Source organism: Somniosus microcephalus, chromosome 5 (genome assembly GCF_052327205.1).
Source record: "Somniosus microcephalus isolate GS21.2 chromosome 5, FLI_Smic_1.0, whole genome shotgun sequence".
Classification (NCBI taxonomy): Eukaryota; Metazoa; Chordata; class Chondrichthyes; order Squaliformes; family Somniosidae; genus Somniosus; species Somniosus microcephalus.
The window spans coordinates 85886107-86030285 of NC_140991.1; the positions used below are offsets into that span (position 1 = coordinate 85886107).

At 46.8% G+C, this 144179-nt stretch overlaps 2 protein-coding genes across 3 annotated transcripts; both read left to right on the forward strand.

The window, feature by feature from the left end:
- The first annotated feature begins 8755 nt into the window (after positions 1 to 8755).
- LOC147117174 (metalloreductase STEAP4-like) lies at positions 8756 to 42119 on the forward strand. 2 transcript variants are annotated; one of them, XM_085987932.1, is made up of 6 exons: positions 8756 to 9056; positions 20718 to 21167; positions 21355 to 21882; positions 23353 to 23517; positions 23977 to 24099; positions 39956 to 42119. In XM_085987932.1, the coding sequence occupies exons 2-6, from the start codon at positions 20718 to 20720 to the stop codon at positions 40100 to 40102; spliced, it is 1413 nt and encodes a 470-aa protein (XP_085844058.1). In that variant the 5' UTR covers positions 8756 to 9056; the 3' UTR covers positions 40103 to 42119. The 2 variants fall into 2 exon arrangements, with proteins under 2 accessions (XP_085844058.1, XP_085844057.1); XM_085987931.1 differs by lacking the exon at positions 39956 to 42119 and having other exon boundaries at positions 23977 to 25937.
- Positions 42120 to 48198: 6079 nt separating this feature from the next.
- On the forward strand, positions 48199 to 74683 carry LOC147117175 (metalloreductase STEAP4-like). Its single transcript, XM_085987934.1, has 5 exons — positions 48199 to 48437; positions 53920 to 54392; positions 54583 to 55110; positions 67740 to 67904; positions 72687 to 74683. Exons 2-5 carry the CDS (start codon positions 53922 to 53924, stop codon positions 72933 to 72935), a joined length of 1413 nt encoding a protein of 470 aa, XP_085844060.1. The 5' UTR covers positions 48199 to 48437; positions 53920 to 53921; the 3' UTR covers positions 72936 to 74683.
- The last annotated feature ends 69496 nt before the right edge of the window (positions 74684 to 144179 follow it).

A 144179-nucleotide genomic window follows, 5' to 3' on the forward strand; every position in this document is an offset into this window, starting at 1 on the left:
TCTGCTCCTCCTGCGACTTTACAGGGGCAGACTCGGCCATCACAATCCCAGGAGGCATGTAGAGCACTGACTGAGGGGGAGGCAATGGGGGAGAAGTGTGAGCGCTTTGCGAGGAGCCTCCACTTCCATATCCCCTCTCGCCATCATCCCTCTCATGGGCCACCCGCACTCCCCTGCTAGCAAGGAGGCGGAGAGCACAGCAGTGGGGCCATGAGGACCCAAGTCTACATTTACATCCCTCCAAGAGAGGATGTCTATGAGCGTCTGCCATCTTTTCTCCATAGATAGGCATCTATTCTCCTGAGGTAGCTATCCATTCTCCATAGAGACCCTGTGCTCCTGTGAGTGGCGCATTAGCTGCTCCATGCAGGTGGCCATCCTTTCCATGGAAGAGCATACAGTCACCATCGCCTGCGACACGGTGGTGCTCATGTTAGAGATGGACTCTCCCAATTCTCTGCACATTTGAAGAAATCGCAATCACGAAACCTGTCAGAGCCTCCTGCACCTCCAGGATTGCCCTCTTTCTGGAAGGCCCCAGAGGCTCAGCGTCTGCATGCAGCTGAGCAGAGCTGGGAGCGTCCTGCGCCCTCCAGCAAGGAGTCTCCACTGCTGTCCCTGTCTCCACCATCTGCTCTTGCTCTCTTGTGACTTGTGACACACCAGGTGACAACACTACTCTATCTCACATGGGACCAACTGAGGTGTAAGTATCTACACTGGTGCTGGGTGTGCTTCTGTCTGGTGACAGTGCACCCTCAGAGGCTGGAGGCTCCTCTGAGGAGTCATCTTCCTCTTCCTCCTGGACAGTGGTGGGGCGGTGGGGGGGGGGGGGCGGGGGGCAGCTCTTGATAGACCTGTGGGACAGTAAAGAGATGAGTTAGAAATGTCATGTCAAGAATGGGTACAGATACCATTATGTACATGATGAACATTCACTGGCTGCTGACATCAGTCCCCATATGAGTGACTGCTGTATGCCATGTGGCTTTATGAGATGTAATTCTGTCACCAGGTTGCTGAGATGTCCCCCTCCCTCTGTCTCCCACCTCCTGAGCTCTGCGACTCTTGAGACTTTCAGGCCGACCTTTTCTGCTGCAGTTAAGGTGGCCCTCTTATTGTGGGCTCTCTTTTCCTGCAAGGAGGGAAAGAGGGAAGTTGAGTGAGAGTGATGGAATGAGTGTAAGGAATGGATAGGTAACATCTTTAGATGGTGACTGTGATGGAGTGGGGTGTCAATGCCAAATGGCCTCCTTGTGTGTTGTTAGTTGGTATGATTACGTTAGAATGAGAGTAAGTGTTAGGGGTGGTTAGTCAGATGGGATGTGATAATGTAGATAGAGAGAGGGGGATGGGTGGACGTGCAAGGTATGTTGGTGTGAGTAATGATGTGCAGGAGTGGGCTTGGGAAGGCAGAGTGATGGGGATGTGAGGAGAGGCACAGCAGGAAGAAGTTGAGTGTGGCTTTGCACTCACCTTTCCTGATCTAATGAGATCATGGAAGCGTTTCCAGCACTGCTCCCAGGTCCTCCTGACAACATCCCTGCTGTTGACCTCCTCTGCAATCTCTAACCAGGCTTGTTTGGTGTGCTGGGGTGGTCTCTTCCACCCATCCAAAGGGAAGAAGACCTCCCTGCGTGCTCTCACTCCCTCCACAAGCATATGGAGGGAGCCATCTGAGAACCTGGGTGCAGCCCTCTGCCTCTGTGCAGTCATGTTTCCAAGTGTTTGGAACACTCCAATGCTGCAGTGTAGTGCCTGCACAATCCTAGATGAACCTTCAAATGCAATGTGGCCATGGCTCCTTTAAATAGCCCGGCTGAAAAGCTATAAATTTTGTTATATATAGCAGAGGAATCATAAGGTACAGGCACCATTGTTTAAGAAGTAATCGGTCATGCTCTAAAAACCTGCTGGAATTCTTTGAGGAGGTAAGTATGATATTGGACAAGGGGAGGTGTAGTTTACTTGGATTCAAATAAAGTGTTCAACATTTCCTCCTGAGACTAATAGGAGAGGTAAGGCTCTGAAATAGATAACAAATTGTCTAGATAGATTGACAGCTGACTTGACAACAGTAGATAAAGGATGCTGATAAATGGAAATTGCTCTGCCTAGGAAAAAGTAACCAATAGAGTATCAAAGGGAAACGTATATTGGAGTACTGCTGTTTACAATATTTCTAAATGATACAAAACAATGTGTATATAGTAGTATTATTAAATTTGATGATACCATACATCTCTGTGGGCAGATTTTGAATAGAAAAGAGGTTTGCTATCTTCAGAAAGGTTTTGACTAATTAATTAGATGGGCTAAGATACGGCAGGTGGATTTTAATGTGGATAAATGTAGGGTAAAGCATATGGAAACAAATATGCATAATATGGACATAGAAACAGGATTTAGCCCATCGAGCCTATTCCGCCATTCAATTCGATCATGGCTGATCTGTATCTCGACTCCTTCTATTCACCATATCCCTTAATACCCTTGCCTAACAAAAATCTATCAATCACTGTTTAGAAATTTTCAATTAACCTACCCTCAACAGCTTTTTGGGGGAGAGAGTTCCAGGTTTCCACTACCCTTTGTGTGAAGAAGTGCTTCCTGACATCACTCCTGAATAGCCTAGCTGTAATTTTAAGGATATGCTCCCTTATTCTGGACTCCCCCATCGGAGGAAATTGTTTCCCTCTAATAGGCTAGCAAATCCTTAAATCATCTTAAACACCTCACATCACCTCTAAGTCTTCTATATTCAAAGGAATACAAGCCTTGTCTATGCAACCTGTCCTCATAATTTAACCCTTTTAGCCCAGGTACCATTCTGGTGAATCTGCGTGGCACCCCCTCCAAGGCCAATATCTCCCTGCTGAGGTGTGGTGTCCAGAACTGAGCACAGTAATCCAGAATCAGTCTAACCAAAGCTGTATACAACTGTAGTATAACTTCCACTCCTTTGTATTCCAGCTCCCTTGAGATAAAGGCCAACATTCCATTACCTTTTTAAATTATATTTTGTATCTGTTCACTAGCTTTTAGTGATTTCTGTTCACGGACCCCTAAATCTCTCTGCTCCTCCACGGTTCCTACCTTCACAATTCAGAAAATACTCTGATCTACCTTTCTTAGGTCCAAAGTGGATGACCTCACACTTCCCCACGTTGAACTCCGTCTGCCACAGTTTTGCCCACTCACTTAATCTATCAATGTCCCTTTGCAACTTCCTGCTCCCATCTTCACTACTTACTGTGCCACGTAACTTAGTGTCATCAGCAAACTTGGATATAAGGCACTCTATTCCTTCATCTCAGTCATTGATAAACATAGTGAAAAGCTGAGGCCCCAGTACAGATTCCAGGGGAGTACCATCAGTTACATCCTGCCAATTGGAGTACATACCCATTAGACCTACTCTCTGTCTCCTACCTCCTAATCAAGTTCCTACCCATGTGTAAGATTTGGATCGCAGGTCACACACAGATTACCCAGAGGGTCATAGGATTTGTAAGACATTTTATTTAGGAGCAGCAGTTTAAGTTAAGTACAACACGCAATCAAGACAGACATAGTAGACATACGACCGTGACAAACAGTTGGTACCAGTCCCGATCGGACAGACGGCTGGCGTGCGCGAACAGCTCTTCCCTTCCCTTCCCTTCACCGTCTGTGCTAAAAACTCTTTAGATATCTCTTTTACTCTTTTTAGGGGTGGGCCTAAGGTAGATTATCAAAGATACAGTCAACAACCTTTCTAGCACACAAACAACAAACAGCTAGTCTGGAAACAAGGTCACCGCCACGGTGCAGAATGTTATAACATCCGCAGGGAACCAAGAACAGAAGCAAATTCTAAGTGTCTATCCAGTTATTCTAACACCAGTCTGAAGAGACTTTTTCGTCTCAAGTTATTTCTTCCAATTCACGATTTCTTACACATGTTACAAAAGCAAAATGCTGCGGATGCTGGATACTCAGAAGTAACAGTCCCTCAAAGCTGTGTGGCCGCAGAGCTGTCAGCAGGACCGGCTTTTCCAAGGTAAAATTTTGCGCATACGCGAAACTGTGAATGGGTCACGCAGCCCGTTAAAGGGGCCACACACCCAAAAAAAAATTAGCGGGAACATTGCTCAGAAAGTCAGGCAGCATCTGTAGAAAGAGAAACAAAGTTAACATTTCAGGCCAATTGTTAACAAAGTTAACTTTTTTTCTCTCTCCACAAATGCTGCCTGATCTGCTGAGTATTTCCAGCATTTTCTGTTTTTATTCCTACTCATGTTAATAGCTTGCCTCCAATTCCATTCACTTTCATTTTTGCTAACAATCTCCTGTGTGGAACCTTGTCAAATGCCTTCTGGAAGTCCATATCAATCACATCCATAGACACTGCCTTATCAACCACATTAGTAACCTCAAAAAATTCAACTAGGTTAGTCAACTCAAATTTCTCTCCACGGATGTTGCCTGACCTGCTGAGTTTTTCCAGCATTTTCTGTTGTTATTTTAGTTAGACATCACTTACCCTTTACAAATCCATGCTGGCTCTCTCTGATCAGTTCATATTTGTCCAAATGCTCAGTCACTCTGTCCCTAATGACAGATTCTAGTAACTTCCCCACAACAGCCGTTAGACTAATAGGTCTATAATTTCCTGGTTTCTCTCTCCCACCATTCTTAAATAATGGAGTGACTTTGGCAATTTTCTAATTGGAGGGGACAATTCCTGAATCAAGAGAGTTTTGGAAGATCATGACTAAAGCATCTACAATTTCCTCACTTACTTCCTTTAATCCTTTGGGGTGGAGATCAGGTCCTGGAGATTTGTATATATTCAGTCTCACTATTTTTTCCATTACCATTTTTTAACTTACATTAAATATAGTAAGTTCCTCCCCTTGATTTATTTTTACTTTTCCTCACACCTCTGGTAATATATCCCCTTCCTCGAGTGTGAAGACCGATACAAAGTAATTATTAAGCAAATCTGCTATTTTCCTATTGCCAATTACAATATCCCCTGCCTGTTTATAAGGGGCCCACATTACCCTTAGTCACCCTCTTTCTCTTAACATACTTTTAAAAACTTTTATTATTGTTCTTGATATCCCTCACAAGTTTTTTGTTGTATTCCCTTTTTGCAACTCTTATTACTTTCTGTTTGTATCTCTTTGTTATTCTTTATATCTCTACCAGTTTGCGGGATCTACACTATTCTTTGCATTTGCGTAAGCCCTTTCGTTTAATTTTATACTATATCGCACCTCTTTTGTTGACCTAATATGAAAAGTTCTTCACTGGCTGAGGCTAACAAGGAAAAAGATTTGGGAGTGTTCATTGATCATACCTTGAAACATCTGGTCAGCAAATCAGGTACTGGGATAGACCTGGAGGACAATGGGTTACCAGTGAGAACAAGTTATATTGGCATTTAACAGATCAATGGTTAGGATATAGGGCTGGATTTTGTTGTTTCCCACCCGTCTGGAGTGGGGTGGGGGGGGGGGGGGGAACCGGTAGACCGGGGAAACACACACAGTGATGTAATGGCCAGGTTCCCCACCCGAAAGTCATCCTGATTGACAGGCTGGTTTACAGTCAGGGGGGGAACACTGACCAGGACACCGCAGGACCAGGTAGGTGCAGGGTCGGAGGGGTGGGGGTTCAAACCCTGACCCCGGGGGGGGGGGGGGGTGAGATCGATCCCTGGGGTGGACCGATCCTCGACCCCGGGGAGGGGCGGGCTACTGGTGGGTGAGCTTGGGATGCCGGGTAGAAGCATTCCTGCTCCTCCCGGCCCACAAGGATTGCTCCCCGACGCTGTGCTCGCCTCGCTGCCGCTACTGGGAATCCCGAGGCCCGGGATCCCCGGCTGGCAGTAGTAAAATATGCACAGTAGGTTAAAGCAGAGGCTTCAGGCCTCATTATAATATTTAAAATGCCAACCCGCCTTCCAGGCCTTCGGGTACTAAGTCATCAATATAAGATAGTCACCAAGAAATCAAATAGGGAATTCAGAAGAAACTTCTTTACCCAGAGAGTGGTGAGAATGTGGAACTCGCTACCGCAGGGAGTGGTTGAAGCGAATAGAATAGATGTATTTAAGGGGAGGCTAGATAAATTTTTGAGGTAGAAGGGAATAGAGGGTTATGCTGATAGAGTTAGATGAGGAAAGATGAGAGGAGGCTCGAGTGGAGCATAAACCCAGCATGGACTGGTTGGGCCGAATGGCCTGTTTCTGTGCTGTGTATCCTGTGTAATCCTATGTAAGTTGTGAAGAAAGGCACAACCCTATTTTCTCTGGAATAAAAATGATTGGGAGACATGAGAAGATTGAAGTAAACAAGTTACTTAACTTGAACAAAAGCAAAATATGCGGATGCTAGAAATCTGAAATAACTTTGGCAATGAGCGTAGAATTAAAGGAAACAAGAACACAATTCACAAACCTTGAGCAAAGTTAGAGATTAGAGAAAAAAAGTTTTTTCTCACAGGATAGTTGGTGTGTACAACAGGCTCCCAGAGAAGATTGGTGCATGATTTCAAATGTTTTGAAATCTGTTTTGAAATCTGATCTATAGCTTTTATGTTTACACTTTTCTGGTTGTCCATTACAAAAAGCGATAGAGAGAGAGAGAGAGAATAGCAGCGAGCAAATGGAACCCACAGAGACTGACCTCACAATAAACTTGGTGTGGAGATGCCAACTGGTGTTGGTTCATTTTATTCAGAAACCTAGGGGGGAAATTCAGTACATTGTATTTATTTAGAACATTTATTTACATATTAATAAAATTATAATAAGGTAGGTATGTCCAGTCCACAAATCTTTATTATGTTGTTACAATTTCTGGCAACATCAATCCAATTCAAACTGCCTTTTATAGTGGGAATTTTCCAATGTAGCCAATTGTCTGACAGAATGTAGTTGCAAGTTTCAGCACTAGGTGGCAGTGTGGGGCAAGTCTCTCAAATCTCTGCCAACTTTTGTTTTTCATTTGACATGAAGGCAAGATTGTTTTTTTATTGTTATTTTACTGCTGCATTTTCAGAAATTAATTTATTTCTATTTTAATCAATATACAGATAATAGCTTATTTACAGCTGATTCCCCATTAAATGTGCACTGCAATTCATATATATTCACATATTTTTCACAAGGCCTTTTTAATTTACTGCTTACATTTAAATAATACATTTTAAGCCACATCTAATGTTATTTAATAAAACAGTTTAGAAAAACCGTGTTTGTTTTCCTACTTTTATTCAATGAATGCATTTTAGCACAACCCTGTTATGGGGAAATGCTGGAAAGACTCAGCAGGTCAGGCAGCATCCACAGTATTTTGCTCGTTTTATTTTCTTCACCTGTTTAATGAATTTTTCCCATACTGTATTCTATTTAATTCTTTAATTAATGCATTTTGGGGCAAACCCATTTTAATAAATGTCTGCTCCTTTTATTTAATGTGTATATTTGCATAAACCTGTTCAATTTAATTGTCAGCCATATTGTTGGGTACTGCTTTTACATAATTAATACATTTTGTTCCATTAAATAGCCACTTCTTTCATTAATTTATAATTTTTTGAAAAAGACCATTTCAGCAAATAGCTAGTATATTTACGTACACGATAAATTTTTGCATATATAGGTTATTTCCACCAACATCAGCAATGCGATGGGAGAGCCACTAATGTTTACATCGGAACAGAACTGGCAGCTGGACAAAGCTGGGCGTGAGTTAGGACTGGCAGTGGCGACAATGGTAAAGCTGGTCTAAGAATGGTGGGTGGGAAGCCTAAAGGATCTCAGTGAGAGCAGGCCGCTGGCAGGATAGAAAAAAAACACACGGAGCGGCAGAGGAGGAGAGTGCCCATCCCCAGCAGCCCGACCAGTGTATGCCCAATGCCAGGACCTCCACCCCAGTTCTGCCAAAGTGCAGTGCTATCCTTAAGTGGTGGAGGACAGACTGCTGAATTTCCACCAGTATGGACACAGATAGTTGCCAAAGATGCGCCCTTTGTGGTGCCTGCAGCCACCTGCCCCAAGGTCACACTGATCTCGTAAACTCTAGCGGGGAACACGAGTGGGTGCAACCATTGATATTACTGCCTGTACAATTTTGGGGCCCAGATAGTTTTATCCAACTGGTACATTTAGCTATGCATTTTAAGCTTTAAATAAATAGGCAATGAACAAAGGCCACTCGTTTACAGTTTCCACAGAATGATGGGCAGAGTCGAGGAATTCAATCCCCAAGACGCCAGCAAAAATCCCAGGAAGCCATTTAATAAGAATGGAATTTGATTTATTCAATCGCTTTAGCTCAGCAGCCTTGATGGCGCAGCTTACCCTCTGACCCCTGTGTGAGCAGGAGCACAGGAAATCTGAGGCATATAAAAAGCATGGTATATACAGTAGTTCACCAGCAAGTAAAGCAATGAATTTGAAATAAAACTCAAAAGCCCAAAGATGAAAATAAGTCAAGTTTTGAGAAATTGTGCAACTTTGTTTACTGTTTTTGATGAGATGATAATAAATCATCATTTATTATAAAGCAGTAGAAAAACTAAATGATTCTCAATTAAATTACATGTGTCAATGTTAGTTCGTATGGTGCGTAACATTCTTCACCGAGTGGTATTGTACAATCTTTGAAAGTACATTGCACATTCAGCTGTGAACTGGCAGTACATTGCTGTGACCACTGTGTGGTTTCAGAAAGTAGGTCAGAATATTCATGAAATGCAGTTACATAATCCTGTGGTGTACATTTCTGGGAAAGAGCAGTTAACATCAGCTTACTGACCAGTGGGGATTTCCCCACAATCTTTGAGAAGTTTGAGTGTAATTAGCAATGTCTTACGCTGACAGATGGGGAAAAAAAGTAAAACAATAGGAAACACAGAATTCTACAGCCAACTATATAAAGACAGAAAGAGATGGAAAACCTGCCAGACTGATGAGCAAGGCAAGCCAGCAATTGTGTGGCAATTTCTGACCTATCGGACTTCATAGTGTGGTGAGCTGGATCATTCCTGAAACACTACAGGTAGGAAAGGAAAATGAAAGATATTTCATAAATGTATTTATTTCAACAATTTTATAAAGATATTTTGTGTATATTAGTTAAAAATACCCAAATTTTATGCCATAGAGTCATGAAATAGTGGATGTATAAAGTGCAAATTGTCAGTTTGTTTCAATTTTTTTTAACCAATTTTCCTCTTTTCCTCTGGCTTCCTAAGTTGCTGACTGATACTAGGGTATAATATTAAATATCTTTAGCAGCCTTTCGGTATTTTGTTCAAGTGGATATTCTTCATGTGTGAGCAGAGACAGTGGGGCTGATATTAAATGCCTCCACCGGGCAGGAACAAGGCAGTAATGCGGCAGAAATTGCAGCGCTGTACTTACCACCTCGTTTGCGACCTGCCTGTCACCATTTTGATGGGGATCTTTCTGAGGGCGGCCCAGGTGCCCGCCTGAAGCAGGCAGGAGCCTCATTAATGTAGTTAAATCGGAGTCCTATGATGGCAATAGGACCCCAATGCTAGTTTCACTGGAAAATGGGGAAGTAGTACATAGTGCTGGACTCGCCAGTACTACTAGGTGGTACAGGTGTGAAACAGCATTTTGGAAGTGTTATTTAAAGGGGCATTACCTGCAAGTACTCAGATCATTGGAATCTGTTTGCAATTCACGTGGCTGGATTTTTTCCCAAAATTTCTGCTTTAGAAGTCGCTGTATTTCTGTGTTATTCTGCTTCAAAGTGTTCAAGAAACTCAGCGAGGGGCTGCACAGTGCTCAACATGGGAGTCACCCTTGTTGCTGACTGTGGCACCTCGGCTGTTCCTCTCCACTAACCCCTGCTCCTGCTCACTTGTGCTCTGTAATTCATCATGTGCAAGAAAGAAAAGAAAGAAATAACTTGCATTTATATAACACCTTTCACAACCTCAGGACGTCAGATTAAGTACTTTTCAAGTGTAGTCAAATGTAGGAGATGCAGCAATCAATTTGTGCACAGCAAGGTCCCACAAACAGGAATGAAATAAATGACCAGAGAACCTGTTTTGACTGTTGATCAAGACACTGCTCTTCTTCGAAATAGTGCCATGGGATCTTTTACATCCATGGGGCTTTGGTTTAACACCTCATCCAAAGATGACACCTCTGACAGTGCAGCACTCCCTCAGTACTGCACTGGAGTGCCAGCCTAGATTATGTGCTCAAGTCACTGGAGTAGGTCTTGATCCTGCGACCTGCTGACGTCTCTCTAACTCGCTATCTATACCACCTAGGGTGACAATTTCTGTGTTGGTGCTTGGGAGGGTTGAAGTGAATGTCAGTGCTTGTTCTGGAGGGTTATCCAACTCCCCGCCAAGTCAATTCTGCAGGGTCTGAGTCATAGGATGGACCTAGTAAAAGGGAGAGGGAGAAGGGTCACCATGGCACGGAATGCTTGTCCCACTGGCTGAATGTATAATTTCTTGAGGAAGGAGAAAAGCTACAAGTAATTAGGCAGATACCCTCCTGAACTTAGCCTGCCGTCTCGTCATTGCCAAAGCTCCTGTCTGCTCCAATTCTGTCAATGGCTTTCTCGCCCTCTGGGTGAGGGCCTGGATGGAGGCTGGGCCCCCCTTCCGCTGCCCACCCTACCTCCACCCCCTCAGATTCTGGTCCTCTCCCTCATGCAGTGAGTTAGTGTGTAGGGTTGTGCAGAAGTGTGGGGTGTTGGACATCCTGGAGATTTGTAAGTTGGACACCTTGGGGAGTTAAGGTTTAACTCTCCAGGATATCCAACATGGAGCAACTTCCTATAGTGTGCATGCTGAGAAGGAGCAGCAACAACCTTTGAGCAGGATGGGAAGGTGGTCGTGAGCAAGAAAGTGGCTCCAGTGTGAAATGGGAAAACAGTCAGCAGAGGAGTGAAATGCTTTGCAGTTGCTACCAAGTAAAAGCAGAATGCTGCTGATGCCTGTTGTGAGGGTGTGACCGAACAAGCAAATTGGTGAAGTGTCCCCTTTCTTATGTTCATTAATAAATAGACATTCTTATTATGAACACAGCTAGCTTTTGCTAGTTACTTTATTGAGCACATGTGGACTAGGTACAGTATCTGTAGAGGCTTCCATCTTGACCGCTGCCTTGTGGGTAGCCTAGTGCCTCATGGGTAATGTAGCCTTAATATACATACAGCTGGGTAATGCAGTCTCATATACATACAGCTATATACAGCTCTACACAGCTCTATGGCGCCACCTAGTGTCCACTATAGAATGACATGTTATTGATCATTACATCCCCTTTCTTTGAGGTTTAACAAAATCAATATCAATCAACTTTCAAGAAAACAATAAAGATAATATCAGTAACACTTTTGTTAGTGCTCTATAAACATAAACATTTTCAAAACAGTCAACACATTTTCAAAGCTTTACATTGTACTCAAAGATTAAGTCTATCAGGCTTTTTTACTTCATGTGTGGATCTTCTCAACACGGGTAAGTCTGATGTGTCTTCATGAGATTGTTCTGGCGGTGAATGACAAGATGCAGTTGCGGCATTGTCATCAATCTGGTCTTGAATAGGAGGGAACGGCGGTTCCTCCTGAGAATCTGTCCTTCCTCAGTTCTGACAGTGTATGACCTTGGTCCTACTTCCTCAAGAAATGTAGCTTTCCTGTTCCATGCATCTGGATCCTCAATCCTGACAACATCATCCCTTATCAATGGTTTTAGAGTTTTGGATGACTTGTCAGTATGATTTCTGTTTCAGCTTTAACAGTTGAAGGCCTAGAAATTTGGTATGGCCCTGCCAGGTCTTTTGCGCCCGAAATTTAGCGCTCGCCAGGATTCCCGTAGCGCCCGCCTAAAATTCAGTTGCGACGGGCCAAGACGGCAGCGGGCGCTATTGCAGGGTTTGGCCGCCTCGCTAGGGGCGTTAAATGTCACTTTCAGGCGTTCAGCTCCCGCTGCGGCACCCGATGCGGTGCGGCAGGCTGGGGTACTGCAGGCCTCCTCCTTCTCTTAAGGAGGAGCTGCCTGCAGCCGTCAGATCACCGGTGGATTCCCCCGGCAAATGAGCCCGGCACCATGGAGAAGTGCCGGGCTCGCGGGACACAGACATCAGTGCCGCGGGGGGGGTGGTGCAGGAGTCCGGGGAGGGAGGTGCGGGCAGGCGGCCGCCGGGAAAGCGGCCGGCCGCCGCTCCACCTTTATGCGCCGGCCTTTCGGAGCTGCAAGACCCCGTTTCACAAACGCTGTTTGTGGCTGCCACGGGCGAGGCGGCCGCAACTGAATTTGGCCATCGGGCCGGAATAGCATTGCAACCGGGGCGCTGCGCACACCGATGACGTCATCGGTGCCGGCGCAGCGCTACCGGCTAACGCCGATGTTAGGGTCCATCTGAATTTTGGGCGGTAAAAAACTTTAGGCGCAAACCACTTTATAGCCAATAAGTGGGCGCAAACGCAACTGAATTTCTAGGCCGAAGTCTCTGTCTCGGTTCCTCACTTTGCTGTTCTTTTGCACAGCAGGGTAGCGTGGTGCACAACTTGCGACCCATTAGTAGTTCAGCAGGTGAAGAACCACAGTCTAAAGGTGAGGCTCGGTATAGGATCAGACTTGCTTTCTGTCGCTTTCTTCAGTAGCTGCTTGAGAACTTGAACACCTTTCTCTGCCTTACCATTTGACTGAGCATACGAAGGACTGGATGTGATGTGCTGAAAGTCATAGGCCTAGAAATTCACTAGCCTTAGCGCCGCTTTTGAGGCGCTAGAGGGACTAGCGCCAGAGTTATGGCCAGTTGAAAAATTCCCTGGGGCCCTAAAGCGGCGTTGCACCGGTAGCGCTGCGCCGGCACCGATGACGTCATCGGTGTGCGCAGCGTCCCGGTTGCCATGCCGACGGGCCCCAGCGCCGAAATTCAGTTGCGGCCGCCTCGCCCGTGGCAGCCGCAACTAAGACTCTGGCAACAGAGTCCAACATGTGTTTGCGCCGGCGCATTAAAGGCCCCGCGGCGGCCGGCCGCTTTCCCGCCGGCCGCCTGCCCGCAGCTCCCTCCCCGGACTTCTCCCCCCCCCCCCCACCGGAACAGATGCAAGCCCGGCACTTGTCCGAGGTGCCGGGCTCATTTTTAAACAGATTTGCGCGGGCCGCGGCCGGGTGCAGGCAGCTCCTCCTTAACGGAAGGAGGAGGCCTGCACTTCCCCAGCCTGCCGCACCGCATCGGGTGCCGCAGCGCCGGAATTGCGGTGCTAAACGGCAGTTAGCGCCCTTTTCCAGGCGCTAAGACCCTTCAGTAGCGCCGGCAGCCGTTTGGGCGCGGCGCTACTGAATTTTTGGCGCGCGCAGGGGGACTTAGCGCCGGCACTAACTTCCGGCGCTAAAGCCCTGGCTAAGCCAAAACCCAATTTCTAGGCCATAATGTGCTGCAAACTGTTGCCACTCCTTACAGTTGAAGCACGGACCATTGTCGCTAACGGCAATCCTGGGAATTCCATGTCTGGCGAAGATGGATTTCACATGCATTATGACACTGCTTGCTGTGGTGCTTGAGAGCAGCACCATCTCAGGATAGTTAGAATAGTAGTCAATCACTATTAGATAGTCTTTACCATTTAAATGAAAAAGGTCCATACCAACCTTTTGCCATGGTGCTGTTGGTATGTCAGCTACTATCATTGGTTCCTTTGCTTGTTTGTTTTGGTGTTTCTGACATGTCTCACATTTGCCTATCATGTTCTCAATGTCCTTATTTATGCCAGGCCAATAGACAGTGTCTCTTGCCCTCCTTTTGCATTTTTCAATTCCGAGGTGTCCCTCATGAATCCTTTTGAGCATGTCTTGACGTAGAGCCTGTGGAATGACTATTCTGTTCTGTTTTAGTAATAGTCCACTTGCGACACTCAATTCTGACCTTATGTGAAAATATTTTGGACAGGAACCTTTTGGCCAACCATGATGAATGTTCTCTATTACTGTTTGTAATACTGTATCTTTTACTGTTTCTTCTGCTATTTGCTTTGATTTTGTGTCTGACACGGGCAGCGCAGCAGTGACCATACTCACATGAACATCCACGTCTTCTTCAGTAGAGCTCACATGACTCATTGTGGGTGCTCGGGATAGTGCATCTGCTAACACTATGGGCTGGATTTTGCTACGGGGGCGGGTTGGAGGTGGGAAACCCACATTCGGGCTTGTTGTCCCGCCTCCATGGAGATGTGGCCAACCCACTGGATTTTCCTCTGATTGACCTTGTTGAGCCCGCCCTGTGGGCTCACAGGCCAATTAAGGGCCACCCGGCAACAGGTGACGTCAGAGATTGACATTTCATCTGTCAAAAGCTTTTGGCAGATGAAATATCAGTGTTTAACAGCTGTTTGAAGCTGTCAAGCACTGAAAAACTGCTAATTCAGCCTCAGTCCTTTCTCAGGATAACTTTAAAATCATTTTGCTGCAGAAACCAAGAAGCTGATTTTTTTTTTTAAATCAGAGTTTCTGTGGTTCTTGCAGCCGACTCCCGACACCGGAATGCAGGACTCCTGTAAAGGTAAGTAAAAGTAAGTTAAACTTATTTAAACACTTTAAACACTTGCAAAACACTTACCTTTGCACTCCTGCACCCCTCACTCACCTGAACACTGGGCATCTCGACCCCTCCAAGACCTCAGACCCACGTCCCGCCTCGAAAACTTTTCGTGGTTTGGAGCTGTCGGGAAGCCCACAAACCAGCAATAAAAATCGCGAATAGGCAAAAAACTACCCGTTAACAGGCAGTTTAATTGCCTTTAATCCCTTCCCGCCTCTGGGAGTTGGGTTCCAGCACTTGTCGGCAACCCGACTCCTATGAAATTGACATGGAGGCGGGTTGGAGGCGGGATGGGGTCGGGACCCCCGGATCTCCGATTTTTATCGCTCGCATGCCTCCAACCCGACTCCAGGGGCTTAGGAAAATCCAGCCCTATGTACTTGCCTGGTGTGTAGATCAGTTCAAAGTCATATCTTTGCAGCTTCATCATGAGTCGTTGAATCCTTGGCGACATCTCATTCAGGTTATTTTTTATGATGGCAACCAGTGGGCTGTGGTCTGTCTCAACTGTGAAGGTGGGAAGTCCATATATGTAGCCATGAAACTTTTCTAGTCCAACTACCAAGCCTAGACATTCCTTTTCAATCTGGGCGTATCGACAGTCAGTATCAGTCTTAGACCTAGAGGCATAGGCAACAGGCTTCCAATCTTCACCCTCTGCTTGTAGCAAGACTGCACCTAGGCCATCTTTTGATGCATCCGTTGACACTTTGATTCTTTTTGTTGGGTCAAAGAAGGTGAGCACAGGTGTGGTTGTCAGCACTGTTTTTAGGTTTATCCACTCTTGTTCATGTCTTTCTGTCCATGTGAACTCATTTGTTTTATGTAGCAGGTCTCGCAGACAGGCTGTCTTGGCTGACAGGTTAGGAATGAACTTTCCAATTAAGTTTATCATCCCCATGATGCGTAGCACTCCTTTTTTGTCAGTGGGTCGGGGCATTTTGAGTATGGCGTTTACTTTTTCCATATCTGGCTCTATTCCTTTACCAGATAGATTATCTCCTAGGAAAGTGACTTCCTGGACGCCAAACTGACACTTGGCTTTGTTGAGCTTCAGTCCATTCCGGCGTATGCTCTGTAGCACTTTAGTCAGTCTCTCATTGTGTTCTTTTAGTGTGGAGCCCCAGATGATGATGTCATCAACATAGACCCGAACTCCTTCCAGACCTTCAATTATGTGTTCCATCGCTCTATGAAAGATTTCAGATGCAGATATTATCCTGAAAGGCATTCTGAGGAAACAATACCTGCCAAATGGTGTGTTGATGGTACAGTATTTGGTGCTCTCTTCATCCAGTTTTAGTTGCCAAAATCCTTGTGAGGCATCGAGCTTTGTAAAGTATTTGGCACTTGACATTTCACTGGTGATTTCTTCTCGCTTGGGAATCTGGTAGTGTTCACGTTTTATGTTTGCATTTAAGTCCTTTGGATCCATGCATATTCTTAGATCATTGTTCTTTTTCTTTACACATACCATGGAGTTAACCCAGTCTGTTGGCTCTTCGACTTTCCTGATGACTCCTAGTGTGGTCATTCTGTCCAGTTCATTCTTGAGCCGGTCACGCAGGGGTGCTGGAACTCTTCGTGGAGCATGTACCACTGGCTGAGCATCCTCCTTTAGCTGGATCTTGTATGTGAATGGTAGAACTCCAAATCCTTTGAACACATCCTGGAAATTACTCACTACAGAATCCACTGAGTCATCTGGTCTGCTTATGGCACAGTTTATACGGTAGACTCTCTTGACCAGTTCTAAGTCTTCACAAGCTTTGTCACCTAATAGTGAATCAAGTCTTTCAGCCACAACAGAAAACATGAGATGATGCATTTTGTCTTTGACTGTCACTTTAAGTCTGCATACACCTAAGCTATCTATTTTCTGTCCATTATAGTCCTTCAGTAGTACTGACTTTTTCTGTATTTTGGGCTTTTCTTTCATATTGTTAATGTCACTCATACTGATTAAGTTTGCTTTTGCCCCAGTGTCCAGTTTCAATGTAACTAATGCTCCATTTATCTGCAGTGGGATCATCCATTTGTCCACTTTTACTGCATTGACTTTATGTTCAGCATTGTCCATTTCTGAGGGCTGCACATTTTCTGTATCCTTTTTGATATCGTCACATGACACCATTCCTACAAAAAATGTCTCACTTAAATCAGTGTCCTCAATTACAGTAACTCGTTGCCCTTTCTTAGTTTTTACTTTTGAAAAGCATTGTTTGGCAAAGTGATTCTTTCCATTATACTTTGTGCACATTTTTCCAAATGCTGGGCATTGTCTTAACTGGTGTTTGTAACCACAGCGTTTACTATTAAAAATTTCATCCTCCGATTGCTTTTCATTTCTGTTCTGCCCACGTTTCTTCCCCTTGTAGGACACAGCACCGACAGCAGCATTATCACTCATTACAATCGCATCATTATTGATTTCACTGAAAGTCTTCGCGTGCTTTCGCGCTAGCTCGCTGGCTTGGCATATTTTCACTGCATGTTCCAAATTTAGTTCGGTTTCTCTCAACAGACGTTCCCTGACTTTTTTATCATGAATACCAAACAGAATCTGGGCACAAATCATGGATGATTTCAGCTCAGAGAAATTACATGTCTGTGCTTTCAGTTTCAGATCAGTTATAAAGCTATCAAAAGTCTCATTTTGCCGCTGTGTCCAAGAATGGAAGATGTATCTTTCATAGGTCTCATTCTTTTTGGGAGAGCAATGTGCATCAAATTTTTTTTGCACATCTTCTAATTTTTCTCTGTTCTCCTCTGGATTAAATACAAATGTATTAAATACCTCTATCGCCTGTGGGCCTGCAACCATGAGCAGCAATGCTATTTTCCTTGCGTCTGGCTTCGTACCGAATCCGATGGCTGCAATGTAGAGTTTGAATTGTTGTTTAAGAGTCTGCCAATTGTAGTCGATATTTCCTGTGAGTTTCAAACGCTCTGGTGGCTTCAAATTCTCCATGTAGCTTTTCACAATTTTCAGCAGATCTTCACCATCCTGGTACTATCTTATGTTCATTAATAAATAGACATTCTTATTATGAACACATCTAGCTTTTGCTAGTTACTTTATTGAGCACATGTGGACTAGGTACAGTATCTGTAGAGGCTTCCATCTTGACCGCTGCCTTGTGGGTAGCCTAGCACCTCATGGGTAATGTAGTCTTAATATACATACAGCTGGGTAATGTAGTCTCATATACATACAGCTATATACAGCTCTACACAGCTCTACGGCTCCACCTAGTGTCCACTATAGAATGACATGTTATTGATCATTACACCCTTGTGATTGAAAGAGAAGCTCGTGGAGTGAGGGAGTCAAATGTTTGGTGTGCTGGGGGTGGGAAGCAGGGAGTGCTGTGGCAAGGTGTAATACAGAGAAATAGAGATAGCAAGACATCATTTTCACCCTTGCTGTCCAGGTAATGACATTGAAGCACTTGCAGCACTGAACCCATGCCCTAGGGGTGATGGTCCCGACATGGATATTTTCAGCCACCTCCTTCCAGAGTCTGCCAGGGCACCTTCCTGCCATCTAAGGGGAAGAGAACTTGCCTCCATGCCCTCAGCTGCTCAACAAGTACCTCCACTTTACCAGTGTCCTGGGCCAACATTCCTCCCTCAACCAGCAAAAAAACAAATTATCTGGTCATTTATTACACTGTTGTTTGTGGGACCTTACTGTACGCATATTGACTGCTGCATTTTCCTACATTACAACAGTGACTGTGTTTCGAAAGTAGTTCATTGGCTCTGAAGTGCTTTGAGATATCCTGAGGTTGTGAAAGGCGCTCTATAAATGCAAGCTATTATGAGGGTACACTCTAAGCTGTGACTGAGCAATGATAGGTGACTTTTCAAGTAATCAGACTGTCAGACATTCACTGTAGCTTCTGAAAATCTGGAGGCTTTAGGTACTGCAAGCCCTCTAGATGATGATGTTGCCCCTTTCACCACTTTCCCCTCCTCTCCTCTCCTTTCTCCTCCCCATCCTTCCTTCCTCGGTGGCTAAGGTGGGTGGCAAACTGTCCTGACCTCAGCATCGTAGGGCTCGGGAAATTTTAACTTCCGGGCCTCATCTGCATAGGCCCAGTCAGCTTCCTGCCCAAAATCAGCAGGAAGCAACAGCTGGCCAGCAGGTGGGAGCGGAATGTCGGAAGGCAGGAGACTGCCATCAGGAACAGAAGGAACGGTAATTCGCTGGGAGGGGCTTCGGGTGGTTCTCACCATTGGAGGAGGGAGGGAAGATTGGGGCAGGGAAGGCCTAAATATTCCTTGTGGGGCCTGAAGGAGCACTCACACTCAGAGTAGCAGGTTAGAATCAAAACCAGCAGCAATGGAACAGGCCCTTGGGCGATTTTAACTGCACGCCTGCCTGCCCTGTTTCCGCCAACGGGGGTAGTGTTCAAATCGTCCCTTATAATTTGTACCTTGAAAGATATACGATGCATCGAGAGAATATAATGGCAGATTATTTGATATCTGTGACTTTTAGTTCAGAAAACAGCTATTTTCACTGAATTTGCATATGTAGCATAATTTTCTTTACTACTTTTGATGAACTCCTGTTCCTAATTGAGGTAAAGAAAGAGAAGGAAACAGAGTAACACCGTAGAGGAAGGAAGGTAACAAATGCTGAAACATAATATGAGCGATGTGCTTGATTCTTAACTGCCCTCTGAAATGGCCCAGCAAGTCACTCAGTTGTATTCAAGAAGGCGGCTCACCGTCACCTTCTCGACGGCAATTAGGGATGGGCCAATAAATGTTGGTGTTGCCGGCGAAGTCCACATCCTATGGATTAATTTTTAAAAAGCCAGCACCAGCAATGTTTACTCCCGGGAAAACAAACTTTAAACAGCGGCGAATGAAAAAAAGGTAATTACTTACCATTATCATCTCCAACCTCACTCCCGACTTCGACCTCCAGGCACTCTCCGATCTCCCCCCGATCCTGGCCTCGACCTCCAGATCATCCCGTTGCTGGCCCCGAGTCCTAACATGCCCCTGCGGTCCTGGCCATGATCTCCGCCCCCCCCCCCTCGATCCTGGCCACAACCTCCGCCCCTCCCCCTCGATCCTGGCCATGACCTCCGCCCCTCCCCCTCGATCTTGGCCCCAACCTCCCCTCTCAATCTGACCCTGACCTCCCCCCACCGATCCTGGCCCTGAACTCCCCCCCCCCCGATCCTGGCCCCAAGCTCCCCCCTCGATCTGGCCCTGACCTCCCCCCTCGATCTGACCCTGACCTCCCTCCTCGATCTGGCCCTGACCTCCCTCCTCGACCTGGCCCTGACCTCCCCCCTCGATCTGACCCTGACCTCCCCCCTCTCAATCTGATCCTGACCTCCCCCCCCGATCCTGGCCCTGAACTCCCCCCTCGATATGGCCCTGACCTCCCCCCTCAATCTGGCCCTGACCTCCCCCCTCGATCGGGCCCTGACCTCCCTCCTCGATCTGGCCCTGACCTCCCCCCTTGATCTGGCCCTGACCTCCCCTGCCGATCTGGCCCTGACCTCCCCCCTCGATCTGGCCCTGACCTCCCCTGCCGATCTGGCCCTGACCTCCCCCGCCGATCTGGCCCTGACCTCCCCCGCCGATCTGGCCCTGACCTCTCCCACCTCGATCCTGCCCACAACCTCCATCTCGATTCTGGCCCCGTACCCCGACCTCCACGCTAATCCTGGCCCCAAGCTCCCTCACCCCGATCCTGGCCATGACCTGCCCCAATTCTGGCAATGGCCTCCCTCCCGATCCTGGCTTGAGTACCAACCTACCTCATAGTTCTTGCTGGGCATTCAGGCTTTCAGCTGTTCAGTGCATTCAGCACTGGGCTGAAGAGCACACTAATGAAAATCCTTTTATGGGTGCAAGCAGACCTCACCCCGCGGTGGCACCGATCATTTACGGGTTTTATCGGATTTCTAGTCCATTGGATCTGGGCTGATTTGTACTGGAATTCACTACCTAACTACCCCCCACCGTGACATTGGCACCCAATATCCTCTGTGTTACCACTTCAAAATAATTAAATATATGTCAGCCTATATTTTCAGATTATTCAATAAAAAATAACATCTACTTTTACGTGTTTTTTTTACAGATGGAGAATTCTTTAACCATGGCTGGAGTTGGTGAAAATGCCCATAAGCGGGACACGATTTGCATTTTTGGCACTGGGGACTTTGGCAGATGCTTGGGTATGAGGCTGCTCAAGTCAGGTTACCCGGTGGTATTTGGTAGCCAAGACCCAAAGAACTCTACCCTGCTGCCAAGTGGAGCGCAAGTGTTTAGCCACGCGGAAGCCCTGAAAAAATCCAAGATCATTTTCTTGGCAGTTCACAGGGAAAACTATGATTTTCTCCCGACTCTGTCCGATTTGCTAGATGGAAAAGTGCTGGTGGATGTGAGCAACAACCTCAGAATGAACCAATACCCTGAGTCCAATGCACAGTATCTGGCTCAGCTGGTTCCCAAAGCCAATGTGGTGAAGGGATTTAACACAGTTTCAGCCTGGGCCCTGCAGTCAGGCAGTCTGGATGCCAGCAGTCAGGTAAGATCACATACATGTCTACTTATTATGTGAAGAAAGTGATGTTAGCAAGAATCAACTAAAACTATTTTCTACATTGATCAACTAACTATATTTTAAAAGCAATATTAATTAGGTTGTGCTGAATATATTGAATTGCAGCATCAATATTTTCACCAATAATAAAAATTATCATTCCGTGTTTCAGGTCTTTGTCTGTGGTGATGACTATCAATCCAAACAACTGGTGATGGATGTTGCCAGGAATATTGGCCTCACTCCTTTAGACCAGGGATCCCTTCTAGCAGCCGAAGAACTGGAGAATTACCCTCTCCAGCTCTTTCCAATGTGGAGACTACCCCTTATTATAACGGCTGGTCTCACAGTATTCTTCTTCTTGTACTGTGTGGTGATTGATGTAATCCATCCCTATGTAAAAGAAAAGAAGGACAATTCCTATCGGCTTGCGATTTCCGTTCCTAATCGTATCTTCCCGAACGTCTCTCTCATTCTACTTAGCTTGGTTTATCTGCCAGGTGTGATTGCTGCATTCATTCAGCTCTACAGAGGAACAAAGTACAAGAGATTCCCTGACTGGCTCGACAGGTGGATGTTGTGTCGAAAGCAGCTTGGGCTTGTGGCACTTGCTTATGCCTTCCTTCATGTTCTCTACACATATATCATAGCGGCTAGATACTCGGTTAGATGGCGCTGGATGCACTCTATGATTGAAGAGGTAATAACATTATCCATGCGTGTATTGTTATTTTAGGGCACTTTTCTTTACTAATTCCATAAGGCTATTGCAGAAGCAAATAGAGAGTTAGGATGAACTGCCAGGATGATCAAATGCAAACCAATAATTACTATACTGTGTTTGTATAAGGTCTTGGTTAGGCTTCATTTAGAATGGTGTCCAGTTTTTATCCCCTTACATATTAGATGATATACAGAGGCCCTGGAAAAGGTTCAGCGAAGAGCCACTAGATTGTATCTAATTTAAAGGCCCTTAGTTACCACAATAGGCTTAGAGAGCGGGGGCTTTTTACTCTAGAAAAGTATAAACTTTGAGAAGATTTGAGTGACGCTTTAAAATAATGAAAAGATTAGATTCAGTGCTTGTGGATTGGCTATTTGAGTTAGATAGGTTAGGGAGGTCCTGGGGACATGAGTATAAGTTATGTAAGCATAAAACTAGGTTAGATGTCAGGAGGCACTTCTTTTCACAGTGAGTCGGGGCATATGGAACAAGTTACCATCTCTTGCACTGAGTGTGAACTCGCTGCAAACATTCGAAGGGGAGCTGGATGACTTCCTGAGTGTGACTAACATTGCTACATATGGGTACCAGGGAACGTGCCTCTCAGTCACCAAGCTCTCCTGAAACTTGTTTGAGCACCTTCAGGGGTTGGAGAGGAAGTTTCTAAATTTTCCTAAGTTTTCTTTTCTCTTTTCTTGCCTCTTCCAGGAGATTCTGTGACTGGTTGGTAGGGGGCAAACATAAATTGCACCATGATCGTATAGGACTGGCTCAATGGACCACCTGGGCTGTCCCTGTCCTTTGTTTTCATATGTGAAGTTAATTATGGGAATGTAATGGGGGAGTATGGGAATGAATATTAACATAAGGTGTTTCTCTTTTGCAATATTATGAGCAAAGAAATGAAGATACACAAGTGTTGTGAGCAATTGAGGACAACAATGTCAGGCACTGATGTAACTCAATGTACTTTTTGGATCACACAGAGAGGCCCTCACAATTGAGAACAAACAATGTGTGGAAAAATGTCTCAAAGTGACATCACTGCAACTGTACTGTAAGCCACATGTCAAACTCAATTCCCATTTAAAGTTAAAAATTTCCATCAATGTTCAATGATCTCAGCAGCTAAAAAATGTTAGAAGGGAAATCAGGAAGCACTTTTTCACACACAGTAGAAATCTGGAATTCCCTTCCCAAAAGACTGTAGATGCTGGGACAATTGGAACTTTCAAAAGTGAGATCGATAGCTTTTTGTTAGGTAAGGGTATCAAGGGATATGAAGCTAAGGCAGGTAAATGGAATTGAGGTACAGATCAGTCATGATCTAATTGAATGCAGGCTCAGGGGGCTGAATGGCCAATTCCTGTTCCTAAGTCCAAGGGTCATAATGCACATTATACTGTATTTACTCCATTATTTTGAAGTTTCCCTTCTTTCTTGCAGTCAAAGGAGAATAAAACGATGGAGTTAAACAAAGTGCTGTCCTGGCGCGTTGACCTATATTACGCATTAGGAATGCTGGGGTTTGCTCTTTATGTCTTGCTGGGCATCACTTCTCTTCCATCAGTCAGCAATGTTGTAAACTGGAGAGAGTTCCGATTTGTGCAGGTACCACTTACTGTGTATGTGTGTTGAACCAGTAACTCAGATCACCAAATTAGATAAAGATATTGCATTATTAATACAGGCATCACAATAATCACAATGTGTTCAGGCAGAGTATGCCCACCCCTCTGTTGCAGACATACTTTACAAGTTATCCTCTGTAGCAGATTCTATTGAAATCAGTACAGCTAAAAGGTTTTTGTTGGTTAGTCTTTTCAATTAATAAAGTAAAAAGACCACTGATAACAGAATTTTGTTTTGTATCAAAATGCACTTAATTTAGTTTTTTATTTGTAAATACATTCATCAAGGTAGTTGAGATAACTGAAGTTACATGTGTGACTGGAATTGTCTTTGTTTGTTGGAAAATGTTTATAGCAATATGAAGTAAAATTTTGTAAATTAGTGCATTTTACTGTTGTAAATGCGACCTGACTAAATGATTTCTCCATTGTTTTACAGTCTAAGCTGGGCCATGTAACCCTCCTGCTGTGCACCGCGCATGCTGCAGTATATGGCTGGGACAGATTTCTGCAATCAAAACGGTATCGATGGGGGCTTCCACAAGCGTACATGCTGGGCATGGTGATCCCCTGCATTGTGCTGGTTCTAAAGCTGATTCTCATAACTCCGTGTGTAGATAGAATGATCACCAGAATCCGGCAGGGTTGGAAGAGCAAACCAAAAAATAAAGCAGCACCAGTGTGCATTAACAATGCATCACTTATATGAAGAGTATTTGGGGCCAGTTTTCCTCTGTTTTGTGCCCAGGAAATGCTTCGTTCTTGAACACAAAGCAGAGGACAAATAGGCAGAGCTCCATGATGCCAAGTTTCTGGTCCATTGACCATTGATTTCTATGGTTTCCCTCGAGGGGATGGAGTGCTTGCACCTGGACCGGGCAAACACATTCAAGTGGCATTTAAATGAGGAGGGAGGGACAAACCAGCACCTTGCAGCATACTTTCCTGCCTCTACGCTCATTTGGAGGTGTGCCCTGAAGATGTGATTTTTAAGCCTGATGCCGACTCCCACCTAGATCAAAGGATCTAAGCAGGACTTGGATACCAACTGTTAGAACCATTCCAAAGATAAATTCCTTCTTGTTCAGTACCACCAGGAAAAGAGCGAGGGCCAGAGGACTTCTGTTGTTATTGTTTTTGGACAACTCCAAAGCTGACAGCCTGAGGCCTGCAGTGGTGGCTGACCTTCCTTCCCACTTACAGGTGCTAGGCCTCGCTGGGGTGGGTTTGTGCCAGGGGAATATCTGGCCAATTTAAATGACCTGAACCCAGAAATTCTGACAGCATAAATCATCTGAGAGGCTCTCCAGCTGATTAACACATAGGCTGGGCAAGGGGGAAATTGGTACCTTTTGCTTTTATTTCTAGCAGTTTTCTCCTGCACAATATTTGTTTGCAACAGGTGAAGGACTGGTCTATGAATCTGGGACCTGGGTTCAAATGCACCACAAACTAACGGACTAAAAGGTTCCTCTATGGCTGGCTGTAAAGATCCTACGTGAAATGAGTTTAGACAGTCTCAAACCAGTTTCATTTTCCTACATTTAACAGTCACTGTACTCCAAAAAGTAATTTATTGTGGGAGGTGCCCTCAAAAGTTTAGACATGATAATACACTACATAAATGCAAGTATTCCTTTCTTTGGTAGGCAGGAGTCCAAAGAATAACAGTGACACTAAAGTGGCAATTAGCTTGTCGACGAGTGTTGGAAATGGAAAAATGATGCAGTGGTACACTCAGGGATACTCTTCTGAGGTTGAGGTGAGGCAAGTATTTCGGCCAGAGTAGATTACGATTTACTCGGCATCTACCTGGGCTATACCTCACCAGGGTGCTCTTGATGCTAACATTTGTGGGGTGGGGGAGAGTGGGTGTCAAATTGGTCTTGGGCAGTATCGCAAAGCAGGAGATAATGAATCGGCATCCTGTTTTACACCAATGAAAAGAAAGACGTGCGGGCTGTAAAAGGGCTGCCGATTTCCCACTGATTGTTTTGCACTTCCGCCCAAAGACCAATTTCACCCCGTAGGTTCCTGAAGTGGAAAAGTTTCCATGGCACTAACATCCCTAGAAAGAAAGAAAGAACGACTTGCATTTATATAGTGCCTTTCACGACCACCAGATGCCCCAAAGCGCTTTACAGCCAATGAAGTACTTTTTGAAGTGTAGTCACATTGTAGAAAATGCAGCAGCCAATTTGTGCACAGCAAGCTCCCACAAACAGCAATGTGATAAAGACCAGATAATCTGTTTTTTCAGTGATGTTGATTGAAGGATAAATATTGGCCAGGACACCGGTGATAACTCCCCTGCGCTTCTTCAAAATAGTGCCATGGGATCTTTTATATCCACCTGAGGGGGCAGACGGGACCTCGATTTAACGTCTCATCCGAAAGACAGCACCTCCAACAGTGCAGCACTCCCTCAGTACTACACTGCAGTGTCAGTCTAGATTTTTGTGCTCAAGTCCCAGGAATTGATGAGCACAAAATAAAATTTGTTCAAAAAATGCTTTATTTCTACATGTAAGACTTGGCTTATTTCAAATTAAAATAATTATAAAACCCCTCTTGATGGGCAAAACCAGAATAGAAATCAAACAGCCTTGCACATAGTAAATAACCTTTAAAGAACTCTGGTCTATTCTGTACTGTCCACTCACTGTATCTGGGATACATCTTCAATCTTTAGTGCTTTCGGCACAGAGCTTTGCACACTGATGCAAACATGAGGAATTCAGGCTCATGTCCTCACAATTTTCTATTAATTAAAATTAGTGGATAGGAAATTTTGGTGGGGTGAACACCCGAATTTCCAATACACACTTTACATGCAAGAAGTGTATCTTTACCCCTTTATTTTTTTTTAATTCTAGGGCCTAGAAATTCACTATGGCCCCGCCAGCTGGCTAGCGCCCAAAAGTTAGCGCTGGGCGCGGAGCCAGTTGCGACCGTCAGATATTCACTTTTTGCGCCCCAAGTCGGAACCGGGCGCTATTCCAGGGTGTGCCCGCCCCTGCTTGGGGCGCTGAAACTGAATTTCAGCGCTCTAGGCGCCGCTGCGCCACCCGCTGCGGAGCGGCAGGCTGCGGTACTGCAGGCCTCCTCCTTCTCTTAAGGGGGAGGTGCCTGCCATGGGGAGATCGCCGCTGGATAGTGCCGGCAAATGAGCCCGGCACCACGGAGAAGTGCCGGGTTCGCGGAAAGCAGCCGGCAATGCCGCGGGTGGGGGGGGGGGGGTGGAGGAGGCCGGGGAAGGAGGTGCGGGCAGGCGGCCGCCGAAAAAGCGGCCGGCCGCACCTCCACCTTAAAGCGCCCCACTAAGGCTACAGTACGGCCCCGTTTTCTGGTCGCTGTTTGCGGCCGCTGCGGAAGAGGCGGCCGCAACTAAATATGGGGATCGGGGCGGAACCAGGGCACTGCGCACACCGATGACGTCATCGGTGCCGGCGCAGCGCTAACGGCTACCGCCGCCATTACCGCTGCGCTGAATATCAGCGCAAACTCCTGTATTGGCGCAGAAGCCCTCTTTAGGCGGTAACTGGCCGCAAAGCTGCCGGCGCCTTAATGAATTTCTAGGCCTAGATCTTTGACAATTTAATGGCAACAAAAATGAAAGAAATACTGTTTTTTTAATGATCTGTATATCATTTGTAATGTCATGACAGCAAAAATGAAAATAGAGCTGTCTTCTTCAATAATCTGTATACAATATATAATTGTATGCAACTATGAGCAAATCTTCTGTACATATAAATGCATTACAGGAACAGAGAGACCTGGGGGTACACATACATAAATCTTTGAAGGCGGCAGGACAAGTTAGGTTAGGCCTCAGCTGGAGAATTGCGTCCAGTACTAGGCACCACACTTTAGGCCTTAGAGAGGGTGCAGAGGAGATTTACTAGAATGGTACCAGTGATGAGGGACTTCAGTTATGTGGAGAGACTGGAGAAGCTGAGATTGTTCTCCTTAGAGCGGAAAAGGTTAAGGGGAGATTTAATGGAGGTGTTGAAAATTATGAGTAGATAGGGAGAAACTCTTTCCACTGGCAGAAAGGTCGGTAACCAGAGGACACAGATTTAAGATAATTGGCAAAAGAACCAGAGGGGCGATGAGAATTTTTTATATGCAGCATGTTGTTTTGATCTAGAATGCACTACCTGAAAGGGTGGTGGAAGCAGATTCAACAGTAAGTTTCAAAAGGGAACTGGATATACACATGAAAAGGAAAACATTGCAGGCCTATGGGGAAAGAACAGGGGAGTGGGACTAATTGGATAACTCTTTCATAGAGCCAGCACAGGCACGATGGGCCGAATGGCCTTCTTTTATGCTCTATGATTCCATGATGAGATAGAATGGTGTCAAAACTTAACATTTACAATATTAATTTAGAACTATCTGAAATTAAAAGAGTACATTAATGTTTAGCTTTTCTACGTTATTTCTTCCAACAACAGCAGAATATTGTTATATCTCTTACAAATAAAGTTTCTCAGTGTTCTTCAGCATTTATTTATGTCCTGTGTATTTGTGTAAGTTCTGCATATTGCTATTGCCATGCACTTAAAAGTAGTTTCAGTGAAACATTCATGCGAAATGTTTGCGAATGTTTGCATGCACCCAAATTTGTGTACGAGCAGATGAAGCAAAAACAACAACAGCAATCACCGCCCCGTATTTCTGTATTGTACTTTGCTCACAGAAAGATGTCCCACAACACTTTACAGCACAAAGGGAAATAGTGGACCTAGATCAGCAGTGAAAACAGAAAAGTTAGTGATGTAAGAAAACTACTAGGCACTTGGTCTAAGTATTAAACAAGGCTTTAATCAACTGTTTTTCAACATGGAGATCTAGTTGTGTCCTTCACTAGTTCTTGTTAAAGAATGTCCTGAGCAAGCTGGGCCCATGCCCGAGTATTTATACTCTCCCTGGACAGCGCCACCAGCAGGCTGCCCAGTATCATTTCATAAGTCAATTCCACATGAATGACAAAATTCATGTCAGTTAGTGAGAGGCCTGGAAGCACAGTTGGACAGGAGGGTTTTTATATAGTGTTTGAAACCAAAGAGGGAGTTAACAAGATGGAGGAATTTAGGGAGAGAATTCCAGGGGGAAGGATATAGAGTCTGAATGGTGGAGCAAAGGGCATGGGAAAAATATGTCTGGGAAAGAAGATGCATGTGAGGAGGGGCCATTAGTGGAAGCTGCTGAGATCAGTTGGGGGGAAGGGAGTCAGGCCAAGGAAAGAGTTGATAGCGGCAATACGAATTTCCCAGCCAGCTCCCTGGGTTTGCAAAGCAGTTAAGCTTGGCAAGAATGAGAGTGACAGGACTTTGTGCAAATGAGGGCAAAGGGCACGGCATTCGGATTGAGTTATAATTTGTGAAGGGCAGAGGTGGAAAAGCAGACCTGGAGAGCATTCAGTAAGTCAAGGTTGAAGGTGATGAAGCCATGAGTTAGCGTTTCAGCAGCAGTGGGGAATGGGTAAGAGCAGAGCTGGAGAATGCTATAGCGTTGGAAGAAACTGGTCTTGATGATGCAATGGTATTAGCAAAGAAGCTCAACTCAGCAGTACACAAAGGCTCCCTGAGGGGTGACATATAAATGATAATGAAGAGTGAGCAGGGGCAAGGATGGAAGCTTGAGGCACAACTGGGGTGACTCATGCAGGCAGCAAAGGAGAAACTGTTAGAGAAGTGTGATACATTCTTCACTACAGTTATGAGGGGAACAAGGACAGAAGAATACCCTGGAGGTGGAGCTCAGAAGAATGAGAGGCGATCTTATTGAAACATATTAGATTGTGAAGGGGTTGGATCGGGTGGATGCGGGGAGGATGTTCCCGATGATGGGTGAAACTAGAACTAGGGGGCATAGTCTTAGAATAAGGGGCTGCTCTTTCAAAACTGAGATGAGGAGGAACTACTTCACTCAGAGGGTGGTAGGTCCATGGAATATGCTGCCCCAAAAAGCTGTAGAAGCTACATCATTACATAAATTTAAAACAGAAATAGACAGTTTCCTAGAAGTAAAGGGAATTAAGGGTTACGGGGAGCGGGCAGGAATTTGGACATGAGTCTAGGTTCGGATTGGTCATGGCCCTGTGGGTAGCAGAGCGGGCCCAGGGGCCGTGTAGCCTGATCCTGCTCCTATTTCGTGTGTCTAATTCTGTTAGATTCAGGAGATGGTTCTGTGATAGTGGATTGGCGGTTAGGATCAGATCAGCCATGATCTTATTGAATGGCGGAGCAGGCTCGAGGGGCCGATTGGCCTACTCCTGCTCCTATTTCTTATGTTCTTATGTTCTTATGTATAGAAGAGGGATGTTAGAGAAAGATGGAGTGGTCTGCAGTCTCAAAGACAGAGGAAATGTCAAAGAAGATGATAAGAAACAGAATACCAAGGTTAAAAAATTCACAGGATATCAATTGTGAATTTGACGAGACTAGTGTCAGTTTAATGGGTGAGATAGCCGCCAGGTTGTAGGGTCTAAAATATTCACCACCTTCTGAGTGAAGAAATTTCTCCTCATCTCAGTCCTAAATGGCCAACCGCTTATTCTGAGACTGTGATCCCTGGTTCGAGACTCCCCAGCCAGGGAAATCATCCTCCTTGCATCTACACTGTCAAGCCCTGTAATTTTTCTATTACGTTCTCCCATATGTACTTATCTAGCTTTCCTTTAAATTCATCAAAAACGGATTTTCAGACTGAGAGGTGGTTTGCAGTGGTGTTCCCCAAGGGTCAATTTTGGATCCGTTACTTTTTGCAATTTTTATAAATGACCTGGACTCGGGTGTAGGGAGCAGCATTATAAAGTTTGCAGATGATACGAAACTTGGTAAAGTAGCAGATAGTGATACGGATAGTTATAGGCTGGACGATGACATAGATAGGATGGTGAAATGGGCAGAAGTATTGCAGATGGAGTTCAATGTGGAGAAGTGTGAAGTGGTGCACTTTTGAGTACTAATATGGAAAGACAATGCACTATAAATGGCATGATTTGGAAAAGTGTAAATGAGCAGAGAGACCTTGGTGTCCATATACACAAATCCTTAAAGGTGGCAGGGCAAGTTGTTAAGGTGGTTAAAAAAAAGCACATGGGTTACTTGGGTTTATAAATAGAGGAATAGTGTATAAAAGCAAAAACACCATGCTAGAACTTTATAAATCACTGGTTAGGCCTCAGCTGGAGTATTGTGGACACTTCTGGGCACCACACATCAGGAAAGATGTAAAGGCCTTAAGAACATAAGAACATAAGAAATAGGAGCAGGAGTAGGCTATTTGGCCCCTCAAGCCTGCTCCGCCATTTAATAAGATCATGGCTGATCTTCTACCTCAACTCCACTTTCCTGCACTATCCCCATATCCCTTGATTCCCTTAATATCCAAAGATCTATTGATCTCTGTTTTGAATATACTCAACGACTGAGCCTCCACAGCCCTCTGGGGTAGAGAATTCCAAAGATATACCACCCTCTGAGTGAAGAAATTTCTCCTCATCTCAGTCCTAAATGGCCGACCCCTTATTCTGAGACTGTGACCCCTGGTTCTAGACTCCCCAGCCAGGGGAAACATCCTCCCTGCATCTACCCTGTCAAGCCCTGTAAGAATTTTGTATTTTCAATGAGATCACCTCTCATTCTTCTAAACTCTGGAGAATATAGGCCTAGTCTACTCAATCTGTCCTCATAGGACAATCTCCCCTTCCCAGGAACCAGGCTGGTGAACCTTCATTGCACTCCCTCTATGGTAAGTATAACCTTCCTTAGGTATAGAGACAAAACTGTACACAATACTCCAGGTGTGGTCTCACCAGGGCCCTATATAATTGCAGTAAGACGTCTTTATTCTTATACTCAAATCCTCTTGTAATAAAGGCCAACATACCATTTGCTTTCCTAATTGCTTGCTGTACCTGCATATTAACTTTCAGTGATTCGTGTACAAGGACACCCAGGTCCCTCTGAACACCAACATTTCACAGGCTCTCACCATTTAAAAAATACTCTGCTTTTCTGTTTCTCCTACCAAAGTGGATAACTTCACATTTCTCCACATTATATTCCATTTGCCATGTTCTTGCCCACTCACTTAGCCTGTCTATATCCCCTTGAAGCCTCCTTGCACCCTCCTCACAACTTACATTCCCACCCAGCTTTGTATCATCAGCAAACTTGGATATTACATTTGGTCCCCTCATCCAAATCATTGATATAGATTGTGAATAGCTGAGGCCCAAGCACTGATCCTTGCGGTACCCCACTAGTTACAACCTGCCAACCCGAAAATTACCCGTTTATTCCTACTCTCTGTTTTCTGTCCATTAACCAATCCTCTATCCATGCTAGTATATTACCTCCAATCCCATGAGCCCTAATTTTGTTTAATAACCTCTTGTGTGACACCTTATCAAATACCTTCTGAACATCCAAATACACCACATCCACTGGTTCCCCCTTATCTATTCTGCTAGTTACTACCTCAAAAAACTCTTAACAGATTTGTCAAACATTATTTCCCTTTCATAAATCCATATTGACTCTGCCCAATCCTATTATTCTTTTCTAAGTGCCCTGTTACCACATCCTTAATAATAGATTCTAGCATTTTCCCTACTACTGATGTCAGGCTAACTGGTCTGTAGTTCCCCGTTTTCTCTCTCCCTCCCTTCTTAAATACATTTGCTACCTTCCAATCTGCGGGAACCTTTCTAGAATCAATGGAATTTTGGAAAATGACAACCAATGTATCCACTATCTCTATAGCCAACTCTTTCAAAATCCTAGGATATAGGCCATTAAGTAATGGGGATTTATTGGCTTTCAGTCCCATTAATTTTTCCAGTACTATTTTTTAACTAATACTAATATCTTTCAATTCCTCCTTCTCGCTAGACCCTTGGTTTTCCACTATTTCTGGGAAATTTATTGCGTCTTCTTCCGTGAAGACAGACACAAAGGCCGGAATTTTGCTGGTCCTCAGAGTGCGGGATTGGAGGCGGGACTGCAGTCAAAATCGCAAAGATTGACAACGGGCAGGAAACCTGCTGTCAACCCGCCTCCAATCAATCTTCCCAAGTGTCTGGTCCCCGATTTGTGCATGGACCCTACACCTAGCGGTGGGAAGAGGATTATAGCCACTTACCTGGCTGTTAACAGGTACTTGATACTTGTTAACCGGCTCTTTTTCAATTTTGCCGCTTCTGCCTCGAGTTCCCCGATGTCTGGACACCATGGCAGGTAAGTGTGGCATGTTGTGAGTCTGCTGTAATGTTTCTGCATTGATGACAGCTGCAGAAGGGGTGTGAAGGATCCAATGATACACTGGTGAGTTTCAGAGGTAAGGAAATACTGGGAAAATCATTTTTAATGTATTTACACTTTTCTGTAGGTAACAAGTTTTGAATTGGCTGTCTAGTCCCAGCTCATTGGGAGAACCTCTCTCACCAGTGACAGATTGCTTCTATAACCTCACCTGCAGCTGCCATCTGTTCTAGCCTAAGGAGGGATTCACTGGAGAGCCTAGGTGCAAGAATTCACCTGTGAACCGTCATTGGCAGTGTTTGCAGCACCTCAATGCTCTCAAACACTGAGAAATGAGCTGTCAAAGAAAAATTGTGCATGGTCTCTTTAAGAAAACCGGCAGATGACGTGTCATTAAATGATGTCATCTGACCGGATTCCTCTTAATTGGCAGGCAAACCCGCAGGGCGGGCTTAACAAGGCCAATTGACGTAAAATCACGTCCGTTGGCCGGATGCAGTTGGGGGTGGGACTGGAACCCGGAAACCAGCTGACCCATTCCCAACCCGTATCCATTTGCAAAATCACGGCCATAGTATTTGTTTAATTTCTCTGCCATTTCCTTATTCACCATTATAATTTCTCCTTTCTCAGCCTGTAAGGGACCCACATTTACTTTCACTAATCTTTCCCTTTTTACACACCTATAGAAGCTTTTACAGTCTGTTTTTATGTCTCTCGCTAGTTTACTCTCATTCTAATTTCCCTTACTTTATCAACTTCTTGGTCCTCCTTTGCTGAATTCTATAATCCTTCCAATCCTCAGGCTTACTACTCTTTTTGGCAACATTATAAGCCTATTCCTTTGATCTAATACTATCTTTAACTTCTCTTGTTAGCCATGGTTGGACCACTTTTCCTGTGGGGTTTTTGTGACTTAAAGGAATGTATATTTGTTGTAAATTATGTATTAATTCTTTAAATACTAGCCATTGCTTGTCCACTGTCATACCTTTTAATGTAGTTTCCCAATCTACCTTAGCCAACTCGCCCCTCATACCTACGTAGTTTGCTTTGTTTAGATTTAAGGCCCTAGTTTCGGATTTAACTAAGTCACTTTCAAACTCAATATAAAATTCTATTATATTATGGTCACTCTTCCCTAAAGGCCCCTTTACTACGGTTATTAATTAACACTCAGCAGGCTTAGCAGGCCAATTAAGGGAAAGCCGGTTACAGAGAACGTCAACGTATGAAGTTTCATCTGTCAAAAATTTTTGTAGAAGTTAGATGGTTGCTGCATTGGAGAATGCAATGGCCATCTGTCATCTTTACCGCAGAGGTGCGAGGCTCTCCGCATATCCACTGATTGAAGCCTGCAGGAAGAAACAAAGGTAAGTACACTTTTTCTAACGCTTTGCACTTACCTCAGATACTCACCTCTCCACACTTGCACCCATCACTTACCTCCACAGCACACTTTTGGACCCCGCAGACCCACTACTTGCCTCGGTGACCCTGGCGGGTTTCAGTGCCTTCGGGAAGCCCACACTTGTGTGGGCAGAATGGGGATAATCCTATTTTCTGCCTGTTAACTATCTGTTAAATAAAATAATCTGCCCAGTAAATAATTCCAACGTGCGCTCCTGACGCCAGTGTAGTCACCTTATCCAATATGGTGAGCGGCATACTTCTGGCTGGAAATGTGCACGCACTTGCTGCCCACCATATTGGGACCTTAGTAGGTTGGTTAATGCCCAAAAAACGGATACTGCGTAGCCAAATTTCAAGGCCAGGGCCTGCTCTGCCAATTCTCCATCCCACTGCACCTACAGCACATATTTTTTTCAGTGTTTAGCACTGCAGAATCTAACTTTTATTTCCAAATTAATGTTTATAGCTTTTTGAAACTGATATTCTGGTCAGCACATTACAGGAAGGATGTGATTGCTCTAGAGGGGGTGCAGAGGAGATTTACGAGGATGTTGCCTAGGCTGGGGAATTTTAGCTATGAGGGAGGATTGGATAGGCTGGGGTTGTTTTCTTTGGAACAGAGGAGGCTGAGGGGAGACCTAATTGAGGTGTATAAAATTATGAGGGGCCTAGATAGAGTGGATAGGAAGGACCTATTTCCCTTAGCAGAGAGGTCAATAACCAATGAGGATAGATTTAAAGTAATTAGTCGGAGGTTTAGAGGGGATTTGAGGAGAAATTTATTCGCCCAGAGGGTGGTTGGGGGTCTGGAACTCACTGCCTGAAAGGGTGGTAGAGGCAGAAACCCTCATCACATTTAAAAAGTACTTGGATATGCACTTGAAGTGCCATAACATACAGGGCTATGGACCAAGAGCTGGAAAGTGGGATTAGGCTGGCTAGCTCTTTGTCGGCCAGCACAGACAAGATGGGCTGAATGGCCTCCTCCTGTGCTGTAAATCTCTATAATTATATGAAAAACAAATGTTGCTGTTAGATATGCTGCTAGAGTGTAAAATGTGTGGAATTATCCCTCGTCCTGTCCAACAGGTTATAGAGCTCGGACTTGAGACTTATGAGAAATTACACCAGACACACGGGTTCTGTCTTTAACCTTTTATTGTTCCTAAGACAGATTCAAAACCCCAACCACTATTCAAGCAGTCCACCAATAATATTACAAGAAATCATACATACAACCACCCGCCGATGATCGGTCCAGCATTGATTGTAGGTCCTCGTAAGCGAAAAGACTGGCCAGGCCCCTCCTTCCGACTGCAGCCTGATCCTCATAGGTGAAATGACTGGCCAAACCACCTTCGTCTCACTGCAGTGCCAATATTCCTCAGCCATTGTGTTTTATACAGCTTTCCTTGCCTTTTGCAGTAAATCAATCATTCAGAGATAGTGAAATGTTCCTTTAATGTTGGTCTGAGCTGTTTGAGCTGTCAAACGTTCACACTCACACATCCTGTGTGGCTATCCATTAGTTGTCCTTATCACAGCCCAAAATTGTTCATTCACTCCTAAAGTTTACAAGAGTGGCAAAAAACCACTTGGTTAGGTTCATGAGTTACGTCATATTCTGCATTCCAAAACTTCAAAGGTTTGACTTCTCCCCTTTAACCTCCGAAAAGCCATCAGAGACATTGTGCTCAATTTTGCCGGCGCTCAGGGGTCAGGTTTGGAGGCGGGACTGCTGGCAAAATCAAAAGGATTGGCAGCGGGTCCCAAACCCATTTCCAACCCGTCTCCAATCAATCTTCCCGGGAGTTGGGTCCCCGATTTGCACAGGGACCCGACTCCTAGCGGCGGGAAGAGGATTATAGCCACTTAACTGCTTGTTAACAGGTAGTTAACAGGCAGTTAAGAGGCTTTTTCCAATTTTGCCAGGTCGACTGCAGGCTTCCCGACGTCCAGACTCCACGCCAGGTAAGTGTGGCGTGTTCTGAGTCTACTATAATGTTTCTTCATTGTTGACAGCTGCAGAAGTGGTGTGAAGGATCCAATGGTGCACTGGTGAGTTTCAGAGGTAAGGAAATACTGGGAAAATCATTTTAAATGTTTTTAGGCTTTTCTGTAGGTAATAAGGTTTGAAGTGTTTGTGTAGTCCCAGCTCATTGGGAGAACCTCTCTCACCAGCGACAGATCGCTTCTGTAACCTCACCTGCAGCTGCCATCTGTTGTATCCTAAGGAGAGAGTCTCTGGAGAGCCTGAGTGCAAGGGCTCACCTTTGTACAGTGATTGTCAGTGTTTGCAGCACCTCAATGCTGTCAAACACTGAAAAATCATCTGTCAAACAAAAATGAGCGTGTCCCCTTTAAGAAAACCAGCAGATGCTGCGTCATCAACTGACGTCATCTGACACCGGCTTTCTCTAAATTGGCCGGCAAGCCCACAGGGCGGGCTTAACAAGGCCAATTGACGCAAAATAGCGTCTGTGCGTCGGACGTTGCTGGGGGTGGGACTAGAACCCGGAAGGCAGCAGTCCCGCCCCCAACGCGCCTCTTCAGGTAAGATCGCGGCCACCATGTCTGCAAAACTAAGGGGATTTGTTTATCTCCGTTGTCTATCAAAGCAAATCCCATGTCCCTTATCAGTGACAACTTTATTTCACTTTGAAAAAAACCTTTTGGCCTGGCAAAGCATTTCAACATATATCAAAATTAAAAATTAAGAATTAAGAGTCTCTGTATGCCTACAGAGAGACAAGCTTGGAGCTGTTGTTTCCGTGCAGGAATGAGAGTTCTAGATGCAAAGGGGGAAAAATTCAGTTGGTTTGCGCCTCCCGTTAGCACCTTAAGAGGGTGCTAATGGGGCGTAAAGCAACTAGCGCCCGGGCGTGGCGACGTTTTCACCACTCACGAAATTGACTAGACATTTTGCGGCAGCGCTAAACACTACCGCCACAATCTCCTGCGCCCGCAGATTGTGACGTCAGTCGAGCGTGCAATGCCCTGGTAGCGCCCCGGACCAGATATTGAGTGGCGCCCCCTGTCATACCGCCTGCCGCTAGCAACGACAGGTTGAGAGGAGCATTTTGCAGTCGGGAAGGGACTGGGGGAGCGCTAGTTAAAGGCGACCGCTTCCTGCCTTTTTTTGTTGGCGAAATTTTTGCACCACGCATTCTGAGTGAGAGAGAGAGACTGCAGGAGATATTCAAATACATAGGAACATAGGAACAGGAGTAGGTCATTCAGTCCCTTGAGTCTGTTTTGCCATTCAATCAGATCATAGCTGATCTGTACCTCAAACTCCATTTACCCGCCTTTGATCCATATCCCTTGATAGCCTTACCTAAACAAAATCTGTCAATCTCAGTCTTGAAAACTTCAATTGACCCAGCATATACAGCCTTTTGGGGGAGAGGATTCCAGAAAGTGGGAAAGGATCTCTTTTATCCCTCAGCCAAAATCATACCTCTTCCATGACCATTATCCTCGGTGTAAATCACTCTGCATCAACTTAACATTGCAAAGAAAAGGTGAAAGTTCCATAGTGGGCCTCAGGACTTAAGTTGCCTTGTCTCCTTACATTAACGGAAAAGGTTAGATTCTGCAGTGCTAATCACTGAAAAAAATGTGTGCTCTAGATGCAGTGGGATGGAGAATTGGCAGAGCATATAGGCTCGGATTTTGCAGTAAGAATAATAGTGAGGCTATCAGCGTTCACCATTATTATGGAGTAAATTGAACAGCAGCTTGCGGAGTACGCACACGCACAGTTAAATGTCGATATCAGGAAGTTGCATCAGAAATGCCCTGCTCCTCCACAAGCTGTGCTACACTGGTACCTCGTCGAGAGACACGGCATTCCAACACATGAAGGGCGTGAACTTGCGGTACTTACCCACTAGTTACCCAGTAAACACACCAGAAAAAGTTAGGGCTGGTGCATTCAATTGTAAGTAAATTTTTAACGGGGTGATAAGTCTTAATTAGTGCCAAACAACCTCTATGGCACTGAAAATTTACTTTTACAAGTGTGGAGTCTCATTCCTTCAGAATTTAATTATTGCTGGAGATTTTAAAAAAATTAAAATTAAAATTAAAATGTTTTTACTTTTTCTTTCTGTCGTTTTTATCCCTCTCTTTTAATCCCTCGGTTTATTTTCTTTCCCTCAGTTTATTTTGCATCCTGTACAAAATTTTACAATGAATTAAATATTCGAATTTATACTTCCTGGTTTTGACTCTGTGTGTCTCAGTGAGGATTATTCAATCTGATTGGTTGAAGAAACACAGAGCTCGCACACGCCACAGATCCCCTGTAAAGGGCGACGCCCCAAAATGATCTCTAGGAACTTTGGCTCAGAAATTCCCTACATTACCGCGATGAGTTAGCACCACAATCCTGGTGAAAAATGGCGGCCACCATTCTAACGTCCTTCCCCGGTGTGGGACTCCGCAGCTGAGAGCAGCGCTGGCCCGGGAGATGCAAATATGGAGAGCGTGCAAGGCCGACTTAACGTCGCCTCGGCGAACTTGGACCTTAGTGCTGAGTTCAGTGCTGGTTTCTAAGCTCATTATGAAAGCTCAGTGGTCAGCAGACTGACAGAGGCGCTGTCAGCCCTCTTAAAGGGACACACACATCTTTCAGGTTAATTTGCATTTAAGCTTTTGAACTGGATTTTTTTAAAGTAGTGGCTTGGTGCAATACATTTTAAAAGTTTTCTAAGTGTGCAGGGAGTGCAGGGAGTGCTGCTGGACGTTTGCAAGGCCTCGGATGGTAAAGGAAGGCCTCAGAGAAGACATCCGTGGAGAGAGAAACAGAGTTAATGGGCTGGATTTTCATTGAGGAGTCGGGTAGGAGGCAGGACTACAACTTTCGAGGTTGTAGTCCCGCCTCCATCGAGTTCTAGCCAACCCATGCGATTTTGACTTGATTGACCTTGTTGAGCCCGCCCAGCGGGCTCAGCAGTTCAATTAAGGGCCACCCGGCAACAGGTGATGTCACAGATTGATATTTCATCTGTCAAGGCCTTTTGACAGATAAAATATCAGCATTCGTCAGCTGTTTGAAGCTGTCAAACACTGACAATCTGTACAAGTTAATTCCTTCTTGTCAGGATGATTTAGAGATCTCCCCAGAACAGAAAGCTGAATGCTGGAACTTTTGACAGATCGCGGCCATTCTGCTTTCTGTGCCGGTGAGATGAGGGACTCCTGAGACCTGAAGGAAGGAAGGCTGTAAAGGTATGTAAATGTAAGTACAACTTCTTTAAACACTTTACACACACCAAACACACTTACCTCTGCACTCATGCACCCATCACTCACCTGAACACCGGACATCTCGACCCCTCCAAGCTCGTCATCCCAACGGCCCACCTTGCTAACTTGCCGTGGTTTGGAGCCGTCGGGAATCCCGCATTTCAGCAATGAAAATAGGGATTAGGCTAAAAACTGTCTGTTAACTACCTGTTAACAGGCAGTTAATTGGCCCTAATCCCCTTCCCGCCTCGGGGAGGCGGGTCCCAGTGCAGGTCGGGTACCCGCCTCCTTTGAAACTGGCATGGAAGCGGGCTGGGGGCGGGTGGGTTCATGCCCCCTGATTTTGGGATTTTAACCCCCACACGCCTCCAATACCGCTTCCACGGCCCAATGAAAATCCTGCCCGATGTCTCAGGTTGAGATGTTGCCTGACCAACTGAGTATTGCCAACATTTTCTGCTTTTATTTCAGATTTACAGCATCTACTCGCAGAAGGAAGAGGAAGATACAGAAGCGGAAGAAGCAGAAGAGGAGGAAGCGGAAGGAAGGATGCAACCCAGAAAGCCCCTTTCTGGCCGAGATATCCGGGATGGAATCATTCGGCTGCAGTACCAGTGACCACAAACCCAATTCCTCTTTCAACATTTGTCCCATACCTTACCTTCCCTCTGTTGCTGACTGTCACAGCAACCTCTTGGTCACATTTTGAAATAAAAGCCACCACAAAGCAAACTTTCCAATCCAACTTTATACATCTATCCATCCAATATGACATCAAGAAATCAACTCATCACCCTTATGCATTCTCTTGTGTGTGCCTTTGCCTCTCCTAGTGATGTCACGCAGTGCTACTCCATTAGCTGCAGCATAGCTGGTAGAAGGCTGCTGACTTTCAGTGGGGGACACTGCAAATGGCCTTTCAGGTTGACTTTGAGGCGCTGGTGGCTGGGAATGTGAAATTGAGTGACGTCGTTTCTTCTTCTTCTTCACACTCCCCTCCCTCTTCTTGGTCAACCATTGGCTGGGCAGGTGGCATTTCTTGGGTATGTGAAATGAGGAAGGCACAAGGGTGGAGTTGTGGTGAGGGGAGGATGGGAAAGCAAGAGGTGCATGCGAGAAGGAGGATAACGTATGAGGATACCAGCATCTTGCATCCTTTCAGCCCTGCCGCTGGCCAAGGGCTCAGCCATGCCCCTGCCAGAAATGGCCAGCACCGTCTCCTCCAAGGGCGTGAGGTGAGGCAAGGAATTGGAGATCTGCCTCGTGTTTGTTGGTAGGTGACTGATTGGGGGGGGAGGCGGGAGTCGTGCATTGAGCAGTGTGTGAGGCTAGTGGTGCAGTTGGCAGGAGACGGCTTTTGACGATCCATTCACTGACTTGACCACTGGTCTGAGGTCATGAAGCTCCTTTGGGTACTGGAGCCAGGTGATGGGGGTGACACTGCTGGCAGTGACCGCCTCAGTGATCTGGTCCCACATTGTTCTTTCTGGAGGGCCTCCTGGCCCCTGTGGGTAGAGGACCTCTCTTACAGTGTTGACCCCCTGCACAAAGCTGGAGTGATGCGTGTGAGACCCCGAGTGCCCCTTCCCTGGCTTGCTGGGCCATTTGTGTTAGTGCTGAAGCACTTTTAGCATATTTTTAGGTGTGGAAGGCTATTCAGCTTTAAGAGCTGAAGACTCCCATTTGGGAATTCTTTTTAATGTTAATTTTTTTTCAGAAGGCTGTTGAGCTCTGAGGGCCAAAAACTGCCTATTTTTACATGATTTTTATTTTTTCCACTTCAAAAGGCAGTTCCCTTTTAAGGGACCACACTTCTTTCTGAAATGACAGCCTTGCTTTAAGAGAAGGCTGTTCTTGCTGCAATGATGCTACGGCTACACCTCATTGGGCCTCCTGCTGGGAGTAACGCCACAAAAATGGCCTTTGCACAGTAAGTTTAGCACTGGGTTAATGTTAATTAGCCACCAGCGCCAATTTACCGGTCCTGTCAGCGCCATTAATTTCAGCAGCCATTAACACCGGCCCATGGTGGCACCAGCAGGTTTTTAGCGATGTCAAATTTCGAGGCCTTTAATTTGCCATTCAAATGCCTGCAGAAAGTGGGCAGCTGTAAATGTAATGAATGGCGAGCGCCGTTCCTTCACCACTGACCGCAAAATCCGGGCCATAGTTGCCAAACAGATAAATTTATCTACCAGAAGGTCAGAACTACACAAAGAACAAAATAGCTATCCCCATGACTCTTCTACTGGCCGTGAAGGGACCTTGACTGTCTGAACTGATTTTTAGACATTTTCCTGAATGCTGTTGCCAGCAATTCTGCAAAACTGCCTTTTAACCATAAAATGGAGTCTTTAACATAGAATGGATTCTCCAATACAACCTTTCCTGCTCGCGTTCCTAACAGTTACTTGTTGATATATACATAATTTACATACAAAGACAATTTAAGGGATCTTATTATATTGCCAATGTTTTTGCAATTTATGAATTAACTTGCATTGAAAACACTGCTGAACATTATGTAATATTTGAATGTAAGAAAAATTCATGTAGTGCCAGACAGCACAAATATTTGTGACGCATTTATTTTCTTAGTTATGAATCCTCCAAGTTTTAAAATATGTAAAAACAGGCCTGGTGAATATTGCCTCATTGAGTCTTGCTTAATACTGGTAATATATGAAATCAGTCCAATGACTAAAGCAGTACCACAAAGACGAAAGAGTCCTTTCAACTCAGCACCCAAAACAGTAGTTTCTTGCTCTGAAAAAATGAGTCATAAATCACAGTAATAAACATATAAGGGCTTAGAAAAAAGAGAAAGAAAGCACTTCACATAAACTGAATTATTTTTAAGTCTAACAACTTGTGTAGAAACAAGGCAGTCATTTTACAAACAGCAGTGATCCCACAGCAATGAGATTTGTAAAGACCGCGCCTCAATAATACACGGACTTTGGGAGAACAGTTTAACAGGTACTTTACTGAACAAGAGGCAGCTTGAAACTGAAACTACAGAAGCCTGCTAGGGCCTTTTATACAGGGGTGGTCACTGCCGGTACTGCAGTCTAAGACCAGTTATTCCCTTAAAGGTACATACACAACAATTCCTCCCCTTTTAGATAAACAGTACATAACATTCATTTAACAACTAAATAATAACTAATTACAATTTTCTCAGTAATATATACATCAACTGAAATAGTCATTTATAAGTTCAGTCTTTGAGGAGGCTTCCTGATCCGGACTGGATAGCGCCTTTCTCGAGTATCCTGTTCTGGCGGTGGAGTCAATTCTGGCTCATTGTCATTGGTTGGTTCATCAGCTTCCAATACCCCTGCTTCTGAGGTAGACGCAATCTGTACTTTGGGCTCATTACCAGGTGCACATGCTTGTGGTACAGGTTTGGCTTGTTCCTGTGACTCTAGAATCTGGTCAGCATGGCGTCTCACGATGCTCTCTCCAACGTCCACTGTGTACATTAGTGGTCCCTGCTGTGTGCATATCGTGCCTGGCTGCCATTTTTCTGTTCAGTAGTCGCGGGCCAAGACTGGTTGCCCTATCTTGAAGCTCCTGGTTGGCTTCTCATTTATGTGCTGGAACTGCTTATCCTCAACATCTCGTCTTATGTTTGGTTTGAGCAAATCCAAGCGACATCTTAGTCTCCGGTTAAAAAACAGTACGGCTGGAGTTTGGTTGGTTACTGCATGTGTCGCATTCCGGTAAGCAAACAGGAAGTTATCCACCTTGTGTTGCAGTGGTATGTCGTCATTATACATTGCCTTTATGGCCTTTTTAAAGGTCTGAACAAACCTCTCAGCCAATCCATTTGTGGCTGGATGATATGGGGCAGATGTGTAATGTTTCACCCCATTATTCTTCAGGAACCTCCGGAAATCCTCAGACACAAACTGTGGGCCATTGTCGGAACAGATCTGTTCTGGCAACCCATTCCTGGCGAAGATGGTCCTTAGGACTGCAATAGTTTTCTCCGTGGTGGTGGAGGACATTTTAATGACCTCTGGCCATTTCGAATGGGCGTCCACAGCGATTAGAAACATTGAGTCCATAAATGGACCAGCAAAATCAATGTGTACCCATTGCCATGGAGATGAGGGCCACTCCCATGGATGTAGCGGGGCCTGCGGTGGAGCGTTTTGGACCTTCTGGCATCCTGTGCATCTCTTGGTCATATCCTCGATTTCTTTATCGATTCCCGGCCACCACACAAACGCCCTGGCTAGGCTCTTCATTTTTACCCCTCCCAGATGACCCTCGTGAAGCTCATTGAGTACTCTATCTCTCAACTTGGGTGGAATTACCACTCGGGATCCACACATCAAGGTTCCCCGGCACACTGACAGCTGTTCCCTCCTTGGCGAGAATGCTGGCAACAGTGAGTCGCCATATGCTGGCCATCCCTTCACCGTCAAATCATAGACCCGAGAGAGTGTCCGGTCATTTCAGGTTTCCTTCTCAATACTTGCGTTTGTAACAGGCAAACATTCGACTATGGTCGCATGGAATATCTCCACAGGGTCCACTGCAGGTGCTTCTTCCGCCGTAGGCAACGGTAGGCGCGACAGCCCATCAGCGTTTCCCTGTTGTTTCATACCTTTGTGCTCTATGTCATACTGATGTGTCCCTAGAAAAAGTGACCATCTTTGCAGCCGTTGCGCCGTCATCACCGGAACGCTCTTCTTTGGGTTAAAAATTGAGACCAGGGGTTGATGATCAGTCAGTAGGGTGAATTTCTGCCCGTGCAGATAGTGATTGAACTTCTTCACCCCCCACACCAGGCTGAGGGCCTCCCTGTCAATCTGGGCGTAGTTACGCTCGGCTGAGGTTAGCAAGCGCGATGCAAAGGCTATTGGCCTCTCTGAACCGTCACGGAATTTGTGTGACAGCACCGCTCCAATGCCGTAAGGTGACGCATCACATGCCAACCGAATCGGTAGTGTTGGGTTGTAGTGGGCCAATGCTTCTTTTGAAGTGATTTGGCATTTACACTCCTGAAAGGCATGCTTACACTCATCACTCCATTTCCATGTTACACCAGTTTGAAGGAGGGCATTCAGTGGGTGCAGAATTGTAGATAAATTCGGCAAGAACTTATGGTAGTAGTTCACCAACCCGAGGAACGACCTCAGTTGCGACACATTTTCCGGTGCTGGAGCCTTGACTACAGCCTCAATCTTGTCCGGTGACTTATGCAACCCTTCCTCATCAATCATGTGGCCACAATACGAGATTTGTCTCCTGAAGAACTCGCATTTGGGGTGGTTGGCTCATAGCCCATATTCCTGCAATCTCGTGAGCACCTGTTCCAGTTTGGCAAGGTGTTCATTGTCATTTTCGCCCGTAACCAGGATGTCGTCCAAATAACACTGGGTCCCCGGGATCCCTGGCAGGACTTGTTCCATTGCCCTCTGCCACATAGCCGGCGCCGATGCTACCCCACATACCAGTCGATTGTACTGGTAAAGGCCTTTGTGAGTGTTTATCGTGAGGTATTTCCTAGATGCTTCTTCCACCTCCATTTGTAGATACGCTTGAGCCAGGTCAATCTTTGTAAAACGTTTCCCTCCAGATAGTGAGGCAAAAATTTCTTCTATCCGCGGAAGCGGATACTGTACTGTGTGCAGGACTGGGTTCACAGTCACCTTGAAGTCCCCACAGATGCGAACCTTCCTTGGCTCCCCAGGCGTGCTGCTCAATGCTTTCTTCATTACAGGAACGATGGGTGTGGCCCACTCGCTCCAGTCCACCTTAGACAGCACCCCCGAATGCTCCAGACTCTCCAGTTCAGCTTCCACAGCTGGGCGTATCGCGTATGGCACCGGTCTGGCCTTGAAAAATTTTGGGGTTGCGTTATCCTCAATCTTTATGGTTGCCTTTACTCCTTTTAGAGTCCCAAGTCCTTGTTGGAACACCTCTTCCGCGTCAGATAGAATTTGTGACAGACGTCCAGGTGCGACGTCATCATCTTTTTTGTCAGTCACAGTTAGTGCCAGAATGGAATGCCAATCCAATTGTAGTCTTCGGATCCATTCACGTCCCAATAATGGTGGTCCTCCATCTCGTAGTATATACATGTATAGTTTCTGTGTTTCCTTTCCGTTATATTCAACTGGCACCCTTACTTTTCCTCTGGGGTAGACCTTTTGCCCCGTGTATGTCTTCAATACAATGGACGTGTCCTTTAAGGGTATGTGTGAGAATAGCCGCTCATAGTCTCGTCGATTCATGACAGTTAGGGCTGATTCTGTGTCCAATTCCATCTTCACTGGGGACCCTGCTATCATGAGGGTGACCCAAATGGTTCGGTGATCTTCTTTTGCGATCACGTTGTGTAACTTTAAACAACTTAGTCGCCTGCTCCCGGAGTCCTTATCACTCTCCTGATCTTCTGAACTACTATCTGCCAGTTTCTTTACTTTCCTGTACTGTTCCTTAGTAGTTCTTGTCGTGTTGGTCTTCTTTCCCAACCTGCAGACTCTTGCTATATGTCCCATTTTCCCGCATTGCCTGCATATTTTGTCTTTAAACCAGCAGTCCTTCTGCTCATGGGTTGTTCTGCCGCAGCGATAGCACTTTTCGGCTCCATACGCCATTTCGTTAGCGCTGTATTCTTGTGGTTTCTGTTGTATTTCCGCAGCTCCCCGTGCTGCTGCTTCGTAGGATACTGCCACGCTGAAAGCCTGTTCTAGCGTCAGGTCCTTTTTTGAAAGCAGTCGTTTCTGGGTTCCTTCACTCTGGAGCCTGCAGACAAACTTATCCCGTAAGGTGTCTGCCAGTCCTGCTCTGAACTGGCAGTGCTTCGATAACTTGCGTAGTTCCGTAAGATAGTCAGCATTGCTCTCATCTTTGTGCTGGTTTCTTTTATGGAACTTGAATCTTTCTGCTATCAGCAGTGGTGTAGGGCTTAGATGTTCCTGTAAGATATGAACAATCTCCTCAAAACTTTTCTCCATTGGTTTAGCTGGGGTAATTAAATTCCGCAATAGGCCGTACGTACTTGCACCCATCAGATTTAATAATACCGACGCCCTCTTTCCATCAGCCACCTCATTTGCCTTGCAGTACACTTCAATTCTTTCCACATACGTGGTCCAGTCTTCTACCTCGTTGTCGAAAGCAGTGATACTGCCACTTTTCGGCATCTTGGGCGATTTAAAATGGCGCCTCCCGTGCTTTTGCTTCTTCCCCAATGGAATAAAATGGCGCCTCCCGCGCTTTTGCTTCTTCCCCAACGGGATAAAATGGCGCCTCCCGCGCTTTTGCTTCTTCCCCTTACTGCCACGCTGCTCCTAGCGTTCTACGGGGTAATGGCAGTGACCCGCAGCTTCGGCGCGTCTTGCTTTCGTTCCCCCCCGTTTAGTTTCTCTCCGCTGTCCTGTTCTCGAGCACCGACCGCGCCCTGTGCGCTCCACCCTCTCTCTCTTGTTTTCTTTTCCCGGCGACGCTGCGCGGCCCGATTTGTAGAGCCGCTCAATCAAGCTTGAGCCCGCCGCAGTCCGGAAGGGTCAGCGCGCTACCTGCTACCAGCACGATTCGCTGGAACCACAGTCTCTCCCGCAATTCTCCAAACACCGATGGATTCTTTGGGCGGTTGCCCTCGGTCGACGCCCGTTGCTCAGACTACGACCTTCCAGGACCTTCCTTTCAGGCGAGATCCCCGTGAGATGATGCCACACTGCAGGTGAGTTCGAACTTACTCATCGCCACTGTAAAGTCCGTGCCTCAATAATACACGGACTTCGGGAGAACAGTTTAACAGGTACTTTACTGAACAAGAGGCAGCTTGAAACTGAAACTACAGAAACCTGCTAGGGCCTTTTATACAGGGGTGGTCACTGCCAGTACTGCAGCCTAAGACCAGTTATTCCCTTAAAGGTACATACACAACAAGATTTATTACCAGTTCATTGATTTTTGATGGTGTTGGTTGAAAATGGGAAGTTGCTCTCTCTCTAGCTTGCAGATGCTGAGCTCTGGCTAAGAGTAAGTAACTGAGCACAGACCAGAAATTGAACCTGGGACCGTCTGTACGGTGAATGCAACTGAGAAGCAATGAGGTTATGTGACATAAGAAATGGAGAGATTTGAGCAGAGACCAGGCAAAATAAAGAGAGACAGGGAGAAAGGAGAAAGAACATGCATAGACCAGGAATGGGGATGGGGTATCTGGAAGCCAGTCATCATACAGGCAACAGAGTGATGTAAACAAAAATGTAAGTATTAAAATAATAGCTCAACTACTGTGTCTTTTGATGGCTTACTGAATAGGCGATAAGGGAGACTCTACTGATGATATATCTTCAAGTGCAGTTGAGAGGTGCACTGACTCATTACAAAAACATTGGAAGATTTCAAGAAATCTCATGAATTGGAAAGTCTATTAAATTTGGGATAAAATTAGCTAAAACTCATACTGATTCAGAAAAACTGGTAAAATAAAGAATTTTATTCATATGTGTCCCTTTATACACACGTTCAAAATTCAATGATGAAAATGTTGGCAGAAGTTTTAACACTAAGCAAACTTGACTCTCAACTGCTTGTCGCTGTTGTACTGCAAAAGCTAAGTTTTAGAACAGCTTTAATTTCACAGAGGAACCATTTAGCCAAATTTTTAACATTCATTTCTGAACATCCATGTGGCAAGTTTTGGTCTGAGGGATATGATAATTTCCTGAGGACGTACATGCTCAAACAGAAATCACACGTGGCCAGAGTTTGTTGGCAGGTTCTAGCTCTGGCAGAAATACAAAGTGGTGGAGCAAAAAGCACACTGACCTCAGAGGCTGGATTGTAGTCTTTAAATATGAGGGTCAGTTTGAAAGATTAACACCAGCAGGCCGTATCCACATATCAGCTCAAGTAAAATCTGTTTACGCTTTATCTTAACTATCCTCATTTTCCAGTCCAGGCAGCCAGGATAAAGAAGGTAAGAACATTTAATATATTTCATATTTTCAGAGCTTGTTATACAATTAATTGAACATGCCAACAATTTCTTTTTTTAAAGTTTATAAACTTTGTATTTTACCAGCTGGAATTGCTATTCGGAAAGCAAGTGTTTGATTCACAAGTAACTTCATAAAATGGACAAAATAAGACCATCATTTTCCTCTACATTACAGATTTTTCTCTGTGTTCTCATTTTTCACTTACAGCATCACTGAAATAGAAGCAACTTTAAGTTCAGTACAGGCTATAACATTACTGGGACACACAGATAACATACTTGTTTTTTTCATGACATTTTGACTCATTCTTTTTCTTTCAATCTCCTGTCCATTTCAAAAGTTTTCTATTTTTGTTACAGATTTTTAACATTTCTACTATGTTATGCAGATGAATTCACCATTCTCTAGCTCCTAGCACTCGATGAGACAGAAGTTGGAGAATCAGTGCTATTGTGCTGTAGCCCTATCTCTGATCCACGCTCCTTTTGAGTGTGACTCCTCTTTGATTTGGTTTTCTTCATATGACAGCAATTCTCTTTTAAAATATTTATTGAACCATTTGAATCTTTCTTTAAAATGAAAAAAATGATTGCATACATTTAGTGTACACTGGGTTGATAAAAATTCACCATCTTGTTCCACCGACGTAACTATGACAGTGCGGGATTTGCCCTATGAGAGGCAGACCTGACCCCTCCAGGGTTTCTGGGGCAGGCTATTTCCAAAATACAATCAGGTGCCAGTGCCAGTATTTATGTATCTTGTCACCTGCTGGATCGGAAGCAGACTGGATAAACATAGTGAGAGAGGAAGTATTAAGAGGTTTAGCATCTTTGAAAGTAGTTAAATCGCCAGGCTCAGACAAAATGTATCCCAGACTGTTAAGAGAAACAAGAGGGGAAATAGTGGTGGCTCTGACCATCATTTTCCAATCCTCTCTGGCTGCAGGTGTGGTGCAGAAGGACTAGAGGACTGCTAACATTGTACCGTTGTTTAAAAACGGAGAGAGGGATAGACCGAGTAATTACATGCCACTTAGCCTAACCTTGGTGGTGGGCAAATTATGGGGGAAAATTTCTGAGCGACAGTATTATGCGTCATTTAGAAAGGCACAAATTAATCAACGACAGTCAGCATGGATTTGTTATGGGAAGGTCGTGTCTGACTAACTTGATTGAATTTTTTGAGGGGCTAACAAGGAGGGTCAATGAGGGTAGTGCAGTTGATGTAGCCTACATGGATTTTAGCAAGGCTTTTGGCAAGGTCCCACATGGCAGACTGGTCAGAAAAGTAAAAGCCCATGGGATCCAAGGGAAATGGCAAATTGGATCCAAAATTGGCTCAGTGGCAGGAAGGAAAGGATAATGGTCACTAGATGTTTTTGTGAATAGAAGGCTGTTTCCAGTGGGGTTCCGCAGGACTCAGTACTAGGTACCTTGCTTTTTGTGGTATATATCACTGATTTAGACTTCAATGTAGGGGACATGATTAAGAAGTTTGCAGATGATACAAAAATTGGCCATGTGGTTGATAGTGAGGAAGAAAGCTGTAGATTGCAGGAAGATATCAATGGACTGGTCAAGTGGGCAGATAAGTGGCAAATGGAATTCAGTCCGGAGAAGTGTGAGGTAATGCATTTGGGGAGGGTTAACAAGGCAAGGCAATACACAATAAATGGTAGGATACTGAGAAGTGTAGAGGAACAGAGGGACCTTGGAGTGCATGTCCACAGATCCCTGAATGTAGCAGGGCAGATAGATAGGTGGTTAAGAAGGCATACGAGATACTTTCCTTTCTTGGCCGAGGCATAGAATATAAGAGCAGGGAGATTATGCTTGAACTGTATCTAGAGAGGGTACAGAGGAGATTTACAAGGATGTTGCCAGGACTGGAGAATTTTAGCTGTGAGGAAAGATAGGATAGGCTGGGGTTGTTTTCCAATGATCAGAGAAGGCTGAGAGGAGACTTAATTAAGGTGTATAAAATTATGAAGAGCCGAGATAGAGTGGATAGGAAGGATCTATTTACTTAAGCAGTGTGATCAATAACCAGGGGGCATAGATTTAAAGTAATTGGTAGAATGATTAGAGGGGAGTTGAGGAGAACCTTTTCATCCAGAGGGTGGTGGGGGTCTGGAACTCACTGCCTGAAAGGGTGGTAGAGGCAGAAACCCTCATCACATTCAAAAGGTAATTGGATATACACTTGAAGTGCCGTAACCTACAAGGCTATGGACCAAGAGCTGGAAAGTGGGATTAGGCTGGATAGCTCTTTTTCGGCCGGAACAGACACAATGGGCCAAATTAGCTCCTTCTGTGCCGTAAATTTCTATGATTCTATGATTCTTTGTAGCACTTGCTAGCTACTTATGGGCAAAGCTGGCAGAATGGCTTAAGACAGCTGATAAAATCGGCTCCTCTTTTCAGAGGGCTGATTTCACTTGGACAGACATTTACTTGCTGGAGTGGTCCAGTATAGTGGAGCAGCATAAATGCGGCCATCACCACAGCCTTGATCACTTCTGCAGACCCAATTTACGTTACATCATTGTGCTGGACATCAGTATCCTGCAAGTATTCAATATGTTCGGGAAAAGGAGGTGGAATTGCAATGGGAATTACAGTGATAATGCAATCCCGCCAGTCTGTCTCTTTTAGTGACATCAGTGGATGGAAATACCACCCAGTCCCAAAACCCAGAAAAAACATCCAGATACTTAACTTTGGGTTGAAGACCTGGTATTACTGGATCTGACCCACATCTGCCTTCACCCACAAGGTTCCTCCACCAGTAAGCCCCAGACTCAGTGAAGATTTGGGGCTCCTGGATTATTAAGGGTGCATCATCAGCCTGGTAAACATGAAAGACATCATGATGAAGGGATAATTACAAGTCCTAGCCCTGTCTCGGGCTTCCCCAGATCAGGCGTATTCCCCAGACGTTCACCTTCAAATTAAGTTAGAGATAGCCGAATTCTATAAGATGCTTAAATAGGTCTAAAGGTTCAGGCTATCTCTCCCTAAAGGAAAGGAACGACTGAAGATGTTAACGTCCTCCAAATAGCACTTTTAATAAGTTTAACTAGACTGTAACCTTCGGATATTATGAGGGTCCAGAATAACCCCCAGAATTCTGCAACTCCTTACAAAAGAGTGTACAGAAATTGGGTTCACAAGTTTATACAGAAATACTCTTTAAGACAATTCTAAAAATATATAGTTTTATTTAAGAGCCGACTTTCAGTTAACAGCTGTTGAATCAGTCGCAACATTAACAATTCAAAATACAAATAGCTTACATTTCTTATTTCTCAGAGATCCTTATTCTCAAATCTTTACTTCGTCACATTTCTACATTTCTTACTTATTTCTAAATCCAGATTATCCACCAAAATCAATTACTTTGATTATCCGAGACTCAAAGTTAAAAACTTACAGATGGCTCCTGTAAAGTTGAGAAACGCTTGGCCCGTTCAGCGAGTTCTGACTTTCTGTTTGAAAAGCTCTTATTTTTATACCCTTTTTGCAGTGGTTTATTCTTTGATGCTCTCTGCAGATGTCAGCTAATTGTCTTATTCGTTCTCTCTTTTGAATGCTTTCTGATCTTATTGTCAATTCAACTATTGCATGCATAATTATGTCTCTACCTTTAGGTGTTCCAAAAACTATCATAAAAACAATATGACAGCAATGGTTTCTGTTTGATGCCATTCTTATCGAAGATTTTCCATTTAGTTCTTAATATTGGCTTTACTGGTTTTAGCAGACGTTGAGTCTCCTTACTGCTCCAAGTTCAATACAAACAAAATGGGTTGGATTTTCATTGTGCCATGGAGTCGGGATTGGAGGTGTGGGGGTTTAAAATCCCAAAATCGGGGGTCCCAACCCCATCCCGCACCCAACCCACCTCAAAGGTTTCAAAGGAGGCAGGTACCTGCCCTGCACTGGGACCCGCCTCCCCGAGGCGGGAAGGGGATTAGTGCCAATTAACTGCCTGTTAACAGGTAGTTAACAGGCAGTTTTTAGCCTAATCCCTATTTTCATTGTTGAAATGTGGGATTCCCGATGGCTCCAAACCATGCCAAGTTAGCGAGATGGGCCGTCGGGCTGAAGGCCTTGGAGGGGTCAAGATGTCCGGTGTTCAGGTGAGTGATGGATGCATGAGTGCAGAGGTAAGTGTGCTTGGTCTGCGTAAAGTGTTTAAAGAAGTTCTACTAACCTTTATTTACCTTTACAGCCTTCCTTCCTTCAGGTCTCGGGAGTCCCTCATCTCACCGACACAGAAATCAGAATGGCCGCGATCTGTCAAAATCTGCAGCCTCTGCTTTCTGTTCCGGGGAGATCGCTAAATCATCCTGAGAGGAAGGAATTAACCTGGAGTACAGATTGTCAGTGTTTGACAGCTTCAAACAGCTGTGAAACGCTGATATTTCATCTGTCAAAAGGTCTTGACAGATGAAATTTCAATCTGTGACATCACCTGTTGCCATGTGGCCCTTAATTGGCCTGCTAAGCCCGCTGGGTGGGCTCAACAAGGTCAATCAAGTCTAAATCGCATGGGTTGGCTAGAACTTGATGGAGGCGGGACTACAACCCCAAAAGTTGTAGTCCCGCCTCCTACCCACCTCCTCAATGAAAATCCAGCCCAATGTAATTGCTTGGTGTATCTATTGAAGTCATATCTTCAAAGTGTTCTTGTTGGTATCATATTTACTGTGTATATATTAAAGACACTTTGACTGAGTGTTTACTTGTTTTATAGCTATCTCAATTGATTGCATATTTAATCGTATTTCCTGTCTTCCAAGCTTAACATAAAAACTATTTGACCAGCAGGTGTTCCTTTTACTCGCTGTCATCTTTTCAAAGGCACACGGTTTTTTAATATTTGTGTTTCTGTTCAACGTGTTAGCTTATAACACCTTAAACTGAGTCTTCCATTGTGTTATTCCCAAACTCCAGACCCTCTGGAATCGCCAAACTGCCATTTCAATAGGGTCATTGTTTTAGTATATTTAACTAATTCCCATTTCAAAGCTTGTTTGGTTTTTACAACTTTGTTATCAAACCATCCCATCTCAGAAGCCTGTTTTCTGTTTACAGCTTGTGTCTCCAAGGCTTTCCAGAATTTTAAACCCAGTATATCATATATTAATAAATATCAGAATTCTGTTCATATTATGGTGTATCTTTCTGAAATATGGCATATTCCCTCACAATGATATATTATGATAAAAACAGAGATGTGCAGTGGTGCTATTACTGACATGACTGGTGTGACACATCCTGTCCATACTAAAAAAAAATGTTTTAATTATAATTATATGGAAAAAAAAGCTTAAGAAGATTTTACACTAGGAAGAAAGATGTCAAATAGAGCAACATAAATGTCAGTACAATTGATATTTGGCATGCTTTAATTTGTCAGAGTTGACTGACCAGAGAGAACATTGTTTTTCAGAGATGGACAACAATTCGTCAGTCATGATCCCACTTCGTCAGACCAGCAGCAGAAAAAGGTTGGACCATAAGTGGGATTCGATTTGCATTTTTGGCACTGGGGACTTTGGCAGATGCTTGGGTATGAGGCTGCTCAAGTCAGGTTACCCGGTGGTATTTGGTAGCCGAGACCCAAAGAACTCTACCCTGCTGCCAAGTGGAGCGCAAGTGTTTAGCCACGCGGAAGCCCTGAAAAAATCCAAGATCATTTTCTTGGCAGTTCACAGGGAAAACTATGATTTTCTCCCGACTCTGTCCGATTTGCTAGATGGAAAAGTGCTGGTGGATGTGAGCAACAACCTCAGAATGAACCAATACCCTGAGTCCAATGCACAGTATCTGGCTCAGCTGGTTCCCAAAGCCAATGTGGTGAAGGGATTTAACACAGTTTCAGCCTGGGCCCTGCAGTCAGGCAGTCTGGATGCCAGCAGTCAGGTAAGATCACATACATGTCTACTTATTATGTGAAGAAAGTGATGTTAGCAAGAATCAACTAAAACTATTTTCTACATTGATCAACTAACTATATTTTAAAAGCAATATTAATTAGGTTGTGCTGAATATATTGAATTGCAGCTTCAATATTTTCACCAATAATAATAAAAATTTTCGTTCCGTGTTTCAGGTCTTTGTCTGTGGTGATGACTATCAATCCAAACAACTGGTGATGGATGTTGCCAGGAGTATTGGCCTCACTCCTTTAGACCAGGGATCCCTTCTAGCAGCTGAAGAACTGGAGAATTACCCTCTCCAGCTCTTCCCAATGTGGAGACTACCCCTCATTATATCGGCTGGTCTCACAGTATTCTTCTTCTTGTACTGTGTGGTGATTAAAGTAATCTATCCCTATGTAAAAAAGAATGTTGATGATACCTATCGGATGATGATTTCCATACCCAATACAGTTTTTCCGATTGTCTCTCTCATTCTGCTTGGCTTGGTTTACCTGCCAGGTGTGATTGCTGCGTTCCTCCAACTCTACAGAGGGACAAAGTACAAAAGATTCCCTGACTGGCTTGACAGGTGGATGTTGGTTCGAAAGCAGCTCGGACTTGTAGCATTTGCCTATGGCTTCCTTCATGTTTTTTACTCATTGGTCATACCACTTAGATACACAAATTATTTGAAACTAACTCGGAATATCATATCAAAGGTAAGGCTTGTTCCTGTATTTTATTGTATTTCTGTTTTAATATCATTCTATCGGGGTAGTGCAGTAGTCTGAGCCTGAATGTGTTGCACTGCGGTGCGGGTTCCATGTCGCCCAAGCTGCTGTGGGGAGGTACCACATGAAGGCCAATAACCCCCTACTAGGATAGAGAAAAAAATCAGAGGAGGCTTAGAAGTAGATCCTCTGCAGATCTCTTGGTCAAAAGATACTGTAGTTTGGAAAGACTACAAAAGAGGAAATAACCAGGGGGACAGGATTTTAGGATAAATACTTAATGACAAGAATTATGATTTATTAAAGCATTACATTCTATTACTTTCTTTATTTTTTGTTAATTTACAGTCATTCCTTTCTCCCCCCCCCCGCAACTCCCGTGATAGCGTGGTGACATCTGCAAGGGTTAAGCAGCAGCTCTGATAAACAAGCTCCTTCAGTCCGCGCATTTCCTCCATCCAGTTTCTCCAACCTACATATTTCCATAATCCCCTTACATTTCTTAAGTAACCGAGAACATAAAATGTGTCCTATGAAGATGGTGGCATTCATTGTATCTGTAGCTGCATGATTACTTTTTTGTTTATATTCTCAAATAAGTAGATTCTATAATGATCAGTAACCTGTCATTCTGGAATGGTACACTAGGTGGTGCTGTATGTATATAAGAGTGGGCTACCCACGATGCACTAGGCTACCCACAAGGCAGCATTCAAGGTGGAGGCCTCTACAGATACTGTACCTAGTCCACATGTGCTCAATAAAGTGTCTAGCAAAAGCTAGCTGTTCTTAATAAAAACGACTAGTTATTAATGAAAATAACATGGTACCAGGATTGGTAAGATCTGCTGAATATTGTGCAACGCGACATGGAGAATTTGAAGCCACCAGAGCGTTTGAAACTCACAGGAAATGTCGACTACAATTGGCAGACTTTTAAACAACAATTCGAACTCTACATTGCTGCCATCGGGTACGGTACGAAGCCAGACACAAGGAAAATAGCGTTGCTGCTCACGGTTGCAGGCCCACAGGCGATAGAGGTATTTAATACATTTGTATTTAATCCAGAGGAGAGCAGAGAAAAATTAGACGATGTGCTAAAGAAGTTTGATACACATTGTTCTCCCAAAAAGAATGAAACCTATGAGAGGTACATCTTCCGTTCTCAGACACAGCAGCAAAATGAGACTTTTGATAGCCTTTTGACTGATCTGAAACTGAAAGCACAGACATGTAATTTCTCTGAGCTGAAAGCATCCTTGATTCGTGACCAGATTGTGTTTGGTATTCATGATAAAAAAAGTCAGGGAACGTCTGTTGAGAGAAACCGAACTAACATTGGAAATTGCTGTGAAAATATGTCAAGCTAGCGAGCTAGCTCAAAAGCATGCCAAGACTTTCAGTGAAATCAATGATGATGCGATTGCATTAAGTGCTGCTGTCGGTGCTGTGTCCTACAAGGGGAAGAAACATGGGCAGAACAGAAGTGAAAAGCAATCGGAGGAAGGAATTTTTAATTGTAAATGCTGTGGTTACAAACACCAGTTAAAACAATGTCCAGCATTTGGAAAAATGTGCACAAAATGTCATGGAAAGAATCACTTTGCCAAAAAATGCTTTTCAAAAGTAAAAACTAAGAAAGGGCAATGAGTTAATGTAATTGAGGACACTGATTTAAGTGAGACATGTTTTGTAGGAATGGTGTCATGTGACAATATCAAAAAGGATACAGAAAATGTGCAGCCCTCAGGAATTAACAATGCTGAACATAAAGTTAATGTAGTAAAAGAGGACAAATGGATGATCCCACTGCAGGTAAATGGAGCATTAGTTACATTGAAACTAGACACTGGGGCAAAAGCAAACTTAATCAGTATGAGTGACATTAACAATATGAAAGAAAAGCCCAAAATACAGAAAAAGTCAGTACTACTGAAGGACTATAATGGACAGAAAATAGATAGCTTAGGTGTATGCAGACTTAAAGTGACAGTCAAAGACAAAGTGTATCATCTCATGTTTTCTGTTGTGGCTGAAGGACTTGATTCACTACTGGGTGACAAAGCTTGTGAGGACTTAGAACTGGTCAAGAGAGTCTACCGTATAAACTGTGCCATAGCAGACCAGATGACTCGGTGGATTCTGTAGTGAATAATTTCCAGGATGTGTTCAAAGGATTTGGAGTTCTACCATTCATTTATAAGATCCAGCTAAAGGAGGATGCTCAGCCAGTGGTACATGCTCCACGAAGAGTTCCAGCACCCCTGCGTGACCGGCTCAAGAATGAACTGAACAGAATGACCAGACTAGGAGTCATCAGGAAAGTCGAAGACCCAACAGACTGGGTTAACTCCATGGTATGTGTAAAGAAAAAGAACAATGATCTAAGAATATGCATGGATCCAAAGGACTTAAATGCAAACATAAAACGTGAACACTACCAGATTCCCAAGCGAGAAGAAATCACCAGTGAAATGTCAGGTGCCAGATACTTTACAAAGCTCGATGCCTCACAAGGATTTTGGCAACTAAAACTGGATGAAGAGAGCACCAAATACTGTACCTTCAACACACCATTTGGCAGGTATTGTTTCCTCAGAATGCCTTTCGGGATAATATCTGCATCTGAAATCTTTCATAGAGCGATGGAACACATAATTGAAGGTCTGGAAGGAGTTTGGGTCTATGTTGATGACATCATCATCTGGGGCTCCACACTGAAAGAACACAATGAGAGACTGACTAAAGTGCTACAGAGCATACGCCGGAATGGACTGAAGCTCAACAAAGCCAAGTGTCAGTTTGGCGTCCAGGAAGTCACTTTCCTAGGAGATCATCTATCTGGTAAAGGAATAGAGCCAGATATGGAAAAAGTAAACGCCATACTGAATTTCCGGTTTGGGGCGCACAAAGGGCGTTGCACGATGAAATGACGTCAGGATCTGCGCGCGCAGCTGAGCGCGCGCAAAGGCTTTGCGTCGCCGCTAAATCTTCACTGAAGTTGGGGAGAGGCGCAGATCGCGCTGCGCCCGGCCGCTAGCCGCCTAGCGCCCCACATCTCCTCCTCCTAAGGCGCTAGCGGCTGGCGCAAACAACTAAATTTCTAGGCCATAACGTTTTGAAGAAACAGTGGTTGACAGGATGGGCATTTGTATACTTTCACAATCCAATAAAGCTGAAATGACCTGTGATCCCCCTTGTCCTTCCGTTAGCGACTCAATTTGGCACTTCATGTCCTACTGCTCCATCTCCTACAGTCTGCCGATGAGCTGTAAAGATTCCTTCTTGTGCAAGATTGGTGTTCCTTCACCAGTTACAGTTCTTTGGCATTGGTTAGGTGCCACCTTTTCCTTTGCAAATAGAGAACACAGTGTTAGAGGAATCTGATTGCCACTCACACTTCTTTTCACCCAAGTATCTACAACCATCCCATGATTAGAATGCTTACAGATGCTGGCTCCCTTTAAACACCTCTCTTTCCAGGTAACCCCCTCATTGCAGGCAATGTGAGTTCAGACAGTGGTATAGTGTTAACCTGGTACAGTATGTGAATAGTGCAGCTTTCTCTTCACCCAGTAAATGACAATAAGAGGGAATGACAGGTCAGGGGGAGGCTCATGCCTATATAACTGCTACAGACTGTGCATGGGGAATAGCACTTTCATTTATCTTAGCAAACCTTGCAAGGTCATTTTAGTCTCTTTCTGCAATCTGTAGACGATCTTGTGGTGGTAAAAGATGGACTGACTGCGTCAGCAATCTCGCTTCATAATGTTTACACCATCATTTTATATGTCCCTTCTAGCCCTTCTTAGGCAGTCCCTCGGAACCGAGGATGACTTGCTTCCACATTAAAAATGAGTTCTCAGGTGACTGATGAGTCCAATGCGGGACCTACAGTCTCTGTCACAGATGGGGCAGACGGTGGTTGAAGGGGCAGGTGGGTGGGGTGCTTGGGTTGACGTGCGCTCCTTGCGCTGTTTGCGTTTGGCTTCCGCTTGCTCCCAGCGAAGAGACTCGAGGTGTTCGGCGCCTTCCCAGATGCTTCTCCTTCACTTTGTGCGGTCTTGGGCCAGGGATTCCCAGGTGTCAGTGAGGGTGTTGCACTTTTTCAAGGAGGCTTTGAGGGTGTCCTTGAAGTGTTTCCTCTGCCCACTTGGGGCTCTCTTGCTGTGTTGGAGCTCCGAGTAGAGCACTTGTTTTGGGAGTCTCATATCGGGCATGCGGATGGTGTGGCCCCATCGGAGCTGATCGAGTGTGGTCAAAGCTTCGATGCTCGGGATGTTGGCCTGAGCGAGAACACTGGCGTTGGTGTACCTATCCTGCCAATGGATTTGCAGGATCTTGCAGAGGCAGCGTTGGTGGTACCTCTCCAGTGCTTTGAGGTGCCTGCTGTGCATGGTCCATGTCTCTGAGGCATACAGCAGGGCTGGTATCATTGCTGCTCTGTAGACCATGAGCTTAGTGCCGGGTTTGAGGTCCTGGTCTTCAAACACTCTCTTCCTCAGGCGACTGAAGGCTGCACTGGCACACTGAAGGCAGTGTTGGACTTCGTCATCGACATCTGCCCTTGTTGACAGTAGGCTCCCGAGGTATAGAAAGTGGTCCACGTTGTCCAAGGCCTTGTCGTGGATTTTGATAATCGGGGGGCAGTACTGTGTGGTGGGGCCAGGTTGGTAGAGGACCTTTGTCTTACGGATGTTTAGTGTAAAGCCCATGCTCTGGTACGCTTCGGTGAAGGTGTTGACGATGGTTTGGAGTTCGACCTCCGAGTGAGCGCAGATGCAAGCGTCGTCTGCATATTGTAATTTGACGACAGATGATGGGACGACCTTGGGTCTGGACTGGAGGTGACGGAGGTTGAACAGTTTCCCGTTTGTTCTGTAAATTAGCTCCACTCTAGTGGGGAGCTTACTGAGGGTGAGATAGAGCATTGCAGCAATGAAGATTGAGAAGAGCGTTGGTGCGATGACACAGCCTTGCTTGAATTGAGTCTGTGGTGGAACCGTTGGTCAGGATCACAGCTTGCATGTCGTCGTGAAGCAGGTGGAGGATGGTGACAAACTTTTGAGGGCAGCCGAATTTGAGGAGGACACTCCATAATCCCTCATGGTTGACAGTGTCGAAGGCCTTTGTGAGATCAAAGAAGGCCATGTACAGTGGTTGGTGCTGTTCCCTGCATTTCTCTTGTAATTGACACGCGGTGAAGATCATGTCCATTGTGCCCCATGGTGGGCGGAATCCGCATTGCGACTCTGGGAGGAGCTCTTCGGCCACTGGGAGAAGGAGATTGAGGAGGATTCTTGCGATGACTTTCCCTGTGGCAGACAGCAGGGAAACTCCTCTGTAATTACCACAATTGGACTTGTCACCTTTCTTGAAGATGGTCACAATTACGACGTCTCTGAGATCCCCTGGCATGCTCTCCTCCTTCCAGATAAGAGAAATGAGTTCATGAATTCGCACCAATAGTGCTTCTCTGCCATGCTTTAGTGCCTCGGTGGGGATTCCATCTGCTCCTGAGGCCTTGTTCTTCTACAGTTGTTGGATGGCCTTTTCAACCTCATGCCAGGCTGGGGTTGTGCTGAGATGGTGGCGGGTAGCATGCTGCGGGATGGAGTTGAGGACACTCGCGTCGAAGACAGAGTCTCAGTTAAGGAGATCTTCGAAGTTCTCCTTCCAGCGGGCACTGACTGCCTCTCTGTCCTTGATGAGTACCTTTCCGTACTTGGCCCACAGTGGGGTAGTACCTTGGGTGCTTGGGCCGTAGGTGGTCTTGACTGCGCTAAAGAATCCACACACGTCATGTTTGTCGGCTAGCTGCTGGATCTCCTGCGCTTTCTCCACCCACCACCTGTTCTTTAGGTCGCGAGTTTTTTTTGAACCTCAGCCTTCAGGCATCTGTAGAGCTGCTTTCTTGCTCTCGAGTTGTGTTGCTGTTTCCAGATCAGGAATGCCTTGCGGTTGCGGCTTATTAGCTCCTGGATCTCCTAGTCGTTCTCATTGAACCAGTCTTGGTGTTTTCTGGTCAAGTGACCGAGCGTCTCTTCACAGGTGCTGATTATGGAAGCCTTGAGTGCAGACCAGGCGCCGTGGACACTCTGTCTCTGAATCACTGGGAGTCATCAGGTTGGTTGTGAGGCGCAGGAAGAATAGAGCTTTCTTAGTGGGGTCTTTGAGTGCTACAGCGTTGATTTTCCTGCGGCATTGTTTCTGTTGCCGCCGCTGTTTTGGGGCTACATTGATGGAGATGACAGAGCGGATTAGGCAGTGGTCTGTCCAGCAGTCATCAGCTCCTGTCATGGCGTGAGTGATGCGGACGTCCTTGCGGTCCCTCGCTCAGACGATGATGTAGTTCAGCAGATGCCAGTGCTTGGAGCGAGGGTGCTGCCATGAAGCCTTGTACGTGTCTCTCTGATGGAACAAGGTGTTGGTTATGACAAGGCCATGTTCTAAGCATTTTGACAGGAGGAGGGTACCGTTGGGGTTGGCTTTCCCTACCCCCTCTCTGCCGATCACACCTCCCCAGAGGTCTGTGTCCTTTCCAACTCTGGCATTAAAGTCGTCAAAGAGGATCAGCTTGTCGCCCGTTGGGACTCGGGACAGGGATTGTTCGAGGCTGGAGTAGAATTTCTCTTTGGTCTCGTCTGTGGCTTCCAGTGTTGGGGCGTACGCACTGATGACTGTAGCGCACTGGTTCCAGGCTAGGGTGAGCTGAAGAGTCATGAGGCGCTCGTTTATACTGCTAGGAGAGCCTCTGAGATGCCCAACTAGTTCATTTTTTATGGCGAAGCCTACCCCATGGAGGCGGCGTTCTTCTTCAGGTTTGCCTTTCCAGAAGAAGGTGTAGCCACCGCCTTGCTCCTTGGGCTGGCCTTCCCCTGCCCGCTGGGTCTCACTAAGGGCGGCGATGCCAATGTCAAAACGTCTGAGCTCCCGGGCAACGATAGCAGTACGGTGTTCCTGTCTGTCACTGTTGGGGTACTCTGCTAGTAACACATCACTGGATAAATCAGAAAATCTAGAAGCCTTTTCTAAGGCTGAACTGGGGTGGGGGGTGTATCTTGTGATCTTGTGAACTGTACGAGCTTTGAGTTGAACTCCCTTGATATATCACTGCCTTGTAACACACTCCAACTTAAATGCTGTCTTAGATTAATGCAGAAAATGGCTGACTGACTTGTGCTCTTCAACCAAAGGTAGCACTAGATATAAAACATTTTCACTTCAAGAGCCTTCAGATTTGAATTTTGTTTCTTATGTTGCACCTCACTTCCAGAACATCATGATGGTGAAATCGGTCTTGGACAGTAACGGAAAATGCGCGATAATGAACCGTCAGCATGTCTTACACCTAGTCTGATTTTATTTTTCATTTTGCGCTACTGCCCAAGACCACTTTCACTTCCCATGTGTGCTAATGTCGGCTATCAATAGGATGCAAACACCTTGGGGGAAAAATTCGGTTGCTTTGCACCTCCCGTTAGTGCCGAGGGCGCTAATGGGGCGCAAAGCAACTAGCGCCCGGGGCCGGCGATGTTTGTGTCGCTCGTGAAATTGACCAGACATTTTGCGGTGACGCTAAACACTACCGCCACGATCTCCTGCGCCTGCAGAGCGTGACGCCAGTCGAGCATGCAGTGCCCCGGACTGGATATTGAGTGGCGCCCCCTGCCTTTCTGCCTGCCGCTAGCAACCCCACATACTGAGCATCTACCCCACATACTGAGCATCTTACACTTCATTAGTGCTCTGCATTGAGATTGAGAGGATCCAACCAGTAGCTTTTAATGGAGGATGCAAACTCAGTTTAGAACGAATAAATATTGGCCTAGAAATTGCGTATGGCCCGAAAACGTGCGGGGGCATCGCCCAGCACTATTTGCCTGCGCCCATTCAAAGTGGTGCAGACAGCACGCAAAATTTGTGCTGCCTGCTCATTTACATGATTGCAGCGCTGATCTCAGCACTAAACACGCTGCTGATTGGTTTAGCGCTCAGCAGGGGGCCAGTATTGGATGCAATCCGCTGGCCAATAAAGTTTGGCCTAGGCTTTCTGCACTATTTAAAGGGGAGGTGCTTTGTTGCAGAAGCACTTAATTGTCAGTCTGAATGAAGCCATGGCCCAACAGCCGAGGGAAAGGACTAGAAGATTTTCTGATGCGGTGCTGGAGGCCTTTGTCCTGGGGGTCCAAAGATTCCGTGAGCTTCTCCACCCGCAGGAGGCCTTCAAGGCTGAACACAAGAAAGATCTGGCAGGGGATTGCTCAAGCCGTCCCTGCGACGAGTGTTCTTCCCAGGACCTGGATCCAGTGCTGCAAAAAGTTTAATGACCTCACACAAGTTGCCAAGGTGAGTGAATGCATCTTCAAATGCCATATCCCACCATCTGCACCACAATCCTCACACACTGCTCAATGCACCACACCTCCATCACTCACCTACCAACAATCTCTAGCAATCACCACTCATGCCTCAGAATCATAGCTTCACTTCACCCTCACACACTTACCACTGCTGCAACACGCACACCCACATCTCATATCTTGCACACACTGCCAGCTATTCAACCATGGCAGGCACATCACCCAAACACATTGCACCATACTCACTGACACACTTCCCTTTCTCTTGCAGGCCAAGGTGGTACACAACTGTTGGGAGCACCAGCAAATGGGTGGAGGACAAGTCACAACTGAGAACCTCACGGAACTGGAGGAAGCAGTGCTCGCAATAATTGGAGCGGCAGTGACAGAGTCCGTGGCTACGAGTAAGTTGAAAGAATTGCTGATGATGACGGTATGCTCATACCTAATCCTTCTTCTCACATTCCACCCCCCCCTCATCCCACAATCTCTTCTCACTTACAAGATGCTGATGGTGTATGCATGAATATCTTGCTTTCCCTCACCCCTCACCACAACCTGACATTTGTGCATTTCTTCTTTCAGATACCCAAGAACTGCCAGCAACCCAGCCTGTCCCTGAAGTTCTGCAGCACTGCATCTGGCTCTCGCAGACATCAGCTCAGAAAATGTCACTGCATGTACTTTAGAGGGTAGTATAGAGGCGGGATCTGCACGTGGTGAATCACTGGGCATGAGTGGGTTGCAGCCAGACCAGGGGGAAAGGGTAGCTCAGCTGCCAGCTGCCTGGAGGGCGAGTTCGCGCACGAGTTCTGCTGCACAGGACTCAGATGATGACCTCAATGGGGTGGCCTTCAGAAGAAGGGTGATGGGCATGCACACAGAAATTCTTGCTGAAATGGTAAGCCTACCAGAGAGCCTCTTGTCAATGTCAAGTAGCCTGGAGGAGTCCGGCTCCCACATTGCACGGGGCTTTGCGCAGAGCTTGGAGCCCATGATTTCCAGGATGGAAATGATGTGCAACGCCATGAGAGAACATGTGGACCCAAACATGATGTTGGGTGTGATGGGCAATCTCACAGCTTCCATTGCAGCACAGGGAGAAGCGACCCAATGTCTGAGTGCTGCAGTGGAAGCAAATACTGCTCTCCTGCAGTTTCATCTTGCTGCCACGTAAGCTCAGACTGCTACCATTGTGACTGGGTTTACGAGTGTGCAAAGGGGCTTGCAGGGTGTCACAGCAGTCCAGCAATCTGTGCTCCAACAGATGGCTAGGAATGCTGAGGTGCTGCCCCATTGGAGTGGCAGTGTTTCTGTGGAGCAAGAACCTGCTGTCCGCTCTCAGGATGACAGCATTCCTACTCCCACTCCGCCAGTGCCCCACTACTGCCCCGAACGCGATATTGGGTCGCGCCCCCCTTGTAGCGCCGGTCGCAATTCGCGACCGGTTCAGGGGAGCCTACCTGTGGCGGTAGTGGCGCTAATTAAAGGGGAGGTGCGGGGCGGCCATTTTTTTCGCTGGCCCGGCCTCCTGATCCCCCCCCCCCCCAGGCAGTGCCGGCTGTGTCCCAAGAGCCCGGCACGTCTCCTCGGTGCCGGGCTCTTTTGCCGTCACTCGCGATCGGAGATCACGCTGGTGCAGGCCCCTCCCCTTTAAGAAGGGGAGGAAGGCCTGCAGTACCGCAGCACGCCGTGCCGCAGTGTGTGGCGCTGCGGCACGTTGCGCTGTGATATTCAGCTTCAGCGCCCCAAGAGGGACACGGGGCGCCTCGAGCAGCGCCCCGCTTCCGTTTGGGGTGCTCAAACTGAATATCCCACTGGCGCCCCCGGCTCCTTCCGGGGCGGGACTTCCGGCGCCCAGGCAAGCTTGGCACCCCAAATGGGGCGCCACCGAATTTTTAGCCCCTAGAGTGGGTAAAGGCACAGAAAAGACAGACACAAAGGGAATGCACAAGAGTGATTAGTTGACTTTGTTCTTTTAATTTGAATTTGATAAATTTATAAATTATGTTTGGAATGTGTGTTTTGTGGTGGCTCTCATTTCAGCTTCGTGCCCAGGAAGACGCTGTGATGTTCCATGACAGAGGGATGGTGAGATGGGGAAGTGGTCAGCAACAGGGATCTGGGGTTTTATTCACTGGAACCGAAGTCTGATGAGGCGCTAACGGACAGACCGTCCGGAACAGGGATGTGCTGCTTGCCTCCTCCCTTCCACCTCCTCCCCTTCCTCTTCCTCCTCTTCCTCTTCCTCTTCCATCATCTCCTCCTCCTGAGGTAGTCCCGGAACCCATGGTGGTGGTGGGTTTCCTCCGGGTGCTCCGGTTTCCTCCCACAGTCCAAAGATGTGCGGGTTAGGTTGATTGGCTGTGATAAATTGACCCTTAGTGTTAGGGGGATTAAATACGTGGGGTTACGGGGATAGGGTGGGATATGTGTTGGTGTAGGGGTTACGGGGATCGGGTGGGATATGTGTCGGTGCAGGCTCGATGGGCCGAAATGGCCTCTATCTGCACTGTGGGGTTTCTGTGATTCTGTGATTCTGTGATTCATGATGGCCAAGTTGTGGAGCATGCAACAGACTGCCACAAAATGGGTCAAGGCAGTGGAACCGTTGCTTGAGCAACCTGATGGTCTGCTCGATGACGTTCCTCATGGCAGCATGGCTCTCATTATATGAGTGTAGCCCATGAGTGGTGGGGTTGCGGAGGGGAGTCAGCAGCCGGGTGCAGAGCAGATAGCCCTTGTCTCCAAACAGCCACCCTTGAGTTTGACGTGGTGACTGGAAGATTGCTGGCACACCGAACTGGCACATGATGAAGGCATCATGACTGCTGCCAGGATATCGGGCATTCACTATCATGATGCGCTGGATGTGGCTGCCCAACAACTGCACATTAAGTGAGTGGTAGCCTTTGTGGTTACGGAACATCTCAGGATTAGTATGCCAGTGCCCGCAAAGCCACATATGTGCAGTTGATGCCGCCCTGCACCATGGGGAAGCCTGCTATCCTGGCAAAGCCACATGTATGCTTGCCCTGCTTCACTCTGTTCAGAGAGAATACAATGAAGTCCCTTCTCCTGGAGTAGAGAGCCTCTTTGACCTCCCGGATGCAGTGATGGATGGTGAACTTGGAGATGTTAGCTATGTCTCCTGCTCCAGACTGGAAGGATCCGGTGGCGAAAAAATTGAGGGCCTGCAAGGAGAGCCCCCATGACTGTAAGCAAGTGGTGTGAGCAGAACCCTTTAAATGAGAAGCAAGGCATTCTCCACTTGCAGCACCACTCCCTTTCACCTGAACAACTTTAAATGACTTTAGAAAACTCCAAACAGTTGCAGAAACTTACACAGAGCCAGTAGAGATCAAAAAGCAAGTCAGCTGCAAGTTGTTGATGATCCCTTTAAATAGCACTGCTTGGGGGTCCTTCCTGCTGCTGAACGCATGGTCAGCTGGTCGTGATTAGGAGGGCGTTAAATGGAACAGCGAAGTCGAAAATGGCAGATCGGCGTCAAATCAACATTGCACACTCATTGACATCACGATCTGCCTCATCTAAATATCTGGAGTGGGCGCAGGCAACAACAGCACTACCGACCTCCCCAAAATTTATTCCAATGTTGGGAGGACTCATAAAAATCAACATTTCATTGTGCAGTACACACGTCTGCTGCATATATGACAAATAAAATTGAATTGAATTGAATTGAATTGAATTGAAAAAATGGCGGGCATTGAGGGAACCGCTGGAAGCAGGCGGAATTGACTCAGCCGCCATTTTTTCAGCAAAACCAGCCTTAACGGCCAGCACCAAACCTACGAATTTCACGGACATTGGCTTTATTTCATTCAGTGGTTACTGGCTCCTTTGAAGTGTCCACAAGAAATTGGATCAATTCATTCTGATTCAGCAAAGAGCAGCACAATGTGAGTGTGGCTATAAGTATGAAAAATGGCCAGATTTGGTCCTGTAATTGGGTATGAATGAAAGAGTGAGTTGAATGAAGTGAATGGCCTTTGTTCACTCCTGTATTCTTTTGTTTTTACAGCAATGTTACCTTCAGGATTGTGATTTTAATCATCGCAAATAGTCCAAGATTTTGATCCAACAAGGCGGTTTAAAACCCCAGCCTGTTTGAAGTGGGATTGTTTCTCTCTGTGAGTGACGTGTCAAACTGTCAAGCTGCCGTGTGTAGATAGATAACACACATTTTTGTACCATCATGCAGTTTATTTCTTGTTTTCAACCCAGGTGAAAAAGAACACAACCTCAGAGGTGGAGATGATCTGGATCTGGCGTTCTGATCTGTTTTACGCACTTGGAATCTTGGGCTTTTCTGTCTTCTGTTTGCTCGGAATAACTTCCCTTCCATCTGTCAGCAATACAATGAACTGGAGAGAATTCAGATTTGTTCAGGTACTTCATTAGTCATTTATAGAGGTTTATTCATTACCATATATCTTTGTTATATAATAGTTAGTCAGATAAACTGGAACATAAATAGGAAGCAGTACATATGTGTCAATACATCCAGGCTTATTAACTAATGACCAGGAATGACTTACATTGGCCATCGATATGAAATGAGCTTCCATTTTTCATATGTATTTTTCAAATTGAGAAAGCAAGGTGAAATTTGGAATTCTCACCCCTAAAAAGCTGTGGGTGCTGGTTCAATTGAAGTTTTCAAGACTGAAATAGGCAGACTTTTGTTAGGCAGGGGTATCAAGGGATTATGGATCAAGGATGGGTAAACAGAGTTGAGGTACATATCTGCCATGATCTAACTGAATGGCAGAACAAAGTGGAGAGGATGAATGGCGTACTCCTGTTCCTATGTTCTTATGTCCAAGGGGCATAATGCAGGACACCATCATGGTTGAAGAAGTAGGAGAGAAGACAGGGTACATCAGGATCTACTGATTCAGTGTTGCCAGGTTTTGCTCTGAAAGGCTGTATAGTGTAGAAGGAATTTGTAGGGAAATGGTGTTAGGAACATTGATGGGACTGAAGGCCGATAAATCCCCAGGGCCTGATAATCTACATCCCAGGGTGCTTAAGGAAGTGGCCCTAGAAATAGTAGATGCATTGCTGGTCATCTTCCAGAACTCGATAGACTCTGGAACAGTACCCATGGATTGGAGGGCAGCTAATGTTACCCCACTATTCAAAAAAGGTGGTAGAGAAAAAGCGGGGAATTATAGACCGGTAAGCCTGACATCGGTAGTGGGGAAAATGCTAGAATCTATTATAAAAGATGTAATAGCAGAGCAGTTGGTAAGCAGTGACAGGATCGGACAAAGTCAGCATGGATTTACAAAAGGTAAATCATGCTTGACTAATCTACTGGAATTTTTTGAGGATGTAACTGGTAAAATAGATAAGGGAGAACCAGTGGATGTGGTGTATTTGGACTTTCAGAAGGCTTTCGATAAGGTCCCACATAAGAGATTAGCGTGCAAAATTAAGGCACATGGGATTGGGGGCAAGGTATTGACTTGGATAGAGAACTGGTTGGCGGACAGAAGGCAGAGAGTTGGAATAAACGGGTCGTTTTTCGAGTGGCAGGCAGTGACTAGTGGGGTACCGCAAGGATCGGTCCTAGGACCCCAGCTGTTCACAATATATATTAATGATCTGGACGAGGGAATTGGATGTAATATCTCCAAATTTGCAGACGACACAAAGCTGGGTGGGAGGGTAAGCTGTGAGGAGGATGTCGAGAAACACCAGTACGATTTGGACAGATTGGGTGATTGGGCAGAAACATGGCAAATGCACTATAATGTGGATAAATGTGAGGTTATCCACTTTGGTGGCAAAAACAGGAAGGCAGATTATTATTTGAATGGCAATAGATTGGGAGAAGGGGAAGTGCAAAGAGACCTGGGTGTTCTTGTGCACCAGTCGCTGAAGGTAAGCATGCAGGTGCAGCAAGCGGTAAGAAGGCAAATGGTATGTTGGCCTTCGTAGCAAGAGGGTTCGAGTACAGGAACAAGGATGTCTTGCTACAGCTGTACAGGGCCTTGGTGAGACCGCACCTTGAGTATTGTGTGCAGTTTTGGTCGCCTTACCTGAGGAAGGACGTTCTTGCCATGGAAGGAGTACAGCGAAGATTCACCAGACTGATACCTGGGATGGCAGGAATGACATATGAGGAGAGATTGTGTCGATTGGGCTTATACTCACTGGAGTTTAGAAGATTGAGAGGGGATCTCATCGAAACCTATAAAATTCTGTCAGGCTTGGACAGACTAGATGCAGGAAGGATGTTTATGATGGCTGGGGAGTCCAGAACCAGGGGTCATAGTCTAAGGATAAGGGGTAAGCCATTTAGGACTGAAATGAGGAGGAATTTCTTCACCCAGAGAGTGGTGAATCTGTGGAATTCTCTGCCACAGAGGGCGGTGGAGGCCAGTTCATTAAATATATTCAAGAAGGAGTTGGATATATTTCTTAAGGCTAAAGGGCTCAAGGGATATGGGGAGAAGGCAGGGACAGGGTACTGAATTTGGATGATCAGCCATGATCTCATTGAATGGCGGAGCAGGTTCGAAGGGCCGAATGGCCTACTCCTGCTCCTATCTTCTATGTTTCTATGTTTCTATGTTTCTATGAAGGGAAGCTGAGATGTAAAGAGGTCCATAATTTTGAGGACTTGGGTAGGAATGGGTCAGACCAGGGGACAGAGCACTGAGTCTTGATTTCAACATAGTGAGGATGCAAGGAATAAGGAAAGCATAAAAGATGGCATATTTGGACGTTAGAAGGAACAAGAGAGAGAATTTCAGAGAAGCACTGACAATAATAGTGTACAATAGAGAGTGGAGGAGTGCTCCTCCGGGCCCCAAAAGGGAACCTCTCCCCCGACCATGATCCCTGCAGGACCACCACCCCCACCATCCCACCACCCCCCCCCCCCAACACCCCCACTACCCCCTCCTGAAGACTTGTCTTTGTGCCGGAGACCATTCTAAGAACATAAGAACATAAGAAGTAGGAGCAGGAGTAGGCCATATGGCCCCTCGGGCCTGCTCCGCCATTCAATAGGATCATGGCTGATCCGAACCTAGACTCACGTCCACTTCCCTGCCCACTCCCCATAACCCCTAATTCCCTTATCAGCTAGGAAACTGTCTATCTCCGTTTTAAATTTATTTAATGTCGTAGCTTCCACAGCTCTCTGAGGTAGCAAATTCCATAGATTTACTACCCTCTGAGTGAAGAAGTTTCTCCTCATCTCAGTTTTGAAAGGGCAGCCCCTTATTCTAAGATTATGCCCCCTAGTTCTAGTCTCACCCATCAGTGGAAACATCCTCCCCGCATCCACCCGATCAAGCCCCCTCACAATCTTATATGTTTCGATAAGATCGCCTCTCATTCTTCTGAATTCCAATGAGTAGAGGCCCAACCTACTCAACCTTTCCTCATAAGTCAACCCCCTCATCTCCGGAATCAACCGAGTGAACCTTCTCTGAACTGCCTCGAGAGCAAGTATATCTTTTCTTAAATATGGAAAACAAAACTGTACGCAGTATTCCAGGTGTGGCCTCACCAGTACCCTGTATAACTGCTTTTATACTCCCTCCCCCTTGCAATAAAAGCCAAGATTCCATTGGCCTTCCTGATCACCTGCTGTACCTGCATACTAACTTTTTGTGTTTCATGCACCAGGACCCCCAGATCCCTTTGTACTGTAGCACTTTGCAGTTTCTCTCCATTTAGATAATAACTTGCTCTTTGATTTTTTCTGCCAAAGTGCATAACCTCACACTTTCCAACATTATATTGCATCTGCCAAATTTCTGCCCACTCACTTAGCCTGTCTATGTCCTTTTGCAGGTTTTTTATGTCCTCCTCATTCACTGCTTTCCCTCCCATCTTTGTATCATCGGCAAACTTGGACATGTTGCACTCGGTCCCCTCCTCCAAATCGTTAATATAGATTGTAAAGAGTTGGGGTCCCAGCACTGACCCCTGCGGAACACCACTAGTTACTGATTGCCAACCCGAGAATGAACCATTTATCCCAACTCTCTGTTTTCTGTTAGATAGCCAATCTTCCACCCATGCCAGTATATTACCCCCAATCCCGTGATTTTTTTATCTTGATCAGTAATCTTTTGTGTGGCACCTTGTCAAATGCCTTTTGGAAGTCCAAATACACTACATCCACTGGTTCCCCTTTATCCACCCTGTTTGTTACGTCCTCAAAGAATTCGATCAAATTTGTCAAACATGACTTCCCCTTCATAAAACCATGCTGACTCTGTCCGATTAAATTATGCTTATCCAAATGTCCTGTTACTGCTTCCTTAATAATGGACTCCAAAATTTTACGAACCACAGATGTTAGGCTAACTGGTCTATAGTTTCCAGCCTTTTGTCTACCTCCCTTTTTAAATAAGGGCGTTACATTAGCAGTTTTCCAATCTGCTGGGACCTTTCCTGAATCCAGGGAGTTTTGGAAAATTACCACCAATGCAGCCGCAATCCCTACCGCTACTTCTCTCAAGACCCTAGGATGTGAGCCATCAGGTCCAGGGGATTTATCCGCCTTAAGTCCCTTTATCTTACCGAGTACCATCTCCTTAGTGATTTTAATCGTGTTTCGCTCCTCCCCCGCTATAGCCCCCTGTTTGTCCAGTGTTGGGATATTTTTAGTGTCCTCTACTGTAAAGACTGATACAAAATATTTGTTCAACGTTCTCTCTGGTCCTCAGCGAGGGCCTCCTGCCGCCCAATTTTAACAGCTGGGCAGCCGTCTCCTGCTGACTTCCAGGCCATTTTGGTTGGGAATTTGGCCAGCGGTGTGCTAATGAAGCCCGGCCATTAAAAGTGGCTGTGCCTCCCCGCTGTCACTCTCGGATGGGCCGGCTGCTCACTGGGTCGCGTTCCGGCCCGGGAATTGATCCCCTGAAGTCAACTCCTGAACTCCACAATCTGGAAAACTTATTTATACTGAATGTCTTTGCAGGTAAATATTTTCAGTTTATATTAGACTGCATCATCTGATTGTGATTTAAGAAGCAGCATTTGGTCAATGGAATTTTCTTTCGCTGCAAAGCACCTGCTATGGTTAAAGTTATTCGCGCTTGCTTTTAATGAGAAACATGTACTTGAATGATCTTAATGTGATGTTATGCCAGAAATATGAATTATTAATTCTGCCTAAAATATTTCTCCTTTTTCTTCCAGTCGAAGCTGGGTCATGTCACATTGCTGCTGTGCACGGCTCACACTGCTGTACTTGGATGGAATAAATTTCTAAAGCCCACATGGTTTAGATGGGGGTTTCCACCAGGGTACATCCTGTCCATGGTGATCCCTTGCATTGTGCTGGTTCTAAAGCTGATTCTCATAACTCCGTGTGTAGACAGAATGGTAACAAGAATCCGGCAGGGTTGGGAAAGGAAAGAAAAAGGCTCAGGCAATCTAAACATTTGACAGAAAGTATTCCACCTGAATGATACCTGTTTTGCAAATATATTATTTGTCTGTTCTGAATAAAATGCTGCAGCAATTTTCGACACTGGAACCTGATACCCCAAAACTCTTGCAATAATGGCATGAATGATGTGTACAATATTTGGATATGTGTATCTATGTGTTTCTCAGGCCTCTAAGTAAATAAAGGAGCCTATTAACCTTCACAAATGTTTTAACCTAAAGCAGTTTAAAAGTCAAACTGATTGTTCTCAAAATAGCTACTAAATTTTTCTAGATCACATCCAAAGATGTGCGGGTTAGGTTGATTGGCTATGATAAATTGACCCTTAGTGTTAGGGGGATTAAATACGTGGGGTTACAGGGATAGGGTGGGATATGTGTTGGTGTAGGGGTTACAGGGATCGGGTGGGATATGTGTCGGTGCAGGCTCGATGGGCTGAAATGGCCTCGATCTGCACTGTGGGGTTTCTGTGATTCTGTGATTCTGTGACTTGCATATCTCAATGTCTTTCTTGTGGTGAAATGTGTCCAAGGGGGTCATTTCAACATTTGGTGACAGTGTAAAATGATAGCAGATCAGCCATTGAAGTCATTGCAAAGGAGAATCGGGCGAGGTGTTTAACGAGCAGCCAATCTGCTTTCGCCTGTTTTATACTTTCGGCAAAAGTTAAAATGATCTCCCAAGTGCTTACTGTAGACAATTATTTGCTCTGTCAAATGTACATAAGACCCCAATGCCATCTTGATACCAGAACGCTTGGCACCCACGGTGCACGAGCCCCGGCAGGTAGGCCTGCACGTAAAGTGGTCAAACTAGAAGTCCTTAAAAGAACCACTGGCTTCAAAATTGCTGAAGGTGAGTGGTTTTAAGGCTCCTCCTGGACCGACAAGAATCTTCATGCTCGCTGCCAGACCTTCCGCAGCACCCACCCCCCAACACTTTGCCTGGAACCTCCTCTTTAAGATGAAAACCCCCAGTTTGGGTCTGCGGTGGAGGTTCTGAGTTGCCTATCCTTCCCATGCCTTCCCCCCGCCAACCCCCACTCCCCGCCATCCCTGATCAGCAAGCTGCCTGTCAGCGCTGCAAACGCACGGACAGCTCACCAATAATGTTTTAATGAATCCCAACCATGAAAATAACTTGGACCTCCTGGAAACATCATCAGATGGGTGGTGGGCTCAATCCAGCACAGCCCCCTTCCCATCGCCCGCCTGATAAATGGGTCTCTTGAAAATCGAGCTTTACTATTAGATTCTGCTTCAGTTGAGAGCTTAGTAGTGTCGCAGTGCCTGCATCATCGAGATAGATCATTTTCTTTAAATTCAATACAATGCAGTCTTTAAAAATATACACAATCAAATATAATATTGATATGACTATGTGAATACACATCGTGCACCGATAGGTATAAGGTATTCATAACATCAAAATACAAAAATGGTGTGAAAAATCATTCAGATTCTTTCCTGGTCATGTTGCATAGATGATTCTTCAGGGAGCTTTTCATTGTTGCTGTCAAAATCCGGCATCGTCTGCAGCTCAGTGCAGTGCGACTAATAGTGTGGACTGAGAGGTAGCAAGCTGCTGCAGGTCTACAGTGAACATTACCCACATCGCTGTGAAATACAGGGAACATTGATCAACTAAAGTAATAATCAACTTGCTGTAATACTTAATTGAACACATGTATTTTTGCATTATATACAATATACTATATATTTACAATAAAGTTCCTCACTCGTAATTCAACGTTGAAATTTATTTATAGGAACATAGGTATTGCTAGATGAAGAAAGAGCAAGGTCCATCTATTTCGCCTTCAACCATTTTGGTAGTGGCATGATACAATGCTAATGGATTTGTTGACTAATCATAGCACTCAAACTCTATCAATTAGTCTACAACAGACCCAGACATGATGCAAGTGAAACCCCAGAGGTGGAGAACTTTGAGAAGCAATTGTACTGACGTGTTTTGTCGGCATCTATCACAAATTGGGTTTTCATACGACCGTTTCCCTCTCAATGGATTCGCAGTAGCCCCCATAAGTATATAAGAACATAAGAACATAAGAAATAGGAGCAGGAGTAGGCCATTTGGCCCTTCGAGCCTGCTCCACCATTCAATAAGATCATGGCTGATCTTCTACCTCAACTCCACTTTCCTGCACTATCCCCATATCACTTAATATTCAAAAATCTATCGATCTCTGTCTTGAATATACTCAACGACTGAGCCTCCTCAGCCCCCTGGGGTAGAGAATTCCAAAGATTTACCACCCTCTGAGTGAAGAAATTTCTTCTCATCTCAGTCCTAAATGGCCGACCCCTTATTCCGAGACTGTGACTCCTGGTTCTAGACTCTCCAGCTAGGGGAAACATCCTCCCTGCATCTACCCTGTCAAGCCCTGTAAGAATTTTGTATGTTTCAATGAGATCACCTCTCATTCTTCTAAACTCTAGAGCCTAGTCTACTCAATCTCTCCTCATAGTACAATCCCCCCATCTGGGAACCAGTCTGTTGAACCTTCGTTGCACTCCCTCTATGGCAAGTATATCCTTCCTTAGCTAAGGAGACCAAAACTGTACACAATACTCCAGGTGTGGTCTCATCAGGGCCCTATATAATTGCAGTAAGACATCTTTACTTTTATACTCAAATCCTCTTGTAGTAAAGGCCAACATACCATTTGCTTTCCTAATTGCTTACCGTACCTGCATGTTAACTTTCAGTGATTCGTATAAAATGACACCCAGGTCCCTCTGAACACCAACATTTCGCAATCTCTCACCATTTAAAAAATACTCTGCTTTTCTATTTTTCTTACCAAAGTGGATAACTTCACATTTCTCCACATTATATTCCATTTGCCATGCTCTTGCCCACTCACACAGCCTGTCTATATCCCCTTGAAGCCTCCTTGCATCCTCCTCAAAACTTACATTCTCACCCAGCTTTGTATCATCAGCAGACTTGGATATATTACATTTGGTCCCCTCATCGAAATCATTGATGTAGATTGTGAATAGCTGAGGCCCAAACACTGATCCTTACGGTACCCCACTAGTTACAGCCTGGCAACTCGGGCAGACAGACACAAAGGGCAGGATTTTCATTGGGCCATGGAGGCGGGATTGGATGTGTGTGGGGGGTTAAAATCCCCGACCCCATCCCGCACCCAACCTGCCTCCATGCCAGTTTCAAAGGAGGCGGGTACCCACCCCGCACTGGGACCCGCCTCCCCGAGGCGGGAAGGGGATTAGTGCCAATTAACTGCCTGTTAACAGGTAGTTAACAGGCAGTTTTTAGCCTAATCCCCAGTTTTAATGTTGAAGTGTGGGATTCCCGACGGCTCCAAACCACGCCAAGTTAGAGGAGGCGGACCATCGGGATGAAGGGCTTGGAGGGGTCGAGATATCCGGTGTACAGGTGAGTGATGGGTGCATGAGTGCAAAGGTAAGTGTGTTTGGTGTGTGTAAAGTGTTTAAAGAAGTTTTACATACCTTTACTTACCTTTACAGCCTTCCTTCCTTCAGGTCTCGGGAGTCCCTCATCTCACCGGCACAGAAAGCGGAATGGCTGCGAGCTGTCAAAAATTGCAGCATTCAGCTTTCTGTTCCGGGGAGATCTCTAAATCATCCTGAGAGGAAGGAATTAACTTAGAATACAGATTGTCAGTGTTTGACAGCTTCAAACAGCTGTGAAACACTGATATTTTATCTGTCAAAAGGTCTTGACAGATGAAATTTCAATCTGTGATGTCACCTCTTGCCGGGTGGCCCTTAATTGGCCTGCTGAGCCTGCTGGGCAGGCTCAACAAGGTCAATCAAGTCAAAATCGCGTGGGTTGGCTAGAACTCAATGGAGGCGGGACTACAACCCCGAAAGTTGTAGTCCTACCTCCTACTCAACTCCTCAATGAAAATCCAGCCCAAAGTATTTGTTTAATTTCTCTGCCATTTCATTATTCCCCATTAGAATTTCTCCTGTCTCAGCCTGTAAGGGACCTGCATTTACTTTCACTAATCTTTTCCTTTTTACATAGCTATAGAAGCTTTTACAGTCTGATTTTATGTCCCTCGCACATTTACTCTCATATTCTATTTTCCCTTTCTTTATCAATGTCTTGGCCCCCATTTGCTGAATTCTAAAATCCTCCCAATCCTCAGGCTTACTACTCTTTTTGGCAACATTATAAGCCTCTTCTTTTGATCTAATACTATTCTTAATTTCTCTTCTTAGCCACGGTTGGACCACTTTTCATATTGGGTTTTGGTGCCTTAAAGGAATGTGTATTTGTTGTAAATTATGTATTAATTCTTTAAATGCTAGCCATTGCTTGTCTACCATCATACCTTTTAATGTAGTTTCCCAATCTACCTTAGTCAATTCGCCCCACATACCTACATAATTTGCTTTGATTAGATTTAACACCCTAGTTTCGGCTTTAACCAAATCACTTTCAAACTCAATATAAAAATCTATCAAATTATGGTCACTCTTCCCTAAAGGCCCACTTACTACAAGGTTATTAATTAACCCTTTCTCATTGCACAAAACTAGATCTAAAATAACGGGTTCCCTAGTTGGTTCCTCAACATACTGATCTAGAAAACTTACTTGCATACCTGCATACATTCCATGAACTTGTCCTCCACATTATTACTGCAAATTTGGTTTGCCCAGTCTATTAATTAAACTCTGCCTTGATTGCTGTATTACCCTTGTTACATGCGCCTCTAATTTTCTGATTTATACTCTGCCCTACATTACAACTACTATTTGGGGGTCTATAAACAACTCCCACCAATGTTTTCTGCCCATTGTTTTTTCTTAGCTCCACCTAAACGGATTCTACTTCTTGATTTTCGGAGCTAAGATTCTTTCTCTCTACTGTCTTTATCCCACCCTTTATTATCAGGGCTACCCCTCCTCCTTTTCCATTTTGCCTATCTCTTCTAAAAGTTAAGTATCCTGGAATATTTAGTTCCCAACCTTGGCCGCTTTGCAACCTTATGATTCAGATGCTGTAATTTCTTTCAAAAATCTGCTATTCATAAGGCACCTGGGGGGAAAAATTGGGTATCGCCCATTTTGGGGTGCTAATATCGACCGGGCGCAAAGTTTAGCGCCCGACGGTAATTATCGCCTCCGACTACAAAATTTGCCTCTATTGCCCCTGGAGGTGATTTGAGCACTAAATCAGGCGCTACACACCTCTCTTAAGGTGCAAGCGTCGGGGAGCGAGGCGCTACCTCAGTGCACTACCGAAGCTCAGGCGATGACAGTTACCATGGAAGCCAGACAGACTGGTGCTGTCCTGTTCTTAAAGAGGAGGGGCCATCTTGCTGGCCAGCCACACCCTGCTCATTGCAGCCTTGAATCTTAGCCTGGAAAGACCTCTAAAGCAATTGCGTTGGAAGCACTAATGGATAGGCTTAGGAAAAGAGCTCAGCGCATACGAACCTCAAAAGTGGTGCTGAGGGCCAAAACACCCTCCAGACATCTCTCTCCCTCTCAACCTGCGTGTACCAAAAATGTTGTCGACAAGAAAAGGCAGGAAGTATCCGCCTTTAAATGGCGCTCCCCCAGCCACTTCCCGACTTGAATATGTTCCTCTCTACCTGTCGTTCCTAGCGGCAGGCGCTAAGGCAAGGGGCGTGACTCAATATCCGGTCCGGGGCGCTACTGGGGCATTGCACATGTGACTTTCATCATGATCTGCGGGCGCAGGAGATCGTGGAGGTAATGTTTAGCGCCGCCGCAAAATGACTGTAACTTCAGTCGATCTCCCTGGAGAAATAGCATAAACGGCTAAAAAAGGCACCTATCTTCCAACAAAGTTACCGTGTTGTCGGTTGGGGGTGGTGGAGGAGTGGGGTGGGGGTGAGGGTGAGCAGAAGAATCCTGCAGATATTCTCCCCAATTGAGTTCTGCATGGGCAAGGAGGGGAGTAAACAAAATGGTCTGGATTTTCCTGATATTGTTGGTAAATAGCCTGCCTATGTGATCCTGTCAGCATCTGACCACATTTTCCTTGGGGTGCCCTCATTTAATATGCAGGGCAAGATATCAGCAAGAATCCCACTCCTGACTGAGTCTCCGTCACCGGGAAGAAGGAAATCAGGGCAGGCTGCAGCTAAAATGGGCAGATGCATAGCAAGTGACTCCGAAGGGGGGAGAGAGTGTGTGTGTGTGTGAGAGAGAGCTGGAGCTGCGATTGAACATTAAATGGTAATGGTAGCATGAACAACAACATCTGGAGATTCTACTAACCAAATTAGTAACAATGCTGTGGAGGAGGAATTCCTGGAGTGTATACGAGATGGTTTCCTGGACCAATATGTCGAGGAACCAATTAGAGATCAGGCCATCTTAGACTGGGTATTATGTAATGAGAAAGGATTCATTAGCAATCTTGTTGTTGGGTAGGATTGATTGGGGAATGTTACTCAAAGGGTTGACGGTGGATAGGCAATGGCAATCATTCAAAGATCGCATGGATGAACTACAGAATTTGTTCATTCCTGTTTGGCATAAAAATAAATCAAAAAGGTGACTCAACCGTGGCTAACAAGAGGAATTAGGGATAGCATAAAATCCAAGGAGAGGACATATAAATTGGCCAGAAAAAGCAGCAAAACTGAGGATTGGGAGCAGTTTAGGATTCAGCAGAGGAGGACAAAGGGATTAATTAAGAGGGGGAAAATAGAGTGTGAGAGTAAGCTTTCAGGGAACATAAAAACTGACTGTAAAAGCTTTTATAGATATGTGAAGAGAAAAAGATTGGTGAAGTCAAGCATAGGTCCCTTGCAGTCAGAATCAGGGGAATTTATAATGGGTAACAAAGAAATGGTTGACCAATTAAATACATACTTTGGTTCTGTCTTCACAAAGGAGGACACAAATAACTTCTCAGCGATGTCGGGGAACATAGGATCTAATGAGAGGGAGGAACTGAAAGAAATCAGTATTTGTAGGGAAATGGTGTTAGGGAAATTGACGGGATTGAAGGCCGATAAATCCCCAGGGCCTGATAATCTACATCCTAGGGTATTTAAGGAAGTGGCCCGAGAAATAGTAGATGCATTGCTGGTCATTTTCCAAAATTCAATAGACTCTGGAACAGTTCCCATGGATTGGAGGATAGCTAATGTCACCCCACTATTCAAAAAAGGTGGTAGAGAGAAAACGGGGAATTATAGACCAGTAAGCCTGACATCGGTAGTGGGGAAAATGCTAGAATCCATTATAAAAGATGTAATAGCAGAGCACTTGGAAAGCAGTGACAGGATCGGACAAAGTCAACATGGATTTACAAAAGGTGGATCGTGCTTGACTAATCTACTGGAATTTTTTGAGGATGTAACTGGTAAAATAGATAGGGGAGAACCAGTGGATGTGGTGTATTTGGACTTTCAGAAGGCTTTCGATAAGGTCCCGCATAAGAGAATAGCGTGTAAAGTTAAGGCACATGGGATTGAGGGCAAGGTACTGACTTGGATAAAGAACTGGTTGGCAGACAGGAAGCAAAGAGTTGGAATAAACGGGTCTTTTTCCGAGTGGTAGGCAGTGACTAGTGGGGTACCGCAGGGATCGGTCCTAGGACCCCCGCTATTCACAATATATATAAATGATCTAGACGAGGAAACTAGATGTAATATCTCCATGTTTGCAGATGACACAAAGCTGGGTGGGCGTGTGTGCTGTGAGGAGAATGCAGAGAAACTCCAGTATGATTTGGACAGGTTGGGTGATTGGGCAGAAGCATGGCAGATGCAGTATAATGTGGATAAATGCGAGGTTATCCACTTTGGTGGCAAAAACAGGAAGGCAGATTATTATCTGAACGGCAATAGATTGGAAGAAGAGGAAGTGCAACGAGACCTGGGTGTCCTTGTGCACCAGTCGCTGAAGGTAAGCATGCAGGTGCAGCAGGCGGTTAAGAAGGCAAATGGTATGTTGGCCTTTGTAGCGAGAGGGTTCGAGTACAAGAACAAGGATGTCTTGCTGCAGTTGTACAGGGCCTTGGTGAGACCACACCTTGAGTATTGTGTGCAGTTTTGATCGCCTTATCTGAGGTAGGATGTTCTTGCCATGGAGGGAGTGCAGCGAAGATTCACCAGACTGATACCTGGGATGGCAGGAATGCCATATGAGGAGAGATTGGGTCGATTGGGTTTATACTCGCTGGAGTTTAGAAGAATGAGAAGGGATCTCATTGAAACTTATAAAATTCTAACAGGACTAGACAGACTGGATGCAGGAAGGATGTTCCCGATGGCCGGGGAGTCCAGAACCAGGGGTCACAGTCTAAGGATAAGGGGTAAGCCATTTAGGACAGAGATGAGGAGGAATTTCTTCACCCAGAGAGTGGTGAACCTGTGGAATTCTCTACCACAGAAGGCAATTGATTAAATATATTCAAGAAGGAGTTGGATATATTTCTTAAGGCTAAAGGGATCAAGGGATATGGGGAGAAGGCAGGGATAGGGTACTGAATTTGGATGATCAGCCATGATCTCATTGAATGGCAGAGCAGGCTCGAGGGGCCGAATCGCCTACTCCTGCTCCTATCTTCTATGTTTACAATGACCAAGGCTCCAAGATTATCAAGCTGCAGTGGATAAAGGCATGAAAAAACTCTTTAGCACCCAGAGAGTTATGCCCCAGAAAAGAATGTGCAGGCAGTTGGAGGGAGGTGGCACTGGCAGTCAGTGCCAACTCTACCACCGCACAAACAGCTATTCAGTGCCGGAAATGTGAAGTTGGCCAAGGTAAGTCTAGGTACAAATGCCCATGCAGGTGCTGAGATACTGCTGGAAGAATAACTCACCTCCACACTATCCAGGACCACATAGTGTAAAAGAAGACAGAAATTACAAGAGATCCCCACCCTCTCACTCAAGAACACCTCCTCTCCTAGCATTCTACTGTCCAATAGCACAGTTACTGCAATGTTTGCGTGAGAAATGAAGAGACTGCTGAATTGCCTGCACCTGATAGCATATTCACAAGGTTGTCTCTCTGCAGACATCTGGGTGCAAAGGAACTGTGAATTAGTCTGTAAAGGTGCCAGTTTTAACCCTACCCGCCCGGCGTGGGTAGGCAGTTAAAATTCCCCAAGTTATTAATCTGCCTTAAAGCTGCCAGGTTCTTGCTGTCCACAATTTTAATCTTCTCTCCTGAGCAGGCAGCAAGAATACCTGCCTACTGTAAGACATGCGGAATTACCCCTCGCCCCATCCAACAGTTTATAGAGTTCAGACCCGTGGAACAGACAACACAAAACCCAAAGATTTCAGGGAAAAACTTTCTTTTACTTAAAAATCAGCAAGAGATTACCAGTAAGCATCTAATAGTACTGTTGCACATAACAATTCCCGATTATACTTAAGTGTACACAGATCTATTCCTTTACTTAAAACTCAAGCGATCATACGCAAACACCACATACGTACTAACACCAGCGAGTGGTCAGTTCCGCGATGACTAGATGTACGACTTTAACTGGCAACTGACCAAGTTGCCCCGACTGCAGCCCCCGAGTGTCTTTTAGCAACACTTTTATACCCAAAACCTGGGCAGGCCCCTCAATGCATATGTGTCCCAAACTATGTGACACATGGTTGGCAGTTGTTTTCCTCTTCTCCTTATCACCAATTCAGTTATTCAGTGGGCCCCAAGGCCCTCCACACCATTTGCCTGAAGATGTTCCTGCCTTTGCAATGCCCAACCATTTGTTCCTGTTCAGGGTCTGTCGCTTCCTTATCTGATTAACAGCTTGCAGCCGCAGCAGTTTTATTTTAACATTTGTTCAGCAGAAAGTCTCTTGGCCTCTCAAGGCATGCTGATACATTAAATTTGGTCAACTTTTAAGTTTGGTCAAGTTAAAGCAAACTTTTACAGTAAATGATGTATTCTTACACTACAGCCAGTGGGGTAATAATTTGGATATGCATGATGGATATCATTGGGAACTGACCGCAATTGAAACTGAGGCCTGAGCAGGTAAGCGGCTTCTCCAAACCCAGAACAGAAGAGGATCAGCCCCAGAAGAGACCTACATTATCGTACCCAGATACACTAGAACACTGTGCCCATTAATATTAAATAAGTTTGGCAAAGAACTAGCACCAGCTCTGATCGTAACTTATTCATGACAGGGTTACAAGCCTCTTAAGTATGTGGAAATTGGATCAACAGTCCCAGTTAATGATATTAAGGCTGGGATTCTTCTCTCTGTGGTGGAGTTCAAGTGAGACAGAACTTCAGCCCACCCCTCCAAATCGGGCACCACCTCAACCCATTCCCCATGGTCACGGCTCATCAGAATTGTATGGTGGGCTCTTGGCAGGATTCCAGCCACCAAAAGGGAGCCTGTCAGTGTTAAGAAGAAAATGTTGACAGTACAGCCACTGAACGCCACTACTGTAAAACAACTGATCAGCAGTGGGCAGAGTGAGCCCACCATCTATCCACTGATGTTTCCTGGAGGCCCCAAGTTACTTTCATTGTTGGCACTCAGTAAAACATTGTCGGTGATAAAATGATAAAAGGCCACATTTGGAAGGATTAAACATGTCCATGCTTTTGTTACCTTCAGACTCAACGATTCCAATGGTCTCCTGGACGGCCTCCCATCTTCCACCCTTCATAAACTTGAGCACATCCAAAGTTCTGCTGCCCGTACCCTAACTCGCACCAAGTCCCGTTCTCCCATCACCCTGTGCTCGCTGACCTACATTGGATCCCAGTCCAGCAGCAACTCAAATTTAAAATTCTCATCCTTGCATTCAAATCATTCTATGGCCGTGCCCTGCCTTTCTCAGTAACCTCCTCCAGCCCTACAAACCTCCGAGAAGACTGCGTTCCTCCAATTCTGACCTCATGTACATCCTTGATTTCCTTTGCCACACCACTGGCGGCTGTGCCTTCAGTTATCTAGACCCCAAGCACTGGAATACCCTCACTAAACCACTCCGCCTCACTACCTCTCTTTCCTCCTTTAAGACGATCCTTAATACCTACCTCTTTGACCAAGTTTTTGGTCACCTGCCCTAATTTATCCTTATGTGGTTTGGTATCAAATTTTTTGTCTTACAATACTCCTGTGCAGCTCCTTGGGACGTTTTACTACGTTAAAGGTGCTATATAAATACAAGTTGTTGTTGTTGTTGTTAACAGCACTATATAAATGAATGTTGTTGTTCAGTTGGTGAGACACCTTAAAGGGGCAAAAGCGCCCCAAACATCAGAGACACTGTCCCACTGAAGGCCTTGGCTGAGACCGAGGCCTTCAGCAGGTAAGTGTCGTGGACCAGACTGCAGGGAGAGGATACCACTAAGAGGCCTTCTCCATCCATGGGGGCAACTCAAGGGCCACCACTTCCAGGGGTCTAGCGCCACCTTTGCTACATCAGTTATATCGTTACCAGACCCAGAGAGAAATCCACTAGCGACACAGGCCCACCACTCATGCTATTTACGTGTGGCGGGGGTGGGGGGGTTGGTGGAAGGAGAGATCAATAGTAGTCGCAGCAGGGGCAGAGGAAGGGAAATGCATTTGAGAAAGGGTTTCAGTGACAGAGGAGCTAAAGTAGGGGTGAATGCAGGCAATGTTATGGAGGTGGAAATAAGCAATCTTGGTGACCAATAGGACATGGTGTTGGAAACAGCTCGAGGTTAAACAGGTCACCAATGTTGTGAGAGCAAAATTCTAGTTTATCTACAGAAATACCGTTGCAGAAAACAAAGGCTGAAATAATTTACTTGGAACACAAAATACAAGGAAGAACACAAGGGAAATGACCAGTTAAGGACTTGCAAGACTTTATTACATAGTGTTGACATGCTCTTTTAACAGTCTTTGGCATTTTTGCAGATGATGTGGTGTGCTGACACGTTGCCCTAGCCACTTGAGCAATCATGTAGAAGGAGTAGCTTGGCAATTAAATATGTTTTCCTTTCTCTGTATTCAATAGACAGTGTATAAAGTTCTACTTGGTTGAAGACTGGTCTCTTGTGACATTCCTTACCTCACCACCAGTTTGCACTTTAATCCCCTATGAAAGGGAGTGCAGAGTTATTTTGTGAAGGGCAGAGTGATCATTCAAGTAGCTTATGGAATCATCAGTTTGTTCTGCTGAATAAAGATACACCCAAAAGTGGCTTATTTTTTCCATAATGTTTCAAATCTATCAAATGTGAAGTAAAATGTATTTAAAGATAACCAGAATGCACCATTTTAATATAAAAATTCTCATAGAAATTTAGCCCCATGGGCACAAAGAGCAGCATCTGAAAGAAGTCTGTACAATTCTAAATTTGCTCCTGAAGGTCCTACCCTCATTAATGCAAAATGATCCAATTAAACTTTTGTAAATATTTAGAGAAAGCTCCACAAGATAGGTTGATTGACCGCCATTGTATGATGTCTGGGATCATTGGGAATTTAACAGAGGAATTTTAACTCTTCCCCGATCGGTGGAAAAGAAGCGGGGAGCAGTTAAAATGGAGCAGCTCCATTTCGCGCTCTGTTCCTGCCGAGCCCCCATTTTAATGCAGCTAGTTCTCCCGCTGGATTCCGGCAAGGGGCCTCCTTAATAAATGCAAATGGGGGTGCCCTGATGTACAGGGTCGCCAATGGCAATTTAACCCGCTCCTGAGCGAGGAGCCCACCGTGGCCACCCCACCAGGTAAAGCTGTCGAGAAGCCAACGAGGCCATGGAAGCTAAGTGAAAAAAACCTTCTTTAGTGGGGCCGGAAAGAGCAGGATTTCTCCTCTGGGCCCCATGAGGAAGGCCTGAGCCTCTTTGTCCCAGGGTCACCCCCCTCCCCTCCCAAGCCATGAAACCCTCACAACTGGTCCCCTCCTGTGACCTGCCTTGATGCCAGCAGCCACCTCTCTGTGCTGGTGTACGGCCTTTGGGCTGCCCGATCTTCATCCCTCCCCACAGGCCAGTTATTGCTTTCTGTCTGAAATGGGCGAGCAGCTGACCAGTGGTATTCAAATGAGGCCTGGCCGTTAAAATCGGCCGGGCTTCCGACTCAAGCTCATAAATGCTCCAGACACCAAAAGAAGTCACTCACCACAGAACTTCAGTCTTTCACTTATACTTAGGATATTAACAGTTAAGTTTCAAGAAATATGGGAAAAATCTTGAAGCAAAAGCATGCAACTGTGGATAACATATAGTTGGCAGTGTGTTTATCAAGCAGTGGTGAGTTAAGGGATAAAGATAATTCTATGAAATACAACAATAAATTTTGTTCTATCCAGACATTGTCAGGTATGATGTATAATCCCATACTGATTAATAAAGGAGAAGAAATGTAACCATGTATTATTACAATGTTTTCTTTATGGTAAACTCAGCACTTGAAACGTTAGAAATAGCAAACACCTGACAATGGATATGTGTCAAGTGGGCACAGTTATAAAGCACAAAATAAACGGCAGTTACCATTTCGCTCTACTGATGGGGCACTGTGAATTCAAGCACAGTGAAAATAGTTTTGACTGATCAACCTATTTGCAGTTAAGGAGCGGTCAAGGAATTTGGCCGTAAAACAAATATTACAAAAGAGAAGGAGCGGCTGAAGTGAGAAGAGCTGGAAGGTGATCAAGTGTTTAAACCCAAAATATTGAATATACTTTCATTTTCAGTGGCCTTTGAAACTCTTGCTTTGTAATCCTCTATAGTTTACTTCATTCTAAATATATCAAGTGAAGCGTTTTGGTTTCCTAAAAAAATCGAAGCTTGATGTTTTCTCTTTGAGCTCTTTTAATGAGACATCTATGAACCAGATTTTCTGCCCATTGACTATAAATGGGTGATGAGCTCACTATAATCACAGTCCAGACCTTTGTTTAGCTTTCAGCACTGCCAGGAACAGCTTGCTCAATCAGGGACCTGAGGATTGCTGGTGAGAAGCATTTAGCTGGGAATTGGAAAAAAAACCAGGAAATGCGCTTAACAATCAACAAGTCAGTCAAGATCTGTGGTGAGAACTGTTAAAATTTTGAGTGAAGACTAGTCATACAACAGCGAAACATTAACCTGTCTGTTCTCTCCACAGATGCTGACTGGCCTGCTGTGTGTTTCCAGTTTTTTCTCTTAGGGTTAAAAATTGAGTTGGGGCGCTAACTTTGCCGGGGCGCTACTTTTAGCTCCCTGGAAAAATTAGCGCCCCCGTGCCGGAAATTGAGTGGTTGCACCCCAAGAGGGAAGCGGGACACTACTGGAAGCGCCCCGCATCCCTCTTGGGGCATTGCAAGTCAATATCGCTGCATGACGTGTGTAATGATATCAGCAAATAGTGATGGTATTTGCCTGTTTGATTATTTATGCCTTACCAGCATATTTGCCTGATTGATTATTTATGCCTGACCAGCAGAGGGCATGTGAGAGACAAGCAGTTTAGTTCTGGTTTTGTTTTAGATGGATCTCTAAGATGGTGTCTCCTGTAATGCTGTTAACAGAGTTGAACAAACTTTAGATAAAAAGATATTCTCTTTCATAAATGTCTCGTCATTGAACCCACAAAGAAATCAATACATGGTGTCAGAAGTGATTGAAAGAGATGAAGAGGAAAAGTCCGAAGTTAAATCAGCTCTCCACATATTCGTTACTTACCTTTGGAGAATAGCTAACAAAGTGAAAAAATGGAAGGTTTACACCCACCGGCGAAGCTTCAGTTGACAGGTAATGTGGCTGAAAATTGGAGAAGGTTCAAACAACGTTTGGAGTTGTATTTATCAGCAATTGGAGCTGATGAGAAAAGTGATAAAATGAAAGCGTCAGTGTTCTTACATGTCATAGGTGATGAAGCGCTGGAGGTGTATAATAACTTCACATTCGCTGCTGATGGAGACAAAATGAAGTTGGATAAAATAATGGAACAGTTTGAGGCCTACTGCATACCTAAACGTAACGTGACGTTTGAGAGGCACAGATTTTTCACATGTGTACAGAAAACGGGAGAGACTATTGATCAGTATGTGACTGAACTGAGAAACCGAAGCAAAACATGTGAATTTGGGGGACTGACAGACTCGCTGATAAAAGACAGACTGGTGTGTGGTATTCCAGATAATGGTTTAAGGGAAAGACAGCTAAGAGAGCAAAATCTAGACCTGGGAAAAGCCATAGCACTGTGTAGGGCTACAGAGACTGTGAAGTTGCAGGCAAAGGAGCTGTTCAGTGACAGTAGCTGCAACGTGGATGCAGTGAGTAAGAACGGACACAAACCGTTTAACAAAAAGAGCGCCAATGTGAAAAAAGAGGCGTGGCCAGCGAACGAAAATGAAAGGGGCAATCGAAAGTCATGTAGTCGATGCAGTACACAGCATACACCAAAAAAGTGTCCAGCATATGGTAAAACATGCAATAGTTGCAACAAAAACAACCATTATGCCCGTTGCTGCAAGAACCAAGCGCAACAAAGCAAGGTCCATGCAGTAGATGAAAGCGAGATAGAGGAGTTCTATGTGGATGTTGTGTCTGAAAACAAAAAAGAAGAAAGAGACTGGATGTTGACACTAAAAGTGAATGACATACATATTCCATTTAAATTGGATACTGGAGCACAAGTTAATGTGATATCAGAGACTGATTTTAAGAAAATTAGACCCAGACCAAAGATACAAGGAATAAAAGTGAAAGTGACAGGATACTCAGGTACTGATATACCAGTGAAAGGAAGATGCATTGTCAAAGTGACACACAAGGACAGAGAGCACACGCTAGCATTAATCGTGGTGCCAAAGGATGTGCAAGCCATACTAGGTTTAAAAGCCTGTGAGAGACTGAACCTGGTAAAGAGAGTCCTCGTTGTGGAAAGCGAAGGAGAGACAGTCTATGATGAACTCATGAAAGAGCACAACGACCTATTTAAGGGTCTAGGCTGCCTTCCAGGAGAACACACGATCAGAGTAGATAAAAGTATACCAACGGTCATACATCCATGCAGAAAAGTTCCATTTGCTCTTCAAAAGCAACTGAAGGCAGAGTTGGACAGGATGGAAAGCCTGAACGTGATTCAGAAGATAGATGAGCCAACTGAGTGGGTGAGTTCCCTCGTCGTTGTGGACAAAAAGAATGGAAAGCTCAGAATTTGCCTGGATCCAAGAGATCTAAACAGAGCAATAAAGAGAGAGCACTTCAAGCTTCCTACACGTGAGGAAATCATGTCACAGTTTGCAAATGCAAAGTATTTCAGCAAGTTAGATGCATCATCAGGATTTTGGCAGATGAAACTGGACGAAGCAAGTTCAAGACTGTGCACGTTCAACAGTCCATTTGGCAGATACAGATTCCTAAGGTTACCATTTGGCATTGCCTCAGCTCCTGAAGTGTATCACAAAACTATCCATATGATCTATGAGCACCTGAAGGGAGTTGATACATCAATGGATGACATCATAGTATGGGGAACCACGAGAACTGAGCATGACGAGAGACTGAAAAAAGTGCTGGAAGCAACAAGGAAAACAAACCTGAAGCTGAATAGAGAGAAATGCCAGCTCGGGGTGACAGAACTGACATTCGTGGGAGATATCCTTAGCAGTGAGGGCATCAGACCAGATCCCAGAAAGGTGTCCGCCATTGAGAATATGCCAAAGCCACAATGCAAAAAGGACATGCAGAGGTTTAATGGAATGATCAACTACATGGGTAAATTCATATCCAACCTCTCAGAAAAGATGGCGCCACTGAGAAGACTAACTGAAAAGAACATAGAATGGGAATGGAATCATGAGCATGAGAAGTCATGGAGCGATCTAAAGAAACTGCTCACAGAGGAACCAGTTCTGAGGTTTTATGACCCAGCGAGACCCATCAAGATATCATCAGATGCATCACAGAGTGGGCTCGGTGCCGTTCTTCTGCAAAAATATGACTACTGGCAACCTACTGCATATGCATCGCGCTCAATGACAGACGCGGAGACGCGATATGCTCAAATAGAAAAGGAGCTGCTCAGCATCACATACGCCTGTGAAAGATTTCACCAGTTTGTGGCAGGACAAGCAATCAGTGTAGAGACTGACCATAAGCCCTTGATTGCATTGTTCCAAAAGCCACTAAATAGCTGTCCGCTTAGAATACAAAGAATGACGATCAGGCTGCAACGCTATACACTGAATGTTGCGTACACACCGGGTAAGCTGATGTATACAGCAGACACGTTGTCCAGAGCTGTTGACCCAAGTGAGCCCGCAAACACCAAAATGGATGAAAAAGTGAACGCCTACGTGGACATGATCACAAGTGCACTGCCCATAGCAGATGCAAAAATGGAGCTCATAAAGACTGAGACAAACAAAGATGAAACAATGAGACGACTGAGGAAAAGCATCTTGGATGGATGGCCCAACATGAAGCAAGACTGCTCACCTGACATGGCAGAGTACTGGAACTGCAGGGCAGAACTATCAGTGGTCGAAGACATCATCTACAAAGGAAGTAAAATAGTTATCCCAAAGAGTCTGAGAAAAGAGATGCTAAAAAGGATCCATGGAGGACAACTGGGAATCGGAAAGTGTAAGAAAAGAGCACGAGTGGTGATGTACTGGCCACGAATCAACCAAGATGTGACAAATGAGGTGTCAAACTGCACAATATGCCTGAAATATCGAGCAAGCAATCCGGTAGAACCACTAAAGCCACACCCAGCGCCAGACAGACCTTACCAGAAGGTAGGCACTGACCTATTCGTATGTCAAGGGAAGGACTATCTTGTAGTCACAGACTATTACTCCCTGTATCCAGAGGTTAGTAGACTGTACACCACCACTGCAGATGCTGTGATAACATGTATGAAAGCCATATTCTCCAGACATGGCATGGCAAGCGAGGTCTTCACAGACAACGGACCCCAGTTTTACAATGCAAGTTTCCGACACTTTGCCAAAGAGTGGGACTTTGTCCACACAACGTCAAGTCCTCACTTTCCACAGTCCAATGGACTAGTGGAAAAATCGGTCCAGACAGTGAAAAGACTGATGTACAAGGCAAAAGACAGTGGAACTGACTTCTACCAGAGCATGCTTGTATACCGCACAATGCCGCTCGAGTGTGGTATGTCACCAGCCCAACTCCTTATGGGACGTCTGCTAAGGTCAAACCTACCCATCCCAGAGAACCTCCTGAAAACAAAAGAGGGGGAGAAAGTGAGGAAGTTCAAAGAACAACAGAAAGAAAAGCAAAAGTACTACTATGACAGAGGAACACAAAACCTACCTGAACTCCACACTGGTGACCAAGTAAGGTTCAAAGACAAAACAAACACATGGACTCAGAAGGGAACTGTCCTGAGTGAAGTTCAATCAAGATCATACACCATTCAGACAGATGAGGGTGCTGTTCTGAGGTCAAAAGACTGATACTGTTGAACAACCTGATCACACAGCAGGTCAAAAGACTGATACTGTTGAACAACCTGATCACACAGCTGAGAAATCATCATCTGAGGCAACAATTCAGATTCAAGGACAATCAATCAGAAAATCCTCAAGACGCGTGAAGCCTCCTGAGAGACTCATTGAGCAAATTTAAGGACTCTTGTTATAGAAGGAAGTAATGTTATCTTATTCTCTCTTCAAGTTTTAGTGTATTTACATATTTCATGTGAACACACAAAACAAGGTTAAAAAACCTTGATAATGATAATGATAATGTAAGTTCATTAAGTGTTACAGTTAAAATGCAGAGTAATACAAAGAAAACATGTTGTTAGATAAAAGTAAAATACTTTTGTTTTAAGAAAGGGAGATGTAATGATATCAGCAAATAGTGATGGTATTTGCCTGTTTGATTATTTATGCCTTACCAGCATATTTGCCTGATTGATTATTTATGCCTGACCAGCAGAGGGCATGTGAGAGACAAGCAGTTTAGTTTTGGTTTCGTTTTAGATGGATCTCTAAGATGGTGTCTCCTGTAATGCTGTTAACAGAGTTGAACAAACTTTAGATAAAAAGATATTCTCTTTCATAAATGTCTCGTCATTGAACCCACAAAGAAATCAATACAACGTGCCGTGGCGCAGGCCTTCCTCCCCTTCTTAAAGGGGAGGGGCCTTGCGCAGCGCAACCCGGGGCCCAGCTGGGCCCTCGGGGATCGGGAGTGCCGGCAAAAGAGCCTGGCACTCAAGAAAAGTGCCAGGCTCTTGGAGCGCAACCAGCACTCCGGGGGGGGGGGGTGCTGTTCAGGAGGCCAGGGACGGGAGCGCAGGCAGGTGCTGGCAGGTGGCCAACAACAAAAATGGTCGCCCCGCACCTCGCCTTTAAATTGTGCCTCCCCGGCCGCAGGTAGGCCCCCATGACCCCGTCGGAAAAAGCGTCCGGCGGTAAGCCAGGGGGCACTCCTGAAGATCATGACCGGGGCGCGAGCGGGGTGCTGCGCACGGCGATGATATTATCGCTGGCGGCACAGCGCTGCGGGGCGCTACCGGTTAACGCCACCGCTAACCTCCTGCTGAATTTCACGGGAGGCGTGGGCGGTGCCACGCCCAGGTGCCAGTTGCTTTGCGCCCCATAAGCGCCCTTAGGGCGCTAACAGGAGGTGCAAAGGAACCCAATTTTTCCCCCTTATTATCTTAAGGTTGTGGTCGAAACCTATTCACACACCAGTGGATATTCATTTCAGTTGCGCCTCTCTCATGACCACTCCTTAACCAGAGGTAGGCTGATCTGTCAAAAGTATTTTCACTGTGCTTGCAATCACATTTGATGTTGAGAAACTGGAAAATCAGCAGACATCAAAAAATACACCACCCCTGCCCCCTATTCAGCCCATCATTGGCAAGACATCGCCACCAGTAATAATGGGGGAAGTCATTCTACCTGGCAGTAGTCAATGCCATGAAATAAAATGCACTCGAAAAAATTGGATAGCGTATTTACTGCCAAGAGTAATACCCAGTTCATTCTAAGGAAATGTTATCTGTGATTCATATACATACTGGAATATTTTAATGGAACTTTCGTTAGAGAACAAAAACAGACTATTTCCATAATCAATTTGAAGCTATAATTCCAGAGAAACCAAAAGAGGATTATCATTTAGGGAAGAGACAGAGCCTAGAAGAATGTGATTTTTGTAATGGTAATATCAAGCACAAGTGATAAGTTGACGTATTAGTGGCTTGATAATGCAACATGCTTATGAAGAGAATAGTTTCCTGCCAACTTTATAGGGGTAACTATAGGGAAGTACTCCTTTGCGCAATAGGTGTAGCAAAATAATAAACATATTTATAAATAACGTACATATAATTTTGCTACACGGTGCATAGAGGAAGTCTCTTGATATCTCTTTAAGCGTGATGCACAATAGAATATTTCACATTTCCAATTTGTGAATTTTACAAAAATGAAAAGTACTTTATTACTGTGCAAATAAACTGTCCCCTGCATATAAAGGGTCAACTCCACAATCCAGCGTTCACAATGAGGAGCGCCGTCTTCTGCGAGCACACCTTGGCACGTCCGTGACTTCCTGAGGAACACTCCTTGCGAGTGCTGCTCCCTACCGAAAATTGCCTGATTGTGAAATCGCCCTTTAATGAAATCTTAAACGTGCAAAGTTTTGCTTCATGTTTTATGAATGTAGAACATCAGTGTTACTGCACAGGTGGTGAAGGTGAAAATATACCCCACTGATGCATACAATTCATTGATATCAAAATATGCATTATGCTGTACCATTGTTTTGATCGGCATTTTCAGTCTTTTACCACTATATGTATGGATAAAATTGTTAATTTTTGGTTGTTACAGCAGTTGAATAATAGCAGCAAATTTCCTATTTTAATAGCTTAGCATTCTGCCAGCTGTAAGTTAAGAAGCAGCGGATCAGAATATTGGACATTAAAACCTCATTAGCAACACTGAGTCACTGCCAAAAGTACATTTCCAACCACAAGTCAAAATATGGGACCCTCTATTATGACTGCTGTCCTCTAGAACCTCCCTTCTGTTTTATTTTTTACTGTCTTTACTCTTATTTTATTTGTGTCTGGGTGATGGAAAACCATGTGTACAGTCTATATTGCCAGCACTGTACAATTTGTACAGGATGTTCCTGACGTTAAATACTATTGTTTCATTTTGTTATTCTGCTCCACTCTGACTGTTAAGTATGTTATTATAATGAATAAATACATCCTAGCTGGAAACAGCTGCTTTGAATATGGTGCAAGCTTTTCCCTGAAGGACAGCAATTTTATGATGAAGCAACTTATGCAGGACAGTAAGTTAATTAGTCAATAACGTATAGCTTCCCGGATCTACAGGCACACATATCAACCTTGTGCAATCTAGGCCTCAACTAAGTTCACAATGACAATTCAACACACAGCAGAATTATTATTGTCCTTTAAAAGGAGCGTCTCTACCCTGACTGTCAGGGTTACACCTAAAACCAACTTTCTCTTTCAATACTAATTGTGTTTTTCCACTTTAGATTCCAGCATTTATAGTGATTATTGGCATTAATGATGCCATTAGTGTTATGGCCTCTCTAGGAGAACCAGGGGGGAAAAATTCGATTGATTAGTGCCTCCCGTTAGTGCCCTAAGAGGGTGCTAACGGGGCACAAAGCAACTAGCACCCGGGCACAGTGATGTTTGCGCCGCTCGTGAAATTGACCACACATTTTGTGGCGGCACTAAACACTACCGCCACGATCTCCTGCACCCGCAGATTGTGACGTCAGTCGAACATGCAACGCCCATGTAGCGCCCTGGACCGGATATTGAGTGCCGCCCCCTGCCTTTCTGCCTGCCGCTAGCAACGACAGGTAGAGGAGAACGTTTTGTAGTCGGGAAGAGATTGGGGAGCACTATTTAAAGGCGGCCGCTTCCTGCCTTTTTTTGTCTGCAACATTTTTGCACCATGCATTCTGAGAGAGAGAGAGACTTCTGGAGAGATTCAACGCTGTGTGAAGGAGCTTTGGGTACTGAGCAGCACTTTGCAGGTTCTTTTCGATTTGACCTTCCTTGCATCGATTTAGAAGAGACTATGGGGGCTGCACTGATTCGGGGCGTCATCCTACACCTGCAGAATCGGAGGCATCAGAGACGCAGAGAGAGAGTGGCAAACATGGCCAGAGGGAGGAGGGCCAACAGGCCTCTGCACAGGAGGCCTTACCCTCCCAGGGTATTCCAGGAGCAATTCTCCTACATTCATTTGTCTGAGGAGCAATGTTTGCACAGGTTGAGCTTCAGCAAGGAGGTGGTCACTGAGCTCTGCCGCCTGCTGCAACCAGATCGCAGCCTCAACTGAGGACCAGGACATCTCTGTTGGTGGCAGTGAAGGTGACAGTGGCTCTGAATTTTTATGCCAGCGGCTCCTTTCAAGCATCTACTGGGGACATCGCCAATATCTCCCAGTTCGCAGTCCAAGCTGTATCCAGGAGGTGACAAATCCCCTCTATAAAAGGAGACGCCAGTACATCTCTTTCCCCATGACCCGGGTCAAACAGCATGAACACACATGTGGCTTTGCTAGGATAGTGGGCTTTGCCATGGTACAGGGCTCTATTGACTGCACGCATGTGGCATTGTGGGCACCGCATGAAAATGCAGAGGTTTTCCGAAACCACAAGTTAAATGTGCAGTTGGTCTGTGACCACAGACAACTCATACTCGCCATCAATGCCCGCTATCCTGGCAGCAGCCACGATGCTTTGATCCTGCGCCAGACTGGTGTGCCAGACCTTTTCCAGGCACCGCATCACCCAAGTGGATGGCTCCTCGGGGACAAGGGTTATCCACTCTGCACCTGGCTGATGACACCGCACCGTAACCCCAACACCCCTGCCGAGCTGTGGTATAATGAGAGCCATATCGCTACCAGGAACATAACTGAGCAGACAATCAGCGTGCTCAAGCAACGGTTCCGCTGTCTGGACCACTCAAGAGGAGCCTTGCAGTACTCTCCTGAGCGAATCTCCCTCTTCATAGTTGTATGCTGCATGCTTCACAACCTGGCAATCCTGAGGACCCAGCCAATGCCACCAGGGATTGGTGCACCACCGGAGGAGGAGGAGGAGGAAGATGATCAGCAGCATCACCAAGGTGGGAGGGAGGCGCACAATGTTGCCACTACAAGGGCCGTCCATCAACGGCTGATAACAAGCCGCTTCTAGGCCCCTACTCAGAAGATGGCTTCTGGCATGAGAACAACATCATGGAAAGCAACCCGCAACCCCTATTGCCAGCCAAAGCTGTAATGATTGCAAAGGCCAAAAATGTAAGTTTTGAATACAACAACTTTTTTATTTAACAAACTCTGTGTGTGTCATTTATTCAGGACAAACAATTAGAAACAAACACAACAAATCATGAATTAACAGAACTGGTTCTCACAAGCTGGAGAAAAATGCCAAAACAGTAAACAAATGTAATCAGATGAACCTCGACCTTTACTACAAACATTCCCACCATTTATTTAGACCTCCTACTGTTTGACCTTCGAGGGAGATCTCCATCCCCTGCGCACTTCCCCCCTTCCCACCCTACTGCTCCTCCGTAATGGGGCCCCAGTGGCTGCAGCAAGGCTGGTGGAAGGCTGCTGAATGTCAGATGCTGAGGCTACAGATGCCCTTGAAGGACGCCCTTGACCAGCTCTGGGCCTGGAGGCCCCGGCTGCAGACTGCGCCAACTCTGCATGGGCAGCAGCAGTCTGGGCTGGCTGTGTTGCAGGTGGTGGCAAGTGCAATGGGGAAGTGACAGTGGTAGGAGCAGGATTGCTGTCATCCTGAGAGAGGGTAGCACCTTCCTGCTCGACCAACACACTGCCACTCCCACGGGGCAGTACCTCAGCATCCAGAGCAATCTGCTTGAGCACAGATTGCCTGCCTGCTGCAGCATGGTGAGAGCCCCGGGAAAATGTATCCGAACCAGCGACAATGGTAGCAGTCAGTGCTTGCGTTACATCAATCTCAGACTGCATGAGAGCAGTCTGAGATTGGATGGTAGCAGCCAGTGACTGAATTGCAGCACTAAGCCATTGTGTTGCATCGGCCTGTGCTGCAGCAGAGTGCTCCACACCCCTTGCCAGTCCATCAATTCTTTCGGGCACCCTTGCCATTGCACCCATGAACTCAGTGTACATGCTCAAGGCCAGGCTATTCATTTCATAGAAACATAGAAGATAGGAGCAGGAGTAGGCCATTCGGCCCCTCGAGCCTGCTCCGCCATTCAATGAGATCACGGCTAATCATCCAAATTCAGTACCCTGTCCCTGCCTTCTCCCCATATCCCTTGATCCCTTTAGCCTTAAGAAATATATCCAACTCCTTCTTGAATATATTTAATAAACTGGCCTCCACCGCCCTCTGTGGCAGAGAATTCCACAGGTTCACCACTTTCTGGGTGAAGAAATTCCTCCTCATCTCAGTCCTAAATGGCTTCCCCTTATCCTTAGACTATGACCCCTGGTTCTGGACTCCCCTGCCATCGGAAACATCCTTCCTGCATCTAGTCTGTCCAGGCCTGACAGAATTTTATAGGTTTCGATGAGATCCCCTCTCAATCTTCTAAACTCCAGTGAGTATAAGCCCAATTGACACAATCTCTCCCCATACATCATTCCTGCCATCCCAGGTATCAGCCTGGTGAATCTTCGCTGCACTCCTTCCATGGCAAGAACGTCCTTCCTCAGATAAGGCGACCAAAACTGCACACAATACTCAAGGTGCGGTCTCACCAAGGCCCTGTACAACTGCAGCAAGACATCCTTGTTCCTGTACTCGAACCTTCTTGCTACGAAGGCCAACATACCATTTGCCTTCTTAACCGCCTGCTGCAATTGCATGCTTACCTTCAGCGACTGGTGCACAAGAACACCCAGGTCTCTTTGCACTTCCCCTTCTCCAAATCTATTGCCATTCAAATAATAATCTGCCTTCCTGTTTTTGCCACCAAAGTGGATAACCTCACATTTATCCACATTATAGTGCATTTGCCATGTTTCTGCCCAATCACCCAACCTGTCCAAATCGTACTGGAGTTTCACGGCATCCTCCTCACAGCACACCCTCCCAGCCAGCTTTGTGTCGTCTGCAAATTTGGAGATATTACATCCAATTCCCTCGTCCAGATCATTAATATATATTGTGAATAGCTGGGGTCCTAGGACCGATCCTTGCGGTACCCCACTAGTCACTGCCTGCCACTCGGAAAACAACCCGTTTATTCCAACTCTTTGCTTTCTGTCCGCCAACCAGTTCTCTATCCAAGTCAATACCTTGCCCCCAATCCCATGTGCCTTAATTTTGCATGCTAATCTCTTATGCGGGACCTTATCGAAAGCCTTCTGAAAGTCCAAATACACCACATCCACTGGTTCTCCCTTATCTATTTTACCAGTTACATCCTCAAAAAATTCCAGTAGATTAGTCAAGCACGATCCACCTTTTGTAAATCCATGTTGACTTTGTCCGATCCTGTCACTGCTTTCCAAGTGCTCTGCTATTACATCTTTTATAATGGACTCTAGCATTTTCCCCACTACCGATGTCAGGCTTACCGGTCTATAATTCCCCGCTTTTTCTCTACCACCTTTTTTGAAAAGTGGGGTAACATTAGCTACCCTCCAATCCATGGGTACTGTTCCAGAGTATATCGAGTTCTGGAAGATGACCAGCAATGCATCTACTATTTCTAGGGCCAATTCCTTAAGTACCCTAGGATGTAGATTATCAGGCCCTGGGGATTTATCGGCCTTCAGTCCCATCAATTTTCCTAACACCATTTCCCTACAAATACTGATTTCTTTCAGTTCCACCCTTTCATCAGACCCTATGTTCCCCGGCATCTCTGGGAGGTTATTTGTGTCCTCCTTTTTGAAGACAGAACCAAAATATGTATTTAGTTGGCCTGCCATTTCTTTGTTCCCCATTATAAATTCCCCTGATTCTGACTGCAAGGGACCTATGCTTGACTTCACCAATCTTTTTCTCTTCACATATCTGTAAATGCTTTCACAGTCAGTTTTTATGTTCCCTGAAAGCTTACTCTCATATTCTATTTTCCCCTTCTTAATTAATCCCTTTGTCCTCCTTTGTTGAATCCTAAACTGCTCCCAATCCTCAGGATTATTGCTTTTTCTGCATCCAGTGCAGCAGGACTCGCTTGCCTACTCACCCTCCATGGAGATGGCCCCCGAGCTTTCCTACCCACATGGTGTTGCTGCAGCCCGCTGGGTCCCGGAGCTTCATCCTCATCAGACCCTTCCCCCCCTGCTCCCCTCCAGGGGAGGCGTGGTCCCAGTGTGGACATGGGCTCCCCCGGGAGACACAGGCGCTGAGGCTCCGGCTTCCTCTTCCTTCTCGCCTGTGGTGTCACTGCCACTGGTTGGTTGAGGAACAGGCTACTCAGCTGATGGTTCACTTTCTGAAAGCAGGGAGGTACTAGAATGGCTTTAGTGTCACGACAGGGGGGGCACTAAGGGAGCAAGGACTGGAGACATTTAGTGAGTTGGATTGAAAGTGTAAAAGGCTGGTGTTATGAGGGGCAAGTGGAATGAGAGAGGAGAGAAAGCTGATGAACTTACCATTGCTGTCCCCAAGGGGGTCGACCTCTCCAGCGGCCACGGCACCTATCACCTGGCTGGTAACAATCCTGTGGACGCGCGCCTCCAAATCACTGAGGGTCTGCAGCTCAGCCGGTCCTCCACCCGTCCGTTGCTGCTGGCGCCTGCTATGAGGTAGCTTGGTCTGCAAGAAAAAGGACGGCGTCTGAGTGAATGTGCAGCCATGTGCTTGTCTGATGTACCTCCCATAGTTGAATAGCCCTTAATGTATGCAGCCATGTGCTTGCCTGATGTGCCTCCCATAGTTGAATAGCCCTTAATGTATGCAAGGTGTGGAATGTGCGTGCGTGTTTTATGAGATGGCCATAGGTCTTGGATGAGTGTTGGGCATTTGGGGTTTTTAACCCCTCTGGGCACAGAGTGAAGTTGAGATGGAGGGATGTAGAGGTATTGAAAAGCAGCCACTCACCCTGACCACCCGAGTGATGTCGTTGAACTTCTTCCGACATTGGGTGTGGGTGCTGGACACCATGCTCCTGGAGGAGACGTGTTGAGCCACCTCCCTACACACTCTTCTGTATTCGCGTGGCAATGGCCTCCTGCCACTCTGTGGGTAGAGTACTGCCCTTCGGCGCGCCACTGCGGCAACCAGAGCCACCAAGGCCCAGTAGCTGAAGCGTTGAGCTCTTTCCCTGGGTCTCTCCATTGTTCTTTCCAGCAGAATTGATGTACAGGTCTGTCCAGGCCGAGATTCAAGGCTGCAATGAGCAGGCTGTGGCTGGAGTGCAAGATCGACCCTCCCCTTTAAGAACTGGCCGGCACCAGTCTGTCTGTGTTCCATTGCTAACTGACATCACCTGAGCTTTGCCAGCGCTCTGAGGTAGCGCCTCGCTCCTCGGCGTTAGCGCCTTAAGAGAGGCGTGTAGCGCCCGGTTTAGCACTCAAATCACCTCCAGGGGCGATAGAGGCCAAGTTTGCAGTCTGAGGCGATAATTAGCGCCAGGTGCTAAACTTTGCACCCGGCTGATAATTGCGCCCCAAATGGGATGATACCGAATTTCTCCCCCCAAGTGTGCACTTATTTATGCTGCATGTTAAACCATGAATTGGATGTAGGTTTGAGCCCACACTCCTTTCTCTTCCCAACCTGAGTCACACCAAAGAGGAGGCACCAGGTGAAGACTGTCAGATCTCCCGAGGGAAAGGGAATTAAATTCAAATTCCATCAATCCACTGTCATGTACCTCCAAGTTTCCCGCCAGAAAATTTCAAGAGCAGACTGCCAATGATATCATTGCACTAAAGCCTAGAAATTACACTGAGTGAAATGAACATAAAAATATTCAACACAAAATGATTTTGTCCATTATTTTAACCTGTTTTGGGTTAACACCTCTTTTAAAAAGACATTTCCTATGAACACAAAGGACTCGATTTTGTCAATGGGGAGCTTTTGGAAGCAGGACTCCCACTTTTTAAGGGACACCTGGTTACTGGTGGCGTCAGCGATTGACATTTCATCTGTCAAGAACTTTTGACAGATGAAAAATCAGCGTTTGACAGCACTGTGAAGCTGTCAAACACGGACAATCTATCTTCTAACTTGAGTTCTTCTACTCATCCTCAGTTAGAGAGCTCTCCAGACCAGAAAGCAGAGGCTGCCGCTTTTGACAGTTCAGCGGCCATTCTGCTTTCTGTGCCGGTGAGCTGAGGGACTCCCGAGAACTGAAGGAAGGAAGCCTGCAGGAGAAAGTAAAGGTAAGTAAAACTTATTAAAACACTTTACACTTACCTCACACACTTACCTCTGCACACATGCACCCATCACTCACCTGCACAACGGACATCTCGACCCCTCCAACCCCTGCAGACCGACGGTCCGCCTCGCTAACTTGGCGTGGTTCGGAGCCGTCGGACAGCCCACACTTCAGGGCTAAAAATAGGGATTAGGCAAAAAGCTGCCTGTTAACAGGCAGTTAATTGGCACTAATCCCTTTCCTGCCTCGGGGAGGCGGCTCCCAGCACAGGTCGGGTACCCGCCTCCTGGGACATTGGCACGGAGGTGGGTTGGGGGCGGGATGGGTTCCTGCCCCCCGATTCTGCAATTTTCCCACCACTCCCGCCTCCAAATCCACCTCCTCGGGGCTTGGAAAATCGAGCCCAAAGTATGCATACACTAATATCATTCAGTTTAATTTCCAGGCTTCTATTGGGAAAACAACTTTAGTGAGAAAACGCACAATACCACAAGCAACAAAGCTCCACCAATGACAATAGTTTACTTAACAACGTGGAAGCAGTATTTATGATAAACAGCATTTATCGTATAATCAATGTAGAACCATAAATGGCACAAATAATAAATGGCTAAATGATATACCTATCAATTCATCCAATGAAAAGCGACGAGTTAAGATAGTAACTATAGGTTTTTATTGGCTAAATAACAGAGCCCACCCTCGTGGGTGATCGGGTCCAACAAGGAGGAATACCAGCCAGTCGACCACCTTTATACCTGGGCAAGCAGGCGGAGCCATGGGCGGAGTCAGCTGTGGTCAGCCCAGGTATAACAGCGTGACAAGAGGTGACCTTGTGTAGTGATACAACAGTGTAAACAGTGATAACCATAGTGTAACGATATAAACAGTGGTAACCATAGTGTAACGATAGTGAACGATAAAAGTGGTTTACCACATTCACCCCTTGTTTAGATTTGAGTCCGGCGGGGTGAAGTGTACTACCAGTTCGGGTATGTCAGTCTGTCCGGAGGCCTCGTAAGTCTTTCTGATCGGCGCAGCAGCAGCGGCGGTGGTGCAGCATCCGATGTTAATGCTGGTGTCTGCGTGGTCGGCGAAGGCTCGTGGGGTTCCGGCATGCCGTCTACCTGGGCTGGATTTGGGGGAGTGGTGGGGGGTAACGGTGGTGTCTCAGGGGTGCCCGAGAGTGCAAGGTCTCGTAAGGAGACTGTGTCCTCCCGCCCGTCTGGGTATGCCACATAGGCGTACTGGGGGTTGGCGTGCAGGAGGTCCACCCTCTCGACCAGGGGGTCCGTTTTATGGGCCCTCACGTGCTTTTGCAGCAAGACGGGCCCCGGAGAAGTCAGCCATGTTGGTAGCGAGGTTCCCGTAGTCGACTTCCTGGGGAAAACAAACATTCGTTCATGGGGGGTGGCGTTAATGGCCGTGCAAAGCAGTGACCGGATGGAATGCAGCGCTGCCGGGAGGACTTCCTGCCAGCGCGAGGTTGGGAGGCCCTTAGACTTTAAGACTAAGAGAACGGCCTTCCAGACAGTCGCGTTCTCTCTTTCCACCTGGCCGTTCCCTCGGGGGTTGTAGCTGGTGGTCCTGCTTGCAGCAATACCTCTCGCTAGTAGGAACTGGCGAAGTTCTTCGCTCATGAAGGATGAGCCCCGGTCGCTATGTATATAGTTCGGGAACCCGAACAAGGCGAAGAGGTCGTTCAGGCATTTGATGACCATGGTACTGGTCATGTCTGGGCAGGGGAAGGCAAAGGGGAAACGGGAGTACTCATCAATGATGTTGAGGAAGTACACATTACGGTCGGAGGACGGGAGTGGCCCCTTAAAATCGATGCTCAAGCGCTCGAAGGGGTGGGTGGCCTTGATCAGGCTTGCTCTGTCCGGCCTAAAGAAATGCGGTTTGCATTCGGCACAGGTTTGGCAGTTCCTGGTCATGGTCCTGACCTCCTCGATGGAGTAGGGCAGGTTGCGGGCCTTAATGAAGTGGTAAAGTCTGGTGACCCCGGGGTGGCAGAGGTCGTTGTGGAGGGTCTGCAGTCTATCAATTTGCGCGTTGGCACATGTACTTCGTGATAGAGCATCTGGGGGTTCGTTCAGTTTACCAGGCCGGTACAAGATATCATAATCATAGGTGGAGAGCTCGATTCTCCACCTCAAGATCTTGTCGTTCTTGATTTTGCCCCTCAGCTTGTTATTAAACATAAAAGCGACCGAATGCTGGTCGGTGAGGAGGGTAAATCGTTTGCCTGCCAGGTAATGCCTCCAGTGTCGTACTGCCTCCACGATTGCCTGGGCCTCCTTCTCGACCGAAGAGTGTCGGATCTCAGGGCCCTGGAGGGTCCTTGAGAAGAAGGCCACAGGTCTCCCCGCCTGGTTAAGGGTTGCAGCTAGGGCGAAGTCGGATGCATCGCTCTCCATTTGGAAAGGGATAGACTCATCCACCGCGTGCATTGTGGCCTTAGCAATGTCTCCCTTTATGAGGGAGAAGGCTGCGCACGCTTCTGCCGTCAGGGGGAAGGAGGTGGACTTCATGAGGGGTCTGGCTTTGTCCGCATAATTCGGCACCCATTGGGCATAGTAGGCGAAGAGCCCCAGGGTTCTCTTCAGCGCCTTTGGACAGTGGGGGAGGGGAAGCTCCATAAGGGGGCGCATTCTTTCGGGGTCGGGGCCGATGACTCCGTTCTCTACTACGCAGCCGAGGATGGCAAGACGCGGGGTGTTAAACACACATTTCTCCTTATTGTAAGTGACGTTCAGCCGTTCGGCCGTACGGAGGAATTTCTCCAGATTAACATCGTGGTCCTGCTGGTCGCGGCCGCAGATGGTGATGTTATCTAGATAAGGGAACGTGGCCTGCAGCCCGTTCTGGTCAACCATCCGGTCCATCTCCCTTTGGAAGACCGAAACCCCGTTGGTGACGCTGAAGGGAACCCGAAGGAAGTGGTAGAGGCGGCCATTCGCCTTGAAGGCGGTATACTGGCAGTCCTCAGGGCGGATAGGGAGTTGGTGATAGGCCGACTTAAGGTCGATGGTAGAGAATACCCGGTACTGTGCAATCTGATTGACCATATCAGATATGCGGGGAAGGGGGTATGCATCCAGCTGGGTGTACCGGTTTATGGTTTGGCTGTAGTCGATGACCAGGCGGTTTTTATTGCCGGTCTTAACGACTACGACCTGGGCACGCCAGGGGCTGTTGCTCCTCTCGATGATGCCCTCCTTCAGGAGACGCTGCACCTCAGAGCTAATAAAAGCTCTGTCCCTGGCGCTGTACCGCCTGCTTTTGGTGGCGACGGGTTTACAGTCGCGGGTGAGGTTAGCGAACAGGGAGGGGGGCGGGACCTTGAGGGTGGATAGGCCGCAGGTGGTACGCGGTGGGCGGTTTAAAGGCTGCTGGTTGTCGACTGTGAGTGGGGGGAGGGGTCCACCGTATGCCAAAGTGACACTTTGAAGGTGGGATTGGAAGTCCAGCCCTAGTAGGACGGCAGCGCAGAGCTGGGGCAGGACGAGGAGTTTAAAATTTTTATACTCCGTGCCCCTAACCGACAGGGTCACAACACAGTAGCCGCTGATGTCTGTAGAATGGGACCTCGACGCCATCGAGATCCGGTTGCGCGTTGGCCGGACAGTGAGGGAGTAGTGGCTCACCGTGTCTGGATGGATGAAACTCTCCGTGCTTCCGCTGTCGAACAGGCAGGTCGTGGCGTGGCCGTTTACTTTGATGTCCATCATGGACTTGGACAGGTGATGCGGGCGAGCTTGGTCCAGTGTGACGGAGGCTAGTGTATGGCTGAGCGAGCTGCTGTAGTCTGCGGGTGAGGCGGTGGTCGGGTCTGGAGACAAGGTGGCGGTCGAGTGTGGTGGACAAAATGGCGGCGCCCACGACGTTGAATAAAATGGCGGAGAAGATGGCCGCCCCCACAACTCACATGAGGCACTGCTGGCGTCGGTGGCCTTGATCAAAGATGGCCACCCCCACGACTCACACGAGGGGATACTGGCATCTGTGGCCTTGATGAAAGATGGCCGCCCCCACAACTCGCATGAGGCACTGCTGGCGTCTGTGGCTCTCCTCCTGCAGGCCTTCGCGAAGTGGCCTTTCTTGTGGCAGTCGGAGCAAGTCGCGTTTCTTGCAGGGCAGCGCGTCCTCGGGTGTTTCGCCTGGCCACAGAAGAAGCAGCCGGCGGCCCGATCGCGGGGCTCCGATGTCGCAGCCAGTACCGGGGGTGGCGGTCCCGATCGGTTCTGGGACGCCGACGCTGAGGTAGGTCCCAGAGGCGGCGGTGCAAGGGGTATTGCGGCCGGGGTCGGGCCCGAGTCCCAGGGTCGCGCAGCACAGTACCTGGAGTACGCCTCGAGGTCCCGATGGGCCACTTCCAGAGAGCGAGCGAGGGCTGCAGTTGTATTCAGGTCGAGGTCCTTTGATTCGAGCAGTCTTTGCCGTGAGTAGTCGGACCGAAGGCCTTTCACGAAGGCATCGCGGATATTCCCTTCAGTATTTTCTGCAGCTGTTACAGCTTTAAAGTCACAGTCCCTGCCGAGTGTTTGTAGCGCCCGTAAAAATTCATCTACAGACTCTCCTGGCTGCTGCGAGCGGGATCTTAGGAGATGTCTGGCATACATAGAATTTACCGGGCTCCGGTACTGCTCTTTCAGCAGGTTGAGGGCGTCCTCGTATGTAGCAAGGTCCCGGATGAATGCAAATACTTTAGGGCTCACCTGGGCGGTCAGAACTCTTAGTTTGGATCCCGGAGGCACGCCGGATTCTCCCAGGTAGGATTCGAAACAGCTCAGCCAGTGTTCGAAGTCGAGGGCTGAGTTCGCTGCCTGAGGGTTTAGATCCAGGTACGGCGGTCGGAGGGCTCGCAGCCAGGCCGGCTGCTGTGGCTGTTGTAGCTGGCCGTTTGGCTGGTCATTTGGCTGCTCCGATCCACTCATTTCAAAATTTAGCCAATAAAATTGATATACCTATCAATTCATCCAATGAAAAGCGACGAGTTAAGATAGTAACTATAGGTTTTTATTGGCTAAATAACAGAGCCCACCCTCGTGGGTGATCGGGTCCAACAAGGAGGAATACCAGCCAGTCGACCACCTTTATACCTGGGCAAGCAGGCGGAGCCATGGGCGGAGTCAGCTGTGGTCAGCCCAGGTATAACAGCGTGACAAGAGGTGACCTTGTGTAGTGATACAACAGTGTAAACAGTGATAACCATAGTGTAACGATAGTGAACGATAAAAGTGGTTTACCACACTAAATAAATAAGTCCTCAAGATTACAGGATACATTTAGGAAATTTTGTTAGCATTTCCTAAAACTGGCTGTAGTCAGTTTAACGAATGATAGATGAGCTTTGACTGGTCTGAGAACAGTTTGAGTGAACTAATAGGGATGGTAAGAGCTCACACATCTGTTATAGTTTACAATCAATAAACTCTATAAATAAATCTGCATTTTTCCCTCTCTCCCTTTTGAATTGTAATTTTTCATATTCTTAAACTTTTTTTTTCTTCCATGATGCTGTTTGTTTTGGGCTCCATCCCAGAGGATTGAGATCTGGTTACATTGCCAGAATTGTGCAATGTGTACAGATGGAGTTGATATTATACATCCTATCTCTGCAACTTTCTCCAGCCTTTATCACCTCCTGCACCCTTCTGTACTCTGACTCTAGCCTCCTGTACAACCCCCGCTCCCTTCGCCTCTCCATTGGTGGCAGGGAATTCAGAACCTCGGCCCTACTGTCTGGAACTCCCTCACTAAACCCTTTCTGTCTCTGCTCTTCTCTCCACCTTTAAAAATGTTCTCAAAACCATTCTTTTCAGCCAAGCTTTCAGGCATCTTTAATCTGTTCTTCCATACTTGGGAGGGGAGGGGTGCAATTTAACCCTAGAAAACAGGTGGATTGGGGTCAGGTGGGAGGTTAAAGAGTTAAAAATCTGAATCCCGACCCCAAATTGCCTCCAACCTGCTCACTATCGCTTTTAATGGAGGCGGGAAGGGGGTGGGCGGCCAACCCGCTTGCAGGAGGCGGGTTGACACTTTAAATATTATAATGAGGCTCTGGGCCTCATTTGGAAGCACAATTTTAAATTTAACAATGGCTGGCTGGGTCTCCCAGGGCTCGGGGAACCCGCAGCTAAAGGAAGGCGAGGACTTCTGAATCCAATGTTCCAAGCCATCCATCCAGTGATCGGACACCCACCCCCGACTTCTTCCCTGCCACCCCCACCCCCCACAAGGCCTCCGACCCTGCACCTCACGAGACCTCCGATCTCAAATTCGCCCTCCGGCCTTCCGACCCCCCGCTCCAACTTCCAGCCCCCGACCTCCCCTCCAACAATCTGTAGCCCCCGACCTCCCATCCAATGATCCAGCCCCCGACCTCCCATCCAACAATCTGTAGCCCCCGACCTCCCATCCAATGATCCAGCCCCCGACCTCCCATCCAATGATCCAGCCCCCGACCTCCCCTCCAATGATCTGTAGCCCCCGACCTCCCATCCAATGATCCAGCCCCCGACCTCCCCTCCAATGATCCAGCCCCCGACCTCCCCCAATGATCTGTAGCCCCCGACCTCCCCTCCAATGATCTGTAGCCCCGACCTCCCATCCAATGATCCAGCCCTCGACCTCCCATCCAATGATCCAGCCCCCAACCTCCCCTCCAATGATCTGTAGCCCCCAACCTCCCATCCAATGATCCAGCCCCCGACCTCCCCTCCAATGATCCAGCCCCCGACCTCCCCCAATGATCTGTAGCCCCCGACCTCCCCTCCAATGATCTGTAGCCCCGACCTCCCATCCAATGATCCAGCCCCCGACCTCCCCTCCAACAATCTGTAACCCCCGACCTCCCCTCCAACGATCTGTAGCCCCCGACATCCCCTCCAACGATCTGTAGCCCCCGACCTCCCCTCCAAAAACCTGTAGCCCTGACCTCCCCTCCAAAGATCGAGCCCCCGACCTCCCCTCCAACAATCTGTAGCCCCGACCTCCCCTCCAACGATTGGTAGCCCCGACCTCCCCTCCAACGATCTGTAGCCCCGATCTCCCCTCCAACGATCTGTGGCCCCTGACCTCCCCTTCACTGATCTGTAGCCCCGGCCTCCCCTCCAATGATCTGTAGCCCCCGACCTCCCCTCCAACGATCCAGCCCCCAACCTCCCCTCCAATGATCTGTAGCCCCCGACCTCCCCTCCAACGATCCAACCCCCGACCTCCCCTCCAACGATCCAGCCCCCAACCTCCCCTCCAATGATCTGTAGCCCCTGACCTCCCCTCCAACGATCCAGCCCCCGACCTCCCCTCCAACGATCCAGCCCCCAACCTCCCCTCCAATGATCTGTAGCCCCCGACCTCCCCTCCAACGATCCAACCCCCGACCTCCCCTCCAACGATCCAGCCCCCAACCTCCCCTCCAATGATCTGTAGCCCCTGACCTCCCCTCCAACGATCCAGCCCCTGATCTCCCCTCCAAGGATCTGTAGCCCCAAACCTCTCCTCCAACCATCTGTAGCCCCCGACCTCCCTCCAATGATCTGTAGCCCCCGATCTCCCTCCAATGATCTGTAGCCTCTGATCTCCCTCCAACGATCTGTAGCCCCCGACCTCCCTCCAATGATCTGTAGCCTCCGACCTCCCTCCAATGATCTGTAGCCTCCGACCTCCCTCCAATGATCTGTAGCCCCCGACCTCCCCTCCAAGGATCTGTAGCCCCCGACCTCCCTCCAATGATCTGTAGCCCCCGACCTCCCCTCCAATGATCTGTAGCCCCCGACCTCCCTCCAATGATCTGTAGCCCCCGACCTCCCTCCAATGATCTGTAGCCCCCGACCTCCCTCCAATGATCTGTAGCCCCCGACCTCCCCTCCAATGATCTGTAGCCCCCGACCTCCCTCCAATGATCTGTAGCCTCTGATCTCCCTCCAATGATCTGTAGCCCCCGACCTCCCCTCCAACGATCTGTAGCCCCCGATCTCCCTCCAATGATCTGTAGCCCCCGACCTCCCTCCAATGATCTGTAGCCTCTGATCTCCCTCCAATGATCTGTAGCCCCCGATCTCCCTCCAATGATCTGTAGCCCCCGACCTCCCCTCCAATGATCTGTAGCCCCCGACCTCCCCTCCAATGATCTGTAGCCCCCGACCTCTCCTCCAATGATCTGTAGCCCCCGACCTCCCTCCAATGATCTGTAGCCCCCGACCTCTCCTCCAATGATCTGTAGCCCCCGACCTCCCTCCAATGATCTGTAGCCCCCGACCTCCCCTCCAATGATCTGTAGCCCCCGACCTCCCCTCCAATGATCTGTAGCCCCCGACCTCTCCTCCAATGATCTGTAGCCCCCGACCTCCCTCCAATGATCTGAAGCCCCCGACCTCCCTCCAATGATCTGTAGCCCCCTGTGAAGGAAGAAGCCATAAAACCTATTCAGAAAAATACACGATTCTATGAAAGAATTCTGGCCTTATTAAAACATGACAAACTGGGTCTGGAAATCTAGAAACCGAACAATGAAAAAGCTGTGAAAACATTCTGGCTTTAGAGATAAGATAGTTGTTGACACTGAATCAATAACCTTATCGAAACAGAAGGTTAAAGGCTCCCGACAGTCTGAACCTTTCGGAATCAAACAATGGTTCACCCTGTACAAGGTGTTCTAATTTACACTTCATAAAAAAGCACAAACATCTGCCTTCATAAAAATTACATCAGGTGAAACACACCTGCCGTTACACCTTTTTTATGGTAAACTTAGAACACCTAGAGAAGAGACATAGGCCTAGAAATTGGGTTGGTAGCGCCGGCGCTGAGCGCCTAAAGAGACCTAGGATTGGGGCGAAGCCCTATGTTGGGGCGGACGCTATGAAGATAGCGCCAACTCAGGAATTGACTATATATTTAGCGCCTGCGCTAAGTGTTTGCGTGCGCCCGCGTCATTTCAGCGTGCAACGCCTTTTAGGAGCGCCTGAGCACATATTGGGTGGCGCCCAGAGCCTTAGCGCCCAGCGCTATTAGTGACAGTTCGAGGGAGGGCTAACAGGCCCTTCTCGGAGTAGGGCGGCGCTATTTAAAGGGGACAGCTCTAGTGCAGAATCTTCTGCCACTTGGCCTGCTCATTGCGATCGCTGCTAGAGAGAGTTGGCGAGCTAATGTGGAGCGGAGTTCTGGGATTTGAGCTTCACAGTACTTGGGACCCTCAACCCTGTCCGAAGCACTTGCAGCACTACACCTAAAAGCCTTTTGACCAACTTGCATCGGAATGGGAGCTTGTTCGGAGGGCGACGGCCTCATCGCCCAACATTGTAAAGGGGCAGAGAGATGGCGGGAGAGAGGGCAGGGATTGGCCAGAAGGAGGAGGGGCAATCAAGGTCGGCCAATCCGACAGGATGCTGCGAGGGTCTTTAGGCAGCAGGTGACAAGCCTTGACATTTCGGAGGAGCAGTGTTAGTGAAGGCTCCGAATCTGGAGGGACATTGTTACTGATCTGTGCCACCTGCTTGGTCAGGATCTGCAGCCGCGTGAACGCTGCAGAACCTCTCTGTTCGTGATTGCTACACTGACTGATTGCCTCCATTTTTATGCCAACGGATCCTTTCAGTCAGCCATTGGGGACAATGCGACTGACGCTCAGGCTGCAGTCTGCTGTTGCATCCGGCAAGTGACAGAGGCCCTTATAGGCGAACGCGTCCATTCATTACCTTCCCTCGGACCCTGCACAAGCAGGCGGAGGAGGAGGAGTATGAGGAGGAGGAGGAGGAGGAAGATGGAAGGGCTGCTGAAAGTGGAAGGTCCATACGTCAGAGGCTCCTCTGGACTCGTCTCGACACCCCTGTGGCGCAATGATGAGAGTCTTACCTCATGCGCACTTTGGATGTTTGAGGGCCTCTGCATGCCAGCATCACTGAAAGTAGTCACATGCACCAAGCAACATTGAAACTTCTGTTTATTGACACAAAAGCCTTTCATTACAGCTAAACAAAGTAAAGTGAGCAGAAACCATAACTTACAAAATAAATTTGACCTGTTCGGCCAAGCCGCAAAACTCAACAAAAATCTGCAACTATAACAGCAGCTGAGGGTGTCCTTCAATTTGGACAAACAAATGTCTCAGCACATCCCTCTACAACTGGCCCCTTGAGGGAGAGCGACTTCTCTTTCGCGCCCGGCCCCTTCCCTCCCTGCTGCTCCTACGTAATTGGACCCCAGTGGCGGGCTCAAGGCTGGGGGACGCTTGCTGACTGTCTGGACGCGCAGAAGCCCCTGAGGTACGGCCTGGCCGACCTCTGGGCTTGGAGGGTGCGGACGCAGGATGCTTGCTTTGAGCATGGCTGGAAGCAGTGTGGGCTGCAGGTGGTGGCAGCTGCAATGCAGGCGTCCCAGCGCTGGCATGTGCAATGGTCTCCTGACGAGAGAGGACACCTGCACCATGGTCGGACGACACACTGGCTATCTGAGGGGAGCGGCTCGGCTCATCCGCCACAATCGCAGGCTCCATGGATTCCTGGCATTGTACGGGAGTGGAAGGGCCCGGGGTGATCCTATCTGATGCAGAGAAGGTGGCTGCAGTCAGACATCGCGTTGCGTCAATCTGGCTGTGGAGGAGCCCAGCAAGTGACTGCGTGGCAACAGTGAGGACCTGTGTGCCAGGTGCCAGTGCTTCGGAGAACGCCTGGACAGTTCTTCCCATGGCTTCGGACAAGGCAGGAGCCGACCGCTCCACTGCCTCGGACAAGCCCTGCACAGACCTTTCCAGGGATTGTCCGAAGCCCTGAACAGTCCTTTCCATTGCTGACTCAAAGCCGTGGACAGTCCTTTCCATTGTTGGGCCGAAGCCCTGGATAGTCCTGTCCATTGTGGCCCCGAAGCCCTGGATAGACCTGTCCATTGTTTCCCCAAACACCTGGAGCGACCTCTCCATTGTTGCGCCAAAGCCCTGCAGAGTCCTCTCCATTGTTGCCCCAAAGTCCAGCATACTCCTAGCCAATGAATCTATTGACTCAGGCATCTTCTCCACTGCAGCCATCAGCTCCGTTTGTCTGACCCAGGCCTGTTTGCTCATCTCTGCCAGGTGACGGACCTCATCTGCACTCTGTGCAGCAGTCATGACGACCTGCCTTGCCCTGCGGGGAGATGGTGGGCGAACTTGCCTATCCCCCCTGCGTTGCTGCATGCCGCTTGGTCCGGCAACTGGTTCATCCTCAGAGCCACCCCCCGTCCCCTCCAGGGGACTACTATCCCCAGTCTGCAGATGTCTCAGCTCCCTGGATTCTGCAGCGGCTGGTCCGGATTCCTCCTGGTCCTCACCTCCGGTGGCACTGGCACTGGCAGCTTCAGCGCGTTGAGCCCGAGTTGGTGCTGCTTCATCTGAAAGTGGGAGGTGGAAGAGTGGCTTTAGCAGAAGGACAGGTTTGCTGAAAGGCATGCCAGATTGCAGCAAGGCTCTGACATGGCTGCACACTGAGGATGCATGCTGGCGGGGGGACCAAGTGGAAGGCAACAGGTGGAAAAGGTGAGAGTCTTACCCTCGCTGTCGGTAATGGGGTCGGCAGATGCAATGGTGACTGGACCAGACAGACGTCCTCCAAGTATCTGGTGCACTCTCTCCTCCAGATCCGTTAGAGTGACCACTTGTGCAGGCCCGCCACCGGTTCGACGCTGCTCCTTCCGAATCTGCGCCATCTTGGACTGCAGGGGAAAGAAGGGGAGGTTCTGTTACATGAGGCCTTGAGACCTCCTCGCATGCCCCCATTGTGCAAGAGCCCTTACATGAGGCCTTGAGATCTTCTCGCATGCCCCCATTGTGCAAGAGCCCTTACATGAGGCCTTGAGACCTTCTCGCATGCCCCCCATGGTGCAAGAGCCCTTACATGAGGCCTTGAGACATCTGTCCATGTGTGTGCCCAGAAAGGGCCATGGGTGCATACTGACAGATGGTCATTGGCGCATCATTGCAGCAGGGTGCCCGAAGTCAGCTGCAGATGGAGGGAAGCACAAGTTTGGTAAACCATCACTCACCCTAACGATCCGTGTGAGGTCGTTGAATTTCTTCCTGCACTGAACAGGGGCCCTGGTCGCCATGCTGCTGGAGTTCACCTTCACAGCAACCTCCCTCCAAGATCGTCAGTAAGCCTTCTGATTTGGCCTCTTGCCATTATCCGGGTACAGGACCTCCCGACGGTGTTCAACTGCAGCCACCAAGTGGTCCAGAGCCTCAGTGCTGAAGCGCTCTGCTCTCTGCCTAACCTTCTCCATAATGATCACCTTGTACCGCCAGACAAGGGCGAGCGCCGAATCTGAGGCCTGCAGAGCGTTGGGTGTTGAAGCTCAGTCTGACTGACCCACCCCTTTAAGAGCCGGCCGGCGCCTGTAGGTCTCGTGCTTTCCCGTAATTGAGTTCACCTGCGCTGCGCCCGTCCGCGTCGATATTGAGTAGCGCCTGACCTTTTGCGCCTTAAGTGCACCATGCAATGGCTGATTTAGCACCTCAATCCCCTTTGGGGGCGAAGCAACCCAATATCGCGCCAGGCGCAGATAAGTCTCGTCTGACTATAAACTTTGCGCATCGCCAGTTCTAATGCCTCAACCGGGGCTATACCCAATTTCTAGGCCATAATTCTGTAATGCTACCAGCTGAGGTGACTGTAAGAATTGCAGGGGTCAGCAGAAAAATGACTAGAGATAATTAGCTTGCATCAGCAGAAAACCTTAAAGGATATACCAATGGAAAAGGGTATAAATATTGAACTCTCAAATAGGATAGTAGACTCACTTTAATGGGGCAAAGCGATTCTCGGCTTCAGAGGCAGCTCTGTAAGTCTCCAACTCTTTGTACCTCGGGGATCAAAGGTATTTGATTTTGATTTTGGTGGATATCCTGTAGAAAACCAAGAACTGTAAAACTGTAGCGAAGTTAAGATTTGAGAATAAGATTCTCTGATAATAAAATTGTAAGCTTTCTCTTTTTGGAACTGTTAATGTTGCGATTGACTCACCAACTGTAAATTACATGTCGGTTCTTTAATAAATCTATATATTTTTAGAATTGTCTCACATAAGACTTCTGTATCAAACTCGCGAACTCAATCTCTGTATACTCTTTGGTGAGGAGTTGCAGAATTCTGAGGGAGTTTTCTGGACCCGCCTAATATCCGGAATGTTACAGCCTAGCTAAACTTATTAAAAGTGCTATCTGGAGGATGGTAACATTTTCAGGTTGTTCCTTTCCTTTTGGGAGAGATAGTCTGGACCTTTCGACCCAATTAAGCGTCTTTAGGATTCGGCTACCTCAAACTTTAGTTGAAAGTGAACATCTGAGCAATACGCCTGATCCAGGGTAGCCCTAAAGGGGCTAGGACTAGTAATTATCCCTTCAGTTGGCGCCCAATGTGTGTGTTAACGAGTCGATACAGAACCCTATACTTATATTTAGATTGTTAAGTATAGAAGGAGTGTTTTACTGACAGTGGTACTAAGACTCAGATTTAAGTCTCCAGAGACGACAAGTCCCTGATCAGGCCCTGTAGAACTTAAATCAGAACTCCCTCAATATACCATTCAGGTCTAGAAATTTCTTACAAAGTTCATATTAAACCCTAACCAAGGTTAGGTCCTGACGAAATGGCAAACCCTTTCGGAATTGGCCAAGTCTTTTTATTAGTAAATTCAAACGATTGCTTTATTAGGGGAAATAATCCTATCCCTGTACCTCCACAAGACCAAGTGATAATTTTTGAAATAGAAGGCTTTGATGCCGACAGAGCCGTTAGATCTCATGGCATGATTGATGTTGATCCCCAGAACCAGGGGATACAGAATATCCCGTGGGATAATCAAACAAATACTCCAAATCCACTAAATTCCTTAATGATAAGGTGCACACCCGCACAATTGGGAGGCCTAATGAACAGTGCCCAACAAGGTGGTGGCAACCATGGCCGAATAGTAGGACCTGGAGCAGCCTATGCTCCTGGGGGCCATGGATTCCGGTTAAGGTGGCAAGCTCATGATGAAATAAATGACCAGAATTTTCGAGACGACTATAGGCAGCTTAGAATCCATTATAATCAATGCCGACAGGCACTAGCTCAATCTTATCTAAATGCTGGAGGCGCAATTATTACTGGTCCAGTAAACCAACCCCAGCAACCACACATTACGCCCCTAGGTCAAGTAAACCTGAGCTCTATCTACACAATGTGTGGTAGACCGGGAAACACCACCCAGGAAAAAACCTGCTGGGTTCTAACTAACCTTGATAAATTGGAAACCTGTTGCCAAGATTGGAATGCCCAACACCTGAGGCAACTACTACAAATGATGCTAAGTTCAGACTTAATTCCGCCATTAAACCAGTGTAACAACTGGGTTCAAATATACGCCTATGTTTTCACGGCAACTCCGGGAGGGCATGTAATGGGTTCCATCAAGGAAATACTCACTAATACAGCCAGAACGAAAGGGCTGGTAGCTGCCTACAGATTAGGCAAAGTACTCACACAGGATAACTGGGACATTGTCCACGGTTGCCTGGCCAATCAATACCAAGATGCAGCCCTCAAACTTACCTGTGAGGGTGCTCTAAACGATTATCGAGATAACCAACAAAGATGGGATAATGTCAATCACATTATCCAATTAAATCATGACCTGTTAGGTCTACCCCAAACTAAACCTATAATGAGACCAGAAACTAAGGATAAAAAAACCGGAGAAGGTACCTTTGGTACTCCGAAACAAGGACTGCATAGACCCAAGTCTCAAGTTCACCCCGCCCAGACACAAACTCGTGGCTCGGGACCCCCAAGAGGGTATTCCAGAAGGTTTACACCCCCAACTCGCTCACAACACGAGAAAGATCTCTCCCCGGAAAGATGGGATAAATGAGGGGCTAGACCTCGAAAAGAAACCGAAGGACAGTGGACTCCCTATGGGGACAGCTTTTACACTGGCCAAAACTACCAGAGAGCCATGGGAGGATACCGGGAAAACTGAAATGGGGATCAAAAAGATTCCCGGCAGAACCAATGTCCACCCCAACAGGAGGATCGTCGAGATAATAAACGGTCTGACAAACCCCCTAATGGATCTGGAAAGCATGATACCCCAAAGAGGGAGGAACAAAAAATAGTTAAAATGATTAAAGACAAAGCAGCAAATGAAACTCAGGATCCTGAGGATGAACAATCCCAGGATTGAAGGCCTGGCACCCAGCCAGGGCCCCTTGAATTCCCCTATGCCCTGGCAACCTTGCCCACAAACACACAAGTGAAGGCCCTGTTTGATACGGGAGCTGATTACACTGTAATAGATCCTGCAATTATAAAAACTAAGTGGACAGATTTGGGGAGCCCAATTTGTAAAAGACCATTAGGGGGATTCACACAAGGTAAAACCCAAATAATTAATTTTTACAAAATACCTATTACTATACATGAAATTATTTTTTATCCAGCACCAACGGGACTGGCGTGGTGCCGGTTGATCAAAAAGTCCGGATTACAGAGAGGTATACTTATCAAGGTACGAGAGCCCCGTACACGGCCACAGGTGCAGGAGCCCCGGTTACACGGCACTTGTGCAGGAGACGCGGTTACACGGCCACAGATCCAGGAGTCCCTGTTGCACGGCCACAGGTGCAGGAACCCCGGTTACACAGCCACAGATCCAGGAACCCCGGTTACACGGCCACTAATATATAGTAAAACTTACCTGAACCTACTCCTGAATTTTGCCGGTTAAGAGAGATTTCTGGATATTTAGGTGCTGGTTAAAAGAGAGTTTCCTGTATATGGAATCACAGTGACCCTAGATGTAGGACTGGTACCACAATTGGCCTGTTCCCTCATTACAGGACATCCAGACATGAAACATTACCTTAAAATCTCAACCAGACCTGTAGAAGCATCCACAGACCAGGATGACAGGGAAAAACACAGCTTGATCAAACTTGCCTAGAAGTGGGAGGCAAAGACCTCCTCGAGTAATTCATTAATAGATACTACCCTTATCTACAATGCCATCCAAATCAATGTGGGAAGATAGACATCAAACCCCACCCACTTGATGCTGGCTGGCACAAACCTAAAAAACAGTGGCCTATTCAAGACCACAAGGGGAAAATAGATCTCCTAACAACGCTCAAAGAACTAACAGAACAAGGTGTCTTAATGAAAAAGGCATCTAGAACTAATTCACCATTGTTTGGTGTTGCTAAACCAGATGGGAAGTGGAGATTAGTGGTCGATTATACAGCCTTAAATAGGGTAACAGCCCTACATACTGCACAACAGCAAAATTCCACAGCCCTTCTCGCTGGAATCACGAGGGAAAAATATAAATCTTGTATTAATCTAGCAAACGGCTTCTGGTCACATCCAATCGAAAAAGCTGATTGGCCAAAAACAGCGATGACTGGACCCGATGGTTATCAGTACTGCTGGACCAGATTGCCCCAGGGATTTCAAAACAGTCCCGTTCTCTTTTCAGCCCACATCATTGATCTGTTAAAAGACCTACCTAACGTCAATTCTTATTTGGACGATATATATCTGTCACATGACAATCTCCAAGAGCACTTCAAAGCCATTGATAGTGTTTTATTCAGACTTACAACTGCTGGGTACTTAATCAACATAAAAAAGAGTTAGGGAAGAGGTAGATTTTCTGGGCCTGCGAATAAATGGAAACCGTAGAGGGTTAACTCAATACTATAAAGAAAAATTAGCCACCATTCAATATCCTAAAACTCTGAAAAATCTGCAAGCAAGTTTAGGACTCCTGAATTTTGCTCGATCCTTTACGCCAACCTTTGCCGAGCTCTCAGCACCGCTATATAGAAACATAGAAACACAGAAGATAGGAGCAGGAGTAGGCCATTTGGCCCATCGAGCCTGTTCTGCCATTTAATGAGATCATGGCTGATCATCCAAATTCAGTACCCTGTCCCTGCTTTCTCCCCATATCCCTTGATCCCTTTCGCATTATGAAATATATCTAACTCCTTCTTGAATATATTTAATAAGTTGGCCTCAACTGCCTTCTGTGGTAGAGGATTCCACAGGTTCACCACTCTCTGGGTGAAGAAATTCCTCCTCATCTCAGTCCTAAATGGCTTACCCCTTATCCTTAGACTGTGATCCCTGGTTCTGGACTCCCCTGCCATCGGGAACATCCTTCCTGCATCTAGTCTGTCTAGTCCTGTTAGAATTTTATACGTTTCAATGAGATCCCCTCTCATTCTTCTAAACTCTAACGAATATAAGCCTAATCGACCCAATCTCTCTTCATACATCATTCCTGCCATCCCAGGTATCAGTCTGGTGAATCTTCGCTGCACTCCCTCCATGGCAAGAACATCCTTCCTCAGATAAGGCGACGAAAATTGCACACAATACTCAAGGTGTGGTCTCACCAAGGCCCTGTACAACTGCAGCAAGACATCCTTGCTCCTGTACTCGAATCCTCTCGCTATGAAGGCCAACATACCATTTGCCTTCTTAACTGCCTGCTGCACCTGCATGTTTACTTTCAGCGACTGGTGCACAAGGACGCCCAGGTCTCGTTGCACTTCCCCTTCTCCCAATCTATTGCCATTCAGATAATAATCTGCCTTCCTGTTTTTGACACCAAAGTGGATAACCTCGCATTTATCCATGTTATATTGCATCTGCCATGCTTCTGCCCAATCACCCAACCTGTCCAAATCATACTAGAGTTTCTCGGCATCCTCCTTACAGCACACACGCCCACCCAATTTGTGTCATCTGCAAACTTGGAGATATTACATCCCGTTCCCTCGCCTAGATCATTAATATGTATTGTGAATAGCTGGGGTCCTGGCACCGATCCCTGCGGTACCCCACTAGTCACTGCCTGCCACTCGGAAAAAGACCTGTTTATTCCAACTCTTTGCTTCCTGTCTGCCAACCAGTTCTCTATCCAAGTCAGTACCTTACCCCCAATCCCATGTGTTTTAACTTTGCACGCCAATCTCTTATGCGGGACCTTATCGAAAGCCTTCTGAAAGTCCAAATACATCACATCCACTGGTTCTCCCTTATCTATTCTATCAGTTACATCCTCAAAAATTCCAGTAGATTAGTCAAGCATGATTTACCTTTTGTAAATCCATGTTGACTTTGTCTGATCCTGTCACTGTTTTCCAAGTGCTCTGCTATTACATCTTTTATAATGGACTCTAGCATTTTCCCCACTACCGATGTCAGGCTTACTGGTCTATAATTCCCTGTTTTCTCTCTACCACCCTTTTTAAATAGTGGGGTTCCATTAGCTACCCTCCAATCCATGGGAATTATTCCAGTGTCTATAGAATTTTGGAAGATGACGAGCAATGCATCTACTATTTCTAGGGCCACTTCCTTAAGTACCCTAGGATGTAGATTATCAGGCCCTGGGGATTTATCGGCCTTCAATCCCATCAATTTCCCCAAGACCATTTCCCTAATAATACTGATTTCATTAAATTCCTCCCTCTCATTAGACCCTATGTTCCCGAAATCTCTGGAAAGTTATTTGTGTCCTCCTTTGTGAAGACAGAACCAAAGTATGTATTTAATTAGTCTGCCATTTCTTTGTTCCCCATTATAAATTCCCCTGATTCTGACTGCAAGGGATCTATGCTTGAATTCACCAATCTTTTTCTCTTCACATATCTATAGAAGCTTTTACAGTCAGTTTTTATGTTTCCTGCAAGCTTACTCTCATATTCTATTTTTCCCCTCTTAATTAATCACTTTGTCCTCCTCTACTGAACCCTAAACTGCTTCCAATCCTCAGTTTTGCTGCTTTTCCTGGCCAATTTATATGTCCTCTCCTTGGATCTTATGCCATCCCTAATTTCCCTTGTTAGCCACGGTTGAGTCAACTTTTTTGTTTTATTTTTATGCCAAACAGGGATGAACATATTCTGTAGTTCATCCATGCGATCTTTAAATGTTTGCCATTGCCTATCCACCATCAACCCTTTAAGTAACGTTCCCTAATCCATCCTAGTCAACTCACACCTCATACCATCGTAGTTTCCTTTATTTAAATTCAGGACCCTAGTCTCTGAGTCAACTACTTCACTCTCCATCTTAATGAAGAATTCTATCATATTATGAACGCTCCTCCCCAAGGGGCCTCGCACAACAAGATTGCTAATTATTCCTTTCTCATTACATAATACCCAGTCTAAGATGGCCTGATCTCTAGTTGGTTCCTCGACATATTGGTCCAGGAACCCATCCAGTATACACTCTAGGAATTCCTCCTCCACAGTATTATTACTAATTTGGTTAGCCCAATCTATATGTAAATTAAAGTCACCCATGATAACTGCTGTGCCCTTGTTGCACGCATCTCTAATTTCTCATTTAATGCCATCCCCAACCTCAGCATTACTGTTTGGGGGTTTGTATACAACTCCCACTAAGGTTTTCTGCCCCTTGGTATTTCTCAGCTCTACCCATACAGATTCCACATAATCAGAGCTAATATCCTTCCTTACTATTGTGTTAATCTCCTCTTTAACCAGCAATGCTACCCCACCTCCTTTTTATTTTTGCCTGTCCTTCCTGAATATTGAATACCCCTGGATGTTGAATTCCCAGCCTTGGTCACCCTGGAGCCATGTCTCTGTAGTTCCAATTACATCATATCCATTTACATCTAGTTGCGCAGCTAATTCATCCACCTTATTACGAATGCTCCTCGCATTAAGACACAAAGCCTTCAGGCTTGTTTTTTTAACACTCTTAGAATTATTATTTACTGTAGCCCTGTTTGATTTACACCCTTGATTTCTCTGCCTTCCACTTTTGCTTTTCTCCTTCCTGTCTTCTGTTTCTATCCTTGCTTCCCTTTCCTCTGTCTCCCTGCACAGGTTCCCAAACCCCTGCCATTTTAGTTTAAACCCTCCCCAACAGCACTAGCAAACACTCCCCCTATGACATCAGTCCCGGTCCCGCCCATGTGCAAACCATCCAGTTTGTACTGGTCCCACCTCCCCCAGAACTGGTTCCAATGTCCCAGGAATGCTAGAGTGGGCAAAGCAGCAAAAGGACCATTCATATTTTCACCAGACAATTACTCAAAATTGCAATAATTATGCTGAGAGGTACAAAAAGCCAGAGACCTGGAATAGAGGGACCTACAAGTTCCCCTCAATATTCATCTCAGGTCATCACCTAAAGTGGCAGTTGCAGTTTTCTATAATGAAAAGAGCATTGTGCCCATTCAGTTCCATTCTTATAACTTTTCCAATGTCGAAAGGAGGTACATTAAAAAAGAAAGGGTCATGACTATGGTAGTCCAGTGCCTCATCAAGGCACGAACCCTTCAAGGGAAATACCCCATTACCATCTACACTGAGATTCCCGATTTAAGTTCAGTATTGAGGATGGCCTCTGATGAAAAAAGAGCCACCCAGATCTGATATAATAAATGGGCATCGTTCCTAAATGATCCTACACTCATTTTTAAATTCCTCTCCCCGGAAATGGACTTAGAGCATCTCCCCATCATGGAGGATGATGATACGGAGGAGGGAATCAGACAAATACCTATGAGACCGCTCACAGAGTACCATCAAGTCATTTACTGTGATGGATCTTCAATGACGATTAAAAAAGGGACATCCCAACAATCCTCAGCTGGGATGGGGATAGTAGTAGGGACTTTTCAAGATTCCTATTCTTTTTCTCCAGAAGAATTACTGTCCATACCCCTTGGCAGAATTACGGTATGCTTTAGAAAAGGCAGACCCTATTAAACCCACATTAATCTGTACAGATAGTGACTATTGTAAAAGAGGATATAACCAAGATGTAGTTTTCTGGTAACAAACAAACTTTACCAATCATAAGGGTAAACCCATAAAACATAAGTCATTGTGGGAAGACATTCTCCGTTCAAGAATGGAGACAGAATTGTCAGGTGATTCATGTAAACGGGCATACCACTGGGACAGTACACTCTAAAGGAAACAGTCTTGCAGACGAACAAGCGAAATGTTCAGTCTGCATGATACCCCCTTCAAGATGGGCCTGCCAATATTAGTGTTATCATTAGGGCAGAACGGGCAGCTAATCAGGATGAGGAACTGATTCAGCTATTAGACCCAACAAAAGAGAATCCACCAGGATATCCATCAAAGTACTTTTACTCGGAAACCCCTACGGGCATTGTGCTAGTTAAGTTGCCCAAGGGAAACCAAGAAGTACCCCCGAGACACAAATGAGAACAGCTTGTAAAAGAAGCTCATGAAGGCATAGATCAAGCACATTATGGTGCCAGAACAACATTCTGCAAATTGACTCCCTTATATTGGTGGCCAGGCATGCTTAAAGCCTGTAAAGCATACGTGGCAAATTGTGAGCCCATGCAATTTAACCAATAAGTCATCACTAATTAAGCCACCACCATTGGCTCCTGTGAAAGCTGATGAGCCAATGGGAAAATTATTTATTGACTTTATTGGACCACTTCCCCTGTCTTTGGGATACAGACATGTTTTCGTTTGTGTAGATGGATGCACTTCCTTCTTCTGGCTGGTCCCCACAAAAACTGTTTCGGAAAACACACTCGCCAATGCTATTACTGACATAATTACTGTAGCTGGTGCACCCAAAATCTTACACTCCGATCAAGGTCTTCAAAGACTACTGCAAACAAAGGGGGATTGGGTTAGAGCACAGCACGCCATGTCATCCGCAATCAGCAGGGCTGGTGGAACATAAAAACCAGTTAAGTAAAAAAGCTATTGGTCAAACTGTTGAGAATCAGGGGAAATAAGTGGATCACTGTCATTCCGGCGGAGGTGCAGCTATCACTTAATAATGTGCCCGCATCTGCATCAGGGGCAGTGTCCCCTAAAACTCCATATTATCTGATGTATGGGGTTGAGATGCATACACCACTTACCCATGGTTCTTTTATTGCCTCTACACTCTCTGATTCCTTGACCCGACAGCGACAGTTAGATTTAAAAAAAGAAGTTTCAGAGGAGATTCATCAAATTGATCAGAGGATAAGGGAAGCAAATAGGCAGAAAGAATTGACTAACGAAGCATGGCAACCGCTAGCAGAAGAATGGGTACAGGAAAAGAAGTTCGAGCAAAAACCTGGTTTAAGACCGAAGTGGAAAAAACCTGTTCAAATACATTCTGTTATTAACGAAAGAACAGTTAAAATACATATTAATCAGCCAAATGGCAAGCATATTCTTAAAACTGTCTCCATAGACAATCTCAAAAGATGTCCTGCAGGATACCGAAATGGAGGAACAATATAAGGTGCAGTCGTACACTGTCTTTCAAGACCCAGCTTGGAGCACGACACAGGAAATGGATGCGATCGAACTACTGACGACGGCCAGCCAGACGGTGTCGCCGACTCCTCCACACGATGCTTGGCAATGCCTCAGGAATTGGATTCGCAAAAAGCCACAACCAAAACAAGTAAAGATCAACGAGTTACTTCAACGAAGGATGAAAACACTGCAGATGGAGAAGGAATCAACTGAGTTCCTGGCAAGGCCTTTACGAAAACAAGAATCTGTCCTCACGCTGGATCAATGGAGCAGCGTATCAAGTTTCAGCCAGTTCCAAATGACGTCTCCTTGGCTCGTATGAATAACTCACCTCTGCAGAATGTACATCTACCAATTGGACATTCTAAGTACATGTTGTTTCGTTAATTGCATGGCAATGTACCTATCATCCTTTTAATTTGTGTTCAACTTAAAATAAGGCAAAACATTGTCCTGGGATGACTTAAAAGGAATTTTCATGTAGCACATGTTTAGGCTCTTGTGACTCTCGTGAAATTAATGTACTATTGTAGCCTTATTAATAACATTGACCAAACTCTGCCCTGATGTTTTGAGCTCATTTTTTGGTCAAGAGGGGGGGATGAAGGAATAAGCCATATAATCTATTCATAAAAATACACCATTCTATGAAAGAATTCTGGCCTTATTAAAACATGACAAACTGGGTCTGGAAATCTAGAAACCTAACTATGAAAAAGTTGTGAAAGCATTCTGGCTTTAGAGATAAGATAGTTGTTGACACTGAATCAATAACCTTATCGAAACAGAAGGTTAAAGGCTCCCGACAGTCTGAACCTTTCGGAATCAAACAATGGTTCACCCTGTACAAGGTGTTCTAATTTACACTTCATAAAGAAGCACAAACATCTGCCTTCGTAAAAATTACATCAAGTAAAACGCACCTGCCGTTACACCTTTTTTATGGTAAACTTAGAACACCTAGAGAAGAGACATAATTCTGTAATGCTACCAGCTGAGGTGACTGTAAGAATTGCAGGGGTCAGCAGAAAAATGACTAGAGATAATTAGCTTGCATCAGCAGAAAACCTTAAAGGAAATACCAATGGAAAAGGGTATAAATATTGAACTCTCAAATGGGATAGTAGACTCGCTTTAATGGGGCAAAGCGATTCTCGGCTTCAGAGGCGGCTCTGTAAGTCTCCCACTCTTTGTACCTCGGGGATCAAAGGTATTTGATTTTGATTTTGGTGGATATCCTGTAGAAAACCAAGAACTGTAAAACTGTAGCGAAGTTAAGATTTGAGAATAAGATTCTCTGATAAAATTGTAAGCTTTCTCTTTTTGGAACTGTTAATGTTGCGATTGACTCACCAACTGTAAATTACATGTCGGTTCTTTAATAAATCTATATATTTTTAGAATTGTCTCACATAAGACTTCTGCATCAAACTCGCGAACTCAATCTCTGTATACTCTTTGGTGAGGAGTTGCAGAATTCTGAGGGAGTTTTCTGGACCCGCATAATATCCGGAACGTTACAGTCTAGCTAAACTTATTAAAAGTGCTATCTGGAGAATGGTAACATTTTCAGGTTGTTCCTTTCCTTTTGGGAGAGATAGTCTGGACCTTTCGACCCAATTGAGCGTCTTTAGGATTCGGCTACCTCAAACCTTAGTTGAAAGTGAACATCTGAGCAATACGCCTGATCCAGGGTAGCCCTAAAGGGGCTAGGACTAGTAATTATCCCCGACCTCCACCCTGATGCGCTATCAATTACTGAGACAGGTACAACAATGGGCAAGAGTGAAAAACAGTGAAATGAACAGCAGTGAACAACAGTGGAGTGAACAACAGTGAACAACAGTGGTTTACCACATTCACCCCTTGCTTAAAAAATGAGTCCGACGGGGTGAAGTGTATTAAAAGTTCGTATAATTAAGTCTTTCTGGGGGTCTTGTATGCCATCGTGATCGTCGTGGCGACGGCTGAGGTGGTGCAGCTTCCGACGCCGAGTCCCGCGTGGGCCGGAGCACTGGCGTGTCGTCCTCATGGGTGTTGAGTTGGTTGGTGATCAATGACGGGTCACGGGGCCACGGCGTGCCGTCTACAGGGGTTAGGTATGGGTCCGTTGCCGCTGGTGCATTGTGGGTAGCGGTGAAGGGCAATGGTAGTGGGTAGTGGGTGATGTTGGTTTCAGGGGCCCCCGAGGGTGCGAGGTCTCGTATGGAGACTGTGTCCTCCCGCCCGTCCGGGTACGCAACGTAGGCATACTGAGGGTTGGCGTGGAGGAGGTTGACCCTCTCAACCAGGGGGGCCGTTTTATGGGTCCTCACGTGCTTCCGAAGTAGGACGGGCCCTGGAGACATCAGCCATGGTGGTAGTGAGGTCCCCGATGTGGACTTCCTAGGGAAGATGAACATTTTTTCATGAGGGGTGGCGTTAGTGGTAGTACAGAGCAGTGACCGAATGTCGTGGAGTGCATCGGGGAGGACACCCTACCAGCGGGAGGTTGGGAGGCCCTTAGATTATAAGGCTAGCAGGGCGGCCTTCCAAACTGTCGCGTTCTCTCTTTCTACCTGTCCGTTCCCCCGGGGGTTGTAGCTGGTGGTCCTGCTCGTGGCAATACCTCTCACGAGCAGGTACTGGCGGAGTTCGTCACTCATAAACGATGAGCCCCGGTCGCTATGGATATAGCTGGGGAAACCGAACGAGGCGAAGAGGTCATTCAGGCATTTAATGACCGTAGCACTGGTCATGTCTGGGCAGGGGATGGCAAATGGAAAACGGGAGTACTCGTCGATGATAGTGAGGAAATACGCATTGCGGTCAGAGGAGGGGAGGGGCCCTTTAAAATCGACGCTCAGGCGCTCAAAGGGGCGAGTGGCTTTTATCAGGTGTGCTCTGTCTGGCCTACAAAAGTGCGGTTTGCACTCGGCACAGACTTGGCAGTTCCTGGTCATGGTCCTGACCTCCTCGATGGAGTAAGGCAGGTTGCGGGCCTTGATGAAATGGAAGAACCTGGTGACCCCCGGGTGGCAGAGGTCATTGTGGAGGGCCCGCAGTCTATCAACCTGTGCGTTGGCACATGTACCTCGCGATAGAGCATCCGGGGGCTCATTGAGTTTCCCAGGCCGGTACAAGATATCGTAATTGTAGGTGAAAAGTTCAATTCTCCACCTCAAAATCTTGTCATTTTTGATTTTGCCCCTCTGCTTGTTATTAAACATAAAAGCAACTGAACGCTGGTCAGTGAGTAGGGTGAATCGTTTTCCGGCCAGGTAATGCCTCCAATGTCGCACAGCTTCCACAATGGCCTGGGCCTCCATTTTGACAGAGGAGTGTCTGATTTCGGAGCCTTGGAGGGTTCGTGAAAAAAAGGCCACGGGCCTTCCCGCCTGGTAAAGGGTAGCGGCCAGGGCAAAGTCGGACGCATCGCTCTCCACCTGGAAAGGGATGGACTCATCCACCGCGTGCATGGTGGCTTTAGCAATGTCCTCTTTGATACGGTGGAGGGCTAAGCGGGCCTCTGCCGCCAGGGGAAAAGAGGTGGACTTGATAAGTGGACGGGCTTTGTCTGCATAATTAGGGACCCACTGGGCGTAGTAGGAGAAAAACCCCAGGCATCTCTTCAGGGCCTTGAGGCAGTGGGGCAGGGGAAGGTCCATAAGGGGACGCATCCGGTCGGGGTCGGGGCCGATGACTCCGTGTTCCACAACACAGCCAAGGATAGCAAGGTGGGTTGTGCGGAATATGCACTTCTCCTTGTTATACGTAAGGTTTAGGAGTTGGGCAGTGTGGAGGAATTTGTCGAGGTTGGCGTCATGGTCCTGCAGGTCATGGCCGCAGATGGTCACATTGTCCAGGTAGGGAAAAGTGTCCTGCAACGCATTCTGGTCGACCATCCGGTCCATCTCCCTTTGGTGACGCCGAAGGGAACCCGAAGGAAGTGGTAGAGGCAGCCGTTTGCCTCGAAGGCAGTATACTGGCAGTCCTCATAGCGGTTAGGGAGTTGGTGGTATGCTGACTTAAGGTCAATGGTGGAGAATATGCGGTATTGTGCGATCTGATTGACCATATCAGATATGCTGGGGAGGGGGTATGCATCCAGTTGGGTATAATTGTTTGGCTGTAGTCAATGACCAGGCGCTGCTTCTCGCCGGTCTTGACGACCACAACCTGGGCTCGCCAGGGGCTGGTGCTAGCTTCAATAATCCCCTCCTTCAGGAGCCGCTCCACTTCAGATTTAATAAAAACTCTGTCACCAGCGCTGTATCGCCTGCTTTTGGTGGCGATGGGCTTACAGTTGTGGGCGAGGTTAGCGAACAACGGGGGGGGGTGACTTTAAGCGTGGAGAGGCTGCAAAAGGTGCGTGGCGGGCAATTTGAAAACTGCTGGTTGCAGACTGTGAGTGGGGGAAGGGGTCCACCGTACGCCATCGTGACACTCTTAAGGTGGCACTGAAAATCCAACCCCAGTAGAACGGCAGCGCAGAGATGGGGCAGGACAAGCAGTTTAAAGTTTCTGTACTCTGTGCCCCTCACCGAAAGGGTCACCACGCAGTAGCCGCCGACATCCGCTGAATGGGACTTGGAGGCCATAGAGACACGGTGGCGCGCTGGCAGGACCGGGAGAGAGTAACGCCGCACCGTGTCGGGGTGGATAAAGCTCTCCGTGCTCCCGCAGTCGAAAAGGCAGGTCGTGGCGCGGCCGTTTACCTTAATGTCCATCATGGACCTGGCTAGTTGGTGAGGTCTAGATTGGTCCAGTGTAACGGAGGCCAGCGTAGGGTCAGGCGTGTCGCTGCAGTCATCAGGTGAGGCGGTGGGTGAGTCGGGGGCCCGTTGCAAAAATGGCGGCCGGAACGGATCACCCATGGTCGAAGGCGTCCAAGATGGTGTCCAAGATGGCGGCGCCCATGATCCACACGCGGCTGGAGGCGTACAAGATGGCGTCCAAGATGGCGGCGTCCAAGATGGCGGTCCGCTCGGCCCACACGCGGCACTGCTGGAGTTTGGGGTAGGTTTAGCCTTGCAGACGCTGGCGTAGTGCCCTTTCTTCCCACAACCAGAGCAAGTAGCGTTTTTTGCTGGGCAGCGCGCTCTGGGGTGTTTGGCTTGGCCACAGAAGTAACACTTCGGGCCCCGGGACATCGCTGCAGAAGTTGGGCCGTTGGCGGGATGTGACGGGGGTGGCGCGGCGCAGGGTGGCGGTCCTACCGTGTCCCAGGATGGCGGCGCCCGCACCATCCACGATGCGGCCGCGCGGTCAGGGGAGTAGGTGTCCATATTCCGGTAGGCCACGTCTAGCAAGAGTGCGAGGACCGTGGCCTTCTTCAGGTCGAGTTCGCCCTGCTCCAACAGTTTCTGCCGGGTGTAGTTGGAGCTGAGGCCCGCGACGAAGGCGTCCCGGACAAGTTCCTCCGTGTACACCGCGGCTGACACCTCTTTACATTTGCAGGCCCGGCCGAGCACCTTCAGCGCCCGTAGGTATACCTCCATCGATTCCCCGGGTTGCTGTTTGCGGGACCCCAGGAGGTGTCTGGCGTAAACCTCATTTACCGGGCGTGCGTACTGTTCTTTTAGGAGGTCGAGAGCACCCTTGTAGGTAGTCGCATCTTGGATGAGCGAATAAGCTTGGTGGTTCACCTTGGAGGTCAGAATTTTTAGTTTGTCGCCATCGTTTTGAACAGTTTCGACGGAGGCTTCCAGGAAAAATTCGAAGCATCGCAGCCAGTGTGCGAACTTGGTAGATGAATCCGCCTCTTGAGGGTCTAGTTCCAGGCGTGCTGGTTTGAGGATTTGCTCCATCGAAAAAAAGTTTATCCAATAAAATTGATGCGCTATCAATTACTGAGAAAGACTGGAAGTTAAGAGAGTAACAAGCAGGCTTTTATTAGCTAAAGAACGAAGGCATGCCTCTAGTGGTCGACCGGTCCTGAATGCCTGGGGAACTGCAGAGCAGCCGCCTTTATACCAGGGCATATGGGTGGAGCCAGGGGCGGAGCCAGCTGAGGCATGCACAGACAGGTACAACAATGGGCAAGAGTGAACAACAGTGAAGTGAACAGCAGTGAACAACAGTGAAGTGAACAACAGTGGTTTACCACACACCCCAATGATCTGTAGCCTCCGACCTCCCTCCAATGATCTGTAGCCCCCGACCTCCCTCCAATGATCTGTAGCCCCCGACCTCCCTCCAATGATCTGTAGCCCCCGACCTCCCCTCCAATGATCTGTAGCCCCCGACCTCCCCTCCAATGATCTGTAGCCCCCGACCTCCCTCCAATGATCTGTAGCCCCCGACCTCCCTCCAATGATCTGTAGCCCCCGACCTCCCTCCAATGATCTGTAGCCTCCGACCTCCCTCCAATGATCTGTAGCCCCCGACCTCCCCTCCAATGATCTGTAGCCCCCGACCTCCCTCCAATGATCTGTAGCTTCGACCTCCCTCCAATGATCTGTAGCCCCCGACCTCCCTCCAATGATCTGTAGCCCCCGACCTCCCTCCAATGATCTGTAGCCCCCGACCTCCCGCCAATGATCTGTAGCCTTCGATCTCCCTCCAATGATCTGTAGCCCCCGACCTCCCTCCAATGATCTGTAGCCCCCGACCTCCCTCCAATGATCTGTAGCCCCCGACCTCCCTCCAATGATCTGTAGCCCCCGACCTCCCTCCAACGATCTGTAGCCCCCGACCTCCCTCCAATGATCTGTAGCCCCCGACCTCCCTCCAATGATCTGTAGCCCCCGACCTCCCTCCAATGATCTGTAGCCCCCGACCTCCCTCCAACGATCTGTAGCCCCCGACCTCCCCTCCAATGATCTGTAGCCCCCGACCTCCCGCCAATGATCTGTAGCCTTCGACCTCCCTCCAATGATCTGTAGCCCCCGACCTCCCTCCAATGATCTGTAGCCTTCGATCTCCCTCCAATGATCTGTAGCCCCCTGTGAAGGAATAAGCCATAAAACCTATTCAGAAAAATACACGATTCTATGAAAGAATTCTGGCCTTATTAAAACATGACAAACTGGGTCTGGAAATCTAGAAACCTAACTATGAAAAAGCTGTGAAAACATTCTGGCTTTAGAGATAAGATAGTTGTTGACACTGAATCAATAACCATATTGAAACAGAAGGTTAAAGGCTCCCGACAGTCTGAACCTTTCGGAATCAAACAATGGTTCACCCTGTACAAGGTGTTCTAATTTACACTTCGTAAAAAAGCACAAACATCTGCCTTCATAAAAATTACATCAAGTGAAACACACCTGCCGTTACACCTTTTTTATGGTAAACTTAGAACACCTAGAGAAGAGACATAATTCTGTAATGCTACCAGCTGAGGTGACTGTAAGAATTGCAGGGGTCAGCAGAAAAATGACTAGAGATAATTAGCTTGCATCAGCAGAAAACCTTAAAGGAAATACCAATGGAAAAGGGTATAAATATTGAACTCTCAAATGGGATAGTAGACTCGCTTTAATGGGGCAAAGCGATTCTCGGCTTCAGAGGCGGCTCTGTAAGTCTCCAACTCTTTGTACCTCAGGGATCAAAGGTATTTGATTTTGATTTTGGTGGATATCCTGTAGAAAACCAAGAACTGTAAAACTGTAGCAAAGTTAAGATTTGAGAATAAGATTCTCTGATAATAGAATTGTAAGCTTTCTCTTTTTGGAACTGTTAATGTTGCGATTGACTCACCAACTGTAAATTACATGTCGGTTCTTTAATAAATCTATATATTTTTAGAATTGTCTCACATAAGACTTTTGTATCAAACTCGCGAACTCAATCTCTATACACTCTTTGGTGAGGAGTTACAGAATTCTGAGGGAGTTTTCCAGACCCTCGTAATATCCGGAACGTTACAGTCTAGCTAAACTTATTAAAAGTGCTATCTGGAGGATGGTAACATTTTTAGGTTGTTCCTTTCCTTTAGGGAGAGATAGTCCGGACCTTTAGACCCAATTAAGCATCTATAGGATTCGGCTACCTCAAACTTTAGTTGAAAGTGAATGTCTGAGGAATACACCTGATCCGGGGTAGCCCTAAAGGGGCTAGGACTAGTAATTATCCCTTCACCCCAACCTGCCTTCAAAGATCTGTAGCCCCCGACCTCCCCTCCAGCGATTTGTAGCCCCCGATCTCCCCTCCAATGATCCAGCCCCCGAACTCCCCTCCAATGATCCAGCCCCAGACCTCCCCTCCAACGATCCAGCCCCCGACCTACCCTTCAATGATCCAGCCCCCGACCTCCCCTCCAACGATCCAGCCCCCGACCTACCCTCCAATGATCCAGCCCCCGACCTCCCCTCCAACGATCCAGCCCCCGACCTCCTCTCCAATGATCTGTAGCCCCCGACCTCCCCTCCAATGATCCAGCCCCCGACCTCCCCTCCAACGATCCAGCCCCCAACCTCCTCTCCAACGATCTGTAGCCCCCGACCTCCCCTCCAATGATCCAGCCCCCGACCTCCCCTCCAACGATCTGTAGCCCCTGACCTCCCCTCCAATGATCCAGCCCCCGACCTCCCCTCCAACGATCTGTAGCCCCCGACTTCCCCTCCAACGATCTGTAGCTCCCGACCTCCCCCCAACGATCCAGCCCCCGACCTCCCCTCCAACGATCTGTAGCCCCCGACCTCCCCTCCAACGATCCAGCCCCCGACCTACCCTCCAATGATCCAACCCCCGACCTCCCCTCCAACGATCCAGCCCCCGACCTCCCCTCCAACGATCTATAGCCCCCGACCTCCCCTCCAACGATCCAGCCCCCGACCTCCCCTCCAACGATCTGTAGCCCCCGACCTCCCCTCCAATGATCCAGCCCCCGACCTCCCCTCCAATGATCTGTAGCCCCCGACTTCCCCTCCAACGATCTGTAGCCCCCGACCTCCCCTCCAACGATCCAGCCCCTGACCTCCCGTCCAACGATCCAGCCCCGACCTCCCCTCCAATGATCTGTAGCCCCCGACCTCCCCTCCAATGATCTGTAGCCCCGACCTCCCGTCCAATGATCTGTAGCCCCGACCTCCCCTCCAACGATCTGTAGCCCCGACCTCCCCTCCAATGATCTGTAGCCCCGACCTCCCCTCCAATGATCTGTAGCCCCGACCTCCCCTCCAACGATCTGTAGCCCCCGACCTCCCCTCCAATGACCTGTAGCCCCCAACCTCGCTGACAACGATCCAGCCCCTGACCTCGCCGACAATCCCCAGCCTTCCGACCCCCCACCCCCCACCCCTCCAATCAGCTTCCTCCCTTCTCTCTGCAGCCTGGTGCCGCAGGCCTACCCGCCCGGCAGCCAGCCAGCCTCTCCATCTCACTAGCTGCAGGCAGGAATCACAGAATCAAAATGCTAATCAGGCCCTGTCGTTAAATTTGGCAGGGCCTGAGGGAAACCCATTCTCCTGGGTTTCCCGACCGCTTTCCAGCCCCCCGCTCCTTACCTGTCCCCAAATTAAAATTCTGGCCAAGGTGTCCATTCCCTTGTCTATTTCCATTGTGAAGTATTTCACATTAAAGGCATTATATGGCTTTAATGGAAATTATAGGTTCCCTGCTTATTCTAATGTGGAAACAAATTGAACAGTTGACTTCTCAGAGAAATGGATTATCTGCTCAAATGTGCTTGCGACTTCACTAGGCAACCAACATAACCCTCAGCAAAAATCTTACAAAGAAGCTCAAGCAAGAGGCAGAACCATCGCCAAGCAAACTTTTGGTGTACTGAAACAATGGTTCTATAGTTAGACCAGCATCTCCTCACCAGGCTGCATTACAATATGCCCCCCAGAGAGTTGACAGATGATTATAATCTGTTTCTTGCATTATGTGCTGGCACTTGCTCTAATAAGAAGCCTTAAAAATCCTTCCTCTACTTTGACAGAATGATACCATCAGATTTGTTTCATCAGCTTTCTGATGCCACCTAGGAGACAACACTTAAAAGAAGATCTGATTACGTTGCCAGAATTGTGCAATATGTCATTCTGTACATTTTTTCTTTCCTATGATTCCACTGTTAACTAGTTGAGGTAGTTGTCTGTAACTGAATGTTCTGTTATGCATTATCGATATCTCAGAGAGGGTGCAGAACATTTTGAAGCGGGGTGGGGGGTTGGAAATAGCCAGAAGCCGTGGTCCACATGGAATCCAATGCCATAGGAAGGAAAAGAATTGAGGTGCTCAGTCAGAGTTTCAGGAGCTCAGGAGGAAATTAAAGAGCAGGACCTCACAGGTAATCTCTGGATTACTCCCACTGCCACACGCTAGTGGGTATAGGAATAGTACCAATAAGACAAGTAAACATGTTGCTAAAGAAATGGTGTCAGAGAGAGGACTTCAGATTCTGGGGGCATCGGGATCAGTTCTGGGGCAGGAGGGGCCTGTTCTAGGTGGACGGGTTGCATCTCAACAGAGCTGGGACCAATGTCATCATGGGAAGGTTAACTAGTGCTGTGGGGGAGGGTTTAAACCTTTTTTTTATTCATCCAGGGGATGTGGGCATCGCTGGCAAGACCAGCATTTATTGTCCATTCCTAATTGCCCTTTGAGAAGGTGGTGGTGAGCCGCCTTCTTGAACTGCTGCAGTCCGTGTAGTGAAGGTACTCCCACAGTGCTGTTAGGTACGGAGTTCCAGGATTTTGTCCCAGCTACAATGAAGGAATGGCAATACATTTCCAAGTCAGGATGGTGTGTGACTTGGAGGGGAACTTGGAGGTGGTGGTGTTCCCATGTGCCTGCTGCTGTTGTGTCAGAGAGTAATAAGACACAAGACGGCAGGGGAACGGTACAACAGGTGTTTACTCAACGTGGCTCACTCTGGAACTGAACTGTACAGATTACTACTCAGTGCTATATACAGGTGTGGTTACTGCTGGTACTGCAGTATACATGAGCTGTAAAAAGTAGTTCCCCCCTTAAAGGTATATACATTACAATTCCTCCCCTTTTAGATTAACAGTACCATAACACTCATTTAACAATTAAATATCAAACTAATTACAATTAACGCTTTTAACATACAACGTTAGCTGAAAATAGTCCATTTATATATTCAGTCTTTGGGGAGGCTTCCTGATCCTTTCTGGATAGCGCCTTTCCCGAGTGTTTCACTCTTGGTGCGGAGGCGATTCTGGCACCCTGTCGTCGGTTGGGTCATCAGCTTCCGATGCTACTGTTTCTGGGGTAGATGCGACCTGTACGTCGGGTTCCTCACCAGGTACGTATGGGCGAGACATGGGGTTGACTTGTTCCTGTGACTCTAGGAGCTGGTCAGCATGGCATCTCACGATGTTCTCCCCAACGTCCACTGTGTACATTAGTGGGCCCTGCCGTGTGCATATCGTTCCTGGCTGCCATTTTTCTGTTCGGTAGTCGCGGGCCAAGACTGGTTGCCCTACATTGAAGCTCCTTGTTGGCTTCTCATGGATGTGCTGGAATTGCTTACTCTCAACATCTCTTCGTACGTTTGGTCTGAGCAAATCTAGGCGAGATCTTAACCTTCGGTTAAAGAACATCATGGCCGGGGCCTGGTTGGTGACTGCATGTGTCGCATTCCGGTAGGCGAACAGGAAATTGTCCACCTTATGTTGCAGCGGAATGTTGTCATTGTACATAGCCTTTATTGCCTTCTTAAAGGTTTGTACGAATCTCTCAGCCAATCCATTTGTGGCTGGATGATACGGGGCGGATGTGTAATGCCTTACCCCATTCTTCTTCATAAACCTCCGGAACTCTTCGGACACAAACTGTGGTCCGTTATCGGAGCAAATCTGTTCTGGCAAGCCATTCCTGGCAAAAATGGTCCGTAGGACTGCAATAGTTTTCTCCGTGGTGGTGGAGGACATTTTGATGACCTCAGGCCATTTCGAGTGCACATCCACGGCTATTAAAAACATTGAGTCCATGAATGGACCAGCAAAATCAATATGCACCCGTTGCCATGGAGATGAGGGCCACTCCCATGGGTGTAGAGGGGCTTGTGGTGGTGCATTTTGGACTTTCTGGCATCCTGAGCAGCTCTTGGTTAGGTTCTCAATTTGTTTATCGATTCCCGGCCACCACACATAAGCCCTGGCAAGGCTTTTCATTTTTACCCCTCCCAGATGACCCTCATGAAGCTCATTGAGCACTCTATCCCTTAACTTGGGTGGAATTACCACTCGGGATCCACACATCAAGGTTCCCCGGCACACTGACAGCTGTTCTCTTCTTGTCGAGAATGCTGGCAACAGTGAGTCGCCATGTGCTGGCCATCCCTTCACCGTCAAATCATATACCCGAGACAGTGTCAGGTCATTTCGGGTCTCCTGTTCTATACGAGCGTTAGTTACCGGTAGGCATTCAACTATAGTCGAATTAAATATTTTGACAGGATCCACTGCTGGTGCTTCCTCCACAGTAGGCAGTGGCAGGCGTGATAGCCCATCAGCATTTCCATGCTGTTTCGTGCCCTTATATTCAATCTCATAGTGGTGCGCCCCTAGAAGGAGTGACCATCTTTGTAGTCATTGCGCAGTCATCACCGGAACGCCCTTCTTCGGATTAAAAATGGAGACAAGAGGCTGGTGGTCAGTCAGCAAGGTGAATTTCTGCCCGTGCAGATAGTGATTGAACTTTTTCACTCCCCACACTAGGCTGAGGGCCTCCCTGTCAATCTGGGCGTAGTTACGCTCGGCTGAGGTTAGTGATCGTGACGCAAAGGCTATTGGCCTCTCTGAGCCGTCCAAGAATTTGTGCGACAGCACCGCTCCAATGCCGCAGGGTGACGCATCACACGCCAACCGAATTGGTAGTGCTGGGTTGAAATGGGCCAATACCTCTTTCGATGTGATTAGTGTTTTGCTCTTCTGGAAAGCTCATTTACATTCATCACTCCACTTCCATGGCACCCCAGTTTGCAGTAGGGTGTTCAGTGGGTGTAGTATTGTAGACAAATTTGGCAAGAACTTATGGTAGTGGTTTACCAGCCCGAGGAACGACCTCAGTTGTGACACGTTTTCCAGTGCTGGAGCCTTGACTACTGCCTCAATCTTTTCTGGGGACTTATGTAACCCCTCTTTATCGATAACGTGGCCATAATACGAGATCTGTTTTTTTAAAAACTCACATTTGGGGCGGTTAGTTCGGAGCCCATATTCCCTCAATCTAGTGAGCACCTGCTCCAGGTTGGCAAGGTGATCACTGTCATTTTCGCCCGTGACCAGGATGTCGTCCAAATAACACTGGGTCCCTGGGATCCCTTGCAGGACTTGTTCCATTGCCCTTTGCCAAATAGCCGGAGCTGATGCTACCCCGAATACCAGACGGTTGTATTGGTAGAGACCTTTATGGGTGTTGATTGTGAGGTATTTTTTTGATGCTTCTTCTACCTCCATTTGCAGATACGCCTGGGCCAGATCAATCTTAGTGAAGCGTTTCCCTCCAGATAGCGAGGAGAAAATATCTTCAATCCGCGGAAGTGGATATTGTACGGTGTGAAGGACTGGGTTCACTGTTACCTTAAAGTCCCCACAGATGTGAACCTTCCTTGGTTCCCCAGGCGTGCTGCTCAACGACTTTTTCATCACAGGGATGATGGGTTTAGCCCACTCACTCCAGTCTACCCTGGACAGTACACCAGAATGTTCCAAACTCTCCAGCTCTGCTTCGACGGTTGGGCGGATCGCATAAGGTACCGGTCTGGCCTTAAAAAATTTTGGGCTTGCGTTTTCTTCGATTTTAATTGTTGCTGTCATGCCTTTTAGTGTTCCGAGTCCTTGCTGGAACACCTCTTGCGCGTCAGTTAGGATCTTTGACAGTCGCCCAGGTGTGACGTCGTCATCCTTTTTGGCAGCACACAGGCAGTGCTTGTATGGAATGCCAATCCAGCTGTATTTTCCGGATCCATTCACGTCCCAGTAATGGTGGTCCTCCATCTTGCAATACATACAGGTCTAGTTTTGGTGTTTCCTTACCGTTATATATAACGGTCACCCTTATTTTTCCTTTGGGGTAGACTTTTTACCCCGTGTACGTCTTCAAAATAATTTTTGTGTCTCTCAAGGGTATGTGTGAGAATAGCCGCTCGTAGTCCCATCGGTTTATGACTGTTAGGGCTGATCCTGTGTCCAATTCCATTTTTACCTGGACTCCTGCTATCTTGAGAGTGACCCAAATGGTTCGGTGATCCTCCGTTTTGATCACATTATGTAGTTTCAGACAACTCAGCTCCCTGTTTTCGAAGTCGGTATCACTCTTTTGTTCATCTGTACTATTCTCCATCATCTTATGTACCTTCTTGTACTTTTCTTTTGGAGATTTCTTATTGCTGGTTTTCTTTCCCGACCTGCAGACTCGTGCTATGTGTCCTACTTTTCCACACTGTCTGCACACTTTGTCTTTGAACCAGCAATCATTGTGGTCGTGTGTTGTTCTGCCGCAGCGATAGCACTTCTCTGTTCTGTATGACATTTTGTTTGTGCCATACTCTTGCGGTCTCTGTTGTATCTCTGCAGTGCCCCGTGCTGCTGCTTCATATGATACCGCAATGCTGAAAGCCTTGTCCAGCGTAAGGTCCTTTTCAGATAAAAGCCGTTTCTGGATTCCTTCACTTTGAAGCCCACACACAAACTTGTCCCTTAAGGTATCTGCCAGTCCCGTTCCAAACTGGCAGTGTTTCGATAGTTTGCGCAGTTCTGTTAAATATTCAGCATTGCTTTCATCCTTATGCTGGTTCCGTTTGTGAAACTTGAATCTTTCTGCTATCAGCTGCGGTGTGGGGTTTAAATGTTCCTATAGTATCGTCACTATGTCTCCAAAACTCTTTTCCACTGGCTTCGCTGGGGTTACTAGATTTCATAATAAGCCATATGTAGGGGGTTTTGTTCCAGGGGCTTATTGTAGGTCAGCCAGTTATGTTTTCCTGAGCTGCCCTGCCCGCTGTGCGGTTGCGAATCGCTTTCCCCTTCCTGATTCTGAGCTCAGGACTTATCGAGTGGTAACAAGGACAAACAAACAGACCAGTGGATTGGTGCAAGGAAAACCAATGTTTATTAATTAGAAAAGCTAACACTACAAGAAAAACAGTATTATACAGAAGATAAAAGAAATCGCTATGGATGCAATACAGTTTTACACTTAACGGGAGAAGAAACGGACACAACGAGGGAAAAATTCTAAAATCACAATGTTGTAATACCCCTTTAACTCCCACCCTTACACCTAGCTAGGTTGTCTTGTGACGGCCAGAAAGATAATGCTCACCGGTGAAACAGATGAAAAGGCCTGGCCCTTGTGTCCCGCTGCTGCCGTCGAAATGTGCTTGCGATGCTTTCTAGATGGTTTTCCTTCTTGGTTGCTAGCAGACAAACAGGACACTGGGCCGAGGCGAAGAGAGAGAGAGAGAGGTGCTGGGCCGCCCCAGTTATATCCTCTCGGCAATGGGTCATTATCGCGCCTCATCAGTCCATTCCATTGTCCGATTTGGGCTCTAAAGCGAAAGACAAGAGGACCTTGATTTTGGCCCATTTACGTTGATGGCACCGATCAGTACCACAACTGCCTTTCCATTGTTTTCTGAATGTCCTTAATTGTTCTGAATGTTCCTCAATTGTTCTGAATGTTCCTCAATTGTTCTGAATGTTCCTCAAGCAACTGGGACTATCTCCGCCCGAACTTAGATTGTGTAGGCAAACAATTGATAACCTGCCTCAGGGCGTGAATACAACTGAGCTTGCCTCACTGCATTGTTCAAATTAAACATGCAGTCTGTGAAGCTATCAGAAAATCCATATGGATGCCGCAGGCCCTTTGGCCATGTGTCTGACCGCAGCCATTTTGAGAGGCCCTGGATTTTTAAAACACAGTCACTCCAAGGTTTCTTTAATAACTCCAATTAATCTTCAGGGGGGGGAACATATGAAATTTTGCAAATCCCTTCACATACGACTTTGCACCCATTAAATTTAACAATACCGGCGCTTTCTTGTCATCTGACACCTCATTTGCCTTACAGTATACCTCTATTCGTTCGACATATGTAGTCCAATCTTCAACTTCATTGTCAAATGCGGTTATACTGCCACTCTTCGGCATTTTGGGTGTGGTTTAAAATGGCTTAAAAATGGCGTCACCCGCGCTTTCCTTCCTCCCCCGCTGCTGCCAACGCCGCTCTCGGCGGTCCTCATGGCAATGGCGGCACCTCGCAGGTTTCTGCACGTCTCTCTCCCTCTCCTCGATGCTGCTCGGCCCCTGAACACTGGCTGCGCCCTGTGCGCTCTGCCCTCTCTCTCTCTCCCCCGTCGACGCTGCTCGGCCCTTTGCTGTGCCGCTCGGTCGGGCTCTAGCCCGCTGCTGTCCAGGAAGAGTCTGCACACTACCTGTTGCCAGCCCGTTTCGCTGGACCACCATGACTGGAAAGCCAAGCCTGGCTCTCAACAGCCTCCCCCGCAATTCTCGAGTCTCTGCTGGATGACTGGGCGGTTGCCCGTGGTCGACGCCCGTGTCTCTGGCCTTGGCCTCCAATCTACTGGTCTCCAAGAACGAATCCCTGGGAGGTGATGCAGAGTTGCAAGTAGGATCGAATTTGTCTCGTCGCCAATGCTGTGTCCGAGAGTAATAAGACACAAGACGGCAGGAGAACGGTACAACAGGTGTTTACTCAACGTGGCTCACTCTGGAACTGAACTGTACAGATTACTACTCAGTGCTATATACAGGTGTGGTTACTGCCAGTACTGCAGTATACATGAGCTGTAAAAAGTAGTTCCCCCCTTAAAGGTATATACATTACAGCTGCCCTCGTCCTTCTAGGTGGTAGGTCACAGAGTCATAGGGGGAGAAATTCGGTGGAGCCGCAAACGGGGCGCCAAGCTCGCCTGGGTGCCGGAATTAGTGCAGCGATCGGAGTAGTTGCGACCGCTGGAAATTCAGCTTGAATGCCCCAAGAGGGACACGGGGCGAGGCTCGAGGCGCTCCGCGTCCCTCTTAGGGCGCTGAAACTGAATATCGCAGCGCAACGTGCTGCAGCGCCACACACTGCTGCACGGCGCGCTGCGGTACTGCAGGCCTTCCTCCCATTCTTAAGGGGGAGGGGCCTGCACCAGCGCGATCGGAGATCGCGAGTGCCGGCAAAAGAGCCCGGCACCGAGGAGAAGTGCCAGGCTCTCGGAAAACACCCGGCACTGCTGCGGGGGGAGATCAGGAGGCCGGGGACGGAGGTGCTGGCAGGCAGCCGCCGAAAAAAACAGCCGCCCGCACCTCCACCTTAATTTGCGCCACTGCCGCCACAGGTAGGCCCCGTGAACCGGGCGCGAGTTGCGAACGGCGCTACAGAGGCGGGCGCTACCGAATATCGAGATCGGGGCTGTAGCGGGGCGCTGCGCACACCGATGACGTAATCGGTGGCGGCGCAGCGCAACAGGCTAACGCCGCCATTAGCGCCCCAGCTAAATATCGCGGGAGGCGTGGCCAGTGGCGCAAAAGCCACTGAGTGCCCTCTTTATGCGCTAACTGGTGGCACAGCGCACCGAATTTCTAGGCCATAGAGTCATAACGGCACAGAAGGAGGCCATTCGGCTCATCGAATCTGTGCCGGCTCTCTGTAGATCAATCCAGTCAGTCCCATTCCCCCGCTCTATCCCCGTAGCCCTGCAAGTTTATTTCCCTCAAGTGCCTATCCAGTCTCCCCTTGAAAGCATTGAGTGTCTCCGCTTCCACCACTTCCGTCGGCAGCGAATTCCAGGTCATCACCACTCGCTGTGTAAAAAACTTTTTCCTCACATCCCCCCTGTACCTCTTGATCAAAACCTTAAATCTGTGTCCCTTAGTCCTTGTACCATCAACTAGTGGGAACAGCCTTTTCCCGTCTAACCTATCCAAACCCGTCATAATCTTGTTCACCTCTATCAAATCACCCCTCAACCCCCTTTGCTCTAATGAAAACAAATCCAGCTTCTCCAACCTGTCCTTATAGCTAAGATCCCCCATCCCCGGAACCATTCTGGTAAATCTCCTCTGCACCCTCTCAAGGGCCTTCACATCCTTCCTAAAGTATGGCGACCAAAACTGGATGCAATACTCCAGTTGTGGCCTAACCAGCGCTTTATAAAGGTTTAGCATAACTTCTCTACTTTTGTATTCAATACCTCTAGTTATGAAGCCCAAGATCCCATATGCTTTGCTAATCACTCTCTCAATATGTCCTGCCACCTTCAGGGACCTCTGCACATTAACTCCCAAGTCCTTCTGTCCCTGCACACTCTTTAAAACTGTGCCATTAAGTGTATATTGCCTCTTCCTGTTCCTTCTGCCGAAATGCATCACCTCACACTTCTCTGTATTAAATTCCATCTGCCACTTGTCTGCCCATTCTGCTAGCCTTTCTATGTCCTGTTGCAGTCGATTGGTATCATCCTCACTGTTTGCCACACCCCCAAGTTTGGTGTCATCAGCAAATTTAGAAATTCTACTCTGTATTCCAATAACCAGGTCATTTATATATATCAAAAAAAGCAGTGGCCCCAGCACTGACCCTTGGGGAACACCACTGTCTACCATCCTCCAGTCTGAAAAACAGCCATTTACCACAACTCGCTGTTTTCTGTCTTTAAGCTAATTCCTTATCCAAGCTGCCACTGACCCATCTATTCCATGAGCCTCAATTTTGTTAACCAGCCTTCTATGTGGTACTTTGTCAAACGCATTCCAAAAATCCAAGTAAACAACATCCATTGCATTCCCTTCATCAATCCTCTCTGTTACTTCATCAAAAATTTCAATCAGATTAGTCAAACACAATCTGCCTTTTACAAATCTGTGTTGGCTCTCCTTAATTAGCTTAAACCTCTCCAAGTGCCCGTTAATATTTTCCTTGATTATTGTTTCTAAAACTTTACCCACCACTGATGTTAAACTGACTGGCCTGTAGTTACTAGGATTGTCCTTACACCCTTTCTTAAACAATGGTGTCACATTTGCCTCGTTCCAATCCTCAGACACTTCACCCGCATCTAGGGAAGATTGGAAAATTATGGCAAACCCTTCCGCTATCTCCTCCCCAATTCCCTTAGCAATCTGGGATGCAAGCCATCTGTACCGGGCGACTTGTCCACTCTAAGCCGTTCTAGTACATCCTGTCTATCAATTTTCATTCCTTCCATTGCTTCTACCTTTTCCACTTCTACCGATATTTTGTCAGCATCCACCTCCTTAATAAACACTGATACAAAGTACTCATTGAGTATTCTAGTCTTGCCCTGCGCCTCTAAGCATATATCACCTTCTTTGTCTCTAATAGGCCCCACATCGCGTCTTACTACCCACTTACTGTTTAGGTCGCAGGTTTGGGAGGTGCTGTCGAAGAAGCCTTGGCGAGTTGCTATAGTGCATCTTGTAGATGATGCACACTGCAGACATGAAGCGCCAGTGGTGGAGGGAGTGAATGTTTAAGGTGGTGGATGGGCTGCCAATCAAGCGGGCTGCTTTGTCCTGGATGGTGTCGAGCTTCTTGAGTGTTGTAGGAGCTGCACTCATCCAGGCAAATGGCGAGTATTCCTGACTTGTGCCTTGTAGATTTTGGAAAGGCTTTGGGGAGTCAGGAGGCGAGACACTCGCCACAGGATACCCAGCCTCTGACCTGCTCTTGTTGCCACAGTATTTATGTGGCTGGTCCAGTTAAGTTTCTGGTCAATGGTGACCCTCAGGATGTTGATGGTGGGGGATTCGGTGATGGTAATGCCGTTGAATGTCAAGGGAAGGTGGTTAGACTCTTGCTTGTTGGAGATAGTCATTGCCTGGCACTTCTGTGGCGTGAATGTCACTTGCCACTTATCAACCCAAGCCTGAATGTTGTCCAGGTCTTGTTGCATGCGGGCACGGGCATCTTAATTATCTGAGGAGTTGAAAATGGAACTGAACACTGTACAATCATCAGTGAACATCCCCACTTCTAACCTTATGATGGTGGGAAGATTATTGATGAAGCAACTGAAGATGGTTGGGCCTAGGACACTGCCCTGAGGAACTCCTGCAGCGATGTCCTGTGGGTGAGATGATTGACCTCCAACAACCACAACCATCTTCCTTTGTGCTAGGTATGACTCCAAACAGTGGAGAGTTTTCCCTCTGATTCCCAATGACTTAAATTTTACTAGGGCTCCTTGATGCCACACTCGGTCAAATGCTGCCTTGATGGCAAGGGCAGTTACTCTCACCTCACCTCTGGAATTCAGTTCTTTTGTCCATGTTTGGACCAAGGCTGTAATGAGATCTGGAGCCAGGTGGTCCTCGCAGAACCCAAATTGAGCATCAGTGAGCAGGTTAATGGTGATTAAATGCTATTTGATAGCACTGTCAACAACACCTTCCATCATTTTGCTGATGATTGAGAGTAGACTGATGGGGCGGTAATTGGCTGGATTGGATTTGTCCTGCTTTAGTGAACAGGACATACCTGGGCAATTTTCCACTTTGTCGGGTAGCTGCCAGTGTTGTAGCTGTACTGGAACAGCTTGGCTGGAGGCGTGGCTAGTTCTGAAACTAATTTGGCAGGGTGATGGATGCCAGGATGAAACATTAGGGAGGAGAAACAAGGTGCACAGAGGATTGGGAGAGACAAATAGCGCTGGTGTAAAGAATAATTCATAAATAGGAGG

Excerpts from the sequence above, each read along its gene's own strand:
- LOC147117175 (XM_085987934.1), top strand. The coding sequence starts at position 53,922 with ATGGACAACAATTCGTCAGTCATGATCCCACTTCGTCAGACCAGCAGC. Across the intron at positions 54,393-54,582 it reads GTCTGGATGCCAGCAGTCAG|GTCTTTGTCTGTGGTGATGA; the intron begins GTAAGATCACAT and ends TCCGTGTTTCAG. Across the intron at positions 67,905-72,686 it reads GAGAATTCAGATTTGTTCAG|TCGAAGCTGGGTCATGTCAC; the intron begins GTACTTCATTAG and ends TTTTTCTTCCAG.
- LOC147117174 (XM_085987932.1), top strand. The coding sequence starts at position 20,718 with ATGGAGAATTCTTTAACCATGGCTGGAGTTGGTGAAAATGCCCATAAG. Across the intron at positions 23,518-23,976 it reads GAGAGTTCCGATTTGTGCAG|TCTAAGCTGGGCCATGTAAC; the intron begins GTACCACTTACT and ends ATTGTTTTACAG. Across the intron at positions 24,100-39,955 it reads AAGCGTACATGCTGGGCATG|ATTTACAGCATCTACTCGCA; the intron begins GTGATCCCCTGC and ends CTTTTATTTCAG.